At 49.1% G+C, this 140,777-nt stretch overlaps 5 protein-coding genes and 2 long non-coding RNA genes across 16 annotated transcripts; 5 read left to right on the top strand and 2 right to left on the bottom strand.

Moving 5' to 3' along the window:
* The first annotated feature begins 21,288 nt into the window (after positions 1–21,288).
* LOC130517783 (uncharacterized) lies at positions 21,289–29,876 on the top strand. 4 transcript variants are annotated; one of them, XR_008947808.1, is made up of 3 exons: positions 21,289–26,215; positions 26,341–27,096; positions 28,465–29,876. It is a non-coding gene; the product is annotated as an uncharacterized LOC130517783 (long non-coding RNA). The 4 variants fall into 4 exon arrangements; XR_008947807.1 differs by having other exon boundaries at positions 21,289–27,096; positions 28,465–28,793; positions 28,886–29,876; XR_008947809.1 differs by having other exon boundaries at positions 21,289–26,600.
* Positions 29,877–30,610: 734 nt separating this feature from the next.
* On the top strand, positions 30,611–34,930 carry LOC130517782 (alpha-synuclein-like). 4 transcript variants are annotated; one of them, XR_008947805.1, is made up of 7 exons: positions 30,611–30,891; positions 31,253–31,411; positions 31,505–31,534; positions 31,906–32,048; positions 34,184–34,255; positions 34,353–34,568; positions 34,607–34,930. XR_008947805.1 is itself a non-coding variant. In XM_057019904.1 (6 exons), the coding sequence occupies exons 2-6, from the start codon at positions 31,291–31,293 to the stop codon at positions 34,368–34,370; spliced, it is 384 nt and encodes a 127-aa protein (XP_056875884.1). In that variant the 5' UTR covers positions 30,611–30,891; positions 31,253–31,290; the 3' UTR covers positions 34,371–34,930. The 4 variants fall into 4 exon arrangements, 2 of the variants coding, with proteins under 2 accessions (XP_056875884.1, XP_056875885.1); XR_008947804.1 differs by having other exon boundaries at positions 34,353–34,574; XM_057019904.1 differs by having other exon boundaries at positions 34,353–34,930.
* Positions 34,931–35,860: 930 nt separating this feature from the next.
* nop14 (NOP14 nucleolar protein homolog (yeast)) lies at positions 35,861–42,215 on the bottom strand. Its single transcript, XM_057019899.1, has 19 exons — positions 42,038–42,215; positions 41,534–41,716; positions 40,764–40,898; positions 40,496–40,637; positions 40,269–40,417; positions 40,008–40,145; positions 39,801–39,923; positions 39,552–39,683; positions 39,148–39,475; positions 38,941–39,071; positions 38,783–38,868; positions 38,560–38,695; positions 38,109–38,210; positions 37,871–38,024; positions 37,634–37,793; positions 36,689–36,836; positions 36,497–36,615; positions 36,265–36,420; positions 35,861–36,183 (listed from the first exon to the last, which is right to left on the bottom strand). The coding sequence occupies exons 2-19, from the start codon at positions 41,714–41,716 to the stop codon at positions 36,087–36,089; spliced, it is 2,619 nt and encodes an 872-aa protein (XP_056875879.1). The 5' UTR covers positions 42,038–42,215; the 3' UTR covers positions 35,861–36,086.
* A 1,950-nt stretch (positions 42,216–44,165) lies between these two features.
* Positions 44,166–72,731, top strand: dym (dymeclin). Of its 2 annotated transcripts, none has more exons than XM_057019901.1 (17): positions 44,166–44,379; positions 45,164–45,368; positions 47,121–47,173; positions 47,338–47,431; positions 47,941–48,077; positions 48,537–48,609; positions 49,792–49,917; positions 50,422–50,561; positions 54,383–54,568; positions 54,662–54,840; positions 55,437–55,562; positions 55,661–55,774; positions 55,859–55,953; positions 58,259–58,358; positions 65,898–66,080; positions 67,661–67,774; positions 71,865–72,731. In XM_057019901.1, exons 2-17 carry the CDS (start codon positions 45,229–45,231, stop codon positions 72,012–72,014), a joined length of 2,010 nt encoding a protein of 669 aa, XP_056875881.1. In that variant the 5' UTR covers positions 44,166–44,379; positions 45,164–45,228; the 3' UTR covers positions 72,015–72,731. The 2 variants fall into 2 exon arrangements, with proteins under 2 accessions (XP_056875881.1, XP_056875880.1); XM_057019900.1 differs by having other exon boundaries at positions 48,489–48,609.
* Positions 72,732–74,525: 1,794 nt separating this feature from the next.
* smad7 (SMAD family member 7) lies at positions 74,526–91,049 on the top strand. 2 transcript variants are annotated; one of them, XM_057019902.1, is made up of 4 exons: positions 74,696–77,082; positions 77,792–77,845; positions 80,629–80,700; positions 90,168–91,049. In XM_057019902.1, exons 1-4 carry the CDS (start codon positions 76,617–76,619, stop codon positions 90,704–90,706), a joined length of 1,131 nt encoding a protein of 376 aa, XP_056875882.1. In that variant the 5' UTR covers positions 74,696–76,616; the 3' UTR covers positions 90,707–91,049. The 2 variants fall into 2 exon arrangements, with proteins under 2 accessions (XP_056875883.1, XP_056875882.1); XM_057019903.1 differs by lacking the exon at positions 77,792–77,845 and having other exon boundaries at positions 74,526–77,082.
* Positions 91,050–92,759: 1,710 nt separating this feature from the next.
* On the top strand, positions 92,760–125,873 carry LOC130517116 (uncharacterized). The gene is made up of 2 exons (XR_008947639.1): positions 92,760–93,084; positions 125,641–125,873. It is a non-coding gene; the product is annotated as an uncharacterized LOC130517116 (long non-coding RNA).
* ctif (CBP80/20-dependent translation initiation factor) lies at positions 111,589–138,328 on the bottom strand. Of its 2 annotated transcripts, XM_057018753.1 has the most exons (14): positions 138,158–138,328; positions 133,954–134,183; positions 133,793–133,864; positions 133,110–133,232; positions 132,677–132,750; positions 132,349–132,453; positions 132,189–132,267; positions 125,696–125,772; positions 122,957–123,037; positions 120,383–120,971; positions 119,589–119,888; positions 117,405–117,560; positions 114,482–114,535; positions 111,589–114,152 (listed from the first exon to the last, which is right to left on the bottom strand). In XM_057018753.1, exons 2-14 carry the CDS (start codon positions 134,122–134,124, stop codon positions 113,931–113,933), a joined length of 2,103 nt encoding a protein of 700 aa, XP_056874733.1. In that variant the 5' UTR covers positions 134,125–134,183; positions 138,158–138,328; the 3' UTR covers positions 111,589–113,930. The 2 variants fall into 2 exon arrangements, with proteins under 2 accessions (XP_056874733.1, XP_056874735.1); XM_057018755.1 differs by lacking the exon at positions 122,957–123,037.
* Between the last annotated feature and the right edge of the window lie 2,449 nt (positions 138,329–140,777).

Here is a 140,777-nt window from a genome sequence, read left to right as displayed (position 1 = left end):
CATTCCAGTCGTGCTCGTGCCATCAAGGCCGGGGAGGCTCCGGATAAATCGGAACCGCATCTTCAGAAACGTGAGGTTTGGATTTTTCCACGTAAGCCAGATGTGCCGAGCGCCAGCTGGAAACATTCCCGGAATTAGCTAGGAGCTCGTCATTTTCACACTTGATACCTGTGGCGATGAAGACGAGCCCACGTGGACGCTGCGTCTGCTTCCCCTCCGGAAGTAACTGAGGACTCTCGGGTACCTAAAAGTCCAGTTTGGGATCTCTGGGAAGCGGATTTAAGGTTCCCCACAGGTGTGTTTCTACTGTAATTGTTGTCAGACTCAGCTGGACCTCCGTGTTCCTCCGAAGGTGCGGACTCTTGTTTTCCCATTGGGAGTGGTTGGGAATGTGTGAACTTTTTCCACAAGTGGCCGCTCAAAAGGATCCTGGATTACCTCTGGAAACTTTCTCTACACTTTCGCGGCAGCGCTCAGAGGCCGGTGGCGACAGCAGCAGCGCTGGACGCGGCGGCTAGCAATAATCGAGCTAGCAGACGCTCAAATGTCGCCGCAGGTTCTGCGGAGCGACATGGCAAACTGTGGGAAGGTTCCAGGACAAAAGGAATGCCGCGAAGCCCGTGGAACAAAGCGCCATCTCAGCTTTGCTCTCTCCCTTCGGTCCAACTTTAGCTTCCCTCTCCGAGGGCGGTGACGATGCCCGGAGAGAGTTTATGGACACGTTTGAGGCCCAAAATCGTGGATTAATCAACCGGCTTCGTTCCTGATCGTCCCGGCTGGATCGAGCGTCCGACAGGCACAATTGAAGCGAAAGCTTCTCCAGTCTGACGTTTTATTGACATCATGCTGAGTCTAATTGGAGGGGGGGGGGGGCAAAAGTAAAACCAGATGGGCCACCAGATCAGGAACAGCTTCACTCTCTTCCCTCTCGGAGCTTTTTGGCTGAGCAAAGCTTTAATGAAACGTCATAAAAAAGAACCTATTTGCTCAATTTTCAGCCAGTTGAAAGACACTGATACTGGGCCTTTGATCCTGAAGACACGCCAGGGGGGCGTGGCTACGCCTCAACGTCCATATTTAATGTTCTGTTCAGCCTTGTCGGCGGGAAACTAATGAGGGAATCGGCCGGCGGAATGAGCTCGTTCCTTTGTTGTCGCGCGATAGATAAAAGCATTTAAAGAGGTCTCTTTGAAGCCAAAGATCCAGTCCAGGGGATCAACGTCATTCCCACGTCCTCACGCAGGACAACTGTCCATCAGGGTTCAGGACAGCCAAGAGAAAACTTTGTTCTTTCTGAGATCAAAGCATTAAAGCTCCACTCTTTGATCGCCTTTAAATGATATTTATGATGCAGGTTTACGCGGCCAGGTAAAAACAAGTTCACCTTGCTCTGGGTTTCTGGGCGGTTTGGAAGCTAAACTCACTCACAAACACCTCCCAGCCACATCTGCTGCCCCCCCGTCACTGTAAAATCACTTTATAGCGGCGCTGGGTGCTCTCTGGCCTGTCGGCCGTGTGTGTGTGCGCGCGTGTGTGTGTGAGACCCCACAATGCCAAGCTGCACCCCCCCCGCCGCTCACACACATGGCAGACGTCAGCTAGCTCCGTGTGTAACAGGGAAAATGTGACGTTGCGCTGTTGTGAAATGTCGACATGTTCTGGAACCTGACCAGAAACCAGTAAGACTTCATGCAAACAGCATGTAGGCATTACACACACACACACACACACACACACACACACACACACACACACCTCTGCTGTGAACACTGCGGGGGAAAAATCCAACTTTATGTTTGTCTTGGAGGCTTCAGCAGCAGTGTCACATACAGCGAGAGAAGGTCATTAAGCTATTTAAAGCTGGCTACAAAGGGCCCATTCACGGGTGTGTTGGTGTCCCCTTAAATAAAGCGAGGGGCTCCTTTCTGCTCGGGGTAAACAAGTTCACGAGATGGATCCTCAAAGTCCGGGAGGCTACGGCGAGAGGAGCCGTCGGCTGGAGGTGTTAGCGCTCCGCAGCTGCGTTGCTGCGCTCAAACCCAGCCGTGTTAGCGTGGGCAGTAAATCTCCCATATGTACGATGTCCCCCCCCCCCCGTCCCAGAGCGGGGAACCAACTGTATATGGTTTTAGCCGTGTGAGTTCGATGCTGCAAATGCTATAACTGCTATTTAGGCTCGCCCAGTTTGCTATAAACTGTCCCGTTTGTTGGTTGTTTTTTTTTTAAACATCTCATGTTGGACACACAGGGAGGGAGGTGGGGGGGAGGAGCCAGAGGCAACAATTAAAGCCATTCCAGTAAGGTGCGGTGAGGTGAGGTGACTTCAGGTCAGGGTTAGCGAGTGCACCAGGTGTATCCAAGACAGTTGCATGTTAGCAGAGGATCGCTAGTTTAAGGGATACACTAGCACTGAGTCCGTTCAGGACTCCGCGGTTAGCTGTGCTAGCAGGGATCCTGATGTTCCAGCTGCAGAAGAAGAAGCTGGTTTGGACCTCAGAAGTTGATGCTCAGTGAGGTGCACGTGTTGCTGAGTTAAATCAGATGTAGCAGTGACGTCACTGGTCCGACCCAACAATTTGTCTGCTGACAACGTAGCACTAACAAGGAGAAACGTGGGGAAATTAGCATTAGCTATTTGAATTAGCATCCCAGGTGCACACAGGCCAGACTGACAGGAATGTCGCGGGGTTTGTCACTGTTATTGCGCTCGATGAAAAGTGAATAAAAGATACAGTATTTATTCTCACCTTTGGACTTTTCCCTCATGTGATGCTGGTTCAATTTTCCTTCATTTCACTGGATCCTGCCCCTCATCAACACATCTGCTCCGACTTACCCGGAATTCTATAAGAATTCCTATTGTGTAACTGCCGCGGGCTGGTGGAGATGTCTGAAAACTGTCGAAATTCACTCGAAATCTCTTTCAATTATCTTTCAAAAACACATTAACTCGTCCATTTTCGGAATTTATCTTCAGTGGTTGTTTTTCCGAAGCTCCCAGCGAGCCGAAACACGAAGCGAGGGACCGGGAACAAACCATAAAATGTTAAAAACTGCAAGTTCTGAACGTGCCCACAGTAACAACAGCACCGAGTTTGTGTGTGTGTGTGTGTGTATTGTAAAATATTCCAGGCAGATGCAGCAGGAAAATGAAAAGCAGTTTTGTTTTTTTTTCCGAATCCAGTGTTTGTCCAAGACCAAGGAGAAACAAACAACCGTTTGAAAAATAGTTACTGTGACATGTTTGATAAAGCGCTGATGCACAAATCTGATGTTTTTCAGAGCAGATATGACTCACTAGTCCTATAAGTCGAAGAAAAAGGGTTTTACTCAGGATTTTCTTCAGTGTTGCAGAGCTAGCCTAGCTAGCCTAGCCCTTTAGCCTAGCTATAGCAAAAAAAACCCTAATTTTGCTAACCACTGCGCGACAACTATTTATGTAAAGATGTATTACAGATGAAAGAAATGTTGGTCCATAGCAACACAAAGCGTGGTTAAAAAGCCTCCCGAGGTTTTTCCATGGAGGATCTCTGTTGTATTATGTCACTTATGCAGCCCCATTAGGACATAATGAGGGTGCACGGAAATAATGGAAACAGCCAGAAACATTATTGCTCTTGGCTTCGCCGAGTATAAAACCAATCATTCTATCAGCGCATTTGTATGACATACAACAGCTTTGGGTAGCTTTTTTTTTTTTTTTTTTTAGGAAAAATCCAGCAAGAATGTGAAAATCTGACTCCATGGTGGATCAAAGCAGGAGAGAATCAGGATGCTAAGTGAGCGCGGAACCACATCAGATGCCATCCGGAGAGGGAAGCTCGGGCAAATATTGTCCCACAGATAAATCACGCAGCTCATTTCCCCACATATGGCACCTTAGACCCATATATACACGTATATATACAGTATATAACACAGGTAGCTTTATGCTCAAAGACCCACGGCTTTGTTCTTTGAAAGGATCAAAGTCCCCAAAATGGAACGAGCTCTTCCTTGGCCCATCGTCAACGTTTCCAGAAAACGTCATTAAAATCTGTTCGTAACGCTTTGAGTTATTTTGCTGTCGGACAGACGCCGGCTGTCACATGACCTCTTTGGCGGAGGTAAAAACTTTCTTCTTTGTGTATCACGAGGGAGGTGCCGGACTTAGCTAGCTTAGCTAAGACAGCAGTTTGGACAGGGAAAATGTGGAGGATATCGCCAGTAGCTACGAGATTTTAAAACTCAGAACCCCGTCCTAGATTGCGTCACATGTGGAGGCGAGCACGTAGCTAAGCTCCCCGAGCCTTGAACTGTTTGCTCACTCATTACTTTTAGCATTTGCCTACTAGAAACAGGTTTTTCAGCACCAAACAGCAGCCGCTCCTCATAATATCTGCTGTTCAGCTCTATCAGAGGGAGCAATTTGATGCCTATCGCTGCCGTGCGCCATTTGGTCGGCGGTCCCCGCTCGGAAATGTCGACGTGGGCCACGTTTGCTCGATCCTCAGATAAACCCGTGGACCGCAGTGACAAAAGGCACCTGAGGAGCTCCTCAATACCACCTTGTCCACCGACCGACTGCTCACCGAGCTGCGGCCGGTTCCGAAAACACACACAAGCGCGCAGTTATTGGCCGTTAATTGGGCAGCGCGGCGTTCCGGCACAAGGGCGGCGTGGTGATTATAAAGACATTTCCTGTTTGAGCTGCCTGATAAACACAAGCAGGGTTTTATGAGCATCATCAGACGCCGCGGCCGCCAATCCAAACGCAGACAAGATCCTTGTTGTTTCCCGGTGACGGGATATTTGCTCGTCCAGTCCCAGAGTCCAGCGCAGCCACGGGGACGTCTGTGCTTTTGTCCTCCGCCGTGCTGAGCTACGCTTGGCTGTGTCGTTGTCCCCCCCCCCCCCCCATCCTAGCTGTGTCGCGCTAGCGCACTGATCTGCCTCCAGGACCCTGATGCAATAACATGTGGTTAGCCACACACGCCTTGCTCAAAGGCAGCGCTCGTGTGGCGCTTGGCTGATCACCATAATGACGGACGCGGCTGCGAAACAAGAACTCGGGACGCAAAGTGCTTTTGTTGTTGTTGTTGTTGTTAGCATGCTAACAGCTGATGTTAGCGGCGTAATCCGATGCTAGCTGATGGTCACCCTTCTTTGTTTTTCGAGGCAAAATTTGGGGAATTTCTCCCTCTCCCCACATGCACCCCCCCATCCCCCAGGCTCATTGACTGTCTCCAAAACAAAGGACCAGGATTGTGTTGCCCCTGTCGAGCCTGTTTATCCACTACGCTAATTCCTCGTTACAGGCAGCGTTTATCAGTTTGCAAATACACGGAGCTGTTATGATAATTAGGATCCCCTCCAGAACCTTTGTGCTCTTCTTCCGAGAATACTCTAAATTCCTGGACACTTAAACTTTCCTCCTCCCCCCACTAATGGAAGTCTTTGAATATTACTCCACCGTCGCTGTTATTGGTTCTGCTGAGACTCAGACCCACTTTCACTGTGTCGGGATGCGCATGTAGGAAGGGAGGAACGGGTCTGACAGGAGCGTCTGTCACAGGATGCTGACCTCACACCGCCGTGCCTTCAACCTGCAATTATGCAACAGCCCCCCCCGCACACACACACACACACACACACACACACACACACACACACACACACACACACACTCGCCTTGGTGAGGACTGGGAGGAAGCACTGGGGACGCTCAGATCCCGTTCCCTCTCAGGGGGCCGGGCGGAGGGACAGGCCAGAGCTCAGATCTGATTTCCCAGGAAGGAAGGGAGAAGGGAGGGGTGCAGTGGATAAGAGCGCGGCTCTTGCTTTATTTCGCCCTCTTTTCCCTGCTAACGGTGACCTGGGTCTGCGTTCTGAATGCCACAGAGGTGGAGTTATTACACACAAAGCAAATCCAGGCAAATCTGGGTGCTATTCTCTCCAGAAACAATGCTGGGCTCCTTTTACGGGGCCGCGGCTCAGATAAGTGCCGGGAAAACAGCCCTCAGAGCCAGTTACATAAGCTCTGCTAGCCCTCTGCTAGCCCTCTGCTACCCCTCTGCTAGCCCTCTGCTAGCATCGCCGCTGAATGATGTCTGACTCACCGTATCCTGGTTTCTGGAGCCAGAAAACTTTCCATAAAAACTGTTGTCTTTGCACGCACTGATGAAGAGGGACACACCTCAGTGACGCAGCCCACCAACCCCCCCGCCCACCACAGGAAGTGGACCCACGCCCTGCAGGTAGAGTCCTAACGGTGGCGACACCCTCGCGTCCAGCTGTTAAATATGTGCGTTCGCTTAGCTAGCTTAACTGCGCCTGAAACGGTGAGCGACCGGGTCGTGTACGATCAGCGCGTCCGGTGTGTTCCGATGCAAACCCGCTGGACGGGTCCGAGCCCGCCGGGTGTGTTCCGACCACCCGGCACCAACAGCACCTGTGACCACCTGTTTTTATCAAGATTTTACAACCTTTTATTGAACATCCGCACTCGAAAGAGGGTTTCCCCCCTAATATTTAACTCCTGCCGCCTAAAACTGAGCTCATAAAGGTAAATCAGGTCTATAAGTTCCACAATAATAATATAAGTTCCTCCGGGTTCCATAATAACGCAGGTGTGTTTCCACGACGACACGAGCACGTTCAACGCCGCGTTCAATCGTTTGCTAATGTCTGGTCGCTAATGAAACAGGTCTTTGGTTAGCTGGTATCACAACAGCCGCTTATCTGCCATCTCTTATCTGATGGAAAACAGTCGCTTCAAGGCGGCCCAGCACCGCCGCCGCCGCCGCCGCGGTGCAGAGGTGAGGCGGCGAGACGCACGCCAGCGTGCGCGCCTCTCCTCCGGGCTGGCCTACTTTCACCCACACATGACTCATCCTCGACCTGCTATCTGATAAAGACTTATTGTCCTTTTCTTCGCTCGGAGGAAACTCGTTTGTCCACCTGCTCCTGAACCGTTTCTGCCGGCGTGTCGCTGCTCCTCCGTAGCGACAACATCCAAATACAGCGGCGGCGGCCGATACTATCTTATCGCCTGTGAACTGTGTGGGAGGTTTGTGGTGCAATTTACAGCCGCGAGGATGTCAAGCAAAGTCCAAGACATGATTGGGCTGAGGGAAATGGGTCAGGTGACCTAGTTAACCAGGGGGACTCCTGTTAGCCGCGCAGGCTAGGTGGACGCCAGCGCTACGTGATTCAGCACGTTAGCACGCTTAGCGACCGTGCTAGCTAGCCAGATGGGTCGTGGCGCACCGACGTTGGACTTTCCCAGGTGTCCCAGTAAATATCAGACACCCCACGTTCCAAAATTCCAAAAACTAGCATGTTAGCAACAGTAAAGCAACAAGCCCCGCCTCTTCTGTGCTTCCTGGCTTCAGATGAGATTTCCTCATTTATCAGGATTTTGCTTCACTCCCTTCATTCTCCCCTCTTCTCCTCCTTCTCCTCCTCCTCCTTCTTCCCTCTGTTTTCCCTTCCGCCTTTCCGCTCCTCTTATCTCTTCCTGGAGGTTTTCGGCCTCTGCTGGAAAGACAAACAGTGACGTCCATCCAAAACTCTGCCTGACGGAGGGGACGACTGCATTGCTTCACCCGGTGCTGACGCACACACACACACACACACACACACACACACACATTCTCAGCTGCCTGTCCAATCGCCACACCCGTGTGCATGACATCAGCCCGTGATGTCATCAAGGGACCAATACTGGGACGCCGTCCACCGCGGCTTCATCATCGACATCATCCTCCTCTGGCAGCGGCCGGCCGGCCTCAGATGGGAGGCAGCTGGGTCGTTACAATTCCTTCGCCACTCGCGCGTCACCGCCCACGTGCGCGAGTGACCCGTCGCTGGCGCGGCCCTGGCTCGCCCCTCCGCGCTCAGGAGCAGGATGGGCTGGGAAGGCGCGAGGAGGCAGGACGGGATGGGAGGGACGTCTCGCGGTGGGGCCGGACAGGAAAAGCCGCTGCCAAATTCTGATGACTCGTCGAAAAAAAGCGACGGTAAAACAGCAAAGATACGCGAGAGGAAACTCAAAATTCCATTTCTGGGATGAAAGGAAATGAGAAGGGAGTGAAAGCGGGAGCGGGGGGGGGGCAAGTTATCCGACCTCTCCGTGTTGAAATGAAACACACGGGCCCAAACGCCACGACTGTTGGAGCTTCGGTCCACATTCCTCCCATTATTGACGGGAAAACTCTGCGTTCCCTGTAAGTGGGCGTGGCCTAGTAGAACATTCCCTGTGAGTGGGCGTGGCCTGTTTGCTAACATCAGGACGATGAGCTAGCCGTGTGGCGTTAGCTTCCAGGTCAGCTGTTTACAGACGTGATTCAGAGCGATGGGTGTTTATGTGGGCTGGAACCTTTAATCAGAGCAGCGTTGGGACACTGAAACCTTTGTTATTATGGGATTTCGTCTTGTAATAAACAGTTTTTGTCAACGTTAAATTGATTTACTTCGTGGTTTCTGTGGTTTAATGATGCCGCCACCTCTGAGCGGCCCAACGCTACACGTATGTGATGCATATTGCTTCACACGGTGCTGACGCGCACACACACACGCACACATACACACACACACGCACACACACAGCTTTGGCTCAATGTCAAATGTCAATGTGAAACACGTTAAACGATCTCTCCCAAATCCGGAGAATGCCGCGACCTTGTGTCATTAGCTCATCCCAGCTAGCTGTTCATGTTAGCGTATTATCAGCCGCGACCGCAGGCCGCTGGCGCCCGAGCCGTGCGCGCTCGCTATGGAAACGGATGAGCAACACAACAGGAGCTCGTCCCAAAGACGGAGACGCAAGACAAAGACGGACAAACGGAGACAATGGGATGAGCCAGCAACCTCAATCCTGGTGACGGCATCCCGGCGCTGCGCTTTGATTAAGTGTTTACATTTGGAGCCGCGTGCGCGCTCACGTCGGATCGTCCCCAGATGTTTCTGGACAGGCTCGACCCGCCGGAGGTGCGAGCAGAGGTGAATCCGAAGATCCGTCAGTGGCAGAGAGGAACCGCGGACCCGAACGTGCGACGTCGCTCCGGGAGAATCCTCGCCGAGGAATGTTTTGCATTAGAGGGATGATCCGAGCTGGAGGGATCTGGGCCGGATCGACGGCACCGGGCCGGAGGCCAGAACGTGTCATGAACCACATATTGATGCTGGCAGCGGCCGCCGGGTCGCATTCTGATCCGGTCGGTTTCTAGAGGAGTGTTTACCAAAACAAGATTCCAGCTCCCCTCATCCCACGACGTCGGGAAACCTCAGCGCGCCACAGCCTGCGTGCACGTTAGTGGAGACACGTCGGTCGTGCACGTGCACCTTCTCACCGGAATGTGTCGCGTCATGGACGCTATCCAGGAGAAAATGGAAGGCCGGACCTGTTTGGGAACGCCGGCTCTGACGTCACGCCGCCACTTTAAACTTCAACGTTTCTCACTTTTCCTCCTTCCATCACACACACACACACACACGCACACACACGCACACACACGCGGGAATGATGCGGCCGTCTGCTTGTTTTGCCGCACACTTTTTTTCTTATCGCTGCAAATAGGAGACACGTGTCCAAATGTTGCCTCAGCGCCGGAGCCCTAATCACATTCCCAGAACACACGCCGGCGTCTCCTGAGGGCGTCACGTTAGCGCCGTCCCAGAGAGCCGAGAACCCGATCTGCCGGCACGCACGGCGCTCGGAATCGCCGCGTTCTGGGGGGAGAAGAGATGACGGTGCAGAGGTGAAGGCGTAATTTAGAGAGGGGGATTTCGGAGTTTCGATGGCCGGAGTTCATGTTGATCCTTATTATTGGCTGATTAAGACGTACGGTGACTGCTGACCTCAGCAGAATCCAAACCACATGTGGCCTAAAGACAACAGCCGTCACACAATCCCGCGCTTGTGCAGGGACTAATCCACTGAATTCCCATCCTTTTCCCGCTATTCCGACGTCTTTACGTCGCCGGGTTGGTGAGAGGAACGCAGCTCTGCGGGATCCAGGATTTCACAGCCCCGTTTGGGGTTTTTTATTCATCTCCGGGAGAGCGAGCCGGCGTGTAAATTCATGGTGTCTCTTCCGATTCCACGGAAAGTAAAGAAGACTGTCAGAAACAAACAGGGATGAGGAGCTAAAAGCCACATTGTCCAGATCAGTTGTGCAGTCAAACACGCACGCAGGCGGAATTATTGGCTCCAGCGTCCACCTCCACTGTGCTCCGTTAACCATTAAGAGGAATTGGGCCGTCGGAATCTGGCTCTGATTAGGAACTCTGTCAGGCTGATTTGGAGCAGAGAAGCGCAGGGAAAGTTGGGAAATGGGGATTTAATTCTGCAAACAGACCTCGTCGCCGCTGTAAAATCTTGGCGCGTTTGTCGCTAATATCTTGTTTCAAGTGGAGATTTGGTGATAACGCGTTTCATACGACCTCATTTCGTGGTTGGCACGACGCGGGATCGGCGCTCTTGGGAAACGCTTTAGGAACTTTTAGAGAAGGTCGCCGCTGCAACTGCCCGGTCGGGAACGCTCGGGCTCAAAGCTAATGCCGTCTAAGCTAGCCCCAACGGCTGCTGCTCTAGCCAAGGCAGCGCGGAGCGTCACGTTCGGAGCGTCACGTTCGGAGCGTCACATTCCCGCCCTCGTATTAGCGGAGCGCCGCTCTGTTCTCCAGCTTTTGAGTCGTTCATATTTGCCTGATTATAACATCGGAGCTCTTGTAAATCTGTCCACACGCGTTTCCGTCATCTTGAGGCGTTTGTGCATTTTGCAGCTGATATCTGGAACCTTTCCCAGCTGGAACGATGATGCGGAACAATTGTAGCGTTAATCTGTAGCAGAGCAGCATGAGACGAGGCTGCTCTGCCTTTTAGGTGATAATTATTTGTCTATTGTTCTTAGTGGAGCGCTAAAAGCTCCATTAGCATTAGCTCATCCACTGCGGCTCTTCCCAACCGGGCTGGTCTCACGCTGGTGACCAGTAGTGATGTCATGACGAGTGGGAGGGGCCAGAACACCTGATGACATGAGCAACATATTAGCCTCGCTCGTTGCTTGTGTGGTTGCTCTATAGAAAAAAACGACCTTCTATTGAGAGTAAACGCCGCTGTAATTGATCCCGCAGTGATCTTTGGTGCTTTGATCTTCTTTCTTCTCTCTACTCGGTTTTGTTGCCACCACAAAAAGAGGAAAAGGTCAATATTGGTTTGATGTTCCGGGTCCAGGGCCAAAAAACCCTTGTTGCTTTGGCAAACACGTCATTCAGACTCTGACAAAAGAGCCCGGGAGCATTTTAGCGGCAGCCTCACGGGCAGAATCGCGCATTAATGCACTCGGTGCACGTGCAACCATGAGAATAGATCAATATTAGCTCAGAGATCCAGTCAGATCCCTCTCATTAGGCTCAGGTTAGCTTGTGAAAACACTCTTCCAGGATCGCTAGCGCTAGCATGCCGTCTAGCCCACGCTATGATTGCTATAATGATGAATACGCTAACCACCCCGCTAACCAATGTCTCCCCCCCCACCCGACGTGGCGAGATTGATGGCGACCAGTCGGATCATTCCCTGAGGAATCCTTTGAAAGAACCACAACAGTGTTGATACAACAAAGATTCATGGTGACATTTATAAAATAAGCTGTCCAATAAAACCGGGAATATTATTTACTCCCCTTCCAGGGGGGCGTTCCCGGCTCCTAATGCGCAGCAATAATTCCACAGCAATCTGCTTCACGTAAAATAAGTGCAGCATACTTTTGTTAATAGGAGTGATTCTCTCTGGGGGCTCCGGCTCCAGGAATTCGGTATTCCGGGCCAGTTCCTAAAGGGACGGCGCTGATTTACGTCTGCGTTGTGCTTTTGTTGCTCAATTCTGTGTTTCTGCTGTGATTTAAAGAGCCGAGCGGCTTCAGATTTCTGAGATTGGCTCAGAGGGAGTGTGCGTTTCATCCCATTTCTCCGGGGTCGTGTCAGTCAGACGTCGGCTGCAGGGCCGAGCGGCCGGTCGCGGGGGGAATCAATCATTCCGTGGTCACGTGACCCGATCAAAGCCTTGATCTGACTGGTGGCGAGCCCTGAAATCGGGCCGCTGCTCGGTGGTCTCCAGCTCCGTGACGGAGGCTCCGCAGGGACACACGTGCTTCCCACGTCGTCCTCGCCGTGTCACCTACAGACGGTCGGGAAGGACGCGCGTCCTCGGGAGCTTCCGTCCCTCCAAGGTGAAAGCGTGAAACGTCCCGTCTCGCGATGCCGTCGCAGAGTGAAAACGAGCTGGGCTTGTCGCCGTGCCAACGGAGTGAGCTGACCGGAACCACGTGGAGCAACATCTGGCGGAACGAGAAGGTCCCTCACCTTCAGACGCCTCCCAAACCTCCGGCTGCCACTCCGGTGGCTCCCACCGTTTTCCGAAGCGTTAAACAACAATTATCGGGTTTAAAGAAACTTTAAAGAGTGTTTTAACACGGAGGGCGGAGCCACGTGCGCTCCCACGTGCACGTTTCCCTCTGCGGGATCCTGATGTCACTGGGGAAAGTGATGGAAACCGTCCAAAAGCTCGACAGGAAGGTTCTGGGTTCGAGTCCAACTCGGATTTTGCAGTGAGGCGTTGGCGTTGTTCTCCGGCTGCTCCGGACAGCAGAGGATTCCTTCAGGCTTGAACCTCCGGAATCGTACGTGGATCGGCCTCTGCGGCCGAGCGGCATCAACGCCCAGGGAGAGAGAGAGGACGGCGGCCGCCGGCCGGATCAGAACCATCGGAGAGGAACAGCTGATGGCTGAGGACCGGACCACAGGATAACCAGGTACCGGCCAAAGCACCCGCCGCGTGGACCTCAGGGAGAACCGGGGTTACCACGGTAACGACGATAGCGGGCCTATCTGCTCCTCGCCACCAGCCGAGGCGCTCCGGCTGAAAGAAACAAACACGGCTCCAGTCGGGACAACCTGAGATCAAAGCGTGTTTGCTTTTTGCTGCAGGACGGCGCTGAGATCAAAGCGTGTTTTCTCTCACGGGTTTGGACCTGACGGGCCCGGGCCTCCCACCGCAACCTCCACCTGGGAGCAGCGTTCCGGCCGTCCTCTTCCGCATCCCGATGAGCTGTGAATGAAAGCTTGGGATCGCGGGGACGAGCGGCCACAACGGACCGGCGACGGGAGCAGGTCCATCGGGAATATCGATGACGCCTCGTACCGATGACGTGGCCACAGCTCAGCGCCGCCTCAGGTCGTCCCATCAGGGACCGCGAGCGACGTGCACGGATCCTGGCCTCAGCAGGCCGGCCGATGCCTCGTGCGCAGCGATGCGCGCGCACGTTTCCTGCGCTGCGCTTGGTTACGCGTCTCGTTTTGTAAACATGTTGTTGTTGTTCACGTTTCTGCCGACGACCTCGACTTCCTTCTCCCACCCTGGTCTCTGCGTCCTCGCCTGATTTGTATTTAGCGCCCATATGCTACTGGAATTAGCACGTGTGTGTGTGTGTGTGTGTGTGTGTGTGTGTGTGTGTGTCGGAGAGACAACAGTACATGCCTCCTCCTGAGGGAGCATCTGCTCCTCTTTCCTCTTGTTTCCACTCATCCCACCCCCCCTCTCCCCCCCCCCCCCCCCCCCCCCCTCCTCTCCATGGACTCTGACCTCAGACGTTTGGATGCTGCAGAAGAGCAACATGAGCTAAAACATCAACTATGTATCCAAATGAGAGATCAGGTTCTGGAGGTGGTCCCGCTCTAGATCAGGTTCTGGAGGTGGTCCCGCTCTAGATCAGGTTCTGGAGGTGGTCCCGTTCCAGATCAGGCTCTGGAGGTGGTCCCGCTCCAGGGCAGCACAAAGGTTTCAGCTCCAGGTCTCACCTTGTTTATTGACCTTGAGACTGGGTGAAAGGTCGAGGCCCTCTGTGGTCGTCATGGCAACGCCTCCATAACTGTTACTGAGCTTCAGTTAATTAGCTCTGGCCTCTTCGCAGCGTTACGGAACCATTTTGGTTTTGCATGAAGACTCCATCTGGGTCCTGACCCGTTCTCCCCTGGAGACGGTCCAGTTGAGATCTGGATCCAGGACTTGTTTTTTTCTGCAGGCTCTCTGTGGGGGGAGAAGCACACGTGTTGAGATTTCGCCTTATTTCACTTCTGAAAGCTCAAGAGCACGAAAAGAAGAAAGTTGGACCACCCTGCTGACCCCAGACCCCCCCACACACACACCGACCCCCCCCCCCACACACACACACACATACACACACACACCGACCCCCCCCTCACACACACACACACCGACCCCCCCCACCCCCCCATAACCCCCCACAGGCCACAGCTGAGGGCAGATCCACCATTATGTCCTCCTATAGATGATAAATCTGGGCGTGTCTCTAACGTGCACACGTGTGCACGTTTAGAACCACTCGGCTCTGATAACCGGGTCAAAGTTCACCAGCTTCAAGAAATGTAACGTCTCATGAGGCAAACGTGTTGTTTACTGAGAGCAAACAACTGTGAGTAAACAACCTGCTCTTATTCCATATGCTGGCTCAGTGGGGGCGGGCGCCACTGCGCTGGGCGCTTTCCCAATGCATGCTGGGACGTGGCGCCAATACGCTGAATAAGCACCGCAAAAGGGTTCAGGTGTGTGTCGCGTTCTCAGGTGTGTGTCGCTGTTTTCAGGTGTGTGTCGTATTTTCAGGTGTGTGTCGTGTTTTCAGGTGTGTGTTGATGTTCTCAGGTGTGTGTGTTGGTGTTTTCAGGTGTGTGTTGATGTTCTCAGGTGTGTGTTGGTGTTTTCAGGTGTGTGTCGTGTTCTCAGGTGTGTGTTGATGTTCTCAGGTGTGTCTCGTGTTCTCAGGTGTGTGTTCTCAGGTGTGTGTTGGTGTTCTCAGGTGTGTGTCGGTGTTCTCAGGTGTGTGTTGATGTTCTCAGGTGTGTGTTGGTGTTTTCAGGTGTGTGTCGTGTTCTCAGGTGTGTGTTTTCAGGTGTGTGTCAGTGTTTTCAGGTGTGTGTTGGTGTTTTCAGGTGTGTGTCGGTGTTCTCAGGTGTGTGTTTTTAGGTGTGTGTCGGTGTTCTCAGTGTGTGTTGGTGTTCTCAGGTGTGTGTTGGTGTTTTCAGGTGTGTGTTGGTGTTTTCAGGTGTGTGTCGGTGTTCTCAGGTGTGTGTCGGTGTTTTCAGGTGTGTGTCGGTGTTCTCAGGTGTGTGTCGTGTTCTCAGGTGTGTGTTGGTGTTTTCAGGTGTGTGTCGGTGTTCTCAGGTGTGTGTCGGTGTTCTCAGGTGTGTGTTGGTGTTTTCAGGTGTGTGTCGGTGTTCTCAGGTGTGTGTGTCGGTGTTCTCAGGTGTGTGTCGGTGTTCTCAGGTGTGTGACGGTGTTCTCAGGTGTGTGTTGGTGTTCTCAGGTGTGTGTTCTCAGGTGTGTGTTCTCAGGTGTGTGTCTGTGTCAACAGCTCCGACCTGCTCGACGGCGGCGGGGCGAGACGGAGCCATACACGGACTCACCGAAGCTGTGGTCTCCACGGCAACGTATCTGAAGACGACGGCATCTCCCGGCGTTCCTGCCCCTCTGACTCAGTCCACACGCAGGTGTGGGAGGACTCTGGGGGCGGGACAGGAAGAGGGAAGCACGCCGCGTGACGAGGGCGCCGCGCCGGCAGGTGTGGTGCCAACGCGAAGGTGTGTGTCGGTGTTCCCAGGTGTGTACCTCTACACACGTACAGGGTTTCCCTGCTGCGTAGGAGAGGGCGTGCCCCCGCTGACTCATGTGTGCGGCAGGTCGCCGCTCGGCCTCGGCCGCCCCCGACCTGGAGGGCTCCGTTCCCTCCACGAGGCTGGCGGGGCGCCGCTGGTGACGCGGTCACCTACTAGAGAGGCGGAATAACGACAAAGTCGTGCTGCTGGTCTGGCAGAGGAACGCAGAGACGATCCAGGGAAACCGAGTCGGCATATTTGCTCCCCTCCAGAGTGTCTCCGGGGTGGACGTAACGACGTCCGCTGATCCCAGATCCAGTTATCAGGAGATCTTTGCTGATTATGGATCCGAGCGGGAACACGCGGAGCAGCTTAGCACACATCAGAGGAGCCTTTGTGGCGTCTTGGACGTGCGCGTCCTCCAACCTGCAGCTGCATCGTGCAGGAAATGGGATACGAGTGTGATATGAGACAAGTGAGATTATTACGACTGAGTGTGCACGTTTCCATATGTTTGTGTTTTAACCTCGGAACGCTCCGTCTGTCAGTGGTTAGCGCCGCACGTTAGCCTCCGTCACAGACTCCCATTCAGGATAGCCGTCGCTAGCAGGTCTGTGTCACGCCATGGCGGCCTCACGTGGGGCCTCAAAACCCTCCGGAAGTCAGCGCCTACGGCCGTGCGCGTGACACGGACGCACGCCGTCGGGCTCGCGTCAATGCTAGCCGCTGCTCTTAGCATCAAAGCTGCTTTAAATCAGGAACGTTGCACGTTTGTTCACAGGTTTATTACAGTCTGCAGCTGCTGCACATGTTAGCTGCAGCGACGCTCTGTAGCGACGCTCCGCAGCGACGCTCCGCAGCGACATTCCGCAGCTGGAGGAGCTGAGCGTCTTTCTGTGTGGATGAGATTCAAAGAGACAACAGAAAATAAAGCGCTAATGGAACGCAGCTCCGGATCTCTTCCCCATTCCTGACCCTCTATCACTTCCTCTTTCAAGCTCTCACCTCGTATCCCGCAGCCGATACCTCGCACATTCCCTCCCCCCTCTTTGCCGGACGGTTGGAAACCCGAGCTCTCGCTGGCTACCTGGGGAGATGCAGGAATCGCGTCGAAGAGACGGAGCTGTTTCTTCCCACACTCTCCATCACTCCACCTTATCCCGCTCTTCCCAAGCGCGGCGCCCGTTCCGTCGGCACAGCTAACCTTCGTAATTCCGCGCGGATAAATAAGTAAAGCCGAAATGTCGGCCGCTGTGGTAACCGGAGCAGCCACGGGACATCAGATATCGCCAGGAGGAGCTGACCTTTTTCCACGGGGAACACAGGAGGCGGCCGAGGCCCGACGCTGTCGGCTCAGGTTCCAGCCCCCCCTCTTCCCTTTGTGCCCCCCCCCAATTCAACCCAGAGAACCAGAACTGGAGCTGTTTTTATTGCCCCGGGTGGCTTTTACACACCTGAGCTTTACAGTGGGGGGGAGGGGGAGTGGGGGAGGGGGTGATGGGGGGGGGGGGCACCTAGCTGAGCATCAGCACATTCAATCAAGGATCACCGACCGTCTTTTAGAGTCAACAGGTGGCCTCCGTGGCCCGGTTGACCTCTGACCTTTGTTTGGCGGCGCAGGGAAAAGAGGGCGGAGCCTCGTTGGGATGACGGTGAAGTCGCACCTGTTTAACATCAGCGGGACAACGAGCGGAAGCATGTGGACGCGGCTCTGCCCGTCAGGTTACCGCCGGCACGCGGCTCGTGCGTGAGCGCGTGGTCGTTGTCGTGGGCGTGGGCGTTGTCATGGGCGTGGTCGTGCTGGAGCTGCAGGAACGATCGCGTTGGCCCATCAGGAACATTCTTGTTGTTCCGACTTCCAGAAACAGGCAGCAGCTTCCATAAATCACCTTTACACGGAAAAAACGGCACTTCCTGGTCCGTTTCTCCAAAAATCGTCGTCTCCACGGTTCCCTGCGCCTGGCGCCACAATCTGAGAGGAACATTGCTCAGATGAGACGATCCATCCCATAAACAATGGTCGGCAGGACGAAGTATTGCGGAGCATTTTTGAAAACTGTGTCTGGTGGTGGGTCTGGTAGTGGATCTGGTGGTGGATCTGGTGGTGGATCTGGTGGTGGGTCTGGTGGTGGGGGCGGGAACATTCGGACCCCCGGCTGCACCAACACAGCTGGAACATTGGAAAGAGATTTGAAACAGGAACTAAGAATGTGGACGCGGACCGGTGGGAATCTGTTAGTTCAATAACTGGGGGGTCCTCGGAAGTATAGGTAAATCTGCAGTGTCCTGTGTATGGAGGAGAAAGAGGAAGAAATGTAAACAGTGTGTGTGTGTGTGTGTGTGTGTGTGTGTGTGTGTGTGTGTGTGTGTGTGTGTGTGTGTAATGACAGTTCATGTTTCTTGTTGTGTTACCCAATCTGCTGTATGCTAGTTTAGCTAATCCCTTCTTAGATGAACACCTGAGGCGTCGCGTGTGTGACACCTGTTGTTCACCTGTTGATCACCTGTTGTTTACCTGTCACCTCATCACTCAAACAAACATGGCCGACGCTCGTCCTGGCGCCTGACTCTGGAGGCAGCGCGGCGAAGCCGACCCTCCGCCACCACCGACAGCTGGGGAGTGGAGGGAAAGATGGCGTCCCCCGTTCTGAGGGGGGGTTTTACAAAACAACGTGTAAGCAGGGAAACGGTGTGTGTGTGTGTGTGTGTGTGTGTGTGTGTGTGTGAAGGGGGGGTAACCCGACACCAACATCCAAAACTACTATTGGGAGCATCAGCAGCCCCACATCTGCCCGGGAATCTGCTTCCAGTTTCAGTCAGTTATTTTCTTTGTCAGTGTCTCTCACTGACACCCCCCCCCCCAACACCCCCCCTCCCCCCAACACCCCCCCCCCCCCCCCCGCCATTCACCTGTCAGAGCCGGAGTCATGACAGAATGCACAGGCATCTGAGCTAATGCGTGTCAAAGATAATTGAACGCTCGTCCAGTTCGGAGCGCCGGCCCCGGGTTGTTGAGTTCAGCTGTGATTGATTCCCCCCCCCCCCCCCCCCCCCCACACACACACACACACACACGCTGGAAACGCATCAGAAGACAAATTATTTCAGACGGTTCTGATTCTCCGGGACGTGCTCGCGCTGATAACTGGGATCGCAGCACTCTTTCCTTCCCCGGACGCCACAGGCGTGACGCCGAGGCGCCTCTGTCGCCCTCTAGTGGCGGACAGCAGTAACCCGATAAGCCCCTCCTCCCCAAGGTGACCTTTTCTGTGTTCCGGCTCCTTCGCTGCAGTTTTCCTCCCTGCAGTCAGGCCCGGCTGGCTGCGGTCGGACCCGAGTGGGAGGCTGAGCGGCGGGTCGATGACACGGGGGGGCGACGGAAACCTCGGAAAACAAAGGCGCACCAACATCTTAAACGCCGTGCGCCATAAAAGCCTGATTAGCTACTGGTGATGATCATAAAGTCGGTCTAGACTGTGACTCCGCTCAGGCACAAGTGGGACTTTACGAGCTTTTAATGCGCCGTTAAAACGCACAAGAGCGGCGTTGAGCGGCGTCTGCCATCCCGCTGCCGGTTATATCATCTTTGTTTTTATGAATAATAAAAAGCTTTGCACTTTTCTGTTTGCTGATGTCAGGGGAAAGTATGCGGCTGGTTTGTGAGCGAAGTCTGGGTCAGAGTCGCGAGTTAATTAAAGCTAACGCAGGAGACAGGAGCTGGAAGGTCATGCTAGCCCTTTAGCTTACTTTAGCTTACTAGCTGCTCTGGGTTTGTGTAAAAGTGGAAGAGGACTGTTAGAAAAGCAGCTTCTTGATGCTAACGACGCTGGTTTAATGCTCAGTGGCACCAAGTTTAAGCAGAATTTTTACTGCTTTAACTGTTCGTTCTTTGCGTTCTCGGCAAGCAACAAGATGGCGCCTGACTCCGCCGACGCTTCTTATCAAACACATCCAGCGAGTCTGTTTTGTCTACTTTTATTTTTATCCGCACAGTCATCTCCCAGTTCCCTTTCCGACTGATACCGATTAGCATCGTTTCCCTCACGCTGGTCAATGACTGGAATGGTGATCCGCCGACGTCTTTTGTGTTCCGGTGTTGCAGCAGTCAGTGTGTGTGTGTCTGTGTGTGTGTGAGCCCTTGGGGGTCGATATCGACCCACCCGTGTGCAAACACCTTTACTAGCAGGTGAGGGGTTCAGCAAGAATTAGCAAGAAAGGCACTAAGCTAGCTGCTTCGATGTCACGGGACAGAGCGTGAGTCGCAGAGTTGCACAAGTTCCCCAAACAATGACTTTGACTTTCCAGAAACCCTGTGTGTGTGTGTGTGTGGTGTGTGTGTGTGTGTGTGTGTGTGTGGAGGTCCTGTTTGTTTCCGCAGCGCTCTGCTGCCCGTCTGCTTTGTGGAGGAGCCATTAATGCAAACACGCGTTCCGCTCCGGAGCAAATAAAGCGTCTATTTTTGCGTCCTTTGCTGGGTCTGCAGGGCCGCCTCCCTCCCCCTCCCTTTGATCTTTTTCTGGAATCAAATGTAATGATTGTGGCTGCCTTTGAAATCTGGAAGCACGCTCGTCGCCACTCGTTTGGAGAGGTCCCACGAGTGGCTCTTTATTCTGAAGAATCATCGCCATGGCATAAAAGGACTGTATATACCATTTATATACAGTAATAACATACACTCCCTGTTGTAATAACACCAACAGACAGAAGAATTACAGTAGGTAGAAGCTGTTTATAGAGAAACAGGCAGATGTCAAGACTACCTGGAACAAAGAGGGAATACTCAAGGAAATCCGTTCATTCCTGTTTGTGCAGGGATTAAATGACGTGGATCCCTCACCTTGTTCTTCAGGAGGCTTTAAGGGGAATAACGATGGGAGCATTATCATCATTTCAGTGTCTGTGTTCAGGATCCAACGGGAATTAGCCGCTGGTTCGGCCGGTTTTTCGGCCGATATTTTATTGATGATTTAAGGCCAATATTTGATGTATTTCCCGGAGCATGCGGCCGTATAAGGAAGCTCCGCCTGCTGAGATCATCAAAAACGCAGAAATCCTGAAGCCTCTGGCCACGTTCAGGAAGATTCCTCACGGCGTAAGCCTCCGAGTCAGAAAGGAGAAAATAGCCTGAGATTTAAGTAATCATGCGCAGTAACGCAAATAAGCACTTCTGGTCTGCTGGGAACGCCAGAAAATGACACATTCAGAGGTGTAATTACACCTTTTGCTAAAATAGACGGTGATGGAAGATTGAAGGAATGACTGAACGGCTGCCTGCTGCTATTTGCCTGTAGCTAACGTCGCTTTCGGAGTTCCTCGGGGGCAAAACTTCACTTAGCCTAGCCTAGCCTAGCTTAGCCTAGCCTCCTCTGCTGGTTCATTCAGGTGTTTCTTCTCTGTGTGATTGGATGTGGCGGCACTTTGGCTTTGCATGCACACGAGAACCATAATTCTGTCGGTAACCATGGTTACGCCTCGAAAAATTGGCCAGATGAAGTTTAAAAAAGAGCGTGTGAATCTGTTAGCGGCATTTGTCACGATGACGTGCGCGGCCCTGGTTCGCACGTGTGTCAAACATCTACAATCCAAGTTTACAACTCCAGCTGGACAAAGACGCTATTATGGCCGACGCGGGGACAGAAAAGACGCGAGCGGCTGATATTTCTGTTTGTTTAAACTTTTTAACTCGCACTCAAACATTCATTTGGGTTTGCGGGATGTTCGGTGACGGCGCCGCGGCATCGGGACCAGATGGTCCCAGTTAGCGGACCTGCTCGGAGCCGTCCCGGCTCTCCCGTCTCCGTGTTTTGTCCCACCGGCTGCAGATGTTCCGCTCGTTTGACTATTTCAGGTATTTTTCACGCGGTCGGACGCTGACGAAACGGGTCCAAACCAGCCGCGCTTGTTTAGCGAGGGCGAGAGAGGGAGAGAGAGAGAGACGGCCCCGTTCCCAGCTGTCGCCCACACGTGGGACTCTTTCCCACTCCCGACTTAAAATAGTGCATGAGGGCTTTTCAATTACACAGGCCACACTGGAAGAAGGGGCCCAATCATAAAACCAGACTGTTTACCTCCTCTCTAAATCTCGCTCCGCTTTGATTAAGGGGGCAGAAGACGTCTGGGAAGCTCCAGCAGGAACGCCGAGGCCAACGGGCGAATGTCGGAAACACCAGGGGAAAAGTGTCGTCCAGCTGTGACCCCGGACCTGCCGAGCATCCGCCGAGGTGGCTCTGCCCGCTAAGCTAAGCTAAGCTAGCAGCGGAGGTTGTGGAAATGGGCGGGTCAACCTGCCACCTCGCCGCGTCCCTCCATAAACGGGGGACGTCTCCTCCGCCTCTCCGGTCATGTGACCCTGCAGGCAGGACGGCGACGTGCCGCTTTAACCTCGAACGAGCGGCTGAAAATAAAAAAAAAATCCCAGAAGTTGCGGAGGGCAAACTTTTCCGCCGACGTATTTTGTTTGTTGTTTTTTCGGAATCCTTGTTTCCGGCTGCGGGTTTCTGCATAAATCATCGGTGCTCATTTAAGTGTAAATCTGATTTTGGTTGATCTTTAATTCAGCAGGTCAACCTCAGCATAAACACGCCCGTCTGATCTCCTGCTGCTCCCCGGAGGCTCGGGGGATTCTGCGTTTTAACGAGCTCCTCTTGGCAGGAGCGGGATCATCCCTAATCAATATTTCAATGCATAAATTAACATTATCCAAATGGATGGTGCGCGTCTGCATCCCTAAATGTTGTTTATCAAAGCAAAGGTCACTTGATGTATGTCTCTGTCCAACAGGGGTGTCTTCCCGGGAAAGCGCTGTAGCATCGATCCTCCCTTTAGCTTAGCTTAGCCGCGTCATCGCTAATAATGCATGAGCAAATGTTTGCGTTTTCCTGCAGGGGAACAATACGGGAATGTTTTTACAGGTGGACGCGTGTGCGGTCCAGCCGGGAGAGCAAACGGGGATAAATAAGAGATGATACATCATCGGCGCTGCGGCGCGCTAATCAAAACATCGCGCCGGCGAGGAGCTATAAAGTGCGGACCAAGGGAGGTGGCGGGGTCCTCTGGTCCGTTTGGAGACCGTCTGATGGGTCTGAGGGTGAAGGACGCGGGTTCGTGTTCCAGCGGCTCAACACTTGGGGCGGATGCAGCCGGGCGTTGCTGCTCGTGTCTGGAAACTCCCTCGCTAAAGCGGGTCAGATGTAGCAGATGAAGCCAAACACGAGGTCCAGAACCTGCCTCCGGTTTTCTCTACGGTCCCGACCACGTTCTGAAGAGCTTTCTGGCTAAATCCTGGGACAGACGACCTTCGACTCTCCCGTGTTGTCACGGGTGACCCAATCAGCTGTCAAACCTCAACGGGACCAGAACCAGGAGCTAGTCCAGAGACAGGAGCCCTTTCTGGAGAGCTCCCCTTCGGGGTTCTTACTCATTCCCATGGAGCGAGGCTGGAACCCCGGCCATCGGGAATACTGCAGAGGGAGGCATCTGTCAGGAGACAAAGATGTCCGCCGAGCTTCTGGCAACAGTTGCTCTGCCACACGTGCGGCGGTTGCAACAGTTAGCATCGTCAACAGTTAGCATCGTCAACGGTAATTAAGCGGAATCGGCGCCGCGAGAGGAGCTGAATCATGTTATCGGCCCGTTCGGTGCTCCACACACGCCCGCTCCGAAGGAGGAAGCAGATCTGACGTCAACCACATGGAAAAAAAAGTCTTTCGCAATCACGTATTACGTCAAGTTCTTCTTCTTCTCTTTTCTTTCTGCCCCTCCTGGTTTTTTGACAAACATAAACAAGCGCGGTTCATTCATGAATCTACGTCTTTGAGTAGAGATATAAGTGCAGCAGCCGTGAGTCAGAGCCGAGGGACGCCCTCCTTTATCTGCCATTCATGCCCTGAGGAGTGCTTACTCCTCCCAAACACTGTCGCCATGGCGACACACATTGTGGCGGTAGACGAGCCCTGAAGGTGTGCTGCTATGTGTCTTTTTCCTTCTCTGCCCAAGCAGCCTTTGAACTTTGACAAGTCAGCAGATAAGGGGTTTCCCACTTTACTGCCCCCGGTCGCCGTGGCAACATTCCTACAAACAGAGGATCTCCCAGGAACTCCAGCAGGCTTTCCCGCCGTGTTTGGTTGCTATAGCGCCGGCTGCCAGTCGGTGCGTGCGTGTGCGTGGGAGGCGGGGGTGAAAACAGGTAGCGCGCTACCTGTTAGCTCCTGTTGTGACCTCGGTTAGAAAAAGTGCAACATTTATACGCAAAGTCGACCTTAGAGCGCTCATGCTAAATGTACAGGCTGAGACGCTGTTAGCATTAGCTTCTGTCCCAAACGTGCACAGGTGACTTTCCAGTCACAGTTTTACACCCGCTCACGCGTGATATCCGCGTCGCATCACCATTTTAGCGTGCCACACGTTAGCTAGCGTTCGCGAACAATGCTGCTATATGCAAATGCTTGAATCCACGCACGATATCCTTACGCGTGCTAAATTTAACACGACGCGTTTCACCCCGGGCCGCTTATTTATGCAGCCCTATAAAAATGTAGTAACGTTATCTTCCAGGCGGACGTGCGCGTTATTCCGCGCCGTGTTTCATCAGATTTATGGACGAGTCGACACAAACGAAGCGCAGTCGTGACTGACAAATATGAACTGAAATGATTTACACCCCCCCTCCCCTCCCCCACCTGAGCGAAAGTCGGACTCCTCCAACCCAAGTGTGCACGCTCCAATGTGTGCGCACACATGTTTTGTCACGGTCACTAGGGAGGCGAGAGGCTTGCAGCCGTTCAGCGCAAACACAAACCAGGACCATCTGCAGGCCTGGAGCCCCTCCAACAGCAACACCAGCGCACGCACACAAGCACGTCCGTGCACGCCTGACATGATATCATGGACTGGGTGTCAGCGGCTGCAGCACCTCATCTCTGGACGTAGACGTCCGCGGCCCGGCCCGAGGCAGATGTTCCGCACATTGCCGTAACCTGGAGGCTTCAGCTGCAGTCGGGGCTGCGCGATGCTGCTCGGTGAGCGGCGCGAATCGCCTAATCCTCCGTCGAATCGGGGGGCGTTCTGTAAGCGTGCGGCCTCCGTGCGCGCCGCCTCGGCCCTGGTTTCCCTGTTGTTGTTGTGTTGTGTTGAGGAAACAAGCGGAGCGTGTTGTTATGAAGCGGCGGAGCAGCACGCCAGAGTGAAAATACCTCCTTCCCTGCCAGAGATTTTTGTATTGGAAACCACAAATCCATGGCACAGAACCATATAGGCTTTCCTCTCGCACCACTCGGCTCGGATTACTCAGGAAAATGCGTGTGCGTGTGTGCGTGTGTGTGTGTGTGTTCTGGGTGCGCTGCTCTGCCCAACATGCTTTTGGGGCTCTCATTTGGTTTCAATCACGACTGTAACCGAGTGTCTTGTGGATTTCACAGCGGGAAATCAAAAGCAAAGATAAACGACCTGCACCAGGTTGCCATGGCGGCTCGTAAACATTTGATGAACGCACTGTCGTGTTTGGGCTGCGGAGCGTTTTGAGGCTCTTTGGCGGCGAGACGGAGCTCCAGGTGAATTCAATTGGTGGAGGAGGTTGGAAAGTCTTCCCCTCGTGTGCCTGAAGTCGTTGGAGTCTTCGCATGCTTTCGATTTTCTCAGGCCCGGCGGCCCGACCGCGGCGCCGCCTGCTTTCATCGTGTCGAGGAGGAAGACAGGCTATGCTAATTAGGCCTTTCAGGTTGTCCTCGTCTTCCCCGTCGCTCCACTCCTCCACCAGACAGCAGCTGTGTAAACCCAACGCTCACACATCCGCGTTCCTTCCTCTTTGGTCCCGTTGAAGCCGTCGGCATAATTAATAGTCGCGCCGTGCGACTCGGTTCTCAGGATCTTGTGATGAGTCACGCACACCGCTAACACACGACAATCTGGGTGGATCTGTCGTTAGCTTCTTCGCCAAAACACCGATTTTTGCCCCCTGGCCAATCTTGGAGTTTGCTCTGCAGCGATCCACAGTCGGATTCCCGCCGCGCTCCCAGGTGCCAGTGTGGCTTCGGTCCCTGTTTTCCCAGGTGGGTGTTGAGATGAGTCACCAGACGTTCTGCAGGTTCTTCGGGTTTTGCTGCAGAGGAGGATGCAGAACTGCTGCAGACGTGGAGGTCTGATAGGAGGAGGACTGGGACCTGGAAGAGGGACGGCTCCAAACACGGTGGCAGGTGAGGCCTGACGCTCCGGTGAAGGAATTCCCTGGACTTGTTGCTGTCCTTCGGTCGGCAGTTCAGCGTCTGTGAGGCCTCCCGCGTCAGATCCAGGGAACAGCTGAACGTGTTCGGCCAAACGTCTCCCACAAACCTGATGGGGTTGCATCATCCCCCTGCTGTTAGCTCATTATTTACATTCTTTATTTGTGCTCACAGAGAGAAGGGTCCAGGTCCCGTGTGCACGTTCCCCGGTCTCCTCCAACACTCCACAAAACATGCACAGTGATCCGAGGCTCTGGATCGCTCCGGCTTGAGTGTGTGACGGCCCGGCGAGCTGTCCTGGGAGTATTTCTGCCCTTCACACGATGAAAAAGTAGACCGAGGGGAGGTATTTAGTTCCTCTTTCTGCTCCCCACCCCTGAGATTAAAGGCATCAAAGCCAAAAAAAAGAAAAAAAGACTGGTTTCTTAAAAGGAAAACATGTCAGCTAATCTGATCTAATGTATCTTCCAGGCAGGCCGTGTCCACACGCCAGTGCCAAAGTAAACCCTCCTCTTTAGGCGAGCTGTGGCGCCACCTAGCGGCCGCCGCTCCGCGCCCGCCGGCAGCCCGGTCGCACCACGTTACAAGCAATAGCTTAATGCAACAAGAAATACATGTCAGATTTCACTTTCACCTCCACGGGAGATCTGGTCCAGCGCCACGAGAGCGCCGGCACCCCCACCGACGGCGGCCGGAGCCAGCAGAAGGTGTCGGGCTGGGAGAAGCTCCAGGTGGGAACCATCAGCGCTGCTCCGGGGAATGGTCACAATAAAAGCAAGAGCATCTGGATCAGAGCAGGGCTGCGGGGGATGTTCACGTGTGAAACCAGAAAAGGCTGCAAACACGGCAGTGAAGACGACATGCGAGAGGTGTTGGGAAATGTTTAGGTTTGGGAGGTGCCGGTCCAGTTCCGTCACTGGGGACACTCCCTAAAATTACTCTATAGTGAATAGGAAAGTGAATGTGTAGGACTGGTTGTATTAGTAATGGTAGAAAGCTCGTGACAGGAAATGAAAAGATCAACTTTACATCGTCCCTTTGACTGCCCTTTTTTCTGCTTTGATGCTTTATTCTTGGGTGAATAATCGGCAGAACAAGAATCCAAATGATTCCATCTTCACTTCTGGCTGCTGCGCCCACCTTCAAATTGAAATATTTCTGCCTGCCAACGCCCAAGGAGTGACTAAGTAATCAGTCATCTCTCCTCCGCGGTCTGCCAAGTGTCTGGTGAGTCAAAGCGTGGACACCGTCCAGGCGAATGCAACCGGAATTTAGAGACCGTGAGCCATTATTTGGACAGCAGGGCCACTAGAAACCATAAAATATGTGGTAGAGCTCAGGAGAAACTCCAATATTATGGTACAGCGTGAGAAGGAGCGATTTAATCTAGAATCTGGATATAGCAGGTAAAGCAAGGTGACGGTTTCCGTAATTAAAGGTAATAAAAGCGCCTCAAGGCGGCGCAATTACGCATGGAGATGCGTGGAAAGCTTTGTGTGTTTGGGCTTGCTTTCCCATATTTGCTCAGATCATGCGGTTGAAATGATTAGGGTTTGGGGTTTTTTTTCTCCTCAGAATCTTTATCTTGCTATTTATCAGCAGCTGTTGGTTCATCTGTGTGTTTCATCACTGAAACCGATAATGGCAATAAAAGATGAAGTAAAACAAACCGAACTGCTCCCCATTTCTCTACTGGGCCGTCTTAAATCGGTCCAAATGTGGCTTCTCATGCAACTGTGATGCAGTCAGGTTTAGATCTGTGTATCAGAGTGATCGATGGACGTTAATATTGCTGCTTTTGGTCAGGTCAACGGGTTCGTGCAATACACAGATCCGCCAGAAGGCGGCGGTGCAGCACCCGCAGCTTTAATGCCAGAACGTTCACTAATACAATAAATCATCATTTAAGTTCATCATTTAAGTTCATCTTAGTGCAGATTAACAGTTTGACATTCTGAAAGTTTCGGGGTTTTTTTTAAATTAAAGGAGTTATGTCCTCTATAGGTGACAAATTAAAAATGGAACTTTTGTATTTGATCATTTAAAAGTAAATGCTGCTTCACCCCTTTAAAAGGATGATTTGCATTTGGCAAACAGCTTGTATGATTATACTTTCTTTTCAGGCTATGATAACCTTAAAATATAATGATTTTTAGTCTGCTTTTATTAACTTGGGAGTGTGGCATTTATACAAACATCGCAGTGTGTGGATCCCCCTCCACGTATGCTAGGCTAATGATTCTCCATCACACCTGGAAGCCTCTAATAGACATAAAGAACTTTAATTCAAATTTTGGTGTCGGTTTACATTACTCACCACTTATAATCTCTTCCAAATCATTTTTAATGTATGAAAAACGCAGAGTAGACATTAACAAATTACCGGCTGATTGGCCCATTATTCTGACTTCCATCAGGCGATATGTGTTAATTATAAAACATTTGTCAGCCACACAATGATGAAAAGATGGTGTGAAACTGTTGTTAGCATGGAATCTATCACTTCCTTTAATTGATCCTTTGTGCTGCTGTGCTCCTTTCACTGCCTGTGGTTCACCAGCACACCCACTAATGAGCTCGTCCTGTCTCCTGCAGCTCGTTATAAATGACTGTGGGCCAGCAGAGCCAGGCAGGAGCAGCCCCGCCAGGCAGGAAATATCTCAAAACGACCTGCGTCTTCATGCAAATCTCAGCTGTTGCGGCCAGAAGCGTTTGGGTTTATCGTTTCTCTCGCATTCTGTGGGTTTGGCCAGCTCTCCGATGATGGTCCAGCTCATTTGCCTGCTGTGTTTCAGTAGTTACATGCAAAGAAAAAAGCTCCCAAACGATGATCTGCTTGTGGTGACACTGGAGGGCCATCCTGGTGGCCCACAAGAGCTTCTTTCAACCTCAAACTGGCCCCAAGAACAAGAACCTGTGGAAATGTAATCCAGCCATACTGTGTAATACTGTATAATATGCTGTATATGCTGTTAAATTTAAAGTTCTGAGGCAAAAATCTCCTCTTCCTTTTCAGATGTTGTGTGAGCTGAGAAGCCTCTTAATCTTTAATTATCCGCTAAACTGCAGGTCAGGTTTGTGGCAGCACAGTGTGTAAACCTAGAAGATGGTTGGTTATTCAGTTCCACCTCGACATCTTATCTACATCTGCTTTATTCTCAAAATCTTTTGTCTTTCTATCAAATTTCCAACCGGAGAGGCGCCCTCTAGTGGATGTGTTGCAACTCAACAAAATATATGTAATTCGGACGGTATTAGTGTATGTAAGGGAGATTTATTAGTTTATGTTCTTATCCGTGTATTGAAATTAAGAGATTCTATGAGCCAAATGTTTAGCTTCAGCAGCTTAACAACAAATCTATCACTAACGAACAGAGAATTAAATAAGCTACTGAGTTTTGTGTGTTTAAGTGGATTTGATTTGTAGCACCAGATCATTCTCATTTTTCTAGCTCAAGCAGAAACCGTAACAGGAGGAAATACAGGCTGTTTTTTGTCTTTGGGACAAGCTAAAACATGAGCTCGAGCTGGGTCTGCGCTGCAGCTGTGCTCCCATGTGTTTAAAGTAGAAATGTTAATCATTTTTAGACAGTTTCCACTATTTTCACTATCCAAATGAGGATTTAGGCTAGTGTGCTACATCTACAGCCACATGGTTGCAGGACACGACAATCACAGATTTAAAAGTATATTTCCAACCAAAAGTGATGTTTGGCTTTATTTGCAGCTATTCTGGACCAACTCAAGTTGGACCAAGATGGTGGAACACTGCTAGAAAATCTCTGATGGATAGAGAAACTTTACTGTCGTCTCTCGCGCCGTCCCGTCAAATTTCCTGTTTCCAGCTCGACGTGATTCAGAGTCAATGTGGAAACAATTCGAAAAGCTCTTTTCAGCCTTTTTAAAGCTCTCCTAGAAATACCCATTGTAACAGTTATGGGATGTGGATGCTGGACCCCGGCATGACCTTGCAAAGCTGCATTAAAGACTCATTATTTATGAAAGAATTCATCATTTCTTTAAACCATTTTCTCTAGTGCGTTTAGTTTCAGCCAAATCAACGTTAAGCTTGCAACAAGAGCCCGCGGGAGCCCAGCGTGAAACGCTGTACTGTGTCAACACCTGAGCTTTAATTAAACATAACATAATCCATCATTTAAACCATAGCATCAGTAAATACAGCCAACTGTGCGAAAGGGGAAGGAAACGAAACAGCAGTCTGAAGCTGCCCCCTCATAAAAGGACGCTGACACCTGAACCTAAAGGAATAATCCCAAACTAAACATCCAGAATCACATCATATCACACTTCCCCTGGTCTTTCCTCCTGCTTTATACCAATAACAAAGTATGAAATGCCACATTGGGCACCTGTAAGGTGTGTGTGTGTGGGGGGGGGGGGGGGGGGGGTCTCCGAAGGCCCTGTCTACCTCTGTGCCCCTGGGGTCCAGTCATGTGACTCGGACCCAGTTTGACTTCAGCTGAGAGGATTTCAGGTCGGTTGTGGGTGGATTTATTACTCGCTGCTGAGTGGTTTCACATGGTGATTTAAAAGAAGAAAACAACCCGCAGCTGTTTAACACGCCGCTGGCACGTGGGGGCACTAAATTACCCGGCGGCGTGACGTTAATTACACGGTCAGAAGCCGGTAGTTCGGCCGCGGATGCGTCTTTTAAAGACCCTGCTGCGAGCAGCCCACGCGCGAGGAGCGACGTAATGCGAGTGCACGTGAGAGGGAGAGAGCGCGCGCGACTATCTCCCCCTCTCGCATCACGACGTCCAGCCCCTCATCTGCTCGCGCCCCATCGTCACGAGACGTGGGAGGCGGCGGTCCAACCTGTGGAGCGTCTTTCTGTCCGCCTGTCTGTCTGACTGCCGCGCACGCACGCACGCACGCACGCACGCACGCACGCACACCTTATCTGAAGTAGTTGTAGAGACACAACAGGTCCGCGGAGGAGGCACCGCTGTCATCCCGGAAGACTCATCCGGTTTCTGGCGTGGGGGAAGTTGAACCGAGCAGGTGCGTGCGTGCGTTTCATTTTAATGAGTGTTTACTGTAGTTGTTTTTGGAAAGACCCACCGCGAGGTGTCAGTTTTAAATATCAAATATTGTCAGTCACACCCAAACATCATTTGCCTCTTTGTTACTCACGCGCCGCTTTGGTGTTCGGGACTGAAACCGAATCCTACAGGTGGGTTTTTGTTTGCAGGGCTGCATAATCTGGTATCAAGTGAGCTTGACAAACCTGTCACAGAGAAAAGTAGGGCGGTGGCACGAGTGTGTGCGTGCGTGTGTGTGTGCGTGTGTGCGTGTGTCTGCTTTATTACCGTGCGCTCCTCCCGTGCGCCTTCTCATCGCGCCTCTCTGGACCCCCTCTCAGCCGTGTGCGCCTGTCATCTTGGAGCCAGCCGAGCAGCCATGGACGCGTTCATGAAAGGTTTCTCCAAAGCCAAGGATGGGGTCGTGGCAGCGGCGGAGAAAACCAAGCAGGGAGTGACTGGAGCCGCCGAGATGACGAAAGACGGGGTGATGTTCGTCGGTAGGTGCTGGTCGTGGTAGTGTTCAATCGGATTATTCCTCCTTTGTCCTGTCCAATTCAGAGGAATTAAGATTCACCTGTATCTGCTTCCAGGTACCAAAACGAAGGACGGGGTCACAGTAGGTAAGAGAAACCTAAAAATGAATCCTATAATAACAGTTTTAAAGCCAAACAACAGCAGTGTCGATCCGGTTTAACCCCCCTGGATCAGCTGTCCTGGAGCTCTAAGGTGTCAAACCTGAATGACAAGATGAGGAATCTTTTATTTGCCTCCATGGGGGCCTGGGCAGCCTTCATCCCTGGCCCCACAATGTGCCTTTATGGAGGATTAACCTCTGACATCGTGCACGAGCCGCTCTGGGTCGAATGCTACAGGAAATATCCGTGATGGGGGGTTTTGGGGGCGTCCTGAACGTGTGTTTTTTTTAAACGCTGGCTCTCGCAGGTGTGACGGCTCTTTGGAGATTTCCACTCATCTGCTTCCTCCTTCTCAGTTGCAGGTAAAACCGTGTCTGGCGTGTCCCAGGTGGGCGGAGCCGTGGTTACCGGAGTGACCGCCGTGGCTCAGAAAACCGTGGAGAGCGCGGGGAGTATTGCCGCCGCCACCGGGTTGGTCAAAAAAGAACCAGGCAAACAAGTAAGAGTGAGAGGGTGAAAGAGGAAAGGGGATTTCATTTCACCTGGACACCATTTTGTCTTCTGCTAGCCTGTTAGCTGGTCAGAATAGGCTCTAATTAATGCTAATGTTAAACTCAGAGACTCAAAGAGTTCAGGTTAGTTTGTTGCATTTTCAGTTTGAAATTATCTTTCTTCCCCCTCGAGTCATCAACCGGACCCCACCGGCCTCATGAGAGGGGGTGGGGGGGCATCAGTTCGCTCCCTTCGTCTCAAACAGCACGTAGACATAGATAATGATGCGTTTCCTGTGTTTATTCCCCCCCCGTTAAACGCCGATAATGACTTCAACTGCAGCCACATTCATTCCTGTTTTTATCTGACCGTTGATGTCCCGACCCAAAGGGAGCGGCGGCGTCCACGTTCATTTGTCCCGCGGCTCTCCGCACGACCCACGCCTCCATTTCACCACTGTCTGACAGCCATTAGTCGTCAAAATGGGTTCCTGACCTTGAGTCATTTTTCATCACTTCTCACGTCTGGCGCCTGTTTGTTCTCAGAAAATCAAAGCGGGTTCATCCTGTCGGCTCGATACCGCTCGATCAGGCCGTTGTCTGTCCCAGAAGGTAGAAGACAAATGATACAGTTAAATATGAGAGATTTCCACTGGTGACCGGACCAGTGAGGCTGCTGGGAGAGACACCAGTGCTCCCATAACCTCGGCCTCACACCAGTGATTAGCACCTTTGACCACCAGTAGTGCTGTTGAGCACACCCCTGTTTTATTTTGATGTTTGTATGGGGGGGGTTAAATGTGGACAGTCATTATTGATCAATGAGAGGAGGATTATGGGGTGTCGATGGAAGCAAAGATCCCCAAGAGGGATGTGATACAGGACACCAAATCCACCAGGAAAACTAATAAACAATCAAAAACTGCACGTCCTCCTGTTTGCTTCCCAGCAGCCTCTGCAGTTTTATTGTTTATACAGAATTTGAGCATAATTAGATAAAGATCCTGCGGGGCCGGCTGCGTTTGCTCATAATCACCCCGTTCTCTCCCGAGACCTGTGTAAGCAGGAAATGATGAGCCAATCCTGGATTTCCACGGCAACACAAAACACTTGTTGATCATTTTCTGGCTGGGGGTGCGAGCAGAGGTGCTTACTTCCCCTTAATTAACGCAGACACCAGAACGGCGCTCGAGTTTGATTTAATCTTCACATCTTCATTAGCAGCTCGGGCAGGTGGACGGCTAATCGCTACGTTAGCCCCGAGGAACAGAGAAGCACGGACGGGGCTCCGCCTGGAACGTGACGGGCGCTGACGGCTGTAATCCTCCGACAAACGGATGCGATGGTGGATAAAGTGATGAGGAGACAACGGAAGGGCAGTGGAGTAAACATATAAATCCCAGTATTCCCAGCAGGGCCAGCAGCAGACAGCGTTCCTCATTTAGTCGTCATTCCCAGGCGGTGCTGCCATTAAACATCATTAATATTGAGTTTGTTTAAAAATTAATGCCAGGTGGAGGGCGCTCCTCAAACAGTGTCTGCTGCGTCTGACACGTGCACGCGCATGGATGCTGGTTCTTTGTCCAGCTGCCAGGTCAATTATCGAGACACCAGGACGGTGGCGCTTAAAAATCTTTGGTTTTTCAGCGTCTGTTGTTGACTTAAAGGTTTACCGGTAATGTTCACGTGCACCTTTGTGTGAATCTGCGTCCGTCTCTGCTGTGGCGAGCAGACGGAAGCTTGACGGGGGGGTGTGAATACGCCAACCTCCTTGCAATATCTGGTGTCAGCCTCCAGCTGCCGGGTCACGCACATGGTGGCCGCCTCTCTTTAGAGGTCAGTTCAAAGGCACGGTGTCAGAACGGCGCCCCCTGCCTGGAAAGGGAGATAAAGAGCAACGTGTCGCCGGAGTGCCAAAGTGATGTGAAACTGCAGGGGGGACCGCTTCCGATACAACACAGGGCAGAGAGTGGGCGGGGCCAAAACAAAAACTACAAAAGCAGATCTTTTGTTTCATATCGCTCCTCTACCTTGTCTTTTTCGCCTTAATACACCACAAATCACCCAAATCCACATTTTAATCACATTTAGTTGCCTTCAAAGTAAGAATAAGCACGTTTTTCCTCTTCTGTTGGTTCGCCAGGGCGACGACGCCGCCGCAGCTGAAAACATGGCAGAGTCACCAGACGTCACGGATCCGGCCGAAGCCACAGAGGTGAGACTCGCAGCAACGTATGAAGCATTCAAACTACCGTCGGTGACGTCACCGGCCGAGACGCTGACATACGTGTGCGCCCCCTCTTCCCCCTCAGGAGGACGCCGACGACTGAGCAGCTTCACCATCGACGACTGCTAAACATTCCATGTCGCTCTGCCAAGTCCCGTCGTGCCTCATTTCTGGTCCTCGTGAGTCTGTGTCGATGTGTCGTCCTGGTGCGTTCGCTTCACTGTTAGAGACAGATGTGCTCCGTGTGACTGTGTGTCGTTCCTAAAGCGCTGTGTGTGTGTGTGTCTGTGTGTGTGTGTCTGTGTGTGTGTGTCTGTGTGTGTGTGTGTGTGTGACCAGCAGCCATCTATAGTGAACTGTCATCAGTGAGAACGTCATCTGCTCGGGTGTGTTTGTCTCCCTGTATCTCAAATATGAAAACCAGAACATCAAAGCACCAAAGTGTCTGTCCGGGATGAAAGACCAGTTTCAAGTGACCATTTTTATCCATAATGAATCTCTATTTTTGTCTCATTGTATATTTTGTGCTGGAATTGAAATTGTTGAGCTGTTTGTGTGTTCACACTGTATTTTTATGTTAAATCTGCCGGAAGTGGACTCTGAAAGCAAGAGCATGTAAAACCACATCAGAGCTAAGTGTTTAATAAAAATATATGAACAGGAGACTTTGGCCTTTTTCTCATTTACATCATGATTATGAATTCTGCATCTGAGGTTTTCTTTTTCCCCTAGTTGCTATGACAACATGGACTAGCTGAAAATACGTAAGGGTCTAATTGTTGCACAAGTCTTGTTGATACATCAGATTATTAAAAAACTGTAATACGTGTCATGAGGCAGCCAGGCACACGTTCCCGAGAGAAAGAGCTTTTCCTGTAAGAAGCGTTTAAAATTTCACCCTGTGCGTGATGCGGACAGATAACCTCGCCTGTGGGCTACAAGAAAACACGCTGGCCTTGATGGCACCGAGTTGAGAGTGAACAAACCTTTGTGCCAGCAGCCGAATACAAAACTCAACATTCTTATTCACTTTATCCTTTTTTCCCTTTGAATTTAAAGAAAACCCTTCAAATATTCAGAGTGTAGTGTTTTTCCCACAGGCCACCGTATGGAACGGCAGCTGCCTGGAGGTTCGGGCACCTCCGTGGACAGGCGTGATGAGAAAAGCTCCACGCCAAAGTTCTTGCCTTCGTCGTACGTGAGCGGATGCGAAATCTCGGGTTCGTACAAATAGTTTCTGCATGAAACGGCTCTGATGAAATGTGAGACGCCCTTGTTTGTTCCTAATGAATCCCGCCTTGAGAGGCCTGGATTCTCTCCCAATTCCCTTTAGTTCCTGCTCCTCTGCAGGTATGAAGACTTTTTTGTACCCTTCAGAGACTTTAAATACCTATAACGGCACCCATGAGATATTTAGGGTCAGTTCTATTTTCTTGTTCTTTGAACGCGAAGCTTTGTCCTTGTAATTTATTGTCTAAACCACAATTGTCGTGCAACACGTCAAGGTACGAACTTGTCTGGTGACGCCACGACGACAGAAGAGACGGTTTAAAATAGAAGAGGCACAACTCAGTATTAGCATGTTATCAGCACTGGGATTTACAAACAATAACTTTATTACGGAGCCTGGGAGACCGATGCAACAATAAAAGAGATTTAGGCTGTGATGGATGCTGGGGTGGTTGTAGACTGAAAAAGCATCAGTTAATTACACTTAAAAAACAAAAAAAGTTCAGTTCAAGATGTTTGAAGGCTGATTTCTCCTCCGGCTGTTTAAAAATGTAACAGGTGAGGGACAGATGGGTGGAAATATGTATGTTTACTTTCTCTTCTTCCTCTTCAGGGCCTTCCACTCCCCCTCCTGAGAGGCCAAACTTCCAAAGAGTTCCTTCACCTTCCTCTTCCTCTCCGTATCTCTGCAACACAAAGATAAAACAAAGTTAAGCAGTTTCCACTTTGCCGTTTTGACGAGGATATTCACGGTTTTCCTCTCGCACCTCTGGACGACCTCGTTGAGCTTCTCTCTGGCCAGGAAGCGCGAGTCCTTCCTGAGCTCCCTCAGAGCGCCCTTGAACTCCTTCTTGTACTTGTGCTTCAGTCGCTCCTTCTCCTTCTCCTCTCTGGTGCAGCCGCGCTTCTTCCCATAATCCAGCCTGAAGATGAAACCTTTAAAATGGCGGCAGCGGCAAAATTGCATGTTTCAGCTCTTAATAAAAGATCGTTACTCACACTTCCACAATCTTTGGAGTGAGCAGCTTCAGCGGGATGGGTTTCTTCTTCTCGAAAACCAGCCGAGGGTGAGCGACAGGCGCGCTGTCGATGGTCTCCAGGATCTCCTTGTGAAGCTCCTGTGGCAGAAAGCAACACGTAAAAACAGAGCCGAGACATGTCTCGTTGCGATAAACCACCTTTGGCACCGACCTGTAGAGCTGCTGGTATTGTTTGGGCCGTCAGGTGTTTGGAAAGCAGCGTTTTTATTGGCTGGAGGATGACAGTGAAAGATGGCAGGTCTCTGTAGAGCAGAGAGCAGCGCTTCACCAGGTCCAGGCAGATGGAGAGACACGTTAGCCTTAGGAGACACATCACAAATCCAAATGAATGGACCAAAGTTTCACAAATACCAGAAAAACCATGATACAGCAGCCTTTGCTGTGCAAAGATATCCAGATGGGTGGATCCCAAACGTGCTCTTAAACTTAATATGTTCTTTTGCAAAAGTATCTGATCAAACATACTTCCCTCCGCAGATCTTCTCACTCATTTGCGGGTCTTAATTTTAGCACTATTAAAACTGTACGCGATCACAAACTGTGCACGATCGCGGTCCACTGAAAGCCTGTTTACCAGATTTGCTGCGTGCCCACACACCAACTGCTGTGTGAAATCACGCTGGCGGCTCATTAGAATCACACCAGTGGACGTGTCAGCGCTGCGCTGCGGCGTGCAGGCTGCACAGGTAAACACAGGCCTGCCTTTGCTGAGGCTGCAGCCGTTAAGGCACATCTCCATCTCTCAGTCCTTAAGTGGCATCGTTGGTTTTTAATGGTGAAGGGATTCATCCCTATTACTGTCGGGTGTAATTAACCCGTCTGCTTTATTGTCTTCTTCTCTTTCTCAGAAGCTGTGTGAGGACAAAGGGATCTCTCGTGCTTCACCGCCCTCCCCCTCATCCATGCTAGGTCTGTAATTGTCACCCGGTTGTTCTTGCAGGATCAATCCCGACTGCCCAATTAAAATATTGGAGTACACATTCTCTCTGTGCAGAGTTAAGACCTTCATCTGATTCTGCTGCACAGCTAAAGAACATAAGAGAGTGAAGCTACTAAATCCAGACTCAAACAAGAGTGAGGAGTGAATATTTCCTACCTGTGGTGATCCCTCTCCAGGTCCGTCTTTAGGTCCAGGCTTTGGGTGGCAGAGAGGGGAAGACTTTTCTTGCTCCAGGTCTTGCAGGACTCCCAGTCTGACAGCACCAGCAGGTCAGTTAATTTCCCCGTCGCCCTGAAAGGCGGCACCAGAGTGTAACCTGCAACACAAGAGGTTCATCAGCGCTGTTTAACCCCCCCCACTCCCCCTCCCCCAGTGTTGTGCCTGAGCTCATACCCAGAGTGGTCTTATCCCGCACCGCCAGGTGGAGAATTCCCAGCAGGAAGTTGATGAGCTCGGGCAGAAAACGCTTTGAGAAGGAGACGTATTCCACTGCCAGACAGCACAGCACCAAGCCTGACGTCACATCCTGGAGTGACCTCACTGGACACTAACAACAAAACACACCTCTTTATTTCAAACACCAATGCTGCCAATCGAAGATGTTATTCATAAGGCGATGAGTTGCGTGTACCCTGGTGAGAGCCTGGCTGATGTAAAGGAGGGCTGGAGTGGTGACAGGGTGTCTGAAGTCGGAGGTGGGGAAAAGTAGGGCCGTCACCTTCAGATAGATCAGCTTCAGAGACAAAAACAAGAACGTACAGCTGAGTTTGTGTCATCCGTCACACCCAACAAAGACAGCAGAAGGTTGTTGGCTGAGAAAACGCAGACGTGTGCAGAAGGAATTGAAGAAACCTGTACGAAATGACGAGGAGGAGGATTAGTTTGGGCTGTAGTTGTTTCCCGCAGTTTCACTGCAACATTCCTGAGAAACGAGTATTTTTGGCCTCAACGTTCACAAAGATCTGCTCAGTCCTGCAGGGGCCGTTTAATGAGCGCTCACTCGGCCAAGCATGTAAAAGAATACCCACCCTGGTGAACATTCACATAGTTGAATACATACTGAACGAGCTGATAACTCATACCATGTCCAGTGACGGGAAAGCAGCGCGCCCTTTGACCTCAAGCACTTCCTCCATGCTGTGAGCAGCGTCTCCCAGGATGCTTTGCATGGCTTTGCACGCTGCTTCTGGATACATCTGACACAAGTTGTACAACTCTCTGGGAAAGCAAGAAGAAGCAGAAGGACGTAGAGGCTTTATTTATTTTAAGAAACAGAATTAAATGGGGGCAATCCTTTTAACTTACGGGATGAGTTTATCTACTGTGGTAAGTTCAGGCGGAGTCCTGGAGGCCAGATCGCCAACATACTCCAAAAGGAAGCCAAACAATTTCTGAGAGAAAGATATTGAGAGTTAAACCTGCCCCAGAAAAATATAGTTGACATAACATTAAGCGTACTTTACCTGCAGTTTGAGCTTATTTCCCACAGCCAGACTCGGGTGGTTGCACTTCAGAGTCCTGGCCAAGATGAGGCGCTGGTTATCAGGGGTGTGGTTACACAGCAAATCTTTCAGCTCACTGAAACTCTCCGGAGCTACAAACAAGAACAGAGGCCACAGATGATGGACGGCACAAACATGAACTCACTTTGTCTGTCTGTGTGTCGGTACCAGCAAACGTGTAGGGAAGCTCAGATTTAGCCGCCTCTTGCTGGGCCTTTATCTCCTCCTGGCTCAGAGGTTTGGCACTCGTCTCTTTAGCTTCAAGCTTTGGTTCTTCATCCTCACTTTCATTCTCAGACTCCAGGTCCGAGTGTCCATCTTCTTCTTCACTACTGACCCCCCCCTCTTCTTCTTCTTCTTCTTCTTCCCCCTCCTCCTCATCTTCTTCCCCCTCCTCCTCCTCTTCTTCTTCCCCCTCCTCCGTATCACCATCTTCCTCATTATCGTCTTCCTCTTCATTATCCTCCTCCTCTTCTTCAATGTTCCATTTTCCATCCTGAAAACACAAAAAAGCACATTTCAGACTTTCGAAATCAAGTCATTTCACAGCGTATCCAACTCGTCCATCTTACCTGATAAGCCAGGGTTTTCTTGTCGTCATTATCCAGGATGAAGCCGTCGTTGAGGTCGTCAGCAGACATGTGAACCTGTTGCTGTGTGCTGTTGCCAATTTCGTCTCCCATCATCCTCCTCAGACGGTCAGCCTGGAGGAAATGCAGAGCATTGACAAAGGTAAAACCGGATGTGGTGGCGATACTGGAGTTTCAAATGTCAATAATACACATTTCAGCTATTCATTACAGCGAAGGGAAACATATCACCTCTAATTTCTGCAGCTTCTCTCTCTCCTCCCGGGCGAGCTCTTCAGGAGTTTTCAGCTTCTCCGAGGGCTGAGCCTTCATCTCGAAGCCGAGCTCCCTGACCATCATGTCGTACTCTTCCAGCTAAAATAAGCAGAGAGCCCTAAGATATTCGAGGCCCTGTCGCAGATGGATCAATGTGCACATTAATGATCAAGGTGTTCCCACCTTGGGTTTCTCCTCTGGTTTCTCATCAGATTCAGCTTTAGGGGCCTTCTTCACCATCAGTGCCTGGATGCTCTTCCACTCTTTATCCAGCTGTTCTGTTAACACCTGTGCTTCCTCTTTCTGTGCCTGTCGCTCCCGCTAAACAGGGGACAATACGAAGAACGGCGTGCAAATGAAATACATGTTATTAACAGAAAACTTGGGACACGAAACCCCCTTTAGCAAAAGAATTGAGTCATGAAGCTCTGTGTTACAGCTCACCTTCTCCTGTTTAGACTTCAGGATGAGCTCTTCGATGAGCTCCTGTCTTGATTTGGCCCTCTGACTTCCATCTTCCTCCTGCTGATCCCCTGATGTTTTCTTCCTGAGTAGGCCCCCTCCTCCCCCAAAGTGGGAGGCAGTCATCTCAGCTGGATGAGGAAACAAAATCATTATTAAAATTATTAGGAGGCTTTTGTGATCAATCAAAGTAATGACTTTGGTCTTACCTGATAATAAACCTTTCTCTTCTGATTCATCGTCGCTGTTCACAAAGTCGTTGAATGTCTCCATTTTGGCCAGCGACTGGCCAAAATGGGTCAGCTCCTCATCCTCATTCAGGTTGAAGACGTCCTTCTTATCGTAGGAACGCTGAGTGAAAAAGCATGGCGTAACGACCCCGGTAGACATTTGTTAGCTCACTGCTGCAGTGCAGAACTGTTGTGCTTTACTGGTGTTTTATTAACCTGTGATGATATGAATGTGTACATCACCAACCTTTCTCTCCATCGCAAACCTTTGCAAGATTTTGTCTTCTGGCGCCATCTTGGTGTCATATTCTCCAAAACGCCTGTCAATAAATTTGCTGGACTTGTTCTTCTGTTTGTATTCCTTAAGAAGCGTTTCCTTTCTCTAGAAAAAATGAGGGAAAAATTAGTCTACCTATACCCACTAACTCCAACACACATACGCAAAGTTCCAACACGGTAGAAAACAATTATTGAAAAGGGTCAAATTTAATAAATGTAAGAGCTCTTTCAAAGCTGTTTGACCAAACATTCAAATCAAATGAACAGTGAAATGTTTACATCCCTACATAAATAACAGTAACTTGGGGAATTCAGCATCCATGTGAGCAGATCGTACTCTGATCTTTACTTTCTGCTCGCTCACACTCTCCTGCAGAAGATCCCTCTCCCAGCGTGATGCTGTGAGCAGCAGACCTCACAACAGAATGTGTGTTAAAAGAATGAGGAGTTGTGACCCGTGGATGCCAGATACAGACATGTATCTGCTGAGTTAGTTCACTCCAATCACTTCTTTTAAACTGTGTTAGCTACAACTTTCCAGAACCATGTTGCATCTTTAAAATTCTACTGATACTCTTCATAGCTTAAATAAACTTGATGACAGGTGTGTTTGTGTTGTATCTTTAAAGTTTCAGTGAACATCTTTTGAAATATTGGTTATTCCAGTTGTTAGATTATTTTTCGGGAAGTGCTTTTAATGAAGAGATTAAAAAAAGCAAGTACATTGGGTGATCTTACTTTTGTAATGGCTTTAGATCTGGAGACGCCAGGCAGACCAACGTCATGCTTGACTTTCCTGCCCAGAACGTCAAACTTCTTCCTGTTGATCTTAACCTCAAATGGGTTGTTTTTTATCTCAGTAGACGTCTTGGCCTTTCGGACCTTGTCAGCCACACTCCTCTTCTTAGTTGGCTTCCCCATCTGCAATCAGTAATTTGCTTTTGAGCCAACTTAAATACACAGAAAACAGACTTGTTACATTTACAAAGAGATTGTCACTATCTGCATTCTACAGAGTATGTTATTGTGTTTTTACATTTCTGTAGCCAGTATTGTGAACACCTATTACCAGCTGGTATGGCATGTTTACGTATGTAATGGTATATCAACGCGTCACAGTTAAACTCGATTTTTAAAAGATCAAACTGATTAAAAGGGCCATTTACATTACATGTTGTAATTCTGGTCATGCTAAAGCTAACTAGCGTAAAACATTTGTACAATCATTCTGATAGAAATTACCTTTACTTTTTACTCCCCCACGAAAATCACCCGGGTTAAATCAAAACAAAAGAAACCATGGGACTCTCATAATAACATTTAAAAAAGAATAGCTGTTGTATCCACGTTGTTCCCCAGAGTTTTCATTTCCAGCGTGCAAATGACTGATGTCAGAGTTCAAAACAACGACTCAGACAAGAGTTACTTCCGGTAGTGGTTTCCTTTATAGCGCCCCTAGCGTTCGGAATAAAACCTCCAAAATAATGCACGACCAGGTTTAAAATGTGTAATAAAAAGTGTCGAGGGCAATTTTGCTGTCACGTTTTAAAGCCACACCAGTAGCATCGCTGTAGCAGTGTAGAAATGGGCTGGGTTATTTAAAAGACTTAGCCCTAATATTTTCTTTTTTGCTGACAGCAACGAAAACGCCCGAGGAAACCAGAATTTCTCCTTCATTTCTTGTCTATCAGCGAAAGGATGGTGAGTAAAAGAGCATTTCCCCACATTAATGGTGATTATCCCGACCTCCAAAAGAGTTACATTACTACCATCTGCTGGTGAAAAGATGTTCTATCATCCATAAATACTACCAATTTGGGTACATACATGCCCGTAAAAGTTAAAGAATGCAAACACAGTTTTCTCATTACAATAAAGATTTTTGGATTGATAGTATTGATTGATTGGATTGATAGTATAAGGAAAATACACAACTCTTTCATAGGGACACAGGGAACAAGTTTATCAAAACTTTAAGAAAGGAAAATGCTGTTTTGTGCCTGCAACCCATCACGAGGGCTGAGAATCAGGTCAGCAACATCATATTATTACCAGAACAGCTGCAGCTGAAGACAATCAAAGAAACATTGGTTAAAATATAATCTATCCTGTCATATCCGGTGGCTAAAACATGGTGGATCATTGACAGCGGAGACAGCAGTCTGGGTCTGAAACAGTTATTTCTGCAGGGCTTTGCTCTTCCTGAATTACATCCTCCATAATGTAATGTTTCTCCCTCTCATCTGTGGGCAGCACACTAAAGTCCAATCAAGACAAAATGAGAACAGATTATTTAGACAAATGTACTCTTGGACAACATATACCAAACGCACACAAACTGAAGAATTTTAAATATTTCATTCAGAGAACATGCTTACCTTCTCACGCAGCATTCGAGGAATGCTTGGTTGCTCTTTTCTGTCAAGGGCAGCCATCAGCTTTGCATTTTGCTCCTTCTCCTGACTTTTGGTTTATTATTCTCCCTCTGCATATATGTTGGTTGTATAGGAAGCCAAAAAAAGAGAATGCTGGTATAATGTTGATTTTAAAAGCCAGATGGACGTCACAGCACTAAAAACAAGAGCAGTTTAAATTAAGGTTGTAGTTCAAAGTTTAAGACTCCAGGTGGGGGAGGGGCACTCTCAGGTAACCATAGGTTCCAAACCCGTGCACAGTCTGTTCCATAGATGAAGGTGTGAAGATGCAAACTCAGTAGCTTTAGCTGTGTGTTTTGTACTACTACCTCAAAAAGGGTGCAGATGATTCAGGTCTTACAGGTTAAGGAGGAGGCACAGGTGAGTAATTTTCCACCAGGAACTTTTGATCTGTCTGAAAAGCCTGTGGATCTCGGGTGTGTTGAGCATCTCCCTAAGGTGTTCTGTTGTAGCATGTATCTCTCAGCGTTTCCTAAACGGCTGTCTGAAGGGTGGAAGCAAAATCGTCAAATCCAGGATCTCCCTGAAAGCCTGATCAATATCAATATTCATCTCAGAGAAAACCTGTGAGACAGAAAGACAAATGAACCTGTGTTTGTACTGTCCAAATAATAATGGTGTGTTCCTTTGTTTTAAGCACTATGCATTTGTAATAGACACAGTTAAGGAGACACATATGAGCTAACAGCATTTTTGAGCAGTGTGTTTGGATGCTCAACCTTTCACAGAATCGTTCCATTTAAAATACACTAAATGTCAAAACCACTAAAGTTTTCCTTCCTCCAGTAATTCAACACTAATACTTACACATGCATATCATTCATAAAAATATATCTTTAAACGAATATGAGTTCAATGAATAGTATAACAGATAAGTTGAAAACAAATCAACAAACGTGTATTTACCCAACGCGTCACTGACGTCACGGCGTAAGCCACGCCCCCACGTCATCACGCAAGGGGTGGCGACGTGGAAAACATGGAGGAAAGGGACATGTAGAGGAAACTTTAACGTCTCAATTCTACCTAGGACGCTGCCAGTTCCGGATCAAACTTGCCTAACTTCATAAAATCCTTGACTCGCTTGTTAATAAATTGCCTCCAACGGTTTGTGAAAGTCTGGAGAGCCTCGGGAAGAGTTTTTGACAGGTAAGCCGAGCGCTAAGCTGCTACCAATGATGCAGTGTTGCTACATGTCATGGTTGATGTCTACTAGGCTGTTAGCCATTATATTCCCGAGTCACAGGTCAGCAGCTCAGTGAGCTACGGTGTCATGGTCATCTGCACGTCCACACCGAGCGGTTGCATAGCGACAAGCCTCGACTTGCTCTTGGAATTGGTATGCTAATCTAGCTACCATCCTCATACACAGGACGTTGCCCAAGAAAAGATTTTTCAGTGATCCTGGCCCAAAAGCTTGGTGATGTTGCTCACAGTAGCATTAAATCAACAAGATACAAGATAATACCATGGGACATGTCTAGTGGTATATTTTTCCTAAAGTGGGACTGTGCAGTTTCACAGTGACGCCATTGTGTTTGTGTCCCAGTTCACTTGGGACAAATGTTGGCTACCTGTTCCACCTGTATGCCAAAGGTGTGTAGTGTCGACAAAGCAAAAGGACCTGGTTCCTGTCTGTCCTGTGCAAGTATTTGGATTTCTGAGCAGACATCTGGTCGCTTGCATGACATTTACAACTTTATTTTTGAATTGCGTGCCAGGAGGGCAGAGATTTGTAAGAGGAACCCCAAAAGGAGCAAACCTGAAATATCTGCAGTGGCCAAAGACCGCTCTTAAAGTGCATCCTAGCTTTGAATAATTGATATCTTGAGATATCAGTATATCAGATAACAGCATTGTGTTCTCATAGCTATTGTAACTGTCTTGTGTGTAGAAAGGTTTTTTAACCATTTCAACTTGTCTTGTCCTGCAGAATTTTTCATATGCCTGGTGAGAACAGTGAAGCGTAGGGTGTTCGGCTGAGAGGAGGGAGCAGAGATGGGCGCCAACACTAGCCACATCAGTGATCTGTCCAACAACCAAAGCCTCAAGACCCTGGTGGGCACAGAATCCATATCTGAGAATGACCCCTTCTGGAACCAGCTTATATCCTTCACCTTCATCAGCCCCACCAGCAGGTATGAATTAGTGTTATACTCCCACAATGGCATCTTTTTGGAAAGTAGGAATCCAGCGGAGGCCTTAAGGTCTTCATTCAAGCTGTGCGACATGCCCATTTGACTCTACACAGTTTGCAGTAAATTGTGACTTGTGTGTTTGCAGGAATAGAAATTTCAGTCAAGTGCAGGGACAGATGTTTAGTTAACAGCCGTTCACAGTTCAGGATCTCCCATCAAAATAGACAGGATGTTTGCAGAGCTCTCCTCATCAATGGCTTACGAGCATTACAACCCTGTTTGGAAGATGAAAGGTCAACTTGTTAACGGTTAATCCACAGAGAAGAGCAGAGAAGTCGAGACGGTAGTTCTTCCTCCTGTAGAAATGTGTTGGTGGATGGATGGAAAGATGTAGTGCAGAAGTGTACTGTCGCAGAATGGGTCATGACAGGATACTGTCTACTCTGACCATGCAACACACACGTACACACAAATACACAAACAATGGTTACCTATGTTAGCAAACTTTAGGAGATTGTTTTAAAGTTAGCTTTAAGACGGCTAAAAGAGCAACAGCTCCTCACATTGTCAGGCAGAGTGTTCCTCTGAATAGTAGCTTTTATAGAAAAAGTAGCCTAGTATTGGTGTGGCAAAATGGAATATACACTCTTGCATAGACGATGTTCTCAGCTATTTAATCGACAGTATGGAGAATGGGCCAAACCGTTCTTTTATAAACAGAACATAAATGACAAGTTAACCTCAAGTTAACCCCAGTAACTTGTGTTGGGATGGTAGTGCGCTGGCTTTTAGAGTCTGTTTGAACAGAGACTCAAGAGGTCTTAAACCAGTGTCACCAGGCTGCCCTCAGCCAGACACAATAAGAGGTACGAGACAAGATCATGGCAGCATAAACGTCTTAGCTGCATCTACAGAAAGACAATGTCAAATGCCTTTAAAGTTCTTAACAGGTTTCTTGAAATTCAAATTTGGATCCAGGGTCACCCCAAGATGCATAAATTTGGTGGCTGTCAATTCTTTTACCTTTGGTGAGAATATCAATGTTCGGCCTATGTATCATGGGTTTAGGACAACATACTGTATTTTCTCTTCTTAGCATTCACAGTCATACATGATTGCTTGAGACAACGTGTAATCCTTTGCAGTGCAGTTGTTAGCTTAGCATGTATATGTATAACATGGCCGTTGGCGTACATTTGCAGATTCATATCAGTACACTCTTCAGCAAGATCATTAGTATAGAGGCTAAATAGTAAAGGTCCTAATACTGATCCTTGTGGGACACCCATACTCATATAACCCGGCCATGCGTCACACACCTTAACACATTGTCTCCTGTGTGATTAAATATGTCTTAAACTACAGGCTACACCTCTTTTAACGAGCAGATACATATAATGTGAACGTGTAGCCTGACTCTGTCCAACAGTCACAGAATCATTATATTCCCTTGTTTTGTCCAACCTTTTTTCAGTCTCAATCACATTAATTTCTAGAGGGGAGCAGTAAATATATTTGCAGCCAAAAGTAAATTATGCTCCTACACAAGTACAATTGGCAGCTGTACACAAAGCCTGAATGTAATTTACACGTCCTTTGACTGTGAGCTGTTTAAATCTGACTAGTGTTTGCTCCTCACTTTGCTTTTGGCAACACAGCGTGGAAGATTTATTACATTTTATGTGTGTCTCTTGCATGTGTTTACAGAATCATCTGCCTTTTTTCTAACTTTTCTTTCTTTCTTCGCCTCAGTGGAGACTCCAAGTTGCTGGAAGAGGTCGTTGTCCCGCTGGCCAAGACCCTCGGTAAGATGTTTGGCCTTTTCCCCACTCGTCATAAACCACTCTCAAGCTTTAGTCACACTGGTTCGGTTACGTATTGCCTTTTTTTTTACATGTGAGCCCGACTATTAATGTCGGATGTTACGTAATGTTGATGATAAGCGCCGTCTCCCGTTTTTCTTTCCAAGTTCACAACAATCCAAGAACGGGGAACTTTGGCGCCCTTGTGAAAATTTTCCTGGCAAGAACCAAAGAGCTAAAAATCTCTACAGAATGCCAAGAGTGAGTATGAGAACCTCGAGAAAGAGTGAATACTTGAGTGACCTGGGGGGTTGGTTCTTATTTGATCATGCTGGAGTCTTTAAGGCTCTTTATGTGGGAGATGCACACGTCCCGAGGACACGGAATGTGTACAGAGTAGTATTTTTGGGGCTTGTAAGAGAAAATACCCCCAATTCTGCTTCAAACGTGACAGGAGGGAGATGATTTACTATGTAATACGTCACAGGCGGCCATCGTTCAACATCTGGAGCCCTTTAATAATTAATGCTTAATAAGGATGACCTCAGTCAGCGAATGGAGGATTAAACTCTGTCAGAGGGGCGTTACTCCTTACACAGCCTTCACTGACCCCTTTAATGGTGACACAACGCCCAGTTTTGTTGACCACAAATGTTGCAGTATAAAAGTCTATTGTGGCGGATTATTTGACATGATACTGTTGGTGTTGTACAACAGTGTGGGTTGTAATGATTCTGTCACAGAATGTTGTTTTGATTCCTCCTCCACAGTCAGCTGTTTATCTGGCAGGCCCACAATGCACTGTTCCTGATTCGCTGCCTGCTCAAGGTGTTCATCAGGGAGATGAGTGAGGAAGAGCTGCAGCAACAGTTCTCCTACCAGGAGAGGGCACCAGGCTCCTGCGCAGGTGAGCACTCTCGTTGCATTACAGGAAATGCATGTGTGTCTTTAGGACGCTACAAGATACTGGCTTTCTGTCAGATTGCAGAATTTTTAAGGCTATTGTTTTAATTATTAAGTAGACAGTTGCTAGGAGAGGAGGTGTTAATTGAGAAATGTGAATCTTAATTATGTTAATTATTAAATATCCACTCTTGTATATTCCTGTGTTTTCTGCCTTAGTAATAATTAAAATCTCCCACGTGGAGGTGTGCTGAAAATTCTCTTGCAAACCCTGTTAAAACCCTGTAATTAGCTGATTTCCATCAGTGCCATTTCCACTGTGCATTCAGCATGAAATATGGATGAAGGGAAAGATGGAGTGGGGGATTGTCAGGGGAGAGAAGCTCCAAGAAAAGAGACTATCTTTGATCAACAGGGATCTGCCATATGCATCTCATAATCCCTCCCTCGACCCCTTGTGTAGAAACAGACAAGCAGGATCTCCTGGAGGAGTTGTTGTCCAACCTCATCCACCTGATCGTGGAAGTGCCCCTGCTGTAAGTACCATCCTGCTTTTGAGTGACTGATGTCGTAGTTCTGTGCTCAATGCAGTCTTCAGGGTCAAAGCAGCATGTTTTCCACACTGCTTTTGGGAACCACGTGAAAGCAGCATTATGAGCTGCTTAAAACTCCACTGTTTCTGGTTTTAGCAGTAAAACGGCCAGTAAAAGGTTAAAACGCCATCGTCATGTCTGGATTGTTGAGGCCTTGGTTAATCATGTGACTGTCTGTGCGTGCTCCACTTGTTCATCCACTCTCTGATTCATTAACCAGGAGAGGACACAACTAGGTTGAGTCGAGTTATGCTTTGACGCCCCGTGTGAGTGTAGAAGACAAAAAAAGGATTTAATCTACTAAATTAAAAGATTTGTGCAAAGAGAAAAGGTTTTTTGAAAGCTGCAGAGTAGCATCAGTGACGTGGAGAGATAGTAGCACCTGTCTTCCCTCCCAGCAGGCTGTGTTTGCTAACACCCTCTGCTTCAATGGGTGATTATTTCAGTGGATTTACTCATCAGTGCTGGAATTATCTTCTGCCTAACAGTCACATTCACACGTAGACGGAGATCCTGAGCATGTGTGTCTGCACAGATAATCCCCAAAACGGTGTTAAAGCACAGACAACTGTTGTTCCTTTCATTAACATGGTATCCTCCACATTTCCTTCCCTCCATCATCTGTATCACACCATTCTCAATGTCTTCCTCCTGCCTGCTGTGGTTTCTCCCTTCCCTCTCCTCGTGCGTTATCTCCAGACATCTCAAACCCCGGGTCTTGTATAAATGCATGCAGCATTCCAGCATTATTCATTGTTCCAGCCTTCCAGACTCCTGTCGCTTTTTCTTCCCTCCACCATTTTGTGGCTCTCGGCCCATTTCCTCTGTACGTGCTCCTGATTCGGAGTGGAACATTACTGTTCTGTTTGGTACAGCTCCTCCAACTCATTTCCTTCAAATGCCGGCTCACAAGAAGCCATTTTCGCTTTGATGTTACAGAAATGGTGTTTCAGCAGCTTTCTATTATCTTTCCAAACAGAATTTTGATGCTCTCTGTCACTATTATGAACATCTGCTTAAAATATATTCCCTCAGTGAGGATATGGCTTATTCCTATGAATGTATACAGTAGTTGAAACCTTTCAGATACCTGCTTTAACTTATTATGCATCTGTTTTTCTGTAGCGACATCACCTACAGCATCCTGTTTGAAGCGGTTACCACGTTACTGGTGTTGTTTTCCTATCAGCTCTTCCACAAAGAAATCCTCAGAAATGGGATAATATACCAGCACATCATGAAAGGACGCTGGTATGGAACCACACACCTCCTTCATGGACCGGTCTAATCACAATTATCCAAATCTATGTTGCTAAGAAACAGTAAATTCAAACACAGCATTGACATCAGCAAACAAACCCGCTCGCTTCTGGCCTTTATTTAGAAAAGCTCCGAACCCAATTCTCCTCACTTCATTGCCATCTTCAATAGTGATAAAAGCTCATAAAAGCTGCATTTGGATGTAGGCAGGGCAGTTGTGATGGCCCGACAGAGGATGGAATTAATTTTCTTTAAGGGCTCTCATGGCATAAAAGATGAACCGGAGCACTTTGGATTAATTGCCACGGAGCTGATGAAAGGAAGTCAATACGCTGATCTTTGCAAAACAGATTTGAAAGTGATAAAACTGTTTCTGTTGCCTGTTGTGAAAACACGGTTATGGTCCTTGACTAAAACAACGAGGCGCAGATCCTGAAATGGTCCAGGTTTAGGTGCAGTTGGTTTAGACTGTTGTTATTGGTCTGCTCTCCACAGTTTATCACTAACCAGCCGACTTGTGAAGACGCTGCTCTACAACTTCATCAGGCAGGAGAAGTGCCCCCCTCCATCAAGCCACGTTTTTGAACCAAAGGACGACGGAGGCCTTCTTTACGGACTGGCATCCGGAGTGGCAAGTAAGAGTCTGCACGCTCACACCCTTTTCACTTTACCCTCCTTAGAATCTAAGGAACAATAAATTGCCTCTTAAATCTTAATAAAATCTTAATGCAGATTTTATCTATTTATGCTTGAGATTTTCTGAGAAGTATATTCAACATCTTGTGACCACACTCCTGCACATTTTAGTGGAATGCAACCAATAAATAGAAGACCAGTGACTCATAATTTGGTAAAGATCTATTCTTGCTGCTAGTGTGAACAGTGGAATTCTTATAAAATAGCTGCAGTAAAATGAAAAAAACATACAATTTCATCTTTTCTTCAGTGGAGAGACAGAACTTTTGTCCTTGCTGTTCTGAGAGCTCAGTGGCTAAAAGTAATGGATCAGAAAAAACGGAAAATATGTGTATTAGGTGGTGATAGACTATGTGTATTGTGAGTGGGAGACTCGGGGCTGGTCCCCCCACAGATAAATGCTTTTTGTCAGTTGTTGGTGGCAGATTCCTATCAGTGAGCCATCAGCATTCACCCAGCCTGTCTGTCTGTGGCCAGCAATTGGGCCGATGAGTTATGGTGCCCTGTCCTGTTCTGTAATCCCCCAGAGCCTGTCTGTCTGCAGCCGCCTCCCTTATACACACACGCACAAACCAACAAAGACACAAGCTCTCTTATACCGAGAACTCTGAAACAACGCTTGTTTTCTTTAGCTGTCTCTGTGTCTTGTATGCACACAGTCATTGAGGATCAGCAGAATACACAAGTAGAAAAGCATAATTTAGAGAATGCACACGGTGGCCTTTATATTTACAGTCCTTTTCAATTTAATTTTGTAGCGATAGCAAATATTTAGCCAGTTACAGATACAGAAGAAAATATCTGAAGAGATTTTAGAGGTTAAAGGTGTGTTAACGTGAGACTTTTTAATCCTTAAGGGCTGTCCTTAGAGGGACTTGTCATCCAGAATAGCAATCCATTGCAGTAATTGGGAATTATCTGGGAGAATTTGCATGTGTGATTGTAAACATTGCTAAAGTTTAGGCTCTTGTCTTTGGCTGATCTCCTCAGTTGTGCTTTACATTTTATCCACCGATTTGTTAAAGCAAAAGAGCCAAAATGAGTGTGTTCTCATGTAGAAGTGCATAAATGTTTAAATTCTCACTAATGGTGGTGGGTGGGAAACCAAGACAAAGGACCAGTTCATGACAAACCCAACCAACTTGGGTTACTGTCTCCCAGTAAGGCCAGAAGGATGGTCAATCATTTAACCATAACACACTTTCTGTCAAACGCACCGACCCCTACAGTGTGTGTGGTTAAATACGCTCCGTATTACAAGGTCAAAATTCAGGATGAATTGAATGTCTTAAAGATAAAATTATGGTGTAGCAACATAAACCAAGCACACTTGGCCAAAGTCCTGGCCCAGAGCCCTGATGTCATAACTCATTCATTGTTTTGCAAGTAAATAAGTAAGTAGTACAATCTGTCTGTCTCTGTTTGCTGGGCGTTCACATTTCTGTCTGTCCCTGTTCTAATTGTTAGCTTTTCCTATCTTAGCTCACCTCGTCCAGGCTTCCACAGGCTTTACTCTGCTTTGGGACACAATTTATATAAGAAACTACAAGATATCATTTGTCTTTTTAATGTGCAATCAGAATAAGTTGCACAGATTGCTGCGCTCGTCGTGTGCCATTCACATCTGACACGTTCTTAGATCATTCCTAGCATGGTTTTTAATCAATTTGACAACTTGGATTCTGCAGACTTCTGCAAAAGTTGGTTTTCTTAGAGGATTACCAATGAAGGAAAAAATGTGTTCCAAATTTTATATTATGTCGGCTTTGACTTTGACGCAATGCCCATTCAGAATGATGCCACTGGCAGCCGGCCAGTAGATTCAGCGATGCCTCAGGGAATCTGCTGTGTGCAACCTTTTTTCAAGAAATGCTCACAAAACTCTTTCACCACAATAGTTGTGGGGTCTCCACCCATGAGAAGGTGCTGTAAAGAGCTCTTTATTACATTTGTGTGAACAAAACAAGTGTTTTTCATTCCCTCGCCGCCATTGTTTGATATCGGCAGCCTCATTAGGAATGTTACTGGCTCATCCGAGTGCTTGAAAGGAATCTGGATTTGGTACAGATGTTGGACTCATGTGAAGCAGATGTGCAGATGTGATGACATATGCTTGGGGAAAGACTCTATTGTAACAGTTATGTATGACAGCATTTTGTCCTGTCAGCAGGACTAGGTCAAAATTTAAACGCTCGTTGTTCCAGGTTATTTGTTTGACTCTAATATGTAGCATGTAAGGAATGTGACAGCACCTGTAAGGATAGGGTTCAAGGGTCAAGGCCAGGGAAAGCCGTCACCCAAGTTCTGATGTCAGCGCGACTGACAAGTTGTCCATATGTGACCTTTTCGGCACTTTTCCTTTCCTTCTTGTCACGTCCTCTCTTTTTCCAGTGGGCGGCTGGCCAGAGCTGGAGCGGCCCGAGAAGGGTAGCATTATTGGGTTTGTGGAGGGTGGGCAGACAGGCCGAGGGAACCGAGCCAGACAGATAACAAACTGCACCCACTAAGGTAACATAGAGCACCGCGCACGTTTGAGCGTGAGTGCAGGAAATGTGGCTGCGGACCGAACTCTCTGACACCGCCGGCCCAGTCTGTGTGGTGCCAGTGATGAGATGAACAGGGCTCCATCACCGTTTGGGCCTCTCTTACTCTCCGGCTCTTGTTTTCCTTCCACGGCTTTCTTAGAGGTAGACACAAAGAAATGCAGACAGAGACTGACCGGGAGAAACAACATCTGTGTGTTGGGGTTTTTCTTTTTTCACCGATGAGGTTCTTTGCTGGAATTTAAACAGACACATTTGGCTTGGTACTGGAGACAGAGACACATTTATACACACAGACTGGGGGTTGGAGTAGCTCTTCACCAGCCATTAGTGAATTTAGAGGCCCACCAAGATATAAACTATGGATGGATGAGACTGTAAACACTCATATGTTGTTCAGATGAAGCTATTAACGAGTACAGAGAGTTGGTAATGGAGATGTTTTTGTTGTGTCTCCTTTAAATCATTACCATGAGAAGACACCTGGAAGTGATCACCCATTTTCTCCTTGATTTAATTTTAATCATATTGCAGAATGTCACTGCACACTCATCACTTTGCCTCTGTGCTGTCTTTGAACTTACACCCTCTGTGTTCGCTTCACTTACCCTAATCTCCTCTTGGTTCATCAACCAAGTAAACAGATGATTTGTGTGTTAGCCTGGATGGGTCCAGATGACTTCACTCACACCAGGAGTTAATATCGCCCTGCTCTTCACCCCCATTCCGCTAGATGGCACTAGATCCTCTCAACGTCTCACATTCAGTAGCTTGGTCAATGTGGACCTGCAGCAGTGTTGTATCGCTGGTGCTCGGTTCCTGTCTCACTGTGGCCAGACGTGCAGGAGCCAGGCACTGTTGTCTTTGTGTGACTTTTCATGCTCCTCTTCCTGAAAGCTGCACTTTAGTAGCTCTGTTTTAAATTTATCTCTTTCTCAATCCCCAAACCAGCCAAACAAACCCCTCCAGATTACCAGTATTTCCAGGTTCTTCTTGTTCTGTGTTGTTTAAAAGTTGCAAATCATCGTCTGTGGTGACCTTGATTAGACTAATCTGCTGTTAAATTCTCTGTGCTGTCTATTGTCAATAAATTAACATGTCTTGATCACAATTACAATGAAAATGAAACCCGTCACTAAGGAAATTACTGGCTGAACGTGAAGCTCCCTTCAGTGGCTTTTCTTTATGTACCTGGATGTGCTCATCTCCATCTCCAGGTGGACTGTGGAGTGTCTTCACACTGGGTGGAGCTGGTAGCAAAGCAGGGATAGACGAGGAGCACAACCCGTTACCTTTGTCCAATCAGAGCCTTTTGTTGCTTCTGGTCTTAGCCAATCTGACAGATGGCCCCGACTGGCCCAACCCTTACCGACAAGCTATCACTTGTTTCCGAAACACGCAGGGTAATGTAAAAATATCCCGATCCATTGTGCATAAAAGAGACTTAATAATGTATGAAGTGGTAAAATAATATTAATGTTTCTCCCCACATGTAGACACGTCATCGTTGTCTGCGGAGCAGCCTCACTCTTTCCAAATCAATTTCAACAGCCTGTACACAGCACTGTGTGAGCGGCAGCGGTCCGACCAGGCGACGCTGCTTCTGTACACGCTGCTTCACCAGAACACCAACATGAAGACATACATGCTTTCCAGGACGGACATGGACAATCTGGTGGGTAGGACCACGTCGAAGGCTGTTGTATCGAGGCAATTTCAGCCACATTCACCGCTCTGATCTGAAGACTCGCGCCAACTCTGCAGGCGGAACAATCGCAAAGATTGCTGTTAAGAATGAATCAAACCGAATGGTTAATCCTAAACAGAATGCATTATACAATCGTTGGTTACAAACATGGGGGATGGCCATCAAATCCTTTCATCTGGGACCAGTGCTATGGCTCAGTAAACAGTGAGGATGTATGCAGTGGCAGCTGGTGATGTTCTGTCCAGATGGAATGGTGCCAATTATTCTTTTCAGCAGAGTGAATTTATGGAGGCATTTCCTGAATGAAAGGCAGTCTTCGTGTGTCACACACACACACCACGAATAATCGCCACCAAAAAACACTAAATCCTTTTGTAAAATTATAGAGGGATTTTGACTAGATTGTTAAAAAAAAAAAAAAGAGTTGATGACCAAATCCAACTATTTTCATGTCGGGACACTTGCACAATGTAGCGGCTCAGAATCAGCCGTGCTGAGAACAAGGATTTAATGAATGTCACTAGTGACACATACTCAGCCTCTTTCTCTTGTTTTCCTCTCAGGTTTTGCCCATCCTCGAGATCCTTTACCATGTGGAGGACAGAAATTCTCATCACGTCTACATGGCCCTCATTATTCTGCTCATTCTCACAGAGGATGATACCTTCAATCGCTCCATCCACGAGGTGGTGGGTAGACACAATCTGTGGGGCTTTGCTCACCTTTACGCATGTCGCCGTTGCATCGCGTCATTCTGAAGTTGTCTGGGTCCCTCTCACTTTCACAGGTGCTGAAGAACATCACATGGTACTCTGAGAGGTCCCTGACGGAGATCTCCCTCGGCAGTTTGCTCATCCTGGTGGTCATCCGCACCATCCAGTTCAACATGACTCGGACGAGGGTAGGCCGGCACGGTCGCGAGGGGGAGCAGGGATGTTTTCAGAAATGTGAACGTGTTGCATTCGTGTGTTTCCATTCTGAGCAGGATAAGTATCTCCACACCAACTGTCTGGCTGCACTCGCCAACATGTCCGCCCAGTTTCGGAGTCTCCACCAGTATGCTGCCCAGCGCATCATCAGGTGAGAACACGTTGATAAAATAGATTCTCTTTTTTGCAGATTCTCTAATGTTTCGATTTTGTTGCAAGTGGTTTGGAGGTGCATATCTCCAGGCACTGCAGTATATAGCAGAAAAAATGTGCTTATGCTGAAATTGTCTTAAAAAACAAAGAAAGAAATGACCAAAATGTGTAATTTTTTGAGTGCATTTGAAGATGTGATAGGTCATTTTCTGCCAACACCAGCTTTAAACTGATGAACGTCCTTGTCTTTGACAGTTTTTTATAAAGACTCGGTACTGAAAGATAAAATCTGATAATAAAGTAGAAAATGTCCTTCCAAATTTTTTTCTGACGTCTGCAGACAAGCCAAAGGAGAGAGGCAAGGGTGGAAATTTGTATTCACACGCAAGTACACCCATTCATTTTAATGATTCATTGATGAATCAGCACCAAATATGTATTGTTATATAATTTGGCAGTGGCCACAGCAGGGGAGAGTGGGAGATGAAATATTGAGTGAGTGGTGTGCATGTGCAGAGGAGAACATTAGACAGCCGGAGTGCGCTGAAAGGAACGGGCTTTTGGAGCCGACACAGACTTGAGAGAATAACACTGGAATCACACACGTAATTCTTGTGTGTTTGTGTACTCCAGGATCACAGGAAGGAATTCTTTCCTTCCTTCCTCACACACACACACACACACACACACACACACACACACACACACTCAAGGATCCTCTTATCTTGCCGTCTGTGTCTATCCTATCTGTAACTCTCTGGTGTTTGGGGCCGTAGAGGAACACTGTCTGTGAATGTGTTTATGTCTGTTCTGTGGTGATGTAGAGCAACTGACTCCATGTCTGATGATGATGATAACGACAAGGCTTGGATTAGACCGGTCAGTTAGTCAACTTTCTGTTTCTCCCCCACTTCTTTTACATTCTCCCGTTGATGTATTGTCCCTCCCTTTTGTCACCCTTATCCTTCGTATCCACTCATCCACGCTCCCTCGGTCACCTATTAAACAAATTGTCTGCAGACAGAACTGACAGGTTAGTTTCAAACATCGCCCAGTTGCATTATGCAGCCGTGTGCTCTTTAAAAATCTTCTGTATCCTGTTTTAAATCAGTGACTCAAAGTTTGCCCGCACACAGGCAACAGCACACAGCTACATCTGTGTGTCCGCATTCGAGAAAAGTACTTTGAGCTGGTGGGAACAGAGCACCTTAACATTTTCAGGACGTTGGGGCGGGTCATGTCTGTCAGTACTTCAGTCTCATATCGGATTCTGGAGGAAGGTGAGCGTGGTGGGACTCATCCTCGAGCTCCTGTCAGTCTTTACCTCTGCATAAACCAGCAGTGTGACAAAGCGGCCAGTCACAGTGATCACTGGTCCCAGGTGGAAGTAGGTTGGTGGTCTCTCGTTGTTTGACATGAGTTGTGTAGATAAGACGTAGACCTCCTGGAAGCTGCTGGGATTCCTCCATTCAGGTAACACTCAACCAATTACCCTGGATAACTTACAGCTAATAGAAGGGCAGGTGCAGCTCCAGGCATCTCACTGAGTTCTGTTTGTGCATCTGACTTTCTCTTGTCCTTCACTTCTGCTGATTTTAATTATTTTTTTTAATCGCTAATTAACACACAACCAAACAGCCACAGCCTTGGGCGCCTGCAGAGATTCAAATTAACACATAAGTCAGGAGTCAACTGGATCACCTGAGAGGTCTCTTCACCTCTGTTTTTAATCCATGTATCTGTATCTTCACTGTCGTATAGCTCTCGTAAATCTACCTTTAATGCTCACTTTATGAGTCAACGCTGCTTTTTAATGGGACTTGGGCGCATATATGCCATATTTACGCTTGTATCTCTGGCCCAACTCATTGTAACCCAGGGTCAGCCAAGCGTGCTCTGAGACTTGAGATGATTTTGCCCCTCATTCATGAGCAGTCACGCCATTCAGTCCACACAGCACAGAAAGGCAGTTAATCAACTCCTCACAGGATCGAGTCCCACGCCAAAATCACAACACACAACGTGGACAAAACATTTTCCAATGTCAGGGCAGAAATATGTCTTCTGGAGTCCATTGTTTTTGGTGTTCTGAGACTGATTATGATCAACTATTCTAATTATCATTAATCAGCAACTTCATTATGAAAACAAAACTGTTCTCTAATAATCTGTAAAATGTCTGTTACTAATAAAAGAGGATTAAAGGCTACTATTTTAGCAATTCCAGCATATAAATGTATTATTTTTTGGTCCCTTTGATGTTTCTACTCACATATCCTTCCCTCTCTCTGTATCTTCCACAGTTTATTTGCTTTGCTTTCCAAAAAGCACAACAAGGTTTTGGAGCAGGCAACACAGTCTCTGCGCGGTAGACAAGGAGACAACACAGCCCTGCCTGACTATGTGAGTAAGACGCACAATCTCTTCGTCCTCAGTCTAAACAGTGTTCAAGTTGCCCCAATATCCGTCAGGCTTCACTAAAAGAATCCAAGTTATCTGATGGCTGTAATGGTAGAACGTTAAAGCGGGATGGAGGGGTAATTTCATGAGCACGGCAAGAATGCTGGCATTACATATAACTGCATACATCTCCATCTGGCTGTCTCATTAGATTTACATGGGCTGTGTATGAGTTTAGGGGGGTTGGAGATGCAGTGGAAGGGTCCCCACAGATGCCCCGAGGTGACGGGCAAACGTGAGAGTTGGTGAATGCTCCTTCAACCGTGGACTGACTGTCTGATGAGGGCCTGCACACAGACGTCTATGTATTCACATAAAAATCAGGAAAATATAATTATCCGCTGATGTTTTGATGTTCCTCTGCCTCGGGGGCTTATTTTTAATGCTCTGTTTTGTCCAAAAGTATGAACAGCACTGCATAGGACGGGAAATTGAAAGGAAAGCATAAAAAGATTTGACTCTATGATTAAATTAGAAAATTTATTTGATGTAAACACACAGAATAATCCTGGAAGCAACAGTAGGAAAGGTCATAATGTTTTAAAAATATCGTCGAATTCTCCCCTCTGGTTGTGTTTTTAGGATTCTCAGGGGCACGTATGTGGTGGGATTGTTCAATGGGAAGTTTTTGTTTTCCAGAATAATGTCTGACGTCTAGTCTGGGTCATAGATGTTTAAGACACTTTTCTGATACTGCCGATATCCTTGAGCTTAGACTACACTAACTCGGTGTGGCATTGGTTCCCATGTCTACCACAAATCAGCATTTAGCTTGTTTACAATCTCCTGGTTAACTAAATCTGCTCATTTAAGCTCTGTGGCATCAGCACCTGAACACATTTCTGGGAATTTCAGACATTTAGTGTCGTAATGAATGCAAAGTTCCAAAGAAGCAAGACTCCAGCCATCATACATCCAGTCCAAAGGAATCACTGTGTACTTGTATAATACAAAGTGAAATGAGCTAAACCTGTAGAGGCTTGCTCTGCTCCATCATTAATAGCCACGAGATTGGCGACTTCATTTTTGTGATTTAGGGCTCGTACTAGAGTCTAATTTGGTAACGCTGTAAATTTGAAAGACTGTAGCTTTAATCTTATCTGGGGAAGTTTAGGCAGCTGTATGGAGAGATGAAAAGGAGACGAGAAGAAATGGGCAGGCGCAGAGATGAAGAGAGGGAGGTATGAGAGGGGCTGGGTCTGAGATGAGCATCTGGAAACAATGTAATTTGGCAGTGTCTGGCTCTGGAGAGAGAACTAATGTTTGTTTAATGTGGGCTCGTCCTGGACATGTAATTGCTCTCTTCACAAGGGAGAGACTGAGAGGTGGATGAAAAAAACCCCAAAAAAACGTCATCAAATACTCCGAGTTGTGGTTTAAAGCTGGGTGCGTTCTGCTCGTGCGTTTGCATCGCCCTCTTTTCTCTGTTTCTGTCAATTTCCCTCTTTTGATGTCTATCTCTGGGTCCCTGTCTCTCTTGTACGTGCACACACAATCCCACCCCCTTCCTCATTTGTGTTTGTGCTGCTGTGTCTGGTTAGTATCAGGAGCCAAAGAGTGAAGGGCTGGGGCCCCTTGATCCCCCTGGGGACAACCGGAGGCTCCGAGGATAAGCAGGGAAGCTCTCAATGGGGCCTCTCGATTGCGCTCTGCACCTCTGATTGCAGACTTTCCCTTGCCTTTTGAAATATGTGTACTGACATGCAGTATGTGCTCTTACACACAAACAACAACATTTGTGCTTTGCCTTGCATCGTGTGTCGCTGTCTATGCTTCCTACCGTTAGTAGTGGTGATGCTAATTCTGTGCTTCGTGGTGTGTTTACTGTTGTACATTTCTGGGAAGAGACTACAAGTACACATAGAGCCAGGAGCATGTTGGACCACCCTGCCTATGTGTTTATGTGTGGTGGCTGAGTCACAATCTGGGATGTCTTTTTAATAGCCGGAGAGTGGACGCGTGGTGTTAGCGCTGTAGCGTCGCTCCTCTTGTTTAGGGGAAAACGGCAGAGCCCCTGGATATGTCAACAGATGATAAACATTATGCCTTCTGTTTATTATCGGGGCTTTATGGCATTCACTGCTATTTTTCTAGGCTGCTGAACTGTTTGTAAAATTCTCAATTTTCCATTAGCGCAGCAATACCTCAGGGATAAGTAGCATTTTTGAAGTCAACCGCTGTGAAATCTGACAAATGCATGTTGACGGACGGCTCATTTCAGTTATTTTTCTGTTCAAGTTGATCCCAAAGAAAAGATTTGCTATAGTTCATTTTAAAGTGACCTGCCCAAGATTACTCAAACATCCTCATCAAACAACTAATTAAACAAATAAAATGGAGGCTTTAACGTCCTCCAAAGAGCAAGGCCAGAAAACAATGCAGACCGCACAGCAGAGAAACGGCAAAAGAAAGAACCCTCAGCATTTCCACTAAAAAAGCTCATCCTCCAGTTAAAATAGCAAGCTTGGCTTTTGGATGTGAAAAACACTCCTTTGTGCTTATTATGTGTCTTCATAATTAAACACTCTGGCAGAGAATTGTTGTTTTCCTTTTTCAACTCAGATTTCACTGAATACATTTATTAGATTTATGAAATTTTGATGCCCCACTAATGCACAAACCCATTTCTTTTATTATTATTTTGTTACTAAATGACTTTCCAACATGCATTTTTAAAATGCTGCAGCTACATCGCCTGGTCAAATCCTTTTCCCTTTCTGCTGATTCCACGGTGCTAAAGGAGACACCAGGGAGGTAAAAATCACTCTCCTTCCATGTTTTGGTTACCTTAGATTGAGTGAAGTGTGAAAATGACAGCATCCCATCACATTTTTATGCCCGTTCCAACACAGATTTCCCCAAAGACTGATTGGGACGCTCGCACACCAGTAGAAATTACACACCTCGGAAAAAGCCGGAGGGCAATGATGGGAGGAGAAATCCACCAGAGTGACCAACTTTTTTTTAATGTCACACCATATCAAACTTCTAATATATGCACTTCTGTTGAAGTTACTTCTGTATCGATCATGTGATGCAGTCAAAATTCCCGTGAAACGGAGGCAATTTTAACACTTAGCTGCCCCAAATGCCCCAAAAATGGAAAACGCACTTCGGTTTCTTCTGTAACCATCTTGTCTCATGTTTAGAAGTTTCCCATCAGTGCAAATCCTCTTTTATCATCATCTGCATGTTTTGTTTTTATTTAGTTTGACACATATCTGGAACCGAAGCAGATTCCCAGCGATCTGCATCTACTTAACACGTTCATCCATCTTCTGATAATCGCAGTTTATTCCAGATCAACGTCACAGGGCTGCTGGCGTCCATCCCAGCACACATGGGGTGAAAGGCAGGAAACCACCGCTGACAGCTCGCCACTCCATCGCAGAGCACACGGGCAATTTGACTCCCCAATCAATTAATCTAAAGTTCACCTCTTTGTGGCAGGAAGCCACACATGCTTCACAGAGACACCCTGTCTGGGAAGTGAAGCTGAAAGCCTCTAGCTCCGAGAGGAATAAGACACACTTTAGACTCTAAAAACTAAAGCCGTACCTTCAACCTGGAGGTAAAGCACCAACTGCTAACTGGGTCGGTGCTGATGCGATGGAACTGGATCCATGTAAATGGAAAGATTCGACGCCATTTGCCCTTATTTAGCACATAGTATGTTGTTAACAACTTGACAATGAGCTCTGGGTTTATGCCACTTTTCCCCGGCTCTCTTAAAAGGTTAACACTGAATAAAATGTTACATAATTAGGTGGAGCTTTGATTGATGCCGACGAGTCTGGATCCTTGTGCTTCTCATTAAGGCTCTATCCCGCTGAGGCCTGACTCCCCCAACTCTTAATCTCCACAGTCTCTTCTATCATCACCACCCTGGTGCTGCTACAGGCCTAGTTGTTAGTGCGACCTCTTATTCTAGCTCGGTGTAAAACTGTCAGCCTCCCGTCCTGCATCTCTCTTGCTCTCTGTTTATTCTGGGGCAGTAGGAGTGCCACCCCTGCAGGCAGCAGGTGCTCTGGGGTCCTAATGATTGTCTGCTTCCAAATGTTAATTAGGGCAGCCCCGCTGCGCCCTGGTCTTTTCCTGATCGAGGCACTCCAAAGCGGAGCGCAGCTAGCGGCAGATCAATTAGCAGTGCCCACCTGTGTGTCAGAGTGCTCTCGCAGCTGTTGGCGGCGTCTCTTTTATCGCCATTGCTCCCGACATGTCCTTCTCCACTATTTCGCTGCAATTGAAGCGAGGCTCCGAGAAGGAGTTTGCGTATTTAAACCCACATAATGAGGCGTCTGTCTGCAGCTATGCCAGACTCGATAGTTCACGGAGACACTGACGCAGCAATTGTCCATCGCCATCTTTCCTAAACAGAAGGAGACAGGAAGGCTGCATTATTCATGTCTCAGTTCTTCAGCCTTTGGCCTTATACCGAGCGTGTGTGCAACAAAGGATTTTTCTGTTGGTTCTGGTCTGACATGAGGCTGACACGGGCACAAAATGGTGTGATTATGACATGGACATGGTGCCATAATGCAGGTCAGACGCTGACCTATTTAAAAACCCTCCCAAAAGACATGACAGTCTGGTTGCTTCTCAGCCAGTCTGACCCTCACTGGCTAGAGATGTGCTGTTTTTGGTTATTTTATCATCTCTTCCTTCTTATTTTCATCTTTCTGCTTTAACCATGGGAAGAGAGCACATTTATATTTATAGTATTTATAGTTTTTATTGTTTTTGTGACTTTTCAATTTCTCATTTTCCACCTTTTGCACTTGAGTCTTTGTGTCTGTATCGCTGCGCCTTCGTGGCTGTCAGCAGCGTTTCTCAGTGCGTTTTGTTTGTCTGCCCTGCAACAGTCTGCAGCGAGCAGCAGGGCCAGCCAGAGAACCTCTAAGCTATTGGTTTAATGATTCCAGCTCCTACTTTGCAGGGATTTGCATGTCTGTGTTACTAAGCACTCTATCCACACATGCACAGTCGCAAAATAAAAAGTATGGATATGTCTGGTTTGTCTAGACGCATGTGGATAGAACCAAAACACTCAGTTACCACTGGGCTCTTTAAACCATATTTTCACTTCTCAATCAGATGGCGAGCGATGTGCAAACATGCAGACACATTTGTGCCCAGCACTTTTGAAGCAGTCGCTGTGGATTCGTGCGGTTACAAAGGCTTAAAAACCCCACAGTCTCTCTCACAGGCTTCCTGCTGGTTTTGTGTAAATGGTGAAACAAGTCAAATGGGATAGGATCATTGAGACTAATGATACAGCTTATGACAGTGGCCTGTGTGTTTCTGGGTGGAGAGGAGACATTAAACGGCGCCGTGAGTGGCTGTGACTAAATGACAATGAGAGGTGGGATAATGGCAAATGAGCACGGAAGAAGACGGAAGGACGGGGGAAATACGCACCCTCCAAACACGTCAGGTGCTTTTGTGACCTTCTTATGGTTGCGTTTTTGGCAGAAAATGAGAACAGCGCGAGAGAGCGGGGTGGCAACTGACAGAGGAGGAGCCAATGTATTTAAATCCTGTCTGGGTTTCAAGTAGACCATGGACCTCTTAATCTCATCCACTTGACAAACATACACACAGGGCCAGGCAGACGTCTAGCTAGCCTATTTTCATGTGACCTGAATTCCCTAGTGTGGCATTTTTTCCCCCTGCTGGGCTAATCTCATTAAGCTGGGTGCAGAGCTGGAGAACAAACAAACTAAGCATCTCTCACTCCGACTCTGCCTTCCTCTGTCTTTTGTCTCCTCTTCATCATATTCACTTTCTCCATCGCCCCCCCGCTCTCTCCTTTTTTCCTCCTCTGCTTCCATTTTCCATTTTTGTTTCCGCCTTCCTTCCTCTCCCTCCCACTCACTTGTCTCCCCTATCTGTCCCCACTTTCTGTCTAATTATGGCTTGCCACAGCAGAACACAGGAGCAGATCTCGCCAGGCAGCGGAGTCTAGCAAACGAGGGCCAAATCTGCTCCTAGACGTACAATCAGTCCTTATTATAGCGAGCGCGGCTGTCTCTTTAGGTCTGCCTGTCGGAGCTTCGCACCATCGTCCCCAAACCTGGAGAAATGAATGCGGTCTATTTGGGCGCATCTTATTCTATAGCCAACGTGGTGCAGTTGTGTTTGGGTGAGGCCACACATCAAGCAAAATAATTTATAAGATAAGGACGCGTTTCTAAAGGACGGCAGAGGAGATGGAATATAAAATGCTACCTCAAGCACTTTTGTTCCACTTGGTTTCCCCGGATTGGAGGCGGAATCTTAACTTCCAATCAGCCTGCTGCTGCATTCTCTCTGTGTTGAATCTGGTCTTAGCCGGTATTACAAATTTCTTGTTCAAAACAGGTCGCCATGGGAGCAATGTGGTGCGTTATTAAAATCAATCCTTTAGGACAAGTTTTGCATGTGGAGAACTTGCTCCAGAGTTTCTCCTGGTGCATAGGAAGCAAGATCTTTCTTTAAAATCAAAGTTTCACTGAATTAAGTACTTCTTTACATTAAACATTCAACCGGCTTGCTCAGCAGTTTTTTTTTTAATTCTCTCTCACTTATTCCACAACGCCTCCGGGAAAATCTCAAGCCTTAAGTTAGGCAGCCATGAGCGCAGTGCGGATGAGCAGTAAGGTGAATATTCCCGTAAAGCAAGATTGAAATTGCTCAAATTTTGGTTTGATTGGAAATTGTTGTCATCACGCGTGCGTCTTATCTCCAACGGCGTCGGTGCACCTCTGCTGCGGCGGTCAGACCGCAGGGAAATATGGATCATGTGCTGACGGGCATTCATCAAGTCATTGTCGCCTGTTTTTTTAATCTCTTTAAAGATTATTAGTTTTCCCACCGCCTCATTGTCATTTCCTCTCCGCGTCATCGCGGAGCGAGACACGTGGGACGTTATCTTGTCACGGTGGCGTCCGTCTGCCCGTCTGTCTGCCTCTGTGGCCGCATTGTTTTGAGAGCAGTAAATAGAGAACATTGTCTGATAAAATCTTTGTTTTCTGAATAATGGTTGTTTGCAAGTTCCTCAAATTGAGCCGCCGATGTGTTCCGTGTTAAGCATCAGAGCGAGTTTCGTGGAACCTCTCTGTGTACCCTCATTGTGCTGTCACTGAGACGTGTGACTGCGGTTTTATTTACCCACTTTGTTTAAAGACGTTTCTGGCCCCTTTCATGGTTCCCTCCCCTGCTTCCACGTCACCTGGCACTGGCTGCTGGTGTCGCAGCCCTGGAGGAAACGCGGCGTGACATGACCCGCTCTGTACTCCGCAAGGTCAACTATCTGTCACTCCTTTAAGACCTTGGCTGACAACTTAGCAGCATCTTTCATCCCTCCTTCCCTCCCTTTATCCACCCCCTTCCCCCTGCTGATCAGTCTTATCAGGAAGCAATCATTCAAAAAGAAAACATCATTATAGGTGAAGGCAGTGTAGTGGGAAACCAATTAACCTTTACATCCTCCCTCCCCCCCAGGCCCAGGACCTGAATGTGATTGAAGAGGTGATCCGCATGATGCTGGAAATCATCAACTCCTGCTTGTGCAACTCTCTGCACCACAACCCCAACCTGGTCTACGCGCTGCTGTACAAGAGGGAGCTCTTTGAGCAGTTCAGGACCCACCCCTCCTTCCAGGACATCATGCAAAACCTGGACACGGTGAGTGGACTCGGCCCCAGGCAGTCGCCCAGATGCAGTATACTGAGACTATTTAAGAAGCTGCGAGGGCTCCTAAAAAGGTCCCACTTTGGAATCCAGTCTGGTCACTGAAACAGGAGGGAACATTTGATATCGATGTGTAGTAAATTTAAAGAAGCTTGGTCCTTGTTTGTTTTGCACCATTGGAAATGTCAGACTTCTCCCGGTTCCCCTCCTGAGCTTCCCTGACATCTCAGGGAAAGTTTGAGAACGCCTGGACTCGGGGTTAGCAGAGTGCTGCCGTACTGTACAGCATCCTGAGAGTTCTGTGGGCTGGAGCTGTATTGATGAATTAATCAGCCCCCTTGTGTCAAGAGGCTCTCTGAAAATTCATTCCGTGTTTTGTGCATGGAGAAGAAAGGAATGAAGCCAGAGACGGCTGTCATTGATGGCAGTTTTAGTTGAAAGGGGAGGAAATGAAGCTCGGGTGTGCACCAGGGCCTTGTGTAATGGATGGGGGGGGGGGCTCCTGTGTTGCCATGAGCTTTGCTGTTATCCATAAGCATGAGGGGAGGAAGTGATGTAGAATCCTGGAGTTAAGTCAGACTCCCTCAGGCTATTCTCTGAAGTCCCTGCGCTTGCAAATCCATGTGTGTGAGCATGAGATTCATGCTGAGGAGGGGGCTTCTCTGCGTCTCTGAATTAACCCCGTATGGGAGGCCCGAAGAGTTAATGAAGAGATTAGTATTAGATGGATGTAGACGCACACGCGCGGCGCCCGTGTCTGCCGAGGCTGGTTTGAACTCTGCAGAGCCGCCCCAGAATACGAATGGAGAAAACCCCGCCTGCAGATGCAGCTACCACTGTTGGTTTGGCAAAAAAAGGGAAGCATTAAAAAGAATCAGTAATACCTAGAGTATTTTTTTTTTTTAATTACCAAATATAAAGCGTCTCTCAGGGGGAGAACGTAGCGCGGCGCCAAAAACACAGTTTTCCTTGATCTCTTGTTCGGGATTAGGCCCAGAAGGCATCGGATCATTTGAGCTCCAGTGGAGTGCTTACTTTAAGTTTGATGAGACGCACTCAAATCCAGCGGTGAGTGTGTAATCTAAAGGGCTGTATGGATTTACAGAATTTTCTGCATCTGTAGCCCAAAGGGGGAGCCGGCCCACGTTCATATGCATTTCAGTTCCAGCAGCTGCACTCGCAGAGCAGTTCATGAATTTATATCAGCCTGTTTGAAATGATTCCCAATTAATATCGTTAGTATAACAATTCCCTCCGTGGTTCTCTCGGATTTCTGAGGAGTGAAAACACGATGCAGATGCTGTAGTACTCTCAGACCGAGCAGGGGAAAAACTAGCCGGTGCTAACTGGATGGTGATCAGGTTGGATGGTTCGCCAGAGTCGGGTGATTAATTGAAACCGTCCAGATGCTCCTGTGTTTGAAACATGTTACTCACGGTGTCATCATACCGGGCGTGGCTGCTGCAGTGTCAGTGCCACAGCTCCAAACATGGAGATCAACACCGTCCAACAGCGGGATGACATAAGCGAGTGTGTGTCTTTGACCTTTCCTCCCTGTTTTTCTTCCCGTGAAGGTGATCGGCTTCTTCGGCCAGCGGCTGGAGCAGGCTGGGAGTGACCTCTCAGTCGAGAGGGTTCAGGAGGTCATCATGAAGGGAGCTCAGGCCCTGCCCACAGACAGGCTGAAGGTAAATCAGCCTCCCCCAACACACACACACACACACACACACACACACACACACACACACACACGTGAAATGTGAGAGCAGCTGAAGTCAGCCTGTGCAATGGGCCAACATGGCTCTGACCAGTGTCGCTGGGGACGTGAGACCAGGAGTTTTGCTCCCCGGCCAGGTGAGAGGAGGCGAGTGCACGGCTGGGGGGGGCTGCAAGAGCCAGTGGGACAGCAGACAAAAGGCTAAAGCCCAGTTCTCATTAGCATGATTGCCCATCTTCATTTCATCTTCGCTGCGCTACATGTGAACACGTAATGACATTTCAAGGAGATGCTGTGGGGGGCACTTTGTCATGGGCATATATGAACAGGAGGAGAGGGTGGAGTGCGGACATAAATCTGCCACCGCTCCTCATTACTCCACTCTCCCAACACTCCTGGTGGGTTCGCTAACCCCCGCCCTTCCCGCTGCTCCTCCATTAATCAGCCAGGAAATATGTAACCAGCAGTCTCCCCTCTTTGCTCCTCACCAGCGCACAAGCTCCTAATTGCACGCTTCATCATGTGTTTCATGTTCTATACTTGGCGGCGGGCTGTGAGGCATTTGTCAGGCTATCCGATGCGGAAGAGGGATGGCGCGGGGCCACGGGCGCATCCGTGCGCACCCTCTCGGCACCTTCAGGCTTTAATGCAGCCATCAACCGCAGGATTACGCATGGAAACGGTGTAACCCCTCAACGTCCTTCAGTGGTGAGGCTGAACCTGAAGCGCACGCTCACATACGTGCGCACGTGCGCTCCCCAGGCCTTCTCCCCATCTAGTTAAGTCTTGTATCGACTCTGCGCCACCCGAGCGCTATGCGGCTCCAGGGGGTGACACGCAGCAGAGAGAATCTCCCGCCAACGTCTCCCCAGGGTGACGTCTCCGCTCCATCCTGATGCCATCGCTCACACAAACAGCCGCCTCCCTGCCCCCCCCCCCCGTCTGCCTTATGAGCCCTTTTTGCAGTTTAGCTCCCAATGCAAGAAAAAAATCCATGGGAGGGATTAATGTTGCGTAGAATGATCTATAAATTGATGGTTGCTCAATAAAAGCTTTTAGGAATGCCGCTGTCTGGATCTGCTTTTCCATGAACCGCGGAGAGATTAAGATGTATTAGCTGCGGATGCGTTCTCAAATACTCTCCCCTGTGTTTATAACGGCGTAAACACTTTCAAAGATTAAATCATCACCTGTTAGCAGGAGACATGCTAGCATTTGTAAATGAAGAGTTTCCGGGGGGAGAGGCTGACTTTAATTGTTATTTTATGGTCTTGAGATCCATCATTAGCGGGTGGCTGGTGGCTGCGCCAGAGGATCGGCTCCATCAGCACCTCCTGCCTCACGCCCCGCCGTCCCTCTGGGGGCGCTGACATCATCGTTCCTGAGACAACCGTGTGTCAGCGTTTTGGGTAAACTTGGTTTCTTTAAGACAGATGACCGAAATATCACCAGAATATTGCCGGCTTCATGTGCAGCCCGTCTGGCTCCGAGGGGTAACTCTGATAAATACCCCACGTTTATGCGTGCAAGAAAATGGGAACGGCTGAGAGGAGATGTGAGTCACTCTCACACGGAAGGGTTAGAGGAGCGGCCGGTTGCCGTAAAGGAAATCATTTCTGCATTTTACTGACCAAACAGAGCTGTTGTTTTAGGTGAGGTCCAGCCTGTGGACAGAGGCTCTGCTTGTTTAAGGAAGTTAGGAGGCATTCTTAGGGAAAGATGCAAATTAGCAACTGAAACAAAAGGTTAAAAGTCGTTGTTCAAATGCCTCGAGGGCGCCCATCAACAGCTTGTCATTCAGGCTTTGTCAGGAAGTGTGTTGTTTCAGGGTGTGTGAGGCCGGGTCGAGTCGCTCTCATGGCCAGAGCCTGTGGAATGTGTTGTTTAGCCCCACCGGCTGAAATCTGCTTTATTGAGCAGCGATAGCCTACAGACTCTCTGGCTCCGGAGGAGGGGGCGGCTGGGGGAGCTTCCAAGCTGTTACTGAGTACCTGCCTGAGCCTTCAGAGGTCGGGTGGCCGGGCAGGGGGATTTACCCACACACACTCTCACACACACCCATAAAAATCCATAAAAAGTGCAACAAATAATCACAGAGTTGATAAAATTGTGTGTGTGGGTGTGGGTGCGTGTGTGTGGGTGTGGGTGTGGGTGTGTGTGTGTGCGTGTGTGTGTGTGTGCGCCACATTCCTCCCTGTCTGGCCGAGCTCTGACAGAGCATCATCAGGGAGGGCGGGAAGGGAACACGCAGTCCCGACTGAAGATATGAGGCCAGCCAGTCAGTCTGTGCTCAGGGGCGAGGGCAGGACCCACCAGGACCCGGAACTAACTGATATGAGCCCGGGCCAAGTGGGTCCAGACAGCTGCGAGACTGAGACCAACCCGGAGGAGGGGGGGAGGAGACAGAACCAGGGGCCGAGACAGCGTTAGGCGTCTGGGGATGTTCCGATTCCTCCATTTTAGTGGCTTCCTGCAGCTATCAATTCCTTTGTGGTTCTGTCTTGTGTCGACGCAGGAGAGAAAAATGTTTGCCTTTGTGATTTAGCGGCCATTTTTCTTTTTCTCATTTCGTGCTCAGTATCTGGTGAAGATGGTGGAATGTGCACACGGGACCGTGTTTTCCTGCCGCCCGGGTTCATATTTTCTCCTCCTCTCAGCACTTGTCTCGTCAAACTCTCATTTTGATATAAGATGTTTACTATCTTGGCGCGAGGTGCATCATTTTCTTGTTCTTTTCAGTCTCTCAACAGCCTGTAAAAGCATGTAGCGCCTGCTTTACCGCCTTTCCCAAGGCCACCCTGCTCCTATGCCTCCATCATTAAAGGAGGTTGTGACGCTCCAGCAAATACACACATCCACTTTTTTGTTTATAGTTTGGATGTGGAACAGAAGAAATTGTACATTAACTACACAGAAATGTTAGCGTAGTTAGCCACTTCCTGTTTCTTTATGCTGAACTAGCTCAACAGCGTGTAGCTCACTTCATGGAATATTTTGTCCTTGCCGGTTCTGTTGTCCTGATTCTGGATCATTTCATCCTTTAATTACACAATAAATATGGTTGGGAATGGCCACTGGGGAGCTCGCAGTCGAGGCTTCTCCGCCTGCGGTGTAAATCGCTGATGATGCTGGGAAGTTCGATTCCTTTTGATGGAGCATAAAACATGAAATGTTGTTCGTTCGGTGTCCTGGAAACACAGAAAACCATAAAGTTCAACCTGATATTGCCACAGCAGCTCGTGTGAGGCCGTAGACGCGCAGTTATGAAAACAATCACTTAAATAGGCTCCACGGCAACCGCATGGGCCCGCACGCGTTATGGTGCATCTTTATGGGATGTAATCAATGAGCGGGGATTCCAACATCCCCTTTGAATAACGCATCATTTAAATGGAAACGCGGGTGAGGTAACGGCTGCTCTCATGCACATTTGATGAGTCGGTCATCTCGTCTGCGACAGTCACCTACACACAGATGCCAACCCCATAATACAGCTCCTGCATTGTGCGTCGCCGTGACAATGGCGCGGTGTGGTCTAGCCTCAGCAGCCTGGCATATGGCCTGTGACCCCCGTAGCCCCTCTGTCTGTGTCATTATGATACTGCTAGCTGTGAATAGAGCCAGTCAGGACTCAATAAAGGCCCTCAGCGTCTGTCTTTCACTGCAGACTGATTATGGGATGCGTTGGTGCATACACGCGCACGTGTAGACAGGAGCATATAATGAGGTCCCATACTGTATTATTGATGCGCTTCTTTTACTACCTACCTGCTGTTCAGGGGCTTGTTTTGCTCCCGATGCTTCTGGAAAAAAAGCTCTAAGCAGGCACTTTAAAGGGAAGCTCTGTGTCTCATGTGACGGTGAGCGATGAGTTAGTCGCCGCACTTCAGGTTCATGTGGTTTTAAAGCGAAAGGCAGCCAAGAAGAAAGTTAGGGGACGGATTCTCCGCGTTGGAAATGTGGAAAAAAAACTAGCCAAATTGAAGATGTATTATGAAAATTGTGTCCTTTGTGGGTGATAATAATTTTCCACATCTTGTTTCTCTTTTCTGGACGGACAGAAGTTTCCAGAGCTCAAGTTCAAATACGTGGAGGAAGACCAGCCGGAGGACTTCTTCATCCCCTACGTGTGGTCGCTGGTCTTCAACTCGGCGGTCGGCCTCTACTGGAGCCCTCATGGCATCGAGCTCTTCAGCATGGACTCCAGCTGAACCGTTCATTATGAGAAAGACTGTGTGTGTGTGTGTGTGTGTGTGTGTGTGCGTTTGAAAGTGCCTCAGTCTTGTACAGTAGTTTTTTTCCTCCTTTGCATCATCCCCCCCCCCCGCTTTGACCCTTCCCTCACGCCGTAGCGGCGTCGGAACACGGCGCGGCGTTCGCCCTCCCGTCGCCGCCTTGCTAAGAAAGAAAAGGTCAAGTGAAGCGAGGCTACCGAAGTGTTACACGCCGCTCCGATAAACATCCCGTAAACACTCACACGCCGCAGCTTTCACACGCTCAGGAGGACTTCTGAATGTTTTAGGCGGCTTTCTTCCTTTAATTCCGTTTACGTTAACAGGCGGCTGCTCTGACCCCCCCCCCCCCCCCCCCCGTTGCTTCCAGCCACTTTTAGACTTTCAAACCGCCTCTGCTGTTTCTATAGACAAACACTTAGCGAGGACAAGTCTTTGAACCTCCCGTCCCGACCCGTCCGGCATCGTCACACTCATCGCTTGAGTTGCTTTATTTGCGTGTTAGAGAGGCTGTGTATTAAAGTATTTATTTTCTTGTATATTTTTTATATGCCCTCCTCACGGAGCGTGAATGCGAGCGAACGGCGGTACGGTCATGTCATCCGATGCTTCCCCGCGACACCACAGCAGCTGTAACTTTGTGGCAGTTCTTTCAACAAATAGGAGTTTGAATAAAAATCGAGTGAAACCGGCAAACGTGTCACATGACTGAGTGAAAAGAAGCAGAAAATCGGGATCTTCATCTGAGGCCTGGGTGTCTAGACGCCGCCGCTCATGAATACGCAGGGCGCTGCAGGACTGGGCGCCCCTTGTTGCCCTGGCTGCCGCAGAGGCAGCACAAAACGCAGGCATGAAACCACTCTGGGGGGAAAAGTTGACGGCACAAAGGCCCCCACTGTGGCCGGGTCTCCCACTTCCCTGGAGAATTTCATGCCTTTTATTCTCCGCTGTATCGATTTCCATGGCTGAAAGTCTCTCACTCTCTCCGCCGACATAATGGGAGTCGTTTCATGTAAAACTCGGCGTGTTTCCGTTGAGGGGGGTCTTGTTGGTTACAGTGAGGCGCCGCCTGAGGTCAGACCGCCCGAACGCTGGCTCACCTGCTTTCATCTCCCTTAGACCTCCACCAGATGGTGGGGGGGGGGCTCCTTGGTCAGACGTGTGTGTTGGCGTTCCTGTTTTAGATGACAGCAGGGAGATGAATGGTGTGTGTGTGTGGTGGTGGGGGGGAGGGGGGTTACTTCTTTTAGAGGTCGCTGTTGCGTTTGCCTCAAGGTCAAGGTGAGACCGTGGATCCACGTGCCGGCAGGACGTCAAAGAAGCGGAGCGCAGGAACCTGGGGGCTGGGGGCCGAGGCCTGGAGGATGGAGCCATGGCAGCCGTCCCCCCGTTCATCCTGCCCAGCGGAACAGCTACCACTTCCTGGTTGTTGGGAAATATGGTGAACATCCAACAGTTGGGGGGGGGGGGGGGGGGGGGGGGGGGGGGGTATAAGTGAGTTTCCTTTTTCTGCTGTGGGGACGGCAGCTGCAGCCTCTGGGCCTGTTAGATGAACGTCTGGGATTTATTTGCACTAATTTCCAATATCTTCTGATTGTTTGAGAAGAGTTTTCCTAAGTCATCAGAAGGAAGCTTTAACCACACAGAGCGTTCTCATCAGTCACCGACCGGTTGAATCAGAACTCATCTTCCTAACTCAGAGCCCAATATTCGCCACTTTAAGGCTTTTCCCCGACTCTCTGGTGAACGGAATCGAGATTTGGCCAAACGAGTGTCTCCTACCACCATCTGGGCAAACGTGAGCCGCTCTGAAACTGACATGGATGCATTTTAGGATTAGGAAAGGATGAAACTTCACGCCAGGGTTCACCATTATTATCGTTAGGATGTTACATTTACCAATGCAGGTGGTTTTCAGGCTGTTTCCTTTATCAAACCGTTGGAAGAGGAGAAGCCTCCGTTATCTTTTTTAATTAAAGTTGACTTATTTTGTTGTCCTTATCTCGATGGCGAGCTCGCCGCGGTTCAGACAGAATCGGCCCGTTTGATTGCATATGCATGACCCCTTGTCTGGAAGCAGCGGCTGTGTCAATAAATTATAGTAACGGCCTGGAGTGCTATCTGGAATATTAATTAGCCTTTCTCCCCCAATGTGCTGGTTTACTCCACTGTGTCTGGAGCGCCCAGAATATTCCCGATTCTATGACAGAACCACAGTCCACTTGGTCAAAGGACACGTGGAGACGAGGGGACAGCCGAGCGTGGACGGTTTTTAATTAAAGGATCTACTTTCACTCACGCCTAAAAGTTGAGAGCAGCGTGAAAAAGACTCTTTAAAGAAGGAAACGGGTGTAAAGTGGAGAAATGTTGAGTTTTCACTGGTTTAAAATACAGATTAAAATACAGTGAGGCTGAAATGGGGAAGGGGGGGGTCATAAAGGGCGGGGACATGCGGGGAGAGGGGCTGGGTCTGCATCCACCGTCCCTCCCTGACAGGCTTCCCCTGCTGCCTGATTGCTTCCAGACTCGGGTTCAGTCCTCTGGGCTCCCCGCGATCGGGCCCTCGTTTGCGTGGTGGCGCCAGTGGGGGGGAGGGGGGGGATCCTGGGGCAGAAAAAAGTGGGGATGAGCCCCAGTCACTCTCATCTTCCCCGTCAGCATTATCAGCACCCACCCCCCCACTCCCTGCCCTGCAGCCAAACAGCCTCCCCCGGACCACTCTGTCTGGGGAGCGCAATTAGGCTACAGAGGAGACACGTATAATTATTAGTCCAAAGCTAAAACAACCTCTGGCTCATGGGAACGGGGGCCTTTGGGTGGTTCTGGGCCACGCTTGAGCTAATCCACCAGTAGAATCCTGTCAGATGGCCGGGAAGGGGGGGGGAGGGGGACTCGTGGTGCATTCGCTGCGCCTGGGAGCCAAACCGCCACAGGGCGGCAGCAGCGCGCTCTCAGCCGCGCTCCGGGCAGGGCGGGGGGCCACAGGGTCTTCACGGCCCCCCCGAGTTCGGTTTAACTGGCGTAACGTCTCTTTCTCTCCCTTTCCCACATGTAAGGCGAGACAGCCCATAAACTTTGACCTGCAGCAAAACCAGTTAAATGGGGGCAGGTTCGGATTATGAGAGGCGACAAACGCCGTCAGGGCTGCGGACGCGTCTTTCCCCGAGTTGATGATGACGCACTAAATGTGATTTGGGGGATTTGAATGTAAATTTAAACACTCGCATTGGAAATAACTGAATAAATTGGATTTTTACCCGAACTATCGCGACCTCAAATCTGTCCAAATAAAGCTGTGAAATGATACAAAACACGATTTGGGTATTTTAAAAAAAAAAGTTTTGTTCTTCGATTTTACTGTTAAGCTCCTTTAATGACACAGACTTTGTATCGTTCCGTGTAGATTTTCTCACCAAGTTTTATTTTTCTTTTTTTTTCCAGGAAACGACGACTTTGCTTTTCTGTTTTACTAGTTTTTTTTTTTCGTGCGTCCCCGTCTGTCTGTCTGCGTGTGTGCGTGCGCGCCGGCTCGCTGTGGGCTCCGCTTGATCTGTTGTTTGCGCAACACAATCACATTTCTTTTAAGCGACAGGGTGTCTAGACGCACACGTGACCGGGCGCGTCAATGCGCACTGGAGACTGGAGACGGAGCAAGGGCACCCAAACCATCCTCCTCATTTCCAGACGGAGAGCCTTCCGCCCCCCTCTCAGATCACTCGTCGGCTCGCTTCCTTCCACAGCCACACGCAGAAAACTTCGCGACCGAGCTCGGATTGTTTTATTCCAGGGGACGCGGCTGCGAGGCGTCGGAGAGCGGACGCGTAACCCGAGGGTCTCTCTCGCTCGATCCCCCCCCCCCTCGCTCTCTCTCTCTCTCTCTTCTAACCGAGTGAGAGATCCGTGGCTGGATCTGCTCCCTGACTCCTGACCAGGCTCATTCTTGCCACATCCTCCGCGGAAGAGTGGCGGTTTTCCAGGACGATCGCGGATAGAAAATCCTGCGCTGCTCTGCGCGGTCGGATCAAGGATTCTGTGGATTAATGCTCCTGGAGACGGCCGAGCTCCGCTTTTTCACGGGGAAAACTGCGAATGCTTGTCCGCTTAATTAGGCCCCAGTTTGTCTAATTCCCACCACAGCCGCGGCACGTTGTAGAAACATGTTTTGACGGTGTTTTCTTGCTGAAAACCGCCTGGGGAACGGGTCAGACGGCGACACCAGGCTGCACAACTGAAGCACGCACGTCCGGGGCTGCATGTCGCCGTGCTGGGGCAGGTTCGTCTCCTATGTTCTCGCCACTGTAGGTCAGCCTTAAACCCTTGGGGAGGGGGTGATGGTTGCTGATCCACAGAGGACGATCTGACCGTCCCGTCAAACATCCGCCGCTTTTCCTCTGATCCAGACCCAGAAGACGGCGACAGACTCTGGCGCATGCTACAGATTCCCTCTGCTTCTCAAGTTCCCAGCTTTTCCACGGTATTTTCTCAGGCTGCTTGTCATTGCCTGGACTCGGATCCCGGAATCTTCATGATTTGCGGACACCATGCTCGTTTTTTAGCCGGGAAACCCTCTTTTCGTCCCGCATGTTTAGGACCAAACGATCGGGGCTCGTCCGGCGACTCTGGAGGAGCCGTGCGCCCGTGGAGGGCGACGGGGAGACGGATAGAGGGACGCATGGCTCCGGGGGCTGCTGCATGGGCAAGACAACAAAGGTGGCCAAGTCTAACGCCGGGTCGGAGGCTGAACTGAAGGCGTTGACCCACTCCATACTGAAAAAGATCAAGGAGAAACAATTAGAGGCGCTTTTGCAGGCGGTGGAGTCCAAGGGGGGCGCCCGAAGCCCCTGCCTGCTCCTGCCCGGCAAAGTGGACGCCAAAGTGGGCCAACAGTCTTACTCTCTCCCCATGCTGCTCTACAAAGTGTTCAGGTGGCCGGACCTCAGGCATTCCTCGGAGCTGAAGAGGCTGTCTTGCTGTGAATCCTATGGGAAAATCAACCCGGAGCTGGTTTGCTGCAACCCGCACCACATGAGCCGACTCTGCGAACTCGGTGAGTCCGGATCGCCTCCGTCAGAAAGTTCTCAAGTCCAGTCTCTCGCCCTGGCTGCGGTTGGGGGACCCGGGATTTCTCGCGTAGACCGGTTCGGATGACATCACGCTCGTGTCTCCGCACTTGGCGTTGAAAACGTGCCAAGCGCCGTTTTTCACTCTTCAGCGCCATCAAATTAGATTTTGTGACACGTTTCATTAAATCAGTCGCAGCCACCCGCGCTCCTGAAGCGCCCCGCCGTTAAATGACGCGCGCGTGCTGATTTTGAAACCTCCATATGACTTTTAATCCGAATGCTCAACTAATTTCAAACCGCCCGTCTGTTTTCTCAACATTTCACAATTGGCAGACGCGATCGCACCGAGCTTTGCAGTCTTTCCACTGAAGTTTCCAAGGCGTGTGTGTGTACGTGCGTGCGTGCCTGTGCGCGCTCGCCTGCCTGCTTGGCGCACCGGGCCAAAAGAGGCCCGTATCTCAGTTTGTCCTAGACGCTGATAGTGGCCCTCCTGGCGCCAGGCGGCCCCCTGTTTATCTGCCTGCCAATGAAAGGCAATAGCCGCCCGGCCGGCCTCTGCCTGCCTCTCCTCAGCTGAACTGACAGACACAAACCCGCTTCCCAGAAGAATGACAACTCTTATCATAAACTTTAGATCTCTCCCGTCTGTTATTTTATTCTGTTCTCATGCTCTGCTTTCTCTCCTCCGCGCAGAGTCCCCCCCTCCTCCATACTCGCGCTATCCCATGGACTATCTAAAACCACCAGGTGAGCTCCAGCTTCTTCTTTTAAAAACGTCTGTCTGTGTGGAAATGGGCGCAGTGAAACGTCACAATGAGCCGATGTGGTGATTTATGGTAGCGGCGAGACGGGCAGAAGCGCCGGTGTCACCGGGGTGACGGTGGCGGGGTCGTGTGTGTGTGCGTGCGTGCGTGCGTGTTTGTTTGTCCGTCTGTCTGCTGCACGCTGCAGAGCCGGGCCAGACCTAATCAGCCGAATTAATCAGCAGATTAGAGTGGAAGGCTGGCGGCCTGTGGGTGTGTGTCACCGTCCCTCGTCTGTGTTTGGACCAGTTTGTTTTAGAGACAGGAAGAGACTATTTGTTTACACATGTCTCTCCCCCACCCCCTCCACAAGTTTCCTGCCAAATTGTTTTGTGGGCCCACCTGTGCCAGACCACTGCGGTTGTCATCCTACCCCCCCTCAGAAAAGTAGCATCGGATTGATTTGCCGCCCATTAAGTCAGCGCGTGTGTGTGTGTGTGTGTGTGTTGGATTTCAGGCCGTCATCAGAAACGCAGCGCTCAGGTTTGCTGAGACGTGGATGCACATGCTGGACCTGAGAGTTTTTAATTTCCTTAAACGCTCCCCAGTGCCGGCGCTCATTCATCCGTCTTGCCGTGCGTGCGTCAGTGCGGGAGGGAAACAATAATGGGTCAGGGGAACAGCCGGTGGGCCAGGAGAAGGAGAAAGTCGTTTTCAGTGAGTGGAAACAATAGGAAGTCATTGCAGCTGCAGCTGCGGCCCTTCAAAGCCCCCTGTCGCCTGAGCTGCTCTTCTCTGTTTTGTCTGGGTACTTCTGGTTCCTGAAACACCTCTCCAGGAACTAACAGATACTCGTGGCGTGTCAGCGTTTCCTCTGGGTCCTCGGTGACGCTGTGGTTCTTGCTCAACGTAGCCATGCCAACCGTGCCGGTATCCTAGAATAGATTTAGCTTTTACCGAAGTTTCACGTCCACTTCAGCAAAGGGACAAATGTGTTTTCAGCCAATCGGGACGGGCCGAACGCTGCAGATCAAAGCTCCACGGGAGGAAAAGGCATCAAATCCCACTTCCTGTGCAGGAAAAATGTATTTAGTCTCTATTGACAAACCATCAAACGCGTGCAGAATTTGCATAAGCGCTGTAAATGAAGCGACACTCGGTGATCCCCAGCTTGGCTAATGTTTTCTCTGAATGCGTTTTAGAGCATCAAATTTAAAAAAAACAAACGCTTCTGTGGCCCCGCACGCCTCTTCTGCATTTTTGCAAAAAGAGGTGAAAAGGTTTCACCTATTCCATCCCATTTCCTCATTTGGTAGCAGTGAGCGAGTGCAGCTGCAGTCGTGGTTAATCAAAGGCGGCTGTCTCTGTCTGTCTGCACCGGCGAGGGCGGAGGGGGAGGGGGGGGGGGGGGGGGGGTGAAAGACGTACATTAATAAGACAATGGAGCAGACGCACACACACACACACACCGAGGACAGAAGAGCTTATCATGCAGAAAGACAGGGCTTGTGCCCCGGGGCTTTGCAAGTCTGTCACTCATCAACCCTCCCATTACTGGAGGATGTTACAGTTATTAGCTTCATATCGAGCTATTTCAAACCGCCCTGACATTCAGAAAATCCTGCATAGTTAACTTTAGGTACGCCGTCTCAGCCCGTGGAAATCGGCACGACGCGGGAAAACGCCGGAGTCTGCCACGACGGTTTTATGGCGGCGGCGAGCAGCAGGAAGTGCGGCTGTGCGTGCCAGGGTGCCCGTCCGCTCCGGCAGCAGCGGGCGGCGGCGGCAGCGGTCGATATGAAAGCGGCCCAGACGTAAAATGCAGCCTTGTTTTCAGCTCTGGGGAATATAAATCACGCGCTGTTTGCCCCCTCCCCCCCCCTCCCCGATTCTCCTGTTGGAGCCTGCGGTTCAGCTGTGATCTGCTGCCCGGGCGCAGGGCTGGCGGCAGGCAGGCTTGGCAAACGCCACGCCGGCACCGTCCACGCGGGGACGTCCAGTCTTCACTTCAGACCTTCTGTGGCTCCGCCCGGTCAGACACGAGGCCAATAAGACAGATGTCAACTCTAGCCGGCAATGCTGCTGCAAATTAGAGCGTCGCTGGTGAATACGAGGGCAGACCACTGACACGGGCTCTTTGTTGAGCTCTATTCAGGTGCCATGTTGAGAAGAGCTCACATCAAGGGCCTCGGTGGGAGCGACGCATTCACATGCAAAGAGGGTGGAAGGGGGAGTCATTTTCTCTTGTCTCTTTGTGAGGAAAATCTGCCCTCAAGACTCCCTTTTTTCAGCCAAAGTAGCCAAGAATACCCTTTAAACGGCCGGTGGTTTCCAATTAGGGCCGGATTTATAGATATTTTCAGCGAAGTGAGCGGGAATTATGCGGCGAGACTCCGAATGTGGCGCTGCAGCCGTCTAATGTCTGTGTTTGATTACTGAGAGGGGATCAGAAGTCTCCCACCCAGAACCCTTCACCTCAGCCATCAGCCAAAAGAATACGTCTCTTTCCAGATGAGCAGCCCGTCTGTGCAGAGTTGTGAGGCTAACATTCCTCTTGAAGCAGTGGATTATGGGGGATTATCAGGGGTGTAAGGAACTCGCCTCTGTAAGTCCTCTCGCTGTGCGAGAGCGCGAGCTCCGTCGTCAGCGTCTTCATCAGGCATTGATTTCACAGGATTGATTGACAGACTCGCAGCTGTTGCTTTGCCTCCCGTCGCACACACACACACACACACACACACATTCAAACACACCAATGCTAATTCACAGTCTCTCTCCTCCTTTTAGATTCTCCAGACTCTGGACCTTCATCCAGTGACACTGGGGGAACGACATACTCGGCCCCTGTGGGGCTCTCAGGTATGCATTGCTTCCTTGTCTTCACTCTCCTGTTTTTTTCCTCGTTCCCCTGTTTTCTTTTCCTTCTTCTGCACCTTCCCCCCAGCTCACATCTCCCCTCCATACTTGTGATGATGAGGCAGTGATTGTGGGGCCCCTGCTTCCCCTCTGTAATAAAAAAAAGGGTGGGTGGTGTATTTCTCCCACATCCACATAAAATTCCTCCCTTCTGGCTCTTTGAACAACGCTCCTCTCTTCCTCTCCCCTTTCCTCGTCTCATCCCTTCCTCATCTCGTGCCTTTCCGTGTTATGTTGTAATGGAAGACAAACATGCCAAAGAGTTGTTTGGAGAATTTGCTCTCTGCGTGCGCTATTATGAGAAATGTTAGTGTGTGTGTGTGTGTGTGTGTGTGTGTGTGTGTGTGTGTGTGTGTCTTCAACTGACATGCGAGTGTTTGTTTGGGTCTGTTTTTGGGTACACCATGTCTGTGTGGACAGCTCTCCTCTGGGGTCGGGCGTGGATAGGAAACCGAGAGATGCCTTTCTCTCTGTCATCTCCAATGCGGGATGTGTCTCAGGCTTCCCTGTTTTCTCCCATAATCCCCTCTGGCAGCCTCGCCTTGCTCACCCAGCGCCCTGTCCCGAGGCTGCAGAATAAGATGGCGTTGATGAGAAAAAGAGGTTGCTCTCTGCCGCCTCGCTTTGCTCTGTGCTGTTCCGTCCTCAGATGGTTCTCATTACTGTGCCTTTAAAGCCTGTTTTATGTCAGTTGGTGTTGGCTGCCCATTCTCCCCTCCTTTGTTTGGGGGTGGCGGGTTAGCTCGCCTGCATGCATGTAGATGTCCTTAGATGGGGGAAGAAACTGTAGCAAGCTTAGCAGAACAGAGGACTACAATTTTCCCACCTGTCAAGTGGACAATAAACAGTTAGATGAACCCTTTGTGCAACCTTGGGGATTGTTGCAATTGCGGGGCCTTTCCCCCCGAACCCGCCAGCCTTATAGTCTCATCTGCAGCCATGACGCAACCGTCTTGGGTTTATCGACAAGAAATAGCGAGAAATGGTTCCTCCAAGTCTCGGCAGCGGTTTCACCGTGGCTGAAATGGTTGCGCCACGGGCCTTCAGGTGCGTTGCAAGTGCAGGAAGTTTAGGAACTTCTTTATTTTTGTCTGTTCCGGGTCAAAAGTGCTGTAAAGTCGGGCCCCTGAAACAGCCCTAAAGCACCCCCTAAGACACATTTTAGACCCATTTCAAACAGTGAAACCCAAGAACTTGAGTCTTTACAGGTGCCCCCACGCTCCCTCCCTCCTGCTCCCTGCAAGCCATACACACAAACCCCCAACCCCTCCCCTGTTTTCCTTCCTGGCAAAGACGACACGGTGGCAGCGGCTGACCCTCCAGTGAATGGACCTCCTTACGGAAAGAGGCAGAACAGCCCGAAGCAGAACGGCCAAAGCGCTCTGCCCTAGTGATTTCCCTGGCAGTACCCAAAAAAGAAAGCAAAAGCTGCTCCATTGCTACTTCCACACCCCCACCCCCCCTTCCCCCTGGGGCCCTGACAAAAGAAACATGGCTCTCCCCGAGGCCTGCTGCTGACCTTCTAATTCACTTGCTCTGCCCTTTTTATGTTCTTCTCCAGACATATTTACAGAGAGGAAGAAGGGAGAGAGGAGGGTGGCTCTGGGGGGAGACTCAGCCAGCGAGACTTGTGTTCTTTGTGTGAGCAGAACTCCTGGAACTTTGAGAACAAAAAAGCTGCTCTGTCCAACCTTCTTTTAAATTTGACCTTGGCCAGGCTTGCAAATTACCCCCAACTCATTCATCCCTCATAGAGGAATCGTTAGGAGATAACCTCTTCCCCCCTTTTCTCCGTCTCACCGCGGCCCCTCCAGCCTGTAAGGAGTTAAGCGAGTGGCGACAGCGACAAGCACAAATGCAAACTAGGCTGCCTGCCAGGCTACCAGCTCCAAAGCTGCTCTTGCTGGCTCACGTCATCAACTTGGAACAGAGCGGAGAGAGGAGGAGTGGGGGCTGGTGGCCGGAGGCCTGGAGCCTGGGTGTCGAGGTGCTGATCTCGGTTCTGACGGGTTTTAGATTCACCTGGGAACCGAGGAGAGAGAGCGGGAGAGGGAGGCAACGGGATCCGAACATGGGATTAGAGAGAGCCCTGGATTGTTTGGTCATGAATCCGCAGCATGTTGAGTAATATTTGACTAGCATTCGAACGGATATTTGTCCGCTAAGATCAGACCTAACGCCTTTGACCCTCAGATCAGTAGCATGGCTTCATTCGGAGGGATGTGTGAAGTCTGGAAATGAAGGAGACAGAAATGGGTTGACAAATCAATCGAGCCATTTTTCTACCAGCTTACTCCTGCTATAGATGAGAGGTTGATGTTCTTTTTCTGTCTCGCTTCCTCTGTTAGTGTCCAACACTGCCCCCGAGGGTCTATAGCGGTACTGCAAGTTGCCTTTTAGCATTGGGGAAAAATTAAAATCTAAGATTATGAATATCATTTGATCTCTACTCATATTCTTATTGCCTGTAAACCAGACATATTTTAATCCAACCTCTGAGGACCAGTACTCAGCCATAGTGTGGACACCCTGGTCCTCTTTGAAGGCTAGTTTATAGACGTGTGTGTGTGTGGGTGTGTGCATGTGTGTGGGTGGCGTGCCTGCTGGTGCCATCGGGGACTGACCCAGAGTGCTTGCGTGTAAGAGGATCCGGTGAGGCTGCGGTGACACGCACGCACACACATGCATTTTTCACACACGTACACAACAAGCCGGGGGGGGGGTGAGATAAAATGACCCGGTGTGAGCCCTGGCTCACGGCCGACTGTCACACAGGCGCTTCCTCCCACTGCTGGTTAAATTTAGGCCCGCGTTGTATTCTTACACCAGCGAGCAGTCACCTCACTCGACAGACAGTCTGCCAGCCCTTCAGTCAGTCAATTAGTCATCCAGTGAATCGGCTGGAAGTATAACCTTCATCAGGGGCTCTGACGGAGATTAAATTTAGTCTCGGCACCTCGGCTCATTAAATCAGACGAGTTCTGCTGTCATGTGGAAGCGGAAGAAACGACCTGATTTGGGCCGAGATGAAATCCGAATGTTGCTGTTGCTGCCGTTGTTGTGAACAGGAAGTCAGCTTCTAATTACATTCCAGCCCCACCAGGAGCACGGACAACTTTTCCATGCGTTTGGCTTCTCGGCCTTGTTTTCTGTGAGTTTCGCCAAGGCGCAGATCGCTAAACCGGCAGCAGAAACATCTCGCGTTGACCAACAAAAGCACGACTTACGAGCGTTTTGGCAATTCCTGCTTGTTCCCACAGTTTTATTGGAACAAATTCCCTGAAAATGATTCCAGAAGCATTCCATTTCCTTCTGAAAATCAGACACTTTTACCTACAAGGGTTGGGGTTTTTCCCCCCTAACGAATTAGAAACAGAACGACCCCGGTCCTGCGCGTCTCACCCCCTTCCTCTCGCTCCTTAGGCATTCCTGACTTGTTTGGGTTAGCGGGGAGAGGAAAGGGCCGCGCAGGATATGACCTCATGTCTTTGAGGAAAAGGCGAGCGGATGGGGAGGCAGCCGAGGCCTCTTGGTGACAGAAAACAAACACTGGGGTGCATCAACCAGGGGGGAGAATAGAACATTTGTTTTGCCCGCAGACGTACGTCTTAGGATGAGACGTACCTTGGAATAAAAATACCTCTGTCCAAACGGGACGACTTAGCAGTGAGGAGTGAGCAAAGATGGCGGCTTTGGGTGGAGGGAGGTATGGCCGGCAGTTCTGCTCCGCTCTGTAATTTGGAAGCTGTGCGTTGAGCCGAGCTGCTCCGTGCCGGGCCAGGATCTCTCATTACTCCCCACTTCCTTTCCTTGCACGGCAGCCAAGCCGACTCTTGGCAAGGGACTTAATTTTGGTTTTGGCTGTCCTCTGTTCCCCACCCTGTGTCATTATGCTGCGCAAATCGAAAAAACAGCACACTGGGATGGCGGAGGATGGAGGAAAATGTGCCTGGGGCCCCGTGTGTGTTTGGGGGGGTTTGCGTTGGTGATTTCGGAGCATCACAACAGAGGCGTTTTTCTAACGCGCTGATTGAAAGGTGGGTTATGCCGATTCGGCTCTGGGCCAGAGCTGGAGGGGAGCCCAGAACAAGATTAACATTGTTTTTCTTTTTTTTTGGGGGGGGGGAGTGGAATTTGACATTACCTCAGTGTGTGTGAGAGCTTGAAGAAGGAAAGAGGAGAAATGCCTCCTTTTGCGGAAATGGAAATAAGTGCAGAGACATTCCTGTGTGAGAACCCCTGTGTGTCTCCACCCTCCTGTCTGCTCATTCATGTCATCATTCTGTCTTTTGTGTGGGTGCATGTGTGACTAGAGGTGTGTGCGAGTGTTTGCAGTCCAGTATAACCACACACACACACACACACAGGTGTGTTTTCTTGATAACAGGACAAAAGCTCAGGCTGAGCACAACTGGCTCTGTGGGTTGTCTGCCTTAGTGGTGTTGTTATTAGCTCCGGTGTGGTTGTTCCTGTCAGCCCGTCTGGCCCGTCCACCGGGCCAGGCCGCGTGGCTCCGCGATGCCCGTGCTTGCAAATGTGATCTCATGACGTCAGCGCAGCCTGTCTGGCACCCGGCGTCAAGCTAACCTGTGTTTATTTGTACTGTCACCCTGGGAAATCTGCTCCACCGTGCGTGTCAGTGTGATGAAGTGTTGGAATAATAACTCAGCGGTAGTTACTGAGAAATGAATCATTTATCACTGGCAGAAAAAAAAGTCTAGTAGAAGTCCTCCAAAATGTGCTGCTGCAGTAGAAAGTGCAGAAGTAAGCGTGAAACGTCCCCACGTTTTATCTGAAACTGCAGAGACGTGAGGCTCGGGCTGCGTTAAGACATGCGGACCGTGTAATTACAGCAGAGACATCCAGTCAGAGAAAATTACACCATCGGTGGAGGCTGTAGGAAAACATTTCTCCGCTTTATCTTCTCTCCGATTGGGGCCGGATGGTTCACGTTAGAGATGGCGTGTCCGCAGCTCGTTCTCCCCGTCTCTGCCCCTGCAAGAGGCGGCAGATCTGTAGATAGCGAACCCACGCCATTTCCCTGTGAGGGTTTCCTGCCATTAGGGCATATTTAGGTTTCCTGAGACCTGGGGGAGGTAGAGGAGCGGTGGCCTTCATGTTGTCTTATGTAACTGCCACCTAAAGAGGTACTTCCTCTGTCTGCAGCCGTCTGTGTGCCTGTGTTTCCCTTTAATAAGTGATGCTGTCGCTTCTCCGTGGCTCTTTAAAAGGCTCGGCGAACACAATTCAAATCATCCAACGCAACAGTAAGGAATAGGCAAACCGTCCATGCGCAGTCGTTGGCCCTGCGCACCCGTGACCGCGTTGTTATATTGATGCGGGATAATGACACTTGGAATGAGTCGCCCGTCATCGGATTTCCTGACACCGAAGAACTGGAACACAGGCAACAGACTCTTTCGGAGGCTGTTAACTAACAGAAATCAATCGCACTACACACTTTTTCCGAACACAGAGAGATAAATGCTGCGGGCGTCACTACCGGGGACGCGCTCGGGGCCGAACGTTTAAGGCGAGAACGAGCGGAATGGCTCGGGGTTGACCCTTGACCTTTGGAATAGACTTTCCTCAGCTCCAGAGTGGGTGTTGACTCAGAAAATAAGGCACCGCGACGAGTCCCTTCTTCCCTTTTTTCATTCCTGTCCCCTCCCGCTGTGTGTGTGTGTGTGTGTGTGTGTGTGTGTGTGTGTGTGTGTGTGCGCCCGCGCTTGTGTTGTCAACAGGGTCATTGCGCGCGCACACACACACACACACACACACACGGATCAATGCGAGACAGTCCTCAGGAGCCTCCTCACTATTTACTGACGTTGATAGTGTTGTGTCCAGGAGTGAAGGTTGAGTGTGTGTGTGTGCGTGCGTGTGTGTCTAGGTGTGTTCCTCTGTGAATGTGCTGCCCTCTAAGTATAGCAGTGAACTGGCGTGTGCGCGCGGAGTCAGACAGAGGTAATGATTAACCTTTCCAGACTGTGTTCCTGGCCCTGAGAGAAGCACCCAGTCTGTCATCGCCCTCCCCCTCCTTCCCCCTGTCTTTCTGGCCGCCCCTCCTCCCTTCACGCATGTCCGATTGTCTCGGCTAATATGGCGTCCGCTCTCAAAGACTGCGGGCCGTTGAGATCCGCGGGGGAGCTCGCGGTTTGTGTCCAGTTGCCAAATCAGCCTGTTTACACTCTAGGTTTTTCACATAAATGTTTATTTAATAGCGGATATTAACAGCCCCTCCCCCTCTCGCCCACCCCCTACCTAGCAGAGCATAAGCTGATCATCTGTTAAATGCCTAGAGAACAGTGGGGGGGTTGTAGTTTTTCTTTGTCGCTAACAATTTGTGCATTTCTTCACATTTTGTAAAGCCCCTTTAACGATGGCGGTTATCTCTGGTCACATGATGCGCCGTACACTTAGCTGCTCCTGCGTCTCCCACGTCCGAGAGAGTGTTCTTTATGGCGCGTAATGGACAAACAAGGAAAGTCTTTATTTGTTTTTTGTCTCTGGGGGAGGGGGGTGGGGGGTGGGGGGGTTATTGTGGGGCACTCCAGACTGAGACAACTGACTGGGGCACAGCAGGACGAAAAAGGGCCGCGGTGACAGATGGCCTGGGGCTGCCAGCAAGGCTGCTTATCTCCAGCAAGGAGAAGCCTGAGACACCCAGCCAGGCCAGACGGGCAGGTGGGGGCAGAGCCTGATAGACGCACTAATGCACTGATAGGCAGACATCCAGACAGATGCAGAGACAGACACCACAGGCAGCCACGTAATTGTCCAGGGGGCCAGAGGTGACAGGACAGACGACGCCGTCTGACACACACACCTGAGCGACGATCACCTCAAATAGTGTCAGTCGGTAACTCGAGGCGCCGCGGACGCAGGCTGGGGGAAAAAAAACCCAAACTAGAGCAGATTAAAAATTAAAACTCAGTTAATGGAGACAACCGGGCGTCGCTCAGCTGTGTGTCCGTGTGCGGTGACGGCGGCGCGGCTCAGGAGGTGCGGGCCCCCCCGCTGGGCTTCGCGAGGCTCCGCAGGCGGAGCAGCCCTGCCCGTCTGGCTCTGTCTCTGCTAACAGACAAAGCGCTTCAAACAAAAAAACCCCCACAAAACTTTTGTTTACCTGCAGGACCAGTTTGAGCCTGACGGTCTCTTATCTAACCGCGGCGCTTGAAAAGACTACCGATAAAAATAGTATCCGTGTGATGTCACGGTAATCTGCGTTTGCCGTGCGGGTAGAATTCTAACAGAAAAAAAATGCAGGCATTGCAAGGCTGGGAAGGCTGACTTTGAACCGTGTTAACCAGTATGGGAGGGCCCAACAGAGGAGACGATCAGGTTGCAACTGGCTCTGCTGTTTTTCAGCCGCTCCTCAGCCCTTTCCTTTCATCCCCGGCTCCTTCTTCTCCCCTCTGCGGTACCCACTTCCTACCAGTCTGAGTTTCAGAGGGGAGAGGCGACGAGGGAGGGGAAGCGGGGCAGCCAGTGCCGTCCTGAATAGCAGGGTGTTTTCAGGCTGCAATGACAGGCTCAGACAGGCAGCCTGCTCTAATGACCTCTGACGCCAGGCCCTGTCTCTCTCAGCAATAGCAAACATACATGGGGGCCTCACAGGTGAGCTCTGCCAGCAGGCCCTCTGTCAGCTGTTAAGGAAGCCCGACGCATCTTCGCTCCTTATCAATCCCGGCTGTTCCTGCACGCAAAGCAAACCGGAGAGCAAAGCTCACGCTGGGATCGGAGGCTCCGGCTGACACCAGCCTGGAGACACAAAAGACTTGTTCTGTCTCTTATCTCCAAGATAAATGCCTCTTCCCCCTGCATTTAGTCTAAAGGAGATAGCTGGGTACTGAAATTCCCCCCAGCACCCCGAGAGGACGGATTTACGATATACTCCCTGAGGCTCGGCTCTGACCAACTTCAAAGAACACAGCCCCTCTTGTTTTATGGAAGGCATGCTTTCAGCCCCCCATTCCCTTCCCTCCCTCTCTCTCTCTCTCTCTCTCTCCTCTCCCAGTGTTGTCTCCCACCCCCCTCCTTGTGTCTAATGAAGGCTAATGACAGGCCGCGGTGAGTTCGCGAGGGCCTGCAGAGATCCTACCGCATTAACGTCGCAGTTTGTCTCAGACGGGACTTCCAAATTACCAGTTACATTCACAGCCACCGCCAGATGGGGGGGGGGGGTCTCTGTCTGATGGGAACTGAAATGGGGCTCTGTTAATTTTTTCCCCTCGCACATGTATTTCCCTTTCCTAGAGCTGCCTTAACCTTTGAATGCGTCTTTCATCGGGGCGGGCCCAGAGTGCTTGCGTGCGCGCCGCGCTGACAGACGCTATAACAATCAGTTGACGACCCCTGGAAGCACGGGAGGCGCTAAAGAACGTCAGGAAAGGAAGCAAAGTTGCTAAAGTAATAGCCGAAATATGCGTAAAGCATTCCTTCTCTTCCTTGCACCGCCCCCTCTGTCTTTCCCCTCGCGCTCCCTCCGTCTCCCTCCATTTCCCTCGCGCCTGACTGGCTCCCACTTTGTTAGCTGGAAGTAGCTGGGAGCCAGATTTCTGTAGAATAGAGATATGAAGGGGGGGAGAGGCACACAGGAGGGAGGGGTGTTGGGACTGGAAACTGGAGCAGGGCCAAAGCTACACTTCTTTTATGCTCAGGGGAAACTTTAGACAGCCGTGTCAACGACTCAGGCACCGCCACGCTGGGTGGAGCGGCCGGCCTCTGCGCCACGTGCTCCACCATAGTTGGGAACAGTTTGCGTGTTTATGGGACCCTTGTATGTCTAAGATGGTTTCCAGTCTCCTGCTGCAGGGCTTCGTAGAGAGACAGTCTGGGCTGTCGGTTGACGTCAGCGTGTTGTTGGCTGCGTCGCTACAAAAATACAGCGAGCCAGACAGATGATAAGCATTTAATGCCTGGGTAAATATTGTACTGCGTGTGGACACTTGCCCGCCAGTGTCTCGGAGTTGCTTCTCTTGTCTGTGCTCCAGGAATTCCAGCGTGGTTTTCCTTTACGGCAGAATTTAAGGGATAAGGAAGAAGTTTTTCTTTTCACAGGGATTTAGAAGACTCGGGGTCGGGCCGAGAACGTGCAATTAATAGTTGTTGTCTTTGTTTTTGCATTTGTGCGCAGGAAAAGTGTTTGATGGCTTTCGTGTTTGTTCCACCACAACGTCGCACGTGCTGCAGTTTACCCTTGGTTGCATGTAGACCAGCCTCAAAAGGCCTCTCAAAGGCTTTAGCGGTGATTTGATTTTATCATCACGGAGCCACACATTTCTCTGGTCATCTCAGCACTTCTTTATCCGCTCCTCTTGTCCCTCGTCTTTACACCTGTAAAGCTTTGTTTTCTCCGTCTGCCTCCGTGCCGATCTGACCATCTCCTCCCCTTCTGTCTCCTTCAGATTCCCTGGCAATGCAGGAGTCTGGTGATCGGGCCCATTGGTGCGTGGTCGCCTACTGGGAGGAGAAGACACGCGTCGGGCGCCTCTACTCAGTCCAGGAGGCCTCTCTGGACATCTTCTATGATCTACCTCAGGGGAACGGCTTTTGCCTGGGTCAGCTATGCTCCGAAAACAAGTCCCAGCTTGTGCAGATGGTGCGGGCGAAAATCGGCTACGGCATCCAGCTGACGCGTGAGCCGGACGGGGTGTGGGTCTACAACCGCAGCTGCTATCCCATCTTCATCAAGTCGGCCACACTGGACAACCCGGACACGCGCACGCTGCTGGTTCACAAGGTGTTCCCCGGATTCTCCATCAAAGCTTTTGACTATGACAAGGCCGGCAGCCTGCAGAGGCCGAACGACCACGAGTTCACGCAGCAGCCTCGGACGGGCTTCACGGTTCAGATAAGCTTTGTGAAGGGCTGGGGACAGTGCTACACCAGACAGTTCATCAGCAGCTGCCCGTGCTGGCTGGAGGTCATTTTCAACACCCGATAGCAGCCGCCCGCATCCTCCTCTCGCCCTCCCTCACACGAGACTCCACCCACTTTTTAACGGGGGTTCCGGTGGTTCACAGAGCAGGAACACTTTAAAAGAAGGACTCTGACGGACTATGTTTGTTAAACGACTAAGATTTAATTAAAGTAAGAAGTGAAAAAAAATGTATTTTAATGTTATATATAAATATATTATTAATTGTAAATATGAAGACGTTTTATATGCATCATTATTTATGTATTGTGCAATGTGTTGATGAGAAAAAGAAAACAAGATGCACTTTGCTTAATATAATGCAAAACAAAGAAACGACAAAAATAATTAAAAAAAGATACAAATATGATTTTTTTCCCCTTGTCTCGTCTTGTGTCTGAGCCGGCAGAATATCGGATTTGCGTCTGTAAAACTTTGAATTGAGTTTTGCTGAGGAGCGCGTTTCCATTATCAGACCTCCACAGTCAACAGTGCTTTGATTTGCGACGCTGACAGGCTTTGATGTCACGTCGGGGATCGTTAGAACGTTTCCTTCGGAGACTAAATGAGTCAGACTCCAACAGAGTCATAACTCATTGCCTTTGTTCTTACAGGCTCATTATGCCTTTTAAAATTGCCTGTTTTTTTTCTTCCTTTCTTTTTTTTTTCAAGGTTATTTTTGGATGAAAGTCTCTCTACCTCTGTCATTAACGGGCCGATGACATCACAGACGGGAAGCGGTAATGACAAATTTCAGGAACCAATAAAAACTGCCTGGCTTCCTGGAGGAGCCCTTTTATTATATTTCTGATTTTAAAGCTTAAATGCAAGCATCATAACCACACTGAACACATAATTAAAGCACCATTTTGAGATATTTTGGACATATTGAGAGGAAAGTCGTAATACGATGACCCATTAATGAACTATTGTGTGTGGGTTTTTTCCTTTAAAAAAGACGTAACGGGTGAGATTTCCCTCCTGACAAACCCTTTATCTGCGCGCGCCAGTGTGCATGCGTCTGTCTGGACCTCGTCCTGTTGCTAGTCAGATGGGTGTCTGTGAAGAGGATTACTACTGTAAGCCTGCTTTACCCACACACACACTGTCTCGGAGACCTACATTCACAAGACCCACTTTCCACAGCATCCAATCCTCCCATTCTCTGCACCACTCAGCACGGAAGAGAGCTTGACATTTATTTAGAATAGAAGAGGAGAAAAGTAGCACAGTCAAGGATGGAGACTCGGTGACGAGGCCAGGACCGGAATGGATCACGTGCACTTCCCCTCTGTGCCTTTATCCAAGAGTTAAATAGCAAATTTTAATGTTACACCACATTATTTTCCTTTTGCCATTAGTGTGAGGGTAAAATCTCTTAAGAATGTCTGAAAAGAAGACTAATTATTGTAAAGACTAATAGAAATGGGGCGTCGGGTCTGTTCTTTGACATTACGCACTTTAAAGTCACGACTGTCTGCCTGCCCTTCCAACAATAATCTCTAACCCTGCTTATACAACTAAAGCAGATCGAAGCTTTGTATGCACAGTACGTGTGTGTGTGTGTGTGTGTGTGTGTGTGTGTGTGTGTGTGTGTGTGTGTGTGTGTGAATGAGGGCTGGCCTTGCATCTACACTACTCTCAGACAGGGTGACCCTGATTCTACCCACAATAATTCCATTAAAACTATTACAGATTTCAGCCTATTGTCATACTGATGTATGTGGAGACACAAAAGCTGTTTGCATAAGCAATGTCTGAGTGTTTTGTAAGATGGTTATGGGATTGCTAGATTAAAAAAAAGAAAGGATCAAATCTAAATATTTTTAGAAAACCCACACACACCAGCTGGATTGTTGGATTTGTGATGAGGGCCTTCCACCATTCTTGGCATCGCTCAGCAACAACCAAACAAAGATGTAGATTAAACGACCTGGTAACACTACTTGAGCATTTCAAAAAAACAAAAAGTGGCTCATGATCTTATTAGAACGAATTTAATTTTAGTTCTTTTTAAGAACTAAGCTCACCGTTTTTTCGTTGCATTACAAATTTATTTAAAGTAGTGAAACAGCGCCCCCCTGTTTCAACGGTACCCGTCATTGTGGCGAAGGTGGGTGTAGCACCTCTAGCTGATTATCGTCAAATAAACATACGTACTGTATATACAGTACTTGGTGCTCTGGGACCCGGACCTTAAATTCAATGATTTCAGTCTTCAGCGGGAACATTTCAATGTAACAACAAGCCAATTTAGCTCGTTAAGCTAATTTTGAGCTAGCTGCCATTTAATTAGCTACTTTGAGGAGTGAGTGGCGTCTCTCTCAGAAAGCAAATACACGATTTTGGCCTCTCTGGATATTTTTCCATCACCAGGCCCGGATGGCACAGACAAACCAACAAATGTGAGAGGAATTTCAATCTTCTGTCCGTGTCTGTCTTTGCTTGCTTTTCTAATGAGTGAATTAGTGTGGATTTGGAACATCCTGTCGCTTTCGGACGGTTTGTCCCGGAGCCAGACGTTGTTGCTGGGATTTATTTGCCCTCATTGTTGTGGCCTTTTGCGTGGAATAACTTTATTGCTGCTTGAATAAATTCCCGGATTTCACCAGCATCTATTTAGGGATGCAGGGCCCAAATTATATGCGAATTACCTAATTTAAGGGATCATTTGTTGGAATTTAATAGAAGAGACAGTCCGAACTAGAACTTCTGTGTATTAAACTGTTGATTAAACTATTGAGTTTAATTTAAATTTGCTTTGAGCTGGGATTACATTTCTATAGAGGGTTACGGAGTAACTAGTGGCTTTAATCAAATTTTTTGCAATGTTGTGTATAAAAGGATTCCCATGTGAACTCGTTTATGTGCACACTATATTTAGATTAAGGTCCGGGTTCTGATCAAGGCAATAATCTGATTAATGTGTTTACATTCACTACAGCTACTGGAGTAGTCCTGTTGACAGCCAACAAGGAAATATGGAGCAATCCTGTGTGTGTGTGATGTTGTTTAATGGCAACAAACCCAACCAGGAAGTGGTCCTGCTTTCTTTTACATTTTATATGAGTGTGTGTCTATTCCATCTTGTGTTCTTGCCACACTTTTTGTCCTTTATGCTGCATAAATGTGGCACAAAACAGCATGTGGGAATGTTGGGTCTGATCGGTTAAGAGTAAATTTTATATATGAGCTGCTAAATTCAATACTTGCTTATGCAGAATTATTGTTTACTTAATTAGAAGGAAGCCTCTGACTCCAGTTTGATCATAAATCAGCATTTCGTGGTTGGAGGGTGAACACATGGGCTGCCGAAGTCGTTCAGAAAGGCTCTTCGTCGTTTTCAGGGATTTTTCCTGGAAATTCCACGTGGGCTGCCATGCACTGCGCCTGTATTTGTAATGCCTGTGCTGGATTTTCATTTATATTTGTGTGTGCAGACCTGGGTGGGGGTGGGGGTGGGAAGATAAACATCATCGGGCTCTGTAGGTGGGGCCCTTATAGCGTGGGTTTGGGTGGATTTAGTGGGGGTTGCTTTGGCTTGTTCTTTGTGTGTGAATGTAGCCTGACCTTTGCACTTTAGGAATTATTTATTCTAATTAGAGCCCCCACCCCATTGAATCCGTAAACATCCTGAAGTAGATGTGTCTGGAAACCACAGCGTTGTTTGGAGGATCCTATAGATTCTATGCAGTTTACACCTATTGGGGTCAAAGGGGTGTCTGCATTGTCCTTGAATTTGTGGCGCGTGGCGCTTTAAATGTGCGTTTGTTTACGTCCCTACTGTAAATGCTCTGTTGACACCATGTCGCCTATATCACGTATGGATGCATGTATAAAATCCTCATCTGCACCAGTAGACACAAAGCCAGAATCCCCATCCCCCGCTTCCTCTTCCCTGGGGGGAGATAAGACAGTCTGTCTATCTGCTTATTCCCAGGAGGGGGGCGGGGATGGGTGTGTGGGGGGGGGGAGCTGGGGTTCTGCATAAAAGGTTATGGAGGTGGTGGGGTGGGGACAGTGCAGCCGTGTTTACAGGAAGGTTAGGTCCACTTCAGGAACTCTGATGGCCCCAGCCTGCCCCATGGTTTTACCGCACATGCATAATAAAGGCAAGTGGCTGGAACATATGGGTGCACACAAACAAAGCAGGCATGTTAGCCACCTTTGATGTTTGCTAGAAATAACACGTTCAGCGTTTTACCTGAAACGAGCTGACGGTGGCAAGAGCGCAGCTCGGTGATGCCTTAAGAAAAATGTCTCGGGTCCTTGATCTCGCACATGATGAATATCGAGTGGGTATTGATCAAAACCCCGGGTGTGTGTGTGTGTGTGTGTGTGTGTGTGTGTGTGTGTGCGCAGCTGAGATTTGCAAGGTTGGACCTGGGAACTTTTTGTTAGCGAGCGTGCCAGGGTTGCAGCTGCCTCTGCGGGGGGAGTTTTCCAGTCTGGAGTTGTTAATAGTTAAACCTGGTTTGGTGAAGTGGGAAAACTCAAGTTGTTTTGTCCAAAATAAAGCACAAAGCAGCTGTGCTAAAGATCAAAGCGGTTAGCCGTTTAGCGTTTCCATTGCTAATATAGACTGTAAATAGTTTGAGCTAGCCTGGAGACGCATCTATGGACATTATTCCATATCCAAGCTTTAACTTCAACCCTCAATAGCAACAGTTTTTTCAGCTCAACCAGCGATTGCATCTATGTGACCATCAGTTATCAGGTGATTGAATTGTTTGGAGCTGATCCGTTGCCTTAAGCCCATCACTAGACTGTCACACTCCTACTTTTTGCTAATTAGGATGTATTTAGAATTTCCAGAGTCTTTCATATAATGCCAAATCTCATTTATTGTGCCCTCTCCACACCCACACACTTCACATCACATTAAATCATCACGTATATCTCCCTCTCCGAAGCCCCCTCTTGTTCCGTATACTTATACACCCACTATAACGTAATATTACTATTATAAATCAAGAGAAATGTCAGTGAACACGCGGAACCTTCCCAGTGAAATATGATTGATAGGTGCAATATTGGCATAAGACATGGCTACAATCTCCTCTCCCTTTTCTTTTTCAATTATGTTACACAAGAAGAAACATTTCCTTCCTCTTGATTATGAATGTTATCTGTCCTGGTGAGCGTTATACCCTCGCAGACCCCCCACCCCCCCCATAGCAACAATGTCCATGTTAGACTCACTGTCACTGACGGAGTTGGATTTAATAAAGCAATGTAAATTCATTTTCAAAGGAAGGAAGTCGGCACGAGGCTCAGGGCACGGCACCCACCAGGCACGGCACCCACCAGGCACGGCACCCACCAGGCACGGCACCCACCAGGCAAGGCACCCACCAGGCACGGCACCCAGCAGGCACGGCACCCACCAGGCACGGCACCCACCAGGCGGGGCACCCACCAGGCACGGCACCCAGCAGGCACGGCACCCACCAGGCACGGCACCACCAGGCACGGCACCCACCAGGCGGGGCACCCACCAGGCCCGGCACCACCAGGCCCGGCACCACCAGGCCCGGCACCCACCAGGCACGGCACCCACCAGGCACGGCACCCACCAGGCGGGGCACCCACCAGGCCCGGCACCCACCAGGCGGGGCACCCACCAGGCCCAGCACCCACCAGGCGGGGCACCCACCAGGCACGGCACCCACCAGGCCCAGCACCCACCAGGCTCAGCACCCACCAGGCAAGGCACCCAGCAGGCGGGGCACCCACCAGGCACGTCTCTGCCACACACCACACGTAGATAAACGCCACCAATGAGACGGCGGGCCCTGAAACTCTGTAACCCTGTGAGCGGCTGGATGGAAGCCCCGCTCTGTCATCAGTAATGGCATTCCTCAGGGCAGCAGGCGGGGTTAATGGCGAGCCCCGCCACATTACCGAGCGCTCCCCCTCACGGTTTGGTGCGAGGTGACAAACGCCTCCATGTGGATTACAGAATTTCTGGCATTTTACAACCAGGTTAGCGCCACAGTGGCAGCGGCCACCTCAGCCCCGGAGCCGCGGAGCGCCGGCGTGAGTTCATTCGGCGGTTGTGCGTGTGAGTGGGCCTGTATGTTTATTCTGCGTGTAATTCAGACGGGGAGATTGTTGTGTAGACTGGAGTAAATGGGGGCTGTGGAATGTGAATGGGGGTAATCACAGCAGACCTACAGGAGTAACCAGATACGGAGGGCCAGACTTCAGAGGAGTGGGAATCCCTCCATGTTGATGACACCACCTACTGAAGGAGACACTTTGGCTGGAGCCTAAACACTGCGCCCCCCCCTCCCTTATCCCAACCCTCCCACTTTGATAGGGTTCTGATGCTCAAGAATGCAGGAATTTGACTGATTCTGGATTCCAAATGAGTCTGAGTTTGTTGCTTCATAAATTCTCGATGTGCAACACGCTAGCATTAATACAGGTTGATGCATTTTTCCTTTTGTGTATTCAAGGCTTATAAATCAGGCCTGTAATTCTCTCCACAACTCCTTGTTTCCTTGACAGCATTGGTCATAAATCCAGACTAGCTGTGTGAGCCAGTTGGAACATAAAAAGGTGACAGGATCTTCTGCACAACAGCAATTCGGCCTACGTGCAAATCCCTTTTAGCATTTAGCTAGCCGCGTTTTGTAAGCTGTCAGCCCCCACCCGCACCAGTATGAAGGCATGCGTGGCTGCTATGACCCTCAGACTGAGAGGGCACATCTCACATGAATGCTAATGCTAATACGCTAACACTATCCTATCATCGCTCCCTTCCGCCATCTTTTTTTTGAACGCATTTCCCGTTTCGCTAATCTGCCGGGAGAGTGGACGCACACAGGCGCACAACATACACAAACATACTGTATGATGCAAAGGAAATGGTTGATCTTTATCGTTCTTTCTGGAACCGACCGTGACCCCGGCGTCTTCCTCTTCAAAACATCCTGTCTGACAGAGAGAGAAGGAAGATGGAATAGACGATATCATTCTTACACCTTACTGGTCGCTCTGAGCGTTGCTCCACCGCTTGCGTTAGCGTTCCTTTAATGGACACGTCCCCACCTGTCAGTTAATCTATGGGACCCAAATGTAATTTATCACTATAAGAAACGGCCATGTAGAAACACTTAATTGGCACTTTTCACGCCAATTAAGCATCCTCGGGAAAAGAAAAATCATTAATAGCTCACAGTATCCATTACTATTCACAGCAGATTGAGCATTTAAGGAGGGAAAACCCTCATGAAGGATAAATCCTTCAGGGAATGTTTGGCAAGTGTCTGACACAAGCAAGATAGTCAATGCATACACAGTGAATTATATGCATATGCGCTCATGCGTGCACGGGGCGTGCACAGATGCACACACCCGTTTGGACTCTTTCTAGTATTGTACTGTAGAACCCCAGGGCCTTGTTATTTCAACAGCAGGATCAAAGCCCTGGTGTTGATCGGGGGGGCAAAGAGATGACTTAACATTTGGTTTTACTCTAATTATCTTCTTGCTGGATGCGAGCAGAACACAAGTGGTACAGGCGCCGCTGTCTGCTCATCCTTAACGGCAGCCCGAGAGCTCGTTAATGATCCGCTTTTCTTCTGCTGCTGACTGAGTCGTTATCTACTCAGACTACAGTAACAACAGCGGCTCGCCTCGCGAACACTTTATAGCTTTTTGCCCTCCAGCGAAGACAATTGAGCTGAATGGATTTTCTGTTGTTGCGCCCCCATCATTGATGGCTGATATTTAGAAAAAAGTCTCCTCTATACTGAGCCCTGGCCCTTGGGTTCTTTTTCACCTTTTTACTAAGTGTGTGTGTGTGTGTGTGTGTGTGTGTGGTGTGTGTGTGTGTGTGTGTGTGTGTGTGTGTGTGTGTGTGTGTGTGTGTGTGTGGTAATGAGAATATGACTTGAGGAGTACAGGACGTGGAAGTTGCAGTACCTTTTCTGGCCACACCTTTCTGGACCCGACGACATTATTAAATTTGCCTCTTTCTTTTTTTCTTTTCGGTGGTTTTGGTTGCTATAGAGATTAGTTGGGTATCCTGCTGAATTCAACACGAACGCGCAGCGCGAGTTGCGTAACGCCTGCAGCCGCAGCGCACACGCACCTGCCTGCACCTGTTGGTGGCTGGTTCAGCATCCGGGGAGACCTTTGTGATGCGTGATGGAGCAGCGTGCACGCCGCCACGTCGTGTTATATTACTTTACATCTTCCGGGTCGCTGTAAGAGATATTTTAGCGCTGGTACCTACAGGTGATTATGCATGCTGCATGTCCCTGACTTTGAATTATTTAGTCCGCCCTGATCATGGAGCACATTTATATGCACAGTTGGGTTGAAGCTACCAGCCCGGCGAGGCACCGAACCGCCGTCCTTGCACGGACGCATCAATCGAATGACCCAAGTGTGTCGGGTTCCTCCCAGAAGGTGACACCTTCTAAACTTTCAGGTTGTTGAAGCCGAGTTGGCTCACTTCCTGCTCACGTTACCGATCAGAGCGCGCAACAAACCTGCTAGCTAGCAGCAAACGCTACACAACCAGTCTGACTTTAAGATTTTCATCTAGGCCTAAAGAGATCAGGGCCATCCAGAACTCCTCTAATGAGTTATCAGTGTTCTTCCTGCCTGTGTGAGGGAGCTCCACCCTTCTCTCCTTCACCCCTCTCCCATCTGTCTCTGAGTGGTCCTTTCCTGTTGTCTTTCGCTGAGGACAAACCAACAGCAGTGACGTACTTCCGCGTCATTCCGGGCAAGCTGCACATCTGCAAATAAACACGCAGATGCTTGAAGAAGCAAGAAGATCAGCACAAGAGGGGAAAACTAGAAGATAATGAGATAATGGGGAAGGAAAACTTCCTGAAAGTTCTGCTTGGGCTGCATGGAGCAACATTGTTTCCATTTAGTAAAAATAGCCAGAAAACATTTACTTAAGTCAACTCTGGTCCTCAGATACTTTGTGAGCCAAATATTCTTCTTTCTTTCACACCTCTTGCAGGATATAATGCATCAGTTCACGGCTGGATTCTTCTGATCGCCGCTCCTGAACTGGGTCTGAATGAAAATGGTGGGACTAGTGAGTAATGGGAAGCAGATGCTGGGGCTCATCCAGTACCTGCCGGCAGTCATCTGGGGGGGGGGGGGGGGGGGCGGACAAGCTTCACACGGGCGATGATGTTGAGGTCTTCTGCTGCGAGGAGGCGGTGAAAATGTTTTTTATTCTAATTTTCTGAAGCTTTAAGCCAACAAAGGGCAGATGTGCATTAAAGGTTTTCATCTTTTTATCGCGATCACTCTTCAGTCTAAGGAGAGTTGCTCACGCTTTATGTCCCTCATTTCATTGGCTTGCATTAAGTTGAAAAGATATGGAAATTAAAGAAATAATGTTACAAGATATCTTTTATTGCTTTTCAAGGCTGCAAGGTTCTCTTTACTAAACTGTGATCAAATGACAGGTCCAGTCTGTTAAACTCTCCTCAGATGATTGACAGTCAGGGTCTGTCTCCAGGCAGGGACGCTGCTTTTGTGGTGAGGTTTATTGCAGAATTTATGTTGTTAATGTTTAGGGAGCATTTGTTAGATTCTGCAGTCATATAGTACGGATGCTGTGGCCTTAAGATACAATTGTAGTTCTTATTTCTCTCAATTATCATAAGATTTCAGGATGTCTCTGAACCATAAACCAGAGATTATTTCCTCCATTATTTTCCACACTATAGAAAAGTGTAGAAATTACCCAGGAAAGCATCTAAAAAACACAAAATATTGATTTTAAAACACAATCTGCGCATTTAGGATATCATTAGCGTGCACTGATATTTCCTCTTTACATTAAAACGTCATTTGTGTGAAGATCCAATGCATTTCCAAAAAGCAGAAATATGTCGGAATTCAAATGCTTAGTTTAAGTCTTAGAGAAAGTCTCAATGTGCAGAGACACATTCCAGCTCTACTGTTGCTAAGCAACTGCATGCCTCAAAGTCTGTGGAATTTAAACAGAAGAAGGGATCCAATTTTCCCGGGGGCCGATTTCAATGTTGCGCCTGTCTTAGAGGGTCTCTGGACATGGGAGCAGAACCCATCTGGAGCTGAGGGGGTGTGTGTGTGTGGGGGTGTGTGTGTCTGTCTCTGTCTGTTGTCTGTGTTGGTGTGTGTGTCTGTCTGTGCGTGTGTGTGTTGTGTCTGTCTGTCTGTTGTTTGTGTGGGTGTGTGTCTGTGTGTGTGTGTCTGTTGTCTGTGTGTGTGTTGTGTGTCTGTGTGTCTGTGTGTCTGTTGTCTGTGTGTGTTGTGTGTCTGTCTGTTGTCTGTCTCTGTGTGTGTCTGTTGTGTGTGTGTGTGTGTGTCTGTTGTCTGTGTGTGTGTGTGTTGTGTGTCTGTCTGTCTGTGTGTGTGTCCGTGGGTGTGTTGTGTCTGTCTGTGTGTGCGTCTGTCTGTCTGTGTCAGTCTGCGTGTGTGCGTGCGTCTGTCTGTCTGTGTGTGTCTGTGTCCTCGCTCCGCCACGGTCGGCGTGCACGTTGAAACGGGTCACACTCACACGGGCTAATTCACGCAGACGTGTTTGAACCAGACTCCGATCCTAATCAGGTAACCAACTTACCTGATCGGGACAAATTGTGTTTCCACCTGCCGGGGTGGGTGGGGGGTGGGGGGGGGGGGGGCTGTGTCTGGGTTTAGGCTTCAGTGGACGTCTGGGTGTGTCTTTGGTGAGGGCAGCAGAAAGCAGAATGGCAGGGCGGTGCATTATTCATGGGCGGTAGTGCTCTCGTGGATTTGAAAATGGGTCACCAAATATTTGGGCGTTGACCAGGATGGAGCGTTCCGGTTCTTCTGCAGCTTGATGTGCAGGAGCGATGGAGGAGGGAGCCGTTGGGTCTCCACCAAGAGCTGCACTCTTCACCTTTCAGGAGCACGTGTTAGAGTGAGTTCTCCTGCATATTCATGACGACGGCCCACATTCAGCGTCTGACCAGCTGAGACACACACACACACACACACTCACACACACACACCACACACACACACACACACACACACACACACACACTCACACACACACACACTCACACACACACACAGCGCCATTTACTGTGGCATGCTGAACTCTTCCTGACCCGTTACATTTCTGTTGGAGCCGAAAAGCTCATCCAGTTCACGACATTGATTTCACTCAGCCAGTCAATTAGCTAGCCGGTCAGTCATCCAGCTCACCGCCCAGGCGGTCGGACTCACCCTTTTTTTTTGGGAACATTTCAGCTGGGTGTTTGGGTGTGAGTGAGCATTAGGGATGAGATTTGAAGGAGATTACCAAGGACCAGAAAGCTGCCTGGGGGCTCCGTGTGCTGCTCAGCAGAACTGCTGCCATCTCTGCCGCATTACTGCTGGAAAGCTGCAGCGTGTGTCATTCCCTCTTCCTCTCTGGGTCCCTCTGATTCATTAAGTGGTTCAGACATTGAAAAACATGACTGCAGGGTGCCGGGAGTGATATCTAGGTCTCCTCGTCGTGTCTCTTCTTTTGAAGATGTTCAACCATTTGTGGACTGTGGTCACCAGCACCGCGTACCGTTTTAGCCTTGGACCAGCGTCTCACGTGGGCGAGGCGTGCCTCTGATGTTCAACTCTGGGGACGGAGCCACTACTTTGTGTCCCTGAAGAGGACGTCTGCCCTAATTATTCATGTTGCTAATGCGCTCATGTGGTTGTCTGAGATGGTCGCTACGTTGGTCGCTACGTTGGTGCCAGGGTTCTAGGACAGAACACAATCTTGTTGTATTTGTTGTTTGCACATGGTTTAAACATGTAGATAAGCAGTTTAGCGTAGTTATGGGCAACGTTCCCTCTAATTTCTCATGTGTCTGGGCAGACACACAAGCTCCCCGAGCACACTGAGGACCACTGAGCAACATCAGAGGGCCACGCTGTGGCCACACACCAGCATCAGGCTTGTTCAAAACCTCGGATCATAGCAAGTTACATGGTTAATAAAAGAATCAATTTCTTTTTTACTTTGGCTTGATGAGTGGGTGTGTCTCTGCCCGCTCGTTTCGCCATGATAAGGGATTAGCCTTTGCGTCTCTTAACTCCGCTGCACTGCTGTTAGCTAGCTAACGTGCACGGCGAGTAAAGGCAGGGCACGTACGCAAACACTGTCAATGCTGATTGGCTGCGTAGCGGAAGTGAACTGTATCGGATTATTGGCTGGACACCTGTCGTCATTGAGTTACGTTGCGAAATGGTACAGAAAACAATATTACTGGTCTAATTAACCAGATTATACCAGTTCTAAAATTAGATATTTATTAATACGTTTCTGTTGAATTTTATTTTGTGCGCTGCATAGATTTTCTTGTGCGCTGAGTATGTGCAAGCAGTGCGGGATTGCGCAAGCGCGCAGCTTAGAGGGAACATCGGTTATGGGTGTTTCTCGTTGCACGAGGCGTCACCACGGCAACCACAAAGTGTATAATTAGAGCCACTGAAATTGCGGCACATTTCTGGAACTCACTGTTGCCAGAGGAGTGCACTTACCTGTCCTGTCTTCAGATAAGACCACTGTTTGGGGGTTTAATGGACTGGAAGTAAGGACACTTGGGCAACATACAGGCAGCTGTGGGTGGAAGATACCCTCTTGCCCCTGTGATTTACGCGTCACTTGTTTATGGAGCTGTGTCTTGGGGCAAGTATTCAGCCTGTGTGTCATCAGACTATTTCTTAAGTTAAAAGATTAAATGTGGGTGAGTGAAGTGCAGGAGGGCTCCTGCAGTAATGTATAGTAATGTATATCCTCACAGGGGGGGAGGAGGGCCAACAGGAGAACTGGAACATTTTTATAGTTTTATATTTATATTCATATTCTATTTAATTTATTCTATTTTATTTCTTATTTTATTATATTTTTATTATCTTTAATAGGTTTAATGGGGTGTAATGGTGGTGGGAAATTTTGTAGATACTTGTAGATCTTTGGAGATGCTAATTTCCCTGGTGGACACCCCCTAAAGGGATCAATAAAGTACTCTTGAATCTTGAATCTTGTATATTCACTGTGCTTGTAGTCATTTTTACTCATTTTGATCCCATAGTTGCACATCAAAGATGCCCATAGCAACATGTGTGGCTGTTGCTGTGTATTCAGCCTCAGCACGTACTAAACCATCAAATATGTCTACCCCGAGAACGTGCAGCTGCCCTTAAAAGGGAAAGGAGCAGGAAATTGGAGCAAACGTCACAATCTCAGGAAGAATCTGCGTGGACCGGCAGGCCAAGGCGAATCACAGCTCGTCTTTTCCTTCAGAAAGAAAATGAGCATCTCCGCGTGGTTGTGGTCAAGGCAAGACGGCGGTCTTTTCAGAAAGGTCCAGCTGGTACGGCTGGTATTTCTGCTGGCTGTGATCAGCTTCTGCAGTAGCGTTCTGATCATCTCACAGGGCTGGAACGAACGTAAAACGACCCGCACGCACAAAACAATGATGTGTACCATCATGTCCTGGCAGCGAGGACGTGATGTTTCTGCTCTCATACGAGCATCAGCACAATGAGATGGAGAAGACTTGAGTCACGCTCAGAATACAGCCCAAAATATCAAAACATCAGCGCTTCCCATGGATGAATCCATATTTGTGACATGCCAGCTGCGCTGTGCTGATGCGTGGAGGCACGGAGTCATATGTGTGGACACGACTGCCTGCTGGGGGGGGGGGACAAAAATCAGTCTGGTCCACGGTGGAAAAAATCATCACGTCAACCCAAAATTGAACGGGAGCGTGAGAGACGGGAGGGGGAGGGAGGTGGTGTGGAAGCACAGAAAAAGCTGGGTGAGAAATCAGCCGCGTGTGTGTGTGTGTGTGTGTGGTGTGTGTGTTGTGTGTGTGTGTGGTGTGTGTGTGTGTGTGTGTGTGTGTGTGTGTGTCCCCGTGTCACCTCTTTTCTCTGCACCACAACTTGTGAGGGTGACAGCCTGTGAGTGAACAGGACGCAGAGGAGACCGTGGAGGTGTGAGAGTGTGTGTGTGAGAGTGTGTGTGAGAGTGTGTGGTTCCAAATGAGTGGGATGTCTCGCAGCTAGCTCGAACACACTGACACTTTTGTATTGTAAGCACTATCTTTCAAATCTCTATAAATATTTCTCCTTAATTAAAGCACAAATCTTAGGACATAAATATTTATTTAACGATCTTCAAACATATGAAGGCATTGTGGGAAATCTTTATCTCTCCCCGTCTCTCTCTATAGTATATGGCCTTTAATCATTTGCTGGTTTTCGCTTTTCTCGACGTCTCAGCAGTTTATTGCAATAACTGATAGAATTCTCTAATTAATGCAATCAACCAACTGCTAATGAGGAGTTCTGTGAGCTTCATTTGCTTTTGCAGCAAATTAGCAGTTTGATAGTGGCTGATGATGAGATCGGCCACTAAAGAACCTGTAAGGACAAAAAATCCTGCATTCATGGACTGAATCAAGGAGCACAGCTTGTGTGTGTGTGTGTGTGTGTGTGTGTGGTGTGTGTGTGTGTGTGGTGTGTGTGTGTGTGTGTGTGTGTGTGTGTGTGAACATGGTTGTCGCATCTGAAGCAGCCCCAGTTGTATACTCATGGCACCACGATTCAATTATAAGGAGCCAGTGCTTTGCCTGAATATTAATCTGGGGGCCCAAACTTAATTTGTCTGGCGATGGGGGACACGGGCCCATATGGCTCCCCGTGCATCGGTGTGGCTGCGTGTGCGGCTGCGAGGTGGGGGATGTGCGCCGATCGTGAGCTACCGAGGGACCGTCGCTACGCTGATTAGTTTGTTGGAGGCAGTCATCTCGAGGAAAAGTGTAGCCACGTGCTACGTCTCTGCTGGAATATATACGCGCATAGACGTACGCTGAAAACCCCCCAGCTGCTTATGTAGCTGACACCCCCCTCCCCCATCCCCGTCCCCGCCCCCCTGTCCTCGCCACATTGACTCCAGTCCTCCGGGACAGGAGCAGCAGCGGCCCCAGGGCACCAACACAACCTCTCCTTGACCTCCCCGCGTGCGAGCGACCTTCCTGTGACGTGTGAGGTGAGCTTTCCTACTGGCGCCGAGGTCAAAGGCAGCGGCGGAGGGGATGCAGACGTGTTTGGGGGGGGGGGGGGTGTAGGAGAGATATGGAGATGGGGCAGGGAGGGAGCTGGCACAAAGAGTGTGCGTGAGTAGATGCGAGACGTTGGGGAGGGGGTGGGAAACGAGCAGCTTATCCAGGGTCTCGCACATTCTGCCTCACGGGATTCTTTCCTTTTTCGTCGCTCATCAACAGGAAGCAGCAGCACATTAAAGACGCACACGTGGAGCCTACACGCGTGGCTCTACCCCTGTTTATGTGTGTTCTGTGTGATTACTTCAGTGACCTTCATGATTGAAGGTCACTGAAGTAGCTTCAGTGACCTTCATGATTGAAGGTCACTGAAGTAGCTTCAGCCCGGCCCGGCCCAGGTTCGCCGGTCTGGACGGGACGCGTGTGCTGCCATAAATAGATCAGCCGTGACTGCGGTTCTGAAGCTTTTCACACCTGCATGTTAATTCTGACATGTGTGTGTTTCCCTTGGCTCTGACGGGAGTGTTAAGACAAACCCGGTGCTTAATTAGCAGCCAGGCCGTCACCACACACACACACACACACACACACACACACACACACACGCACACACATACCCACACGCCCGGCTGTCCTGTAAACACACACGGAAGGAAAAGGTGAATCCGAGCGGCGTGCAGATTAAAGTGAGTCATGTGACTTCCAGAGAGGCTCCATCACCAGCCTGTCCTTCCTCCCTGCCTCTCACACCATCCCCCACCGCGCCACGCGCACGCATCCCTGCTGTAAACTGCACACATGTGCGGGCCGTGTGCTTTATTAATAATTTAGATGGATGGATCCACCGTTGGAACAAGGAGGAAACACGTTCCAGCTCTGCGGTGGCTCATCCATAGTCGGTGTGTGTGGGAGAGCGACCGGGTTTAATATGGTCTCACCTTAACCAGCTCGGGCGTATCGATAACGGCCCGATCCGTTTGAGGAAACGGATCATCTCGATCTGGCGGCCGATGGCTTTGTCGATAACGCCATATTAGTGAGGACGCTCCAGCGATGGAACGAGTGCTGCTTCGTTTTGGGATCAAAGGGGTTTTCTGTCCGATCAATTAGTAAATATTGATGAACAGATTAGGTCGGGCGTGTAGAAGTGTGAATGGCGTGCACGGCATAACCCCTCCCCCCCAGGCTTTTGTGCAAAGAAGCGAGCCTCTCACCTTGAGTAAGATTGGAAACATTCAGTTACCACGACAACATTGCTCTAAAACACCTACTGGCCCCGGGAATGAAAAGCAGCACGACCATCACAACCGCTAAAAACTTTCAGAACGCGGTGTGTGGGCACTCGATCGTAGGCACATCCAGCGCACGCGCGCGCTCGCTCACGCGTGTGTGCGCTCAGTCTTCCGAGCCGGAACCACGCGTCACTCTTCCCAGAAGCGTGGCGCAGCCGCGATGACACCAAATGTCGCTCTTGTCTGGCGGCGGCGTCGCCACGGCGTCTCCTCCAGAGGCTTGAAAGGGGCCATGAATGGCTCTTTGTCTGCGGCCCCCGTGTCTGAAGTGCAGCCGCGGAGGCACGCACACACACATCCGCCTCCCATCATCCAGTTACTTTTAATTGGGAGGGGGCTCGGGGCAGATTACATTAAAGTTCCATTGACTGTTGAATGGACAACTTGGCAGCTTCCCAGAAGCGAAGCCAAAACAACAGAATCTTTGTGGGTGGGCACAGTTCCGAACACCCCCCCCCTCTATTTTAATAAATGAGACAATCCAATCAACACTTGTATTATTTCAGATAAAACCCGGCACTTTGTCCCCTGTCTGACCATGAGCGAGGGGTCTTCTTCTCTGGGGGCCGATCATACAACCCTCGCTGTGTCGGTGTCGCAGCGAGGGAAGACCAGCACCTGTCAGCTTCCCTTCCTGATTGAAGGAACGTTCTTCCCGAGCCCACGCCTAACGAGGTGACCCCCCGACGACCCTCTGACATCAGCCCAGAAGCATCACCGGCTGACGGCCAACTCCGGCTCTGAGGATGGCGTGGGAGGACGCGGAACGGTGGGATTACGCTGACATTGTTCCCAAAAGACGCCTCCACGTGAGTCCACAGCAGGGAAAACCGATGGCAGGAAGTGAACCACGCGCGGCTCCTATAGATGATTCTATAGACGGACAGTGATGGGCGGCTGGCGGCCCCCTCGCGCCCCTGCCTAACATGTCCTGAATCAAATGTGCGCGTCGTATCATCGGATCAGCGTTTTAGAAGCCTTTCTGATGGGATCAGCAGTGAATCCTGCGCTGGCGTAACCAGCGCTCCGGAGTGTAAACAGTAAACAATGTTTCCATTACCAGAGGTAAAATTGCCCCGTGTTACACGCCTGTGTTGTTTTTTCCATGAATATATTGCTGAGGTCGGCAGGAGGCTGTAGACTCCAGCATTAGCATTAGCGTTAGCATTATTGGACGCCATGAAGCCATCTCCATTCTGCTCATTTGTTCTGGTCCTGGCTACCAGCCGTGCACGCAGACAGGCTGAGGCAGCGTCACGCCCGTGGCCGTGCAGGTGACCCGGGGAAGTGGCGTCCCGCGTGGTTGACGGACCCGTCGTGTTCCGATTGGGCCGACCGTCTACAGGCCGTCATCTCCCCGAGGCCGGTCTCTGACGGGCAGATTTTAGCTGATAGATGTTCAGTCCACAAAGTGTGAACGCGAGGGGGGGGGGGCAACAACAGCGGCACACACACGTGGTCGTGTGCGAGGGGATGGAGGCGGGGGGGCTGTGCATGTACTGGAACATGAAAGACTTCACAGCGGTTAACCTGCTGGGGTGGAAACAGAAAAACTAATGAAGACGTTGTGAATAATTCACACGCCGGCCACTTGTTTGTGATGATTAATTCACTTTCTGTTTTCCTGCTCTTTGTTATCAGACTTCAAAGCTGCGAACAAGCCCAAACTGCCGCCAACTGACACCAGCGCGCTCTTAATTAGTCGAGTTAACCGGGCTCTCGGCTCATCGCGCGCGGCGAACGCGTTTTCTGTGTCGGCCTTGAGCGTACAGATCGCTTCCTCTGTTGTCGGATGTTCCCACCGTTGTACTGGCGGCCGGGCGCCGCTGTTAAATAAACATGGAGCGCAGAGGGAGGGGGGGGGGGCTGGAAGTTGGGGCGGTGGCCGGTCCGGATGGCCGATTTGCATTTCCTCCATCTTCTGCAGACCCTCTCTTCAGTTTTGCTGCCGCAGAACTTTGATTTCCCCCCTCGGAAGTTCATGTTGCCTAGCGACAAGGTCGTGCTCGTGGCTGCAGGAGCGGCGGTTGTTAGGCGTGAGCCTGGCAACAGAGATGGCAGGTGTTGGTTCCCGCCACGCGTCTGCAGACACTTCGTCCTCCTCCTGCGACGAGCAGGAGACATCCTGCCCCCGCAGCCTGATGCCTCCAGTGTCTGCACACACACACAGCGTGCACGTGTGCGTGTGTGTATCGACCGACGTGCACAGTGCCGACCTGTTGGCGGCTCAGAATGTTTAAATGTTGAAAAAAGGTTTCCTTCTGGGTGGTTTACCTTCTGGGGGGGTGTTGTCGCTGCCCTGTCTGTCAGTGTAGCTGGTGGCGCCTTCAGGTGACCCCAGACTCGCACCTGGCACAGCTGCGCCGCCACATCTGGAGCATCTGCAGCCGTTCACCGCGACACGGTTCCGCCTTTCAGAGAGAACGCGAGCGAAGCTTCCTCCCACGGCCCCACAAACCCGGCCCGCTTCGTTTACCCACACGGCAGGCGTCTCGTCTGAACCCAAACATTCAGGAAGTGAGCAGGTCATGACATCACTTCCTCCGCCGCAGGTTCAGGAAACAAATTGGGGACTTTGTAGTTTCCACTGCGCTGGAGCTGATCAAGATGGTGCCGACGTTGGCACATGAACCAGGGCGGCGTCACCACCGGTTCGGACCTGGTCGTTGCCTCAAACCAGCTAAAACAGAACCTGCTTTTTGGGCTTTGGAATAAACTCCAGCTCAGTAGCGGGCGCCAAGATGGAAAGGTCAAAAGAGCGAGCTAAAAGCACCGCGTAGCCCACAGATATCGATCTCTCCCACAGTAGGAAAACATCTGGGGACGCTGCTGTGTGCTTCAGCTCCACTTTGTTCTCAGCAGATTCTGGCCTCGGCACCTTTGGACCCAACACCGCAAACGTTCAGCTCCGGTTTTGTTTGCGTCCCGATCAAACGCTCTTTGGACGGAAGGACGCGCTAAAAGAAGTAAACACGATTTGCGAAACCCCCCTTCCCGCCAGACGAGACGCATCCACGCGGAGATACCGGAAAGTGGGACGCGCAGCCCCCCCCCCTCGCCTTTGATTTGTCATCAAAGCGGTCCCCGCTTTTGTCTGGTAGCGGCGTGAACCAGTGGGAGTCACCACACTGACAAAATGTTGGGGGCGGCAGACAGAAATTGATGTTGGCAACCCTTTCCTGGCGTTCCGGCTCTTCCTCCCAAAGACGCGTGCTTCCAGCAGGTCCCCTTAGCGTTTCACTGGAATCTGGAATATTGATTAGCTGAGCAACGGCTTCCCAACCCAGTTAATTCCATCTCATTCATGATGGTAACGCCTTTGTAGGAAATAAACCCCTATAGCGGCGATGTGGTCTGCCTATAAATCCTATACGGTGCTCTTTATGTTATGGTTGCTCCCACCACATTATGCAGCCGGCAGGGCGCCATGCCCCGGGGGCGGAAAAGCCTGTTTGGCTTCCAGTCCCGGGCAGTTGCCAGCCGTTCCTCAACCGGCTGTTAAAGGCTTCCTTATTTTTCCTTAATGTATACATGCTTCATTTTATCTCCTCCGACGGCGTTACTGCGTTACCTCGGCTAGAAAACACAGCCTGAAATAGGTTTTGCGACACGAGATGCATTTGATGTCGCACCGGCGCCGCTCATGTTTATGGAGCAGCGCTGAAGGTCGTCTTCTCCGTTCCAGGGACGGGCCTCTCAGCAGGGAGCCAACCCTCGCTGCTCAGGGCTCCTGGTGGGACGGGAGCCCCAGGCGGGTGTCAGGGTGGACCACGGGACGGGCTGAACACACGCTCCGCACGGGACGCCTGATATGACTCCAGCACGCACGTGTCGCTGGCACAGGGGCGGCTGGACACCCCAGGTATCAGACCAGGTGCCCCTGAGCACTGGCTGCTAGTTAGTGCTGATACTCGACCAAGTCTTGCCTGAAACTGGGGTGAAAAGGTTTAACATCAATGACCTACAGAGGTCATTCAGGACTAGTTCAACCAAAGTAGCTCAACCTACTGTCATTAAATGACTTTAATGTCATGAGTTTACCTTTGCGTAACAATTAGACTGCTCGTTTTCTTTAGCTGAGGTTGTTCACGCTTCAAACAACATCTTTGTTCTTCACATACTGTTACATTTAAACGAGGCGTGTTTATTTTACTCTGTTTTATCCTGCTAATTTAAATGTGTCGTCGTCTCTGCGCAGTCGTTTTCAGCCTGTCATTATGTGATGATAGAGTTTGGGGACCTCAAGCATTAACGAGCAGCATCGTCACGGCAACCTAACATGCTGGTGCAGTGAAACGTCTCAGAACCGATGAGACGGATCAGACCCTCCACAATCTACATGATGCAGCGTCTGCAACAGCATTAAACTAATGATGTCATCCATCGGCTGGGTGAACACGCCAACGCGGCCGATCATCCCGATTTTAGAAAACATGAAATCAGGGCCGATCTTTTTCATTCCCCCCCCCCCCCCAACAATGACCCCCACGGGCAGCAATATGACGAGGCCACGCCCACTTCTGCTGTCAATGGTGCAGAAAAAACCAAACCGAGCCTTTTTTCCCCATCAGGTTTGAGCGTAACTTTATTTTTCAGTTGCTTAGAAAAGCAGAGCGAGAGCTCAGCGACGACCCGCCGCTCCCGCTCCGTTTTTCCAATCCATGAGAATATGCTAATGAAGGTGCGTCTCATTCAAACGTCAAGTGAGTCATGTGACCCCTGAGCAGAGGGGTCTAAGGGCACACGGGGGCGGTGGGGGTGGGGTGCTCCGCTACCACAGACGACGGGGGCAGTTCCCACCTGCCTCCATCTGCTGCGAGAGCGAGTTGCTCTTTGCATAATGGAAACTGGAATTGCTTCAAATAAAGGAAAACATGGCAATACCACTTCCACACCCGCTCGCAAGCTAGGTATGGCAACCCCCGCCATATGGTGAAATATATAAATGAGCTAAATATAATTTAAATAAAAACCTAGACATAAAGACCCCAGCTCCTCACATATCTGATCTAAAAAAAACCTTGGCGAGGTTTAAGTCGCCTTTCTCGGGTAACCAGTTTAACTTGGTTGTGTTTTTTTTCCTTCCACACATGACCTTAATTCTTGATGCAAGACAGAATACGATATAAAAAAATTAAAATTGCTTTAAATTGCCCACAGAGATCCAATGGGAAGCTAAATATGCGTATGCATGAGTGTGTGCGACTACATCCAGCCATCTGGATTCTGAGCTAACTGCACAGGCAGGCTAACGTCTAGCCGCAGTTTCTGTGGATGTAGTCGTCGTGGCAACTGCCCCATTCCTATTTTTGTTTTTTAAATACATGTAAATACACCGTATGCAGATAACATATCGAGCCCATAAAGTTTACACGTTGGCTAAAATAAGGGTCACATGGGACTAGCTAATGATGTTTGAAAAGTTGGTTTCCACGGTTTCCATGGTCGCCATCGTCAGGTACACGTAGTTAGTTGTCAAAAACAAAGCAAGCCCAAATATTAAACACTTACAAACTGTCCACGGCAAAGAATGGCTTGAATTGACATATTTAAGCATTTTGTGTGCCGAGCTTTGCGTCGTGGTCACATCGCTGCTTTTTATTTTTTTAAATGCGTGTTTTAATGGAATGAAGTCAACAATTGAGTCCTCAGCTCGCCCATGGCTGCTGCAGGGCCCCAAAGAAAAGGGGCTTCCATAAAAGCGGATAATGGACAAGGCCACCATTCTATTAAACACTCCTAAAATCCACCACCTGTCTCTCTCACGGGTCTGGAATATTCATCCTCAACGCAGGCTTCTGCTCCTCCTTAAACTGCTGCCAAACAACTCAAACTGTGCAATAAGGCTATGAATCAATACCTCAAATTCATCATAAAAAAACCTCTGACTTCAAGGTTAAACAATAAAAACACTAAATGATGAAAAAAACTAGTAACTAAAAATGCGCCTGCATGTTTTAACACATAAAGGATCATTTGCCCGCAGGACAAAGATAAAAGATTTATCAGCGGTTTTAATGTTATTCTAGCACTGCCCCCCCCCTCCCATATTTCAAATGCTTCTGTTGACACTGTCCCAAGCCGTGGGGGTGCCAGAGGCAAATGTCGGGAGAGTGTCGTCTCAATTGGGCTCAAGCAGCCATCTGCCACCCTACTCTAGCCAGCCTGATCCTTATCCTCAGTCCAGCCTGGCCCAGCAGGCCCGCTGTCTCATCCTCACAAGAAAGGGTTCCTGCTGGGGGGTGTGGCGATGCTGGGGCAGACAAAGGCAGGGAGGGCAGAGGGAGCTCCACAGACAGGCCCTTTGACCTGGTCCCCGGCCTGGCAGGGGCAAACGGGCCCAGACAGACAGCATCGTGTCTGCTCTCCTCCTCCTCTTTTATCAGCCACACAGACCCCAGGGGCTGACGGAGAGACAGAAGAGGGGGGAGGAGGAATAGGCGGCGAGGGGGGAGGGAAGTGGGCAAGTGAACACAATGAAGAGACTGACACGGAGTACCCAACCCCCCCTCCTCCCCAGCCCTCCATTGGTCTCTGGGTAAAGATCTGAATTCCCTGTGGGCAGGCTGCTGCCCTGTCCTCTCCCCTGTTTGACCCCTGCCCCCCCCCCCCCCCTCTGTCCCCCCACAGCAGCGGCAGCCAGCCCGTCCCCACACTCCTGTGGCCTCTCACGCCCCTACTGGCCACCAGCACTGTTGTCTCCTCAGATGGCGTTCATCTTTTAAAATGAACTTGGTTTGGCCTGTGGTGGATAAATAAGCTGACAGCTGAGTGACATGACAGCTGGGTCCATTTCTTTTAACTAGAGTGGTCATTTCATGTTCACAGGACCACGCTGTTGCTTTGTTTTGGGCAAAAAAACCGTCTCTTTGGGCATCCTGCCCCTCCACCTCACGGGGGAGCCGACACTTAGGTGGTGGTGGTGAGCTTTTGGATGGTGCGGTTGTAGTACTGGGTCGTCAGAGCCTCCAGAGGGTTCCAGCAGTGTGCGTGCAGTTCGATGACCTCCATGAGGAGAGAACGGGTCAGCTGGGACTCCGCCGGACACAGCATCTTGTCCCTGACAGCCGCTAAAAGCTCCGTCATCATTTCTGGGAGCTGCTCCTCCAGAAGACGCCCCATGCTCTGCAGCTAGAGGAGGGAAGAGGATGGGAAGATGTCAGGAGGGTGGAGGTTAGAGAGAGGGGGAGGGAGAGAGAGAGAGAGAGAGGGAGAGCGCCCTTGTTACGGCCAGACCAGAGGCTCACACTCTTGGGCTGTAGTGGTGTTTCTCTGTGGAGAAGCTGTCAGTCCTGCCAACTCAACTGTAAGGTGTTGTGTTGTGTTGTGCATCTTTTCACTTGTGCGTCTGTACAAAACAGTCAGAACTGTAAATGTCGGCCCCCCCTCCTCATATTTTACAGCCCCCAGAATAAAGCGAATGAGCGATTTAAAATAGTTGGCCTGTGTGCTTCTCCTACCTCCATGGAGCAGCAGATGACGGCGTCCTCCTTCAGGTCTGTGGACTGGAGCAGCTGCAGGGAAAATGGAACTGAATGAGTCCACTGGGTGGCTGGGCAGCGTCTAACTAGGGCTGGTTACTGAGTAGGAGTACTCGGTGATGCTGATTACCAGTAGTTTGATGGGTTTATATCTCAGTCTGTGATATATCTCCTGTGTTTCACCCTGAGGAGCCTTAAACTGCCTGAGATGAAGGTCAAACACCAATGACCTCTAGAGGTCATCCAGGACCGGCCAGATAGAAGTTCAAAGTTCAATCAAGACCAACCAAAGTAACTTGAGCCAGGAATATTGGACCCAACAACTTAACTTGGTGTAATCGAGTTACTTTAAAGTCATAAGAGAACTTTTACGTAACAAGTATACTGCACATTCCACTTGTGTGGATATATAAGCCACGTGAGTGAGGAGATTAAGACAAACAACCCCTTTTATTAGTTTAATCAGTTCAGTGGAGGAGGGAGAAAAGACCTAATCCTAATTGTAAATATTTTGGAGTTTAGCATTTTAAATCTTGGAAGTCAACACATGACTTTAATGCTGCCAAGCTGGCTAACGACCATCAGGGCTCGTTGGATGTGGACATGCGCTCACAACGGCCAAAAACACACTGTAGTTGGTAGCCATGCTCGCTGCTTCCTCCCCAGCACCAGTCCGAGCGCAGATGGGCAGGACTGGGAGGACTGGGAGGGGAGGGGAGGGGAGGGGGGGCCACTACAGGAAGACTGGGATGAGGACGGAGACACAAAATGGAGTTGATAGAAATATGGATATTCTGCTGCCTCGAAGCAGCGACAGGAAGTGAGATGGAGGCTTGGAGGTTAGTCTCATTCTGCTCTCCAGCTTCTTCCACTCCTTCAGCTTGGCTCCCTCAGCCTCCGCCAGCAGCTGTTTCCCTGCACATTTCACATTTGCAGTCGGCGCGTCTCGGAGGCCGACGGACGCAGCCCACCTACGTGCATCTGACTGCATTTCATTTTAAGGCTGCCAGTCAGCTCCAAAGGAACCAGCAAAGGTCTTGGGTTCGAGGCTGAAAAAGAAACCAGCAGCAGCAGCAGCAGCAGCTGGGCCTGTTATTTCCACACTGTCGGATTAACGGCATTCCGCTTAACATTCAGGCTGGAGCAGCGCGCGGCCGCCGGCCCCTCGGCACGCTCAGACAGCTGCGGTGACGGCGCGGCTGTTTGATGTGGGAACTCCGCTCCTGTCATTTCTGCAGCAGCACAGTTATGTGACGCGATGGTTCGGCTCGTAATGAGTCCTCGTGGGAGCGCGGGGAGTTTTTCTCCGGTGCATTTAGAACAGCCTGATCTAAACTCATTTACCGTCCACTGCAGCCTCCCGGAGCAGACACCGCACGCTCGCCGGCGAGGCTGAAATATGCAGACGGGCGCATCAACGCGAGAAGAAACCGGGAAACCTTGAGATTCTTTCAACTCCATTCACAATATTTTTCTTCTTCAGACATAAAAAGCAGCAGCTCCCCCCCCCCCCCCCCCCCCCCCGTTTCACCACGATTAGATGCAACACGCTGACGCCATCAGGAGTTGATCAATGAAGTCGACTGGGGGAACTTGCTTGTTTTTGTAATTTCCTCTTTCCTCTGAAAGAGATCACATTTAAAGTTACTACTTCAACTGTAACTGGCTATTCAGGCGTTGCATAGCAACAGGAGGTCCAGCATTACTATTTTTGAATTGTACTACACTCAGAGCTCAATGAAAAGCCCCTAAAACCCTAAACATGAAGCAGCTGACCATCAAAAATATTAAACATTATAAAAAGGATCCGTAAGTAAGACATCTGATTTGATAGTAGATGACTCGATTAACGGTCTATCTTCTCGTCTGTGCCTTATCAGGCTGGGATTGGCATACTTATTTGCACAGTTTAATGGAAGTGATATTTTTAAAAGGCTAAACTGGCTGTGAAACTTCATGAGGTAACCACAGAAACAGGCTAAAGGTGCAGCGAGCAGCGGTGAACAGGCAGAAAAAAAAGAGACTTCCTCTGAAGGTCTGCTTCTGCACGCCTTACTGATCATCCCCGACCGTGCTGGGACTATAGAAGCACCGGAACGGTGTGTTCTTACGCTCTTTGTTAAGGCTGGTCTCATTCTTTACCAACTATAATGTTTCTCCTCCACCTTTTACGTGAAGCACTTTGTCATTTGATCCCTCATTTGCTGTAAATGAAACTTTGTATTGCAGCAACCTAAACAAAAAGGCCAAAAGGCTGTTTGTGGCTTTGTAATCTTACACCAGTGCCACAGATGGTTGAGAAATCATCAATGACTTTAATAAGCGGAAGAATACAGCGTCGTGCACCGCCACAGCTTTTGTTAAGATCGTTTTCTGGATCGACACTTAGACAGGGCGTGGATGGTAGTTATGACCTGTTGTGTTTGTGTGGCGACACAAAGGGTGTGTGTCAGACTGGCAGCGGTGTTGGCATCAGAGACGTGCAGAGAGATTAGAAGACTGTCGTCTCCCCCTTTTTTTGTGTCTCCCTTGCAGGTGGTGAATAAACTTCCCCTGCAGCAAGTGTGACTCGACCGCAGTCTCTTCTGCTTCCTCTGCACTCTCCTCCTCGCTTGCTTCCCCTTTCAACATCCCATCTGTTGTTAACAACCTCTGTGTCGTGTCCGCCGTGGCTCTGCGGTTACCGTCGCAGCGTGTGTATAAGCAGCTGATGGGAACTGAACCTAGATTCACACATCTTCCTGGAACTAATGGCATTCGGAGCGGTTGCACCACTAACCAACCCCTAATGTGGTGTCTGCAGTCTAGACTTGGGCAGAAACAGGAAACTGGAGGGTGCACTGAGACTCATGCACGTGGATACCAGCATTTGGGGTGAATTGAAGTGGATGAGGGTACAGACCTCTCGCAGGCAAGTGTAGATGGGACACACCAGGACCCTGAAGGGCTCCCCCGAGTTACTCCTCATGGTGCCGAACACCTCGCACAGGAAGGTGATGAAGCCCAACCACCTCTCGATGTCGGCCTGCTGGAGCCGCTCTCGATGACAAAAATCCCTCTGAGTCAGAAAGACGAGGAGAAAGCAAAAAAAGAGCGGAGGTTTATTTTAGAAAGGAACAGTCAAACTCTGACAGCGTGTTAACGTGGGCTCTTAGTGGGCAGTAGGTAAGAGGACACGAGCGGAGCCATAATCACCATTACCGTCTTTGCTCCGTCCACGATGGGAGATTTTGAACGCGACACCCGTATTAACCTCGCAGTTTAAAGCACCGCGCTTAAAACCGGGCAGCAGTTGAAAAACACATTAAACAAATGGTGAATTTCTTCAGCGTGCCAGGAGAGGGGGAGAATATGGTAATCTGGTCTGGCAGCGAGTGGTGGGGAACCGTGTGAGAGCTGCAAAAGCGTTGAGGTTAATATGGGTTAATGCTTAATGTGCACTTGTGAAGATGTAACAGCAGGTTTAAAATCAAACTTTATTAACAGCCGGTCGCTTCACATTGGTCTGCCCGTTAACGTGCGCCCGCGATCGCCAGAGTGACAAGTGGCTCGTTTGCATGTACGTACACAGAATGTATAGCCTGACGACGTCAGAAACGGGGCCCCCGCCATATTTGGAGGAGGAGACGTGCGAAGTGTCGCTACGCCGCTGCCGTTTGTGTTGCAGTCGTGTTTAGGCTCTTTGAGATCGAGGCCACAGCAGGAAGGATGGTGGATGTTCTCTGTTCAAGTTTTACACCTGAATTTAAAATGCGAATACAGCTTCATGGTGCCGATTTTTAAAACGCCGCGACCCCGCTGTCCTGTCAGTATTTTGCTCAATAAACAGTATATGTCTGGAGGAGATCACAAGATGGGGGAGAACGGGAAGATTCATTGTTTCCTGGGATAAGAATGGTAAAATCTGAAGGAAGACTGGTTTGAATGGAAAAAACATGACAGAAGTAAGGATGAAAAGAGTGTAGGAGGGTAGCAGAGATCTGAGGGAGAAGGCAAAGCAGGAGAGGAGGAGGAGGGGACGAGAAGGAGACGAGTTGAGGCAGCAGGTGGTTTAACATTTAGACTTTGAATGCCCGCTCAAGGCGTTCTGGTCCACCTTCTGCTCGGCTCTCGGGGAGGTGCAAAGGGTGAAAGGCTGGAGCAAGATAAGGAAGAAAGACAAAGAAGAAGAGAGGAAGTGTGTAGGCAAAAGAACCAAGGCACTGGCCCGTGTTGTTCTGGGTGAGGGGAGGCGATAAGACGGGGGAGCAGAGTAACAGAGCTCATGAAGGGATAAGGAGGGGGCGAGAGAGCCGCTGAAAAATACAATGGCTGAGAGGATGTTTTCATCATGTGTGCAAGGCTGGAACCGAGCAGTTAAGTCAAGGAATGGGGGCTGGAATGGGGCGTGGGGCGCTGGGGTCAGGTCTCTCTCCCCTGGGTGTTTAGATTAGCTGCTCTGCTCACTGACATTTACTGTACCATACATCACTCACAGCAGGCTTCCACCTCAGTCAGGCTGGAAAAAGCCTCCTGGAAAACCAAACACCCAACGCAGCATTGTCAGACTAGATGTGCTGTTATGAAAGTTTAACAGTCACTGAGGATCAAAGGTTTGGTCGTTCCCACTGGTGTTCAGTGGACGGCGTCGGCTGCAAAGATCTGACACTAATGGAGGGGAAAATGCAAAAACTGAAGCAAGCTGATGTCACCAGGCAGAAGGTAGCAGCACGATCGGGGTTAGTTGCCGGTAGTTAACTTTCAGAATAGTGCCAGTCCGGTGAGGGACCAGGCTGAAACTCTAAACCTGAGCCAACGCGCTGAATCAATGAAACGTTTTAGAACTGGAAAAGTGATGAGACAAGACTGACTTTGGAGTTAATGCTAACAAGGTCCACTGAGATTCAAATGCGGGCACCGCGGGGGGAGAAGAAACGGTTGCTATGCTGGCTTTGTTTAGTGGAACCGTAATGAAGCGACTGCGCCGCCTCATTACCTCAATATCAGCAGCAGGACAGTGGCCAAACTGAGAACACATTTATTAAAGTTGTCCCGTTAGATAAAGGTAAAGATCTCGGAGGGCTGCTGTTCTGTCCTGGCGTCTCACCTGCAGCATGTTGAGCAGCAGTGACCTGAACTTGGTTCCGTCCACAATGAAAAGGGCCATCTTGTCACAGAGTTTGGCCGCCGTGGCGGCGAAACTCCTGTCCGACACGGCTTTGGAATAGATGGTGTCGACCACCTGAGCCAAGGTCTCCTCGGAGCGAGTGGAACACTGCGCCTCCTCCATGAAGGAGATCAGCTGCCGCTCCACCCCGCTGCTGTTGCTCCTCATGCTGTTGAGCAGGTCCACCAGCCGGTCCATGCTCTGCGGATCGCCGCTCGCCGAAGCCTCCTGTGCATCTTCCTGTGGTGACGGACGGTACGTTGTTTGAGAGACACGCTCATGACTGACAAAATTAGGAATGTAGATCATATTCTACACATCTGGTCTGTTAATGGCTGATGTTAGCATCGCCCAATCTGGCTGAAGCTGGCAGTTGTTGAGGGTAGGCTTGTAAATTTCTGCTCTAATGGTGAGTTAAGTCGTCAAATCGAAGCACCCACTGGTGGTGGTGGTGATTTAGCTGTAGGGAAGCAGTGCACAGCTGGCTAACTGTGCCCGTGTCAGTAAGTGTTGAGCTAATACTGCTTTAGTATCTCCATTTCGTCTCTAAGAGAGCATAACCTTCTGCAATCTGTCTCTGTGTTAATCTGAGTGTTAAATCACCACCCAGGAAAATGAATAAAGTCAAGTAATGTGAGAAAAGTGTGTGTGTGAGTAATGAGACCGAGCGGTTCTGTGTGTTAGTCCTGATTGCTGTAATATGCTGTGACGGGCAGTAAGCAGCTTTTCAGTACCTTGTCCTTTAGTCTCCTCCTCAGCCGCTCCCTTGATGACTGCAGCAGGCTGATTTTGGGCTTCTCCAACTGGCCCTCACTTGTCTTTTTACTTCCTGGTGGCAGCTCCTTGTTAAGCATCGGATCTGCAGAAGGGTTTGTGGCAGGTGTAGACTCAGACGGGGGTGACTGGCTGGGACTCGTGCCACCGATGTCCACAGGTGCTCTGCTGCCTTCGTCTCCCGTCACAGTTTCGGTCTCTGTGTCTTTGGCCGATCTGGAGGACTCTCCTCTATCGGCTGTAACGTTTGTCTGTCCGTGTACCTGACCTTTCTGAGTGACATGCCAACGCCGGTTCTGGCCTAGTCCCAAATGGTGTGGCGGTCCTGCCTGGCGTGGCCCATGTCCTCCTGGATACTGGCGAGGTGGCCGAGCAGCGCCGCTGTTTCTGTTGTCCCCCAGTTCTGTTGAGTTCTGCTGCTGTTGGTTGGGAGACTGCTGTTGGGTTTGATCCCTCTGGTGTTGCGGTGACTGTTGTTGGATCTGCTGAGGTTGGTTCTTTCCTCCTCCTCCTCCTCCTCCTCCTCCCCCCTGAGGTCGCTGCTGTCTCCTGGAATAAGAGCAGATTTTATTCAGATTTCATGTGATGTAGAGACATTTGTCTTCTGACCTCCCCACTGGTACCACGGTGCCCTGCAGCTCCTTCCCTCCTTAGTTAATCCTTTAGAGGAGCAGAAATAAGCCATATTTTCTCATCTACAATACTAAACAAATCAAATGCAGGGCTGCTTACATTTGTGTGTGTCTGTGTTTCCCTGACCAGCATAGCTCTGTTCTGTTGCTGCTCTGCTCTGGGCTTGACAAGCTGCTGACATATGGTCCAGTGGATTAGTCGCCCTGGCACCGAGGAGGCAACCTATTATCTGCCTGAGCCTGTGAACCTGCAGATAACCGACTAACACACCTTTTTTTCCCAGAGAGCAGGTCGTTAGAAACTCAATTCACTCTAGGGGCTGCTTCCTACTTGCCTTTTTAATATGGCCAGATGCATCCTGGGTAATAAATCAACCCACAACACATTACATGGATACTCGAACGATATGAAGGGAAAGCAAAGTAAATATTAAAACCACAAAGCCGGGAAGACGAGCGTAGTTTAAAATAATGTTCAGAGATGGCGTGAATGTAAATGTGTGGAGTCCGCTGGACTGAGGAGAGAGTTTAAGGCTGAATTCATGCGCACAGAAAGTGGGAACTGCACGAGTTCATCGGTGACAACAGGAATGTTTCATGGGCTCTCACAAAAGCTTCTCCTTGCACTTTTCTCTTTGGCAAACACTCAGCCTTGATTCTCTTCCAGTATCAAAGCGGCTTTGCAAAAGCAAATAAACGGTTCTACCTTGTGAAAGAAAACTGTAGCAAAACATATAAATCTTCTTTTTTTTGGGGGGGGGGGGGGGGGGGTCCTTCCATATCCATTAATATGAGAACAGCCTTGGAAATATTCTCTTTGCCTCGCAGAAGCTCTCTTTCTCAGAGTTTAGACAAACTGTAGAGCCGTGCGTGTTTGTGCTGTAATGCTTGATACACTGAGTTGTGCGTCTTTGTGCACCACACGCATCCATTTTCTCCCTAAATCAAATTTGGGCGTTTCAAAGAAAAATTGCCTAACTGCTGTCTTCCAGAGCAGGGGGCTGCCATCTGCAGCCACGCCTCCCGGTGGTAACAGGACCTGGTTTCTCCTGAACCTGCATAGCACCGAGGAGCCGTTTGTTCCTGTCGGTGTTTCTGCTGCCTCGGCTGTGCAGATGGTCCTTTTTAGCCCCGGCTCTGGGTTTGTGGAACAGCCGTGAACAATGGTGGATGTGCCGCCTGGCTCCTCTGTTCCGCTCCCTCTGGGAGGTTGAGAGCCAGTTCTCCTGGCTCTCTTCTGCCTGACAGGCTGCCTCCAACTGTGCAAAACATTTTCAGCCATCCGCCCGACATGTCGAGAGTCACACGGCTCAACTCGGCTTTGCAGAACAGGATTTTTTTTTTTTAATGAAGATTTCGAATTAGATTTTACGGGTTTAATTTACATCTTCAAACAACACGCAGAGAGGCCGGGCGCCTCCGCCTCAAACCACCACCTTCATCTGTCGATCCATCTGATCTCCCACTAGCTGTTGGTTTAAGCTCGGCTCCTCTAAGCTGGTCTGATCTGCTGCTGATGGAGGTGAAAGCGAGACAGTAATAAAATGTTAATCACGCATAATGACCGCCAGCGCTGCAGTAGCTGGAGTGTTGCCGGGATTGACTGTGCAGGGAAATGTTTGCCTTCGGGATAAACGATGAGACCACTGATGAGATTCTTGTCATCTGGGCGTGATCAGTGGCAGAATGAGATGAGAGGCACTTATTTATTTTCTACATGAATCAGTCTTAAATGGTTTGATAATGTCCCAATCCCACCTGCACACATGTTTATTTTCATCTGCTTTTCCCCCACATATTTCAGGATTCATTAAAAAATGTATTAAAACCCTTCGTATTTGCTAAATTGTAGCTTTTCAAGCGTGAGCTCTGTCCCGTTCCTATGATCCAGCTTGCACTAACCTGGCTGAGACTTGCCGCTTCCCCCCAGGACCAGCAGGAAGAAATACTGGTAACTGGTCACGGGTCAACTGACCAACCAATCTACAAGCAGGAGAGGAAAGTGGGCAGCAGTGCAGGAGACGAATGGAGGAAATGATGGAGAAGTGACGGAACCATCGTAGAAAACGTAGGGAAATAGATGGGAATTACAGGGGCAGAGCAGGGCAATACAGGGGAGGGGGGGAAACAAACATGAACAACGACGGCATTGTTCTTTAAACTACAAGAGGAGAAAACCGAAAAAGGGAAATGAATTGGGAGATGTGAAGGCGGGATGAAGGTGATCGATGTGAGCTGCTGCTGTGGATGAAGCCCTCGTGGAACCATTGAATCACTGGTTGACCCAGACTGGCAAATCAATTGGCCCAGAGGGGACGAGAAGCTTGCAGGCCAGACAGTCAATAACGTGGCCGGAGCTTCACACGGCCAAAACACACGGCTTTAATGGAGTGTGCGGAGACTTTGAATGCATCGCTGCACATCTGCATAGACGTGCTCACAAAACTCCAAGAATGCATAAATGGAGATTATTATCAATATCTTCGAGTCATCGAGGGCAGGAGCAGGAGCAGCAAAGGGTTGGTGCAGAATAGCGAGCTGCTGGAGCGCACGCGGCTCCTCCAGGGCGTAAACAAACGGCAGGTACCAAGCACGATAAAACCAGTCTAAACAGGTGATTAACCAGCAGCCTTCCCAGACCATTCTAAACAGGTGATTAACTAGCCACCTTCCCAGACCAGTCTAAACAGGTGATTACCAGCAGCCTTCCCAGACCGTCTAAACAGGTGATTAACTAGCAGCCTTCCCAGACCGGTCTAAATAGGTGATTAACCAGCAGCCTTCCAGACCAGTCTAAACAGGTGATTACCAGCAGCCTTCCCAGACCGGTCTAAACAGGTGATTAACTAGCACCTTCCCAGACCAGTCTAACAGGTGATTAACCAGCAGCCTTCCCAGACCGTCTAAACAGGTGATTAACAGCAGCCTTCCCAGACCAGTCTAACAGGTGATTAACCAGCAACCTTCCCAGACCAGTCTAAACAGGTGATTAACCAGCAGCCTTCCCAGACCAGTCTAAACAGGTGATTAACCAGCAGCCTTCCCAGACCAGTCTAAACAGGTGATTAACCAGCAGCCTTCCCAGACCAGTCTAAACAGGTGATTAACCAGCAGCCTTCCCAGACCAGTCTAAACAGGTGATTAACCAGCAGCCTTCCAGACCAGTCTAAACAGGTGATTAACCAGCAGCCTTCCCAGACCATTCTAAACAGGTGATTAACCAGCAGCCTTCCCAGACCAGTCTAAACAGGTGATTAACTAGCCACCTTCCCAGACCAGTCTAAACAGGTGATTAACCAGCAGCCTTCCCTGGTACTGGTTTTTATACTGGTCTTTATTTTTTTAAACTGGGAGTGGCGAGTAGCACATTCCAGCAAATCACAACCAATTTGAGTGCAGCTTTGACGTGCACACTAAAGCAGAAATCCATGCACAGCTCCCCCCACGCGTCTCTTCATTCCTGCCACAGCCAGCCTACACTTTCAGGACACACTCGGACCCGACTCCTCTGCCCGCCGGGCTGCGTTTCACACAGCAGGAAGTAGCAGCAGATGCAACGTGTCCGTATTTATTTCCCACCGGACGATTCTGCCCCATCAAGCAAGTCAGCGATCTATAAGAGGATTAACACATTTGGAAACGTATGGGAAGAGTCTCTGGTTAGCTCCAGTTACATAAAAGACGGCGTGGAGTCATTACAGCTGTGTGGGCTGTTTTTCCCTGTTCTGATCCATTAGCTTGTTGCTACGTTTGGAGCTCGGTAACTATGGGATAGTTCTCTTTTCTAGCTTTATTGGAGGTCAAAAGGTCAAATGCAGCTTTACACAGCATGCATCTCCCGCGCTGATCACACACTTTAATTAAAGAATTAATCCACTATCCGGATCTCAGACAAACATCAATCAAATTATCCTGGATTATGGCCGGGCCACATGAAAATGGATGCTTTTGTCATGGACACATGTCACATGCTGGTATCACCACAGAGAGTGAAAGAGAAATGATGATGGAATCAGAGTGGACGGCTCACGGTCCAAGTTTATAGTTGTGTTCTGTTCCTTTCTCAGGTTTTTTTTTTTTTAACGTGAGCTGCAGTTCGGAAAAGAACACATTATTCTCTGGACACAAAAACAAAGATAGAAGTGCTTTCGTCCATTTAGCACAGCTACCCCTCCTTTCAACTACAAATGCAACCAAAATATTTTCTCTTTGCCTGTCTCTTAGCAACTGAAGAGCAGTTTTCCAGTGACATCAGGGCAGGAAGCGAGAGAAAGAGAGGGGCAGAAATTTTAGCTTTCTCTGAAGGAGCTGGTTTGGCTGAAATTAGATTTGGAGTTAGAACAGATGTGCCATTCTAAAATTCAGTGGCACAGTGGGGAGTTTTGAGGCAGGATGCTATTTAACAGTAATTTAAAGAATGTAAAAGCCTCTTTAGTACAGTTTGGATGTTGTAGGTGGCCGAGAGTTTATTTTTAACTGATTTAATATAGAGTAAAGAAACAGTAACTCCATTGTCCATGGGACAACAGAACCTACATTCCTTCCTTGACTTTGCTTTGGTTGCAGAAAAATGTTGGTTTTATCAGACAGTCTGGGCTCTGACGTCTGTCAAGAGGAAGAAAACAGCATGTGTGAGCCTACCGCCGGTCGTTCCGCCTGCGCCGGAAAAGCTTCTTGGTGTGTGCGATCTCGGCCTCATTGGGAAGAGGAGGGAAGACCTGGAAGAAACATAATCGGAGAGTGAGAGACGCTGCTGGCAAATGATTGACTCTTCTTTTTCAGCTGAATAAAGTGATCCAACAAGCTGAACATAAAGGAAGTACTGATTGTTCTAATCGTTGTTTTTTTCCCTAAAGTTGTACGGAAACCAAAGAGCATCTGTTAAGCTTAATGGCCTCAGTCCAAACAAAGGTCGAGCCCCCGTCTCAGCAAACGAGTGCTGAAAATGTGAAATCTCGGCGTTTCGGTAAAAGCAGCGTTTCACCGCTCAAGACAGCTGTGCAGAGGAGCACTTTCGCTTTCACTTTCACAGAGGAGCAAACACCAATTAAGTTGCATCGCCCCGAAAATCTGCAGCCCCGGGCAGATGGTGTGGGTTTCTAAATTTTTAGAATGATGATGGGATTACAGAAATATAAAAATAGACCTGATGAGCGTCCTCTGCAACAGTCACTTGTCATTATTAATCAAGGTAAACACAAGGCTGAGCAGCAACACTGCACACAAATTACAGGCTGCAGACCCGTCAACCGTTCTGTCCTGCTGATGTAGATGGATGGAAAAGCTGCGGGTTTAACTCTGCGTCAACATTCTGGACAGCAGTCTGCAGCTAAAGCTAACGAAGGCTACAAACCTTTTACAGCAAAAGAACGATATTTAGTTCTGATGCCGAAAGTGGAAACAGAAGAGTTTTCCCCTATTTTCTAAATGATGGTCCCTACAGTGGTCCCATAATGACGCGAGGGAATAGAAAACACGCCTGTTATTTTCTCCAATGAGAAAATGAAACAGGACCATCATTCAACCAACATCAACCCTGTCAATCATACTGCACACCCCCTTTGCTGAGCATCGCTGCCCGTTACTATGGTTATAGGGTATCTTGGATCAGCTCTGTTATGCATACGTTCAGTCTCCCGGGTGCATGCGGGAGAGTTTTGTGCTACTGTTTTACATTGAGTGCAAAAATAATGTTGCAGACATATTTTAACAGCATGTGTACCCACCCCTCACATGAAGAAGCAAAACTGTTCAGCATCAATGTCAACTGCCAATTAGGGGTGTGTGTGTGTGTGTGTGTGTGTGTGTGTGTGTGTGTGTGTGTGTGTGTGTGTGTGTGTTACAGCAGACAGCTGATGGAAAGCAACACGCATAAATATCGATCGAACGCATCGTGACAGGAGGTTTTTTTCATCCACTTGACAGGAGGTTCTTGATTTTGGGTGTAACCAAGTCCTTAGGTGTTACTTCATTCTGCTGGTCCAAAACGCTGATGCAACAGTTGTGTGTACAGTCTACAGCGCTCCATAACACCATCCTCAGGATGAGCATACATTAATAAAAATACGCTAGGATTCACTCTCAAACTGCCTTTGAGTTTGAGAAGAGAAGCTGATATTTGACACTTCTGCTCTAACCTACTTCTCTGCTGTGGGATCGTGATTAAATCCAGATGTTAGAAGCTGAGCGTGAGTGTGTGTGTCTGTGTACTCAAGCCGGGAAGGCAGACCAATGTTCTAAAAAGCAAACACAGACATAAAACTCATGTTTGTCCATAAAGGGAAAGATGTAGAGATTTCCCCTCAGACCAAAACGTATTAATATGTATGTGATTCTGCTGGCCTGACCACAAGAGAAACAGGAACCGTCACGTGTTTAGCTACTGTAGTTTAACTCCAGGATATCATTAGTTGCGGCACTGCCGCCAAATGGTGACCAGATGACAGGTAAACAAAACCCCAACTTCATGAAAGACTGTTAAAGGATGTATTTGTTCCGTACAGTCTGGGTAATTAAAAAGATAAAGATAACAGCACAGCAGAGAAACGCTGAAACGAGAAAAATGCCTGTGTGTGTGTGTGTGTGTGTGTGTGTGTTGCTGTTGAGGGAGCAGCCAGTGTGGTGCACATCAAAGCGATGTGTGTGCTGACCTGGTCCTCTGCCAGAGGACCTCTCACCTTGTGGGAGGCAGCGTGAGCACTGTGGACGTGACAAAGGTAGCGAGGCCGGCTGGCTGAGAGGAGACTGAAATGTACGACCGTGGGTGGTGTTTAGATTTGTGTCGGGGGGGGGGGATTCTCGCTGATAAGAATTAGACTTTAGGGACGGTAGCTTTACTTGTTCGTGTGGATGATGCCAAGGGAAAAAAACCCATATCTTTTTTTAATTGCAATTTAACCAGAATTGAAATGTTATACTGTAACAACACAGGGAGTAATCTGCACGATATGAGTGCAAACGGCAAAAATAAGCTCGTGAAGAAGATCAAACATGAATTGTTTGATTGAAGTGTACACCGTGATTGGGTGTGGACCTGGAGAGGGAGGGGGGCAACTTGACATACTTCACAGCATTACGTGGCGAATGATTGGAGAGATGCTAATTTGGGACGCTAACATTGGTTTTTACAGTTTCCTCCAACATTTTAACAAACCCTGGTGATTTCCAAAAATAAGTCATTTTTCAAAGGTTTTGCCACGAAGGTCCCGACCCGGGTCGAATGCCATTGTCTGTCCATTCATAATAATGACGTGAGTTAGTGTGAAAGAGGTTTAAGTAACAAGGAAGGAAAGTAAGGAAACGTGAAAAGCGAATGGGGATGGAAACTTGGGGAGTAGAAAAGGAGAAGAATGATTACACAACTTTCCCTGCAGCAGCATAGAATGTGGAGTGCACGTCTTCCTGTCCCTTCTAGCATAAAACAATTCTGGTGCGATGCTCATTTAGCCAGGCCATTGTTTCTCTCAGGCTTATTTATGTTACTGGGGGCCCTCGGCCAAAAGCAATAAATCCAAAAGTGCCCCAGGGGTGGCATTACAGAACAGGTTGTTGAGAGCACAGAGGAGGGGGTGGCCAAGTACGACAAGAGGACTGACTGTAAATACAAGATAGAGCACATAAAACCCGGAGAGGAGAGGACAGGAGTGTGGACATGCTGTCTGGAAACACTGCACCAGATACGTGACGCTATAAAATATCATTTGCCGTTTGTTTAAGCGCAGGTCAAACAGATTCAGTCGCCAGCGTTTCAGATGCTTTATGGGTGACAGGCTTTAGCTGGCGGTCTTCTAGACCCCCAATACGTGTGCACCGGTCCCGGGCTGTCATGGATGTGGTTACAGCTCAGAACCAGGGACCCCAGTGGAAGCTGTATTCCTGTATACACTTCAGTACCAAACAAATGAGCCTTTCCTACTTTGAAGCGTCTACAGATTTCCATCCGATAGGTCGGCTGATCGGTGATGAGAGTAGGAGAGATCGGCCCCGACATCCACAGCTCATTAACCAAGTGGTTTTCCGAGGCGGAGGCCACAGCAGAGCGCTGGCGGTTGGATAGGTGCATCAAAGACCTCGGAGGTTCTCGCTATAGGAGCCGGAGCCATTGTGGGATCAAAGTGTCAGAGAAAGGGAGGGAAAACTGTAGTCTCCTACAGATGTAATGGTGCAACGGCAGCTGCTGCAGGGGCAGCAGTGGGAATTCTGGCTTACACCTGACCTGTGACCACGTCGGTGATGAGAGAGACTCAATCATGCTTGGACAATGGGAGTCACCGCATCTTCTCAGCAGGAGCCGTGCCGTCGTGTTTTCCTCAGAATTGGTAAAGGCTGATGTTGATGTTACAATATTATCAGGTTTAATTGAACAGGAAGGAGCAGCCGAGGTCTCCTGGAGGCCATTTGGATAATTAAGCAACTGAAAGCCAATTCAACAGCTTTTTCTTTTACTGACGTTTGACAAAATCTTTCAGTATTAAAATGATCAAATTGTCCATATTAATTGATTTTGCTCTCTCTACAGTTTGTCAAATGTGAACTGGTTTGGTCCAACTGGGTAAAGGTAACATGTAAATAAAAGAAAATGTGATTAATTTATCATTCATTCATTCAGAATGCTGCATAAACGCTGATCAAGGTCGTTCATATAATGGGGAAGGGGGGGGGACTAATTTCACTACCTTAAAAGAACCATAAAAGTGCCTTTTTTAAAGACTTGATATAAATTCTTCTTTTAGTCTAATATAAAAAGGCAGTCATGAACATCAATTTAAATTCCTGGATGCGCGTTTCCCAGGGTTCCCCACTTTGATGCATGAACTTGAGTGTCCTGTTCTCCCATGATTGAAGCCCCAGCCAGGCAGTGGGGACTTGGCCAGCATGTCTGCTTAATAGAGTGCAGGAGCCAGGCAGCAGTAGGACCAGGAACAATAGCAGGAAAAGACCACAGGGAGGGGGCTGCCGGTCACCGTGACCCCCTGGATATTGTTCTTCTGCCCACCGACATGTGAAGGAGGAGGGGAGGAGTAAAGGAGGACACGGGGAGAAGAGCGGAGCGAGGCTGAGGCCAGTGTCGGTAGCCAGGATAATAGGAAAAGGGAAACCAGCAGAAGACGACAGCAAACACACGCACGAGTGTTTGAAGAGAGCAGAGCAATGCAGGCAAAGCATTGAACCACGTTAGAGAAAGCTTTGACTTCAATGTAGACAAACTGACACCTGAATGACAGGCGGGCAGACACTGTGACCCCGCCCCCTGCGTCCCCTCTCAACCAGGGTCCTGCTCTCCAGCACGTACACGTCCAGACACACGGGCTGACCAGTTGGGAGCTCCAGTCTCCTGCTTTGTTCCCCTGCTGGATGACTGTTCACACACACACACACACACACACAAACCGGACGTCTCCTGAATGACTAACCGCTCTCTCCGCCTCGCCGGTTGTCAGCCTGACCTCCCCCCTCCTCTATTTCTCACACAGTGACCCCATGACGTCTGTGGGCTTTCACCTTTAGGCCACCAATAACATGCCAAATGCATTAATGATATAAAACCAGGCTGAGATCATAAATTGTAATATTTCCTGAATGCAGAGAAGATTCTGTCCATGTGACTCGGCACCTCTGGTTCTTTCTGCCTGACCCCTGAATTCTGGCTTCACAGCAGTCTGGGTGTGAGGGCAGGTTAACGTGCACGCCGGCTGACATTCCACAGAGGCCAGCAAAAGTACAGCAGAATCTCAGGCCAGGACCAGGAAGCACAGGCGCACGAACACACACACACACACACACAAAGATTTTTTCCACATCCCAGGGCTACTTGTAAGTCTATTCTGGCTCCTGGAAAAGGGAAGTGAATGTTGGCTGAACGTGTGGAATGCAGACAGGGATTACGTAGCCCTGCAGTACACATCAGAGGGTGACGACTGTGGAAAAGGGACGCTGTTGCTTTTGCTTGGTTACAGCGAATTATGAATATTTCAGGGAGGGGTGAGAGTTGGTAATGTTGTTTTGGAAACTAATCAACAGCATTATATATGGATGTACCCAAAACTGGTGGTCATTTGTTGTCTGCAGGATTGAAGCGGGAATCTGAAACAGCCAATTGTGACAGACAGGACGCATCACGACGGGACATATGAGCCCGAAACCAACGAACAAACGTGGCCGACTGTCTGCGCTGCTGATTGAATGTGCGGAAATGGGAAATCACGGCTCAGGAAGTATACAGCGAGGAAGCCACGTTGGTGGTGCAACTAAGCCCATCTTGACTGACATACTAAAGGGGATAATAAAGAGTGCTGGAGCCAAGAGGGAAGGAAAAAGGAAGACGGCAAAGCTCATACGCGCTGAAAAATGGCTCAGACAGCAGAGGTTACACGTAAGGCAAGGGCTACATGCTATAGGTGATTTAAAATGAAACCCTCAATCCCGCCGGGAAAACAAGCTTGCAGAAAGATGGAGAACTGAATATTTTATAGTTTGTTTACCATTTACGTAATACTGAAAAATATAACAACTACCTTTGGCTGTAAATCACATATATGCCAAGATATAAGACAGAAAAAACATTTTATGTCTGCTGAGTTCAAGGATGATTGTGTCTCCTGTTCAGCTTACATTTTCATAATGAAGGTGAGTTTGTTTTGGTTGATATGTAGAGAAAAACCAATATTTCCAGCACAAAACTAAAGAAAATGCAAGTACGCGTCTGATAGCAAAGCAGTGATGTCAGTGCAGCATCTGTCCACTAGGTGTCACCGAACACACATCTAAACTGAGCGCGAGTATTTCTCATTTTAATTATTTAAACTGTATACATGATACATTTAAAGTGACTTTTATATATATATATATATATATATATAATATATATATATATATATATATATATATATATATATATATATATTTTATATATATAAAAAAAGCATGCCATGTTTTGTGCTCGTGTTTGTACCTTTGTTTTCATTTTGACGCGTCATGTTTTTTCAACGTAGATGTGATTCAACCATTATGTCAACAGGGGGCAGTGTTAAACAACCAATAAATGGATCAAGGTCCCAACGACGCAGCCCACAGGATAATCTACAAAAACAAGATTTCATTTCACCAAAAAAGGAAAGAAAAAAATCCGACTTACGGAGCGAAGATGAGGTAGAAATCTTTCTATGTCGTTCATGTCGATGCCGTCATCCTCCTCGAATCTGTTCTTGTTCATCCTGATGGAGAAAGCGTGAAAGACCATCGAGCTCAGTAAGATTCCAAGGCCTGAATGATCAAAATACTGCTCCAGATCGTACCCCTCTCTGTCAATGTGGGGCAGGTGCTTTGGCGTTCCTCTGATGTGTTTCCTATGGAAATGGCTGAAGTTGAGCTTCTCTGGCTGCACGTCCCAGCCTGCACCCCTGCAACCACAAAAACCTCCACCCATCAGTCATATATGGCGGCATAGTGGTTAAAATGCTCTGGTGGCATGGCGAGAAGGTTGTAGGTTCAATCCCCAGTTACAACAGTGTAATCCTCAGGAAATAATGAGTCGGGGCAGGAGGTCTCACTCCTCAATCTGTCATATGAAACCACATGTTTTAAACTCAGCCTTGTGTGAACCTGCTTCAGAAACTCTCTGACCCGTGTGAGTCCATTGTGTTGGCAGCCCAAATGTCCGTGCCCAGGATGTCCAAGGAGCCGTCTCTGGTCCCGTTCTACGTGCAAAAGAAGACAAGTTCAGTGCGACGACACCCACCCGGTCTTAAATAAGCCAACTCCAGCCGAACAATCGAACTCATTTTAGCGACGCTGCTTGTTGCTTGTTTACAGCCCGACTATCAGCACGATGAGAGAACGATCTTCATGCAGGAAATGGTGAGAAGATCAGACATGGACCTCCTGCAGCACCATGAGACGCTTATTCACCTCAGGCTGACAAACCTCGATTTACAGAATTTTTTATGCCCCAAATAATCTGTCGAGCTGCAGACAGACTGAAGGATACCCCCCCCCACCCCAACACACACACACACACACCACACACACACACACACACACACGGCGGCTTCAGTACCTTTGCGGGGCCCTTAAACTGGTTGTTCCTGCCTCTGCTGCCAGAGCGTGAACCAGATCCGGGTCTAGAACCAGAGCTGGGCCTGGAGCCAGTGCTGCCATTGCTGCTGTATTCCCACTCATCCTACAGAGGATGGGGGGAAAAAAGCATTCATCTTTACTTAAAACGGAAGCATGGTCGAACATTTTAGAACATTTACAACAACCTGCACTGATGTGCCTGTTTCCTGGATGCTGATGAAACTAATTTCATTCATCTCTGTGTCTTTAATCCCATTTCCCTCTCTAAACACATGCGCTCTGCACTGCCAGACTGAGAGTAACTCGTTAAGGATTATTCATTTACTGGCCAGAACCTCAGTCGGTGGTTAAGGACACACTTTATCCTGGCTGCGGATGAAAAAGGCTCCCGTCTCCTCTGATCTGAGCTGACAGGAGGGGGAACGTGCACATCTGCCGACCTCTGCCCCATTAAATATCACACTCCAGTAGCTCCAGCAGCAGTTGACACAACACAAACATTAAGCGTCCAACTTAACTAATATCTACAGAATACAACTACAAAATCTGAATGATGCTCAGGATAAAGCCCTGACACTAGTGGAAGAACTATTTATTCTGTTGCCCAAGAATGAAATCAGCTCTCAGCTTTTACAGACGAGCAGGACGTTGATGCAGACTTACAGGCCTGATGGAGCCCCTCCCCCTCGAAGACGTCCAGCTTCCATCTCTTTTGTTGTTCAAGTCGTCTGTCCACTGGGGGGAGAGAGAGACGTTGGGGACAAGCTGGTCAGGTTCCATTCATAAGCGTACGGGACGCCGTCCTGTTCAGACGCAGCTCAAACCTGAGGCACTTTGCTGCCGTTGTCCAACTCTGCGTCCGCCTTGTCCCCCAGAATCCCCTGCACCTGATACTCCAGCACGTAACTGTCGATGAAGCGCTCCAGCTCTTCGATTTCCTGCGAGCGCGTGCTGCCAGCCTCGGATGATGCCGACGCTACCGAGGAGTTCTCCATGGCGACCTGTGCCGTAATAGGTGGGAAGGGGAGGAGGGGGAGGGAGGACGGGAAGTGTCCTGGAAAGGACAGAGGGAAGTGGAGCAGAACGGGATAAAAAGTCAAGTGCGGCGCTCATTGGGGGGGGGTTAGCCCACTTTTACAGTATTTATGAACCTGTTATTGTTCTTCCACACATCAAAGCTGATGACTTTATGGTTTTTATATGACACTAAACACTTATTGCGTAACAGCCGTTCAAGCAGACGGGCATGAATGCGAGTTACTCTAAATTGTAAAAGAGGATCTTGACCCTCCATTACAGGATGAATAGCTTCAAGCTTTCTGAGCTTCCTCCTCTGTTGTCACTGCTCAGGAGCGTCTTCTAACCTCCATCGGCTGCTGTCGCGCCTGCGTCTCCAGCTTTATTTACCCATATATTAGCTGCCCTGTCCCTCCCGGCACTGTTGTGACAGGCGTGAGATCACCTGACGCTCCCCACCCCGACACCATCCCGCCTGCATGTCTGTGGACACTAAGCTCCTTTGCAGCGTGGCTTGATCACCAGCCATGCAAAGAGGATTTATGGCCCTGGAGCACGCAGAATGATATCTGCTGAGGTCTGGGGAACCAGGGAGAGTCCGACGAGTTCAGGGCTAAGTCTTTGGTGGTGGTGGGGGGGGCAACATTCCAAGAAAATACCTCCAATTATCAACAAATACTTCCAGGGAAACGCACCGAGTTGGAGATACCTGACCACCAAAATATGAGACCTGAGGGTCCGTGATGAACCTGCAACCGTGTCTTGCCCAAGGACACATGAGAATCCCTCATCCAGCAGCACCAGCGTGTACCTTCAGTTAGAAACGTGCGTAATCTCCTCCAACGCCGCAGAGTCAACATGTCCTAATCTACGCTACTGTAGTGTGAGTGCTATAATCTGTTATACGCTGTATTGATGTATGGGTAGATGACAGCGGGCAGATCATCAGGGCATTTGTCTAATCTATAACCCACACTGCAGCTCATCTGTTTATCCTAACTAGCCATTAGCACGTCTGTGCGGGGCATTTACTCACTGAACGTCGTCCACAGATCAGAGACGAAGGCTGAATTTAGACTGCAGAACCAAACGGTTCTAATTTGATGCCAGCCCGGTTGAATCTGGCACACAGGTGACTAACGATCCAACATAATCTACTGTATATATCATGATGCTACACCTGCATATTCTGAAGCTCAGAATAAAAAAGCAATCGATGTCCCACCTCAAACACAGGCCCCGTCTCTCTGTCCTGATGTGCTTCTCTTCAGTTTCAGGAGGATGATAATAAAACTGTGATGTGGACGCCGCGTGAGAGTCAGCGAGGAGGCTAAATCAGGGAGTTCGTCGCGTGTAAACAAAGACGGGGCCTCACAACTGGTTTATAATGGTACACATTAAAGTCCAACATGGCCGACGGGCTGTGCTGACTGAAGGCAAAAGAATAAGTCAGAGCTATAAATGACACAAACAATCATCCATATGGTTTAAACACACACCTGAACGTCACCCAACGGCCTTAAACATTGATGCAAGTGATGACAGAGTGGTGCGGAGCAGCCAGTCCATATAAAAACATTGGTCTTCGTCTCTCCGTCTACATCTGACCCAACTTCCCCCTGCTCCTTCCTGTTGCTTTGCCTGTCTCTCTCCTATTAGAGCTGTTCAAAGAACAACTTGACCTTCGTGATTATGTGTGATTAATATTGCATGACTGAGTTAGAAAACTTCAATATGGACGTTTATTATCGCCACGTGTCAATGAGGCAAATGTCAAAATAACAAAGTTTGGCTCAAAGCAAAATAACAGGTTAACATCCACCATCTTGCGGACCTGAACGGGCCATCGGCGATTTCCAGCCTGTGACATGGTTACGTAAGAGCAAGAACCACCATAATCCACACAACCCAAACAGAGCAGGACGTGGGACCTGGTCTCCTGGGTCGTAATCTAAATCCAGGTTCTCAGCCCATGCAGAGAAAGATCCTAATATGTCTAATCTAGTCTTCTACCGACTGCTGGCTTAATCTGAGATTTGTGAAGAAAATAGTTTGATACAGGAGAGCAGTGAGTTTGAGTTGATATAGTGTGTTTTCTCGTAAACACAAGTATATTTGTATTACCAACAGTTGTCATCTGGGGGCGCCTGTGGTTACATAACCTATAGGGGCATAAATGTATATCCTGACGTAGAATCATCCTGATATTATTTTAAAGATGCATCACTGTGCCTTTGCTACAAAGCCTGTATGTTAAGATTACATTTTAGAACCTTCTATTTTCACCCTTCTGCCCCCCCAAAAATGTGTTTACTCATTTGGTGGGAGCTGAAAGGTCTAAAACCAGATTAACAGAACAGCAGAAGGGGGTCCAAGAGGAACGTGGACGCTTGTACATGAAAAACAATGGCCCCATTGTGCCCCTATAGCCCCATGGTGACCTAATGGGACACAACAGGGTAAACGTAGAACTGGGACAAAAGCCCCCACAATGTCAGACACAAACTCAAAGAGAGTCCTGGAAAACAAGCCGGCCTGTGGCCGTCCTGAGGCCTCAAAGTGAGCAGTGACTGAGCTTAATCCAGATAGACACGGGATGCTGAAATTAAGTTCACACTGTAAAGGTTCAAATAAAACCATAACCCGAGCTTTTGGCTGCAGTGGTTTATAACCCGCTTCTCTGACCAGTTGTCCTGTTACTGATACATCTGAGGTCAGAGGTCACGTGCTCATTCCTCATCCAGTTCAGTGTTGAGTAAATCAATGCTTTTCTGTTTAAAAATCACTAAAATGTCACAAGACTAACTTGTTGCTATAGCATTGGTTATACTCTCCTGGAAGCAAAGGCCTTCAGAGTACATCAGGGCTGATTTAAGATCAATATGGGGGTGCACGATTAGGTTAAAACTACTGACATTTCATTACTGAGTGACAAATGGCTTAGCTGTCTGAGCAGATGCCAGGAAAAGCATACAGATAAATGACCATTCAATGCAAGGGTTCCTGGCTCAACCTGATTTGCAAGTCAGGGTGAGGAATGAACACAGACGCGCGATTTCAGAGGAATGTTACACATTTCCTTTGCTGGATCCTCATTATTCATTAATGTGTTGACACGTATTTAAAGATTAACCATCCACCTCTATTGAGGAAGGCTTTAATGGGCAGCACGTGCCTGCACGTTAACGTACACTGATCTTAATTCAAGACAGTGAATTCCAAAAGGAATGTCGGGAATGTTACAAGAAGTTCCGAGGCTGTGACTCTGCACAAATCTTGTGTCAGTTTTCCTGAAGGACCAGGGGTGTGACATCAGCAGACGGTACCAACCGCCGGTTCTGCCAGCAGCTGGGATCCACGATCTGTTGCGCTCAACAGCTGCTCAACTGCAGCTCAACTGCAGCAGGCTCGGCCCATTTTCGCGATCTACCACCAATCTACCAAAGTAAACTGGCATTTTTTGCCATTTCTGTCCAGCCCATTCAACCATGCGGAAAACGAGCCGACTGCATGCGTGACCATAACAACTCAAACCTTCGCATCCTGTGTTATTTGTCTGTAACCACGCCCATGCTTTCATGCATGCTAGCTCTGGATGAGCCCGTTAGCCCTGCCAGGATCCTGCCAGGGGGGTTGTGCCGCTGTTAGAAAGGACAACCCAGTGAAATCGATGGTAAATCAAACAAAGGAACAGCTGGAGCCGCCTCCATTCCCTGGCCAACACGTATGACCGGCAACATTAGTGATGCAACGTTTCAGGCTACCCAGCCGGCGGCTAGCATGCGCTAGCTCCAAGTTGAAACTGTAAACAACAGCGCGTAAATTACAAATTAGGTCCGTTGTTCGTCAAATGGGACGCAGCAACAAGTTTGGTGGTTGTGGCCAACACACAGACGAGCTACTGACAGGTACAGCCAATTTGATCAAGCGCATTTTGGGGGCTTTCTATGCTGACCACCACCAGGATTCCAATTCACACATTCATCGACTTATAGACGGATAAATCCTCACCTGAGTTGAGCCTCCGACTCCTGGAGAACCCGGTGTCACCCCCGTGATATTAAATCCACCGTGTCATGGGTGACTTTTTCCAAAAGAGAGGTCGGGGAAGAGGATTAGCCGTGTAGCGGTAGCTTACACTGACGTCCCAGTTGAGGAAAACGGGAATGCAGGAATGTGACGTTCAGCCCGGTCTGCACTGACACGTGCGCGACGCAGCAAGGGACTCTGGGAATTGGAGTTCCGCTATAATAAAGTTTATTATCGGACTGTCTGACCATTCTAGAATTATGCTATTCCTGTTTTTTTTTTAATTTTATAACAGACATTGTAGACTGAAAAGCCCAAAATTAAATGGTAGATATACTAAACATGCACATTGGAAAGTTTATTGTCGACTTCTGTAAACTAGAAATAGTATAGCTTCGACTACTCACTCCTAAAATGCGTGCTAAGATAAACATATTTGAACTGTCTTTGCGTTTGCCCCCTGTTAATATATTCATAACTGAGTGAAAATATTTGAAGCCTTAATTGTTAATATTGTTAATTCCTCATATTAGCCACAAGAGGGCAGGGTCGCACGTCCGAATGCATGATATGAGCTCGAAACTTATTCTTACTATTTTCCAGCAACGCTTAAACGGAAAGCAACATCCTCTTGCCAGATGGTTATTATCTGAATCTTGTGCTGCCACGCAATTCTTAAAATATGTGTTTGTGTAGCTCATATTTTTATATCTACACACGGTCAGTTGGTGTAAAAATCCCGACCCTCTGCGGACATTAAAAGAATTACAGATGCCTTCTCTAAGCTTTTTGTGCAGTATGAGCAATTTATTGCAAACATAAGAAATCTTTTACATACAGAGAGAGAGAGAGAGAGAGAGAGGGGGGGGGGGGGGGGGGGGGCACTATCAATACGAAGAACTACTTAACTAAAAATCAAACTGTGCCCGAAACCTCCCTCCCTGGTCCAGATGGCTCCAAAATATGCTCTCTATCACAGGGAGAAGCTAATTAACTACCACGGTGTGATGAAGACTCCAGCAGGTTACCACACCCCCACAATCAGGCCCACTTCCCTCCTCACTGAGTCTTGTGTCTGTCCCAGTCAATAATCTGTCCGTAATCTTCCAATAATTCCAACTGCACATTTTTCCTTCTGCGCAAAGATCCAGATTGCTCTGCCGTTCAACTTAGCACTAAAGAAAAGGCCAAAATAAATTAAGTCCATCTCGTAAATGCCTATTTAGCATTTACGAGATACCATTTATGAATATATATTTTTTAGTTTACTGTTAAATTTACTGTTGTGGCTTGTTATAATTCTGAAGCCTGCTGATAAATGTATTATAGTAGCGAGTGCTGTATAATAAAAGTAATAGATGAAAATGAATAAAATTCCCTGGGAACATGCGTAAAAGCGATTCTCCACCAGAGGGATGGCACCAAAGGCACCAATTAGCAGCGGACAGGGCGCATGATGATATTTCCGTGTGCTTGTGGCCCGGGGCCGCTCCGTCTGTGCGTTATAAAAGGCAAAAACCATAAACATGGAATTAGGCACAGGCCCCACAGCTCCAAAGGTCCCAGACTCTCCACTCCTGCGGCCTGTGAGCGAAGCAGCGGTGGCACAAACGAGGCTGCAGCAGAAACCTGCGGGACTGTGACCGTCTGCGGGGCTTCTGACGGGGCGGCGCATCACCTGTGGTTTCAGCCTTCAGGCCCCGGTGCACATGGACTGCTGTGTGTTTTTGTTACTGGACAAACTAGATGGAGAAAAAGATGGATACGTGGGCGTAAGTTATTGAACAATGCGCACGCACAAAACGCGCACACCCAGAAATTTGGCCCGAATTCAATCTGTTGAGTAACAAACACACCATGACAGCTAGGTGGGGGCAGTACACAGATTTCTGCTTTATATACAGAACAATTATAATGCTAAGTCAGAACTCTTGTTACCAAGGATACCTGCCGGTAGAAAATACATCATTGGATGTATTTTACCAGCAGATTGGAATTAATTATACGATCGCAGGTCCCTTACTGACATGGGGGGGTTCACAGGCCTTCCTTCATAGGCCGAGAGACCACCGCCCCCAGACTGCTCTGATGAAAACAACAGAGCTCATCAATTCACTATTATTCTGTACGCTATTTCAAACCCTCACTTCTGGACATGCGTGAACACTCACACTTTTTGTGCACAACTGATTAATGCCCATGATGGTGATTATGCTTTTATTTATTTCTTGATCAAAAGTTGTTTATAAAGGGGCCAATAGCGCAGAAGAATCGTGTCCAAAACAGTGTCTGCGGTGGCCTGACGCGCCCCCTGCTGTCGAGACGCGGTAGTGTCGTGGCCGCGCAGCGCACTGACAGAACTCCGGGGCCCGCGTGTCTGTATGGTGAGCACCCGTTGAGTGGGTGGGTCTGCTGGAAGGGAGTGGGAGAGGTGGGAAAGGGGCAGATGGAACACAGAAGGAAGTTCTCCAGCGACACGCAGTGTGTCAGAAAGTGGAGAGAGGGACAGAGCGGGAGGGGCCTGTGAGAGGTTTGAGGGGGGAGAAAGGTGAGCACAGGATGGCGGGCAGAGAGGTGGAGGGGGGAGAGGGTGATGGTGAGG

The sequence above is a fragment of the Takifugu flavidus genome, chromosome 20 (assembly GCF_003711565.1).
Source record: "Takifugu flavidus isolate HTHZ2018 chromosome 20, ASM371156v2, whole genome shotgun sequence".
Classification (NCBI taxonomy): domain Eukaryota; kingdom Metazoa; phylum Chordata; class Actinopteri; order Tetraodontiformes; family Tetraodontidae; genus Takifugu; species Takifugu flavidus.
The sequence above is the reverse complement of the archived record's forward strand: the minus strand, read 5'-3'. Positions and strand labels throughout refer to the sequence as shown.

Coding starts and splice junctions, on each gene's coding strand:
- LOC130517782 (XM_057019904.1), top strand. CDS start 31,291: ATGGACGCGTTCATGAAAGGTTTCTCCAAAGCCAAGGATGGGGTCGTG. Junction 31,535..31,905: donor GAAGGACGGGGTCACAGTAG/GTAAGAGAAACC, acceptor CCTCCTTCTCAG/TTGCAGGTAAAACCGTGTCT. Junction 32,049..34,183: donor AAAAAGAACCAGGCAAACAA/GTAAGAGTGAGA, acceptor TTGGTTCGCCAG/GGCGACGACGCCGCCGCAGC.
- nop14 (XM_057019899.1), bottom strand. CDS start 41,716: ATGGGGAAGCCAACTAAGAAGAGGAGTGTGGCTGACAAGGTCCGAAAG. Junction 38,025..38,108: donor TCAGCCAGGCTCTCACCAGG/GTACACGCAACT, acceptor TTTTGTTGTTAG/TGTCCAGTGAGGTCACTCCA. Junction 37,794..37,870: donor GCGGGATAAGACCACTCTGG/GTATGAGCTCAG, acceptor CTTGTGTTGCAG/GTTACACTCTGGTGCCGCCT.
- dym (XM_057019900.1), top strand. CDS start 45,229: ATGGGCGCCAACACTAGCCACATCAGTGATCTGTCCAACAACCAAAGC. Junction 54,569..54,661: donor TTGTTTCCGAAACACGCAGG/GTAATGTAAAAA, acceptor CCCCACATGTAG/ACACGTCATCGTTGTCTGCG. Junction 55,775..55,858: donor TCAACATGACTCGGACGAGG/GTAGGCCGGCAC, acceptor CATTCTGAGCAG/GATAAGTATCTCCACACCAA.
- smad7 (XM_057019902.1), top strand. CDS start 76,617: ATGTTTAGGACCAAACGATCGGGGCTCGTCCGGCGACTCTGGAGGAGC. Junction 77,846..80,628: donor GGACTATCTAAAACCACCAG/GTGAGCTCCAGC, acceptor TCCTCCTTTTAG/ATTCTCCAGACTCTGGACCT. Junction 80,701..90,167: donor GGCCCCTGTGGGGCTCTCAG/GTATGCATTGCT, acceptor TGTCTCCTTCAG/ATTCCCTGGCAATGCAGGAG.
- ctif (XM_057018753.1), bottom strand. CDS start 134,124: ATGGAGAACTCCTCGGTAGCGTCGGCATCATCCGAGGCTGGCAGCACG. Junction 132,751..133,109: donor AGTTTAAGGGCCCCGCAAAG/GTACTGAAGCCG, acceptor TTTTGCACGTAG/AACGGGACCAGAGACGGCTC. Junction 117,561..119,588: donor TGCTGCTCAACATGCTGCAG/GTGAGACGCCAG, acceptor TTTCTGACTCAG/AGGGATTTTTGTCATCGAGA.